This window comes from Harpia harpyja, chromosome 2, assembly GCF_026419915.1.
Source record: "Harpia harpyja isolate bHarHar1 chromosome 2, bHarHar1 primary haplotype, whole genome shotgun sequence".
Classification (NCBI taxonomy): Eukaryota; Metazoa; Chordata; class Aves; order Accipitriformes; family Accipitridae; genus Harpia; species Harpia harpyja.
The window spans coordinates 34,338,864-34,471,093 of NC_068941.1; the positions used below are offsets into that span (position 1 = coordinate 34,338,864).

Consider the following 132,230-nt stretch of genomic DNA (forward strand, 5'->3'; position numbering starts at 1 on the left):
TGGACCCAGTCCCAAATAAGAGAGGTGAGCACTAAAGAAAACAAACAAACAACAAAAAAGGTGTGGTGCAGTGTATTGACAGTTGGCTTTCTACTCTAAGATGCTGTATCAAGCAACTTATTTGACTCATATAAGAGAAAAAATACCAGAAAGAAAAAGATTTTGATCATTATTTACAGGAAAAAGGGCTGGAGATGAGAAAACAGCATAGAAAAATGAAAATAATTATTTCTGAAAAGTAGGGGCTGAAGAGGTGGGCATTAGGTGCTTTTAAAAATCCCACAAGCAGCTTATTAGTCTTCTTAGCACTTAAATATTTAGTTTTGCATGTTTGGCTGAGGGCCTCGTGAGCTGCTCATGAAGGGGTCGGTCTTTTGTTTGTTATTCTGCTTATGGCACTGCTCAGAAAGGTGCCTAAATAAAAAATATTCCTCGGGTGCCCTCTGTTCAGTGTGGGAAAGCTGTACTGCCGGCCAGCGAGGCTCCTGCGAGGGGAAGCGGTGGCACCATCTGGATACTTCACCCTCTAAAACCCCCAAAGGCTTTTGTGGTTTCAGAGCGACTCCACCCCACTGAAGAGGGGTGAACCATTTAACTGCACACTGGCATGCAGTAGACTTGGAGAAGGATATAAAGCACACAAGCCTTGCTGGATCAGGATGGGGAGGGCGTTTGCAGCATTGCTGGGATGCCTCGGTTGCCAGCAGCCCTCTGCTGACCCCAGGATCTGTTTTTTTCTGCTGTGCCCCGTGGTGGCGACGCTGCTGTTTGCAGCCTGCCCTTCCATTTTGGGGCAAGAGAGCGGTGCAGCGCGCTGGCTATTGAATTGCTCTTGGATTTCTGTGGCGCCGGAGTGGTCCCTGGGGCTCACCTGCCGGAGCATCCCCTGGCCCCGCTGCAGTGCTCCAGCGAGCTGGGCACTTCCAGCACATTGTGCCTACGAGCAAAGTGCTCTCCTCGGGAAGCTTTAAATATACATCTCAGGGCCTCTCTGGCACCATTAATTATGGCTCCTCAATTTCTTCAAATTAGGACTCTATATCTAATAAAATAAATGAGCTTAAAGATTACTCTATTGATTCCCAATTGAAGCAGCTTTTCAGTTTATGGCCGAGGGCAATCTATAAAACACAGGCTTTAATTAACCCCGGTGAATGCAGCTGATGTGAAATGCCAATACCCTCAAAATATTCAGCACAGACAGCTGAAGGATCTTCTCAGCTCCTGCGTGTCCACCCTGCATGCTCCCCTGGGTGAAGAGCTGCATCAGAGGCACTTCCCCACCGGGCTGCACCGGGGCCAGGGCCAGAAACCTCTCTGCTACCACCACCATCTTCTTTGCTGGAAGTGCTGGCTATGCCTGTCGATGTGCCTGTCTGCCTTCATCCTGAGGGCTGGACTACATGACCTTTAAAGGTCCCTTCCAACCCAAACCATTCTATGATTCCACAATCTTATCTGCCCATGGCTTTGCAGGTAGCCACGAGAAAGACCCACAAGCAGCCTGCTGGTGGCCTGCAAGGGACACCAAGAAGGTCCTGCTGGGACGTGGGGACCCCACGCTGTGGTGGGCAGCTCTGGGGCTATTTTTCAGGCAGCAACAGGTAACCCTTTGTCCTGTTGCTGTCACACTGTGGCTGCCGCGTTGTGCTGTACCTGTTCCCTGGAAGGATCACCTGTATTAGGCAGCTCCAGGCGTTGCACAGTTTAGTCCATTATTTGAGGTTAAAGCTACTGCGGTGCCTCAGTAGGGCAGCCCCAGCATGGGCTCTGATGTGCTTCAGGACACTCACAGGTGGCAAAATTCATTTTTTTCATCAACAGCACATGATCCAGCCTTTTCATCCACCCCTTTTGGTCCCCATGGGCAGACCTTCTACAGGAGAAAAAAAGATACACTTTCTGCCCAACCTGTGCAAGTGCGGGGGACCATGTCACACCCGTCCCACTCCCTTGGTTTCTGCCTCTGCCCTGCCACTGCCATTGTTCCCTGTGCCATGGGACAGCCTGCGAATGGCCCTTTCCTTCAAAACCTGCCCTAGGGATTTGAACCTGCAGCATCTTTTGGGGTAGTGAGAGGAGCAGTGCTCAGGACCTCTGGCTGGCCAAGGGCGAAACACAAGCCTGCCTGTGGGAAAGCATGCCTTGCTGCCTCGCACGGCAGGGTTTCTGTAGCAGAGATGCCAGCTTTTGGGCCACATCATAGCACTCAAGGGAACAGCACTAAACAGTGCAACTACAGAACTCACCCCCACAAAAAACCCCACTAAATAAAACTGGGAGGGAAGAGAGCGCTATGCGGGCAAAGAGCATTTTGCTGATTTTCATCTCTGCTTTCCACGAAGCGTTAATTTTTTCCAGATGTGGTGCTTTCTGATAGAAAAGCAACTGTGTTATTGTGCTCTTTATTATTACTAACAACTTTCAGCTTTCTTATTACATCAGTAGGACACTTCCCTGGTCAGGGTTGCTGTTCTTCTAATGAACATGGCTCATTTGTCTCCCTCCCTCCCTCCTTCCCTCCCCACTCTGCTTTTTCTCTGCTTGCTCTTTGGGTAGTAATTTGATGTGTTGAGCTCTCACCACCTCCGCTGCCCCCGGGGCTGAAGTTCTGACGATGCTAAACAATTAAAATGCAATGCAATTACAGGCAGTACAGAACAGCAGAGAATAAGCCGGCAAAAATTCAGCCGTGCATAACACTGCAGAGACTATGTGGCTGTCAGTCTCCGACTCCAGGAGATAATTTGGTTTTTTCTAAGAAGCAATAATTGAGCCTTTTGCATGTGCCACAGTTATGAACTAGTCAAAAGCCTGTTTGCTCTGCACCCAGGAGCACCAGATGGATTGGATAGTCCCCGCAGCTCTTCGGGGGCTGCCAGCTTTACACTTCAAGCCTTTTCTTGCTCCTCTACTTGTAAGTTATTCTTTTGACAGCTTTTATGCATACGATCGCCTTGACTGAATTTAGCTGGTGAAGTGAGGGAGGAAGGGTGAGGAAGACCATGCCAAACGAAACCCACGTAGCTGGGGGGAGTTCAGAGCCAGAGCTGAACTCTGCTGCTTGCATCCACCCCAAGAAAAACCCATGGGAGAGACAAAACCATCTCCAACCTTCAGCCCCCAAATTACAGTAAGTGCTGTTTGCTGCGGGTCAGGACGCGGCCGCAGGTGCCCCACGCCAGCCAGTCTGATCACACTCGGATGCTTCGAGTCCTATTTTCATGAACCCCATGCATACCTTTCCAAGGAAGACTTGGTACCATGGAGCTCAGCAAAGAGCTGCTTCTATCAAAAAAGTAATTGGAGGGAGAGTTTTCACCTGGGGTTTAAGGGCTTACCACCGTGAAGCACACACCTGATGCAAAGGGCAGAGAGGAGCTGGTAGCAGGTACCTGCAGCCGCTCTGCACAGAGAGTGCTGAGCGCCAGGCCTGCTTGGGCTTGCAGGTCAAATCCTAACACCAAGCTACAGAAAACTCTAAATGCTCCCTGCCCTGCTTAGCAGAGCTCCTGCTCACGGCAGGGGGGCAAAGAGGTGGGATCGGGAGGGAAAGCACCTCCCGGGTACAAACCCCACGTGGCTGCCCAGGGCAGCTTCTGCGCCCCAGACTTGCCGGCCTTGCTTCCCACACCCTTCCCAGCTCCCTCCCTCTCATGCCAAAACCCATGGGCATTCATTGCAGACACAGACAGCAATGACAATCCTATTGCACCACAGTCATTTAATCTCTATTCAATGCTCTGCGTGAGGGCCCTGGCCTGGACCTCCAGGAGATGGAGATAAAATGGGACCTGGATGTGAACCAGGCCACACTTTGGTGCTGATTAAGCCAGGTGCTTTACAAGCCATGGCAAGCTCTTGTGCCATACCGTGCTTGGCCAAGGGGCCAGGAGAGATGCTGGGATGCTCACACCACAGGGGAGCTGGCCCTGAGGCACATGTGTCCCCCATCATTTCCTTCAGGTGCCACCACTGTGTGATCACCAGGGAAATTTGGCCCCATGCACGGCCTTCCCTCTCTCCCTCCCTCCCTCCCTCCAGGTAGGTTTCTAATTGCTGGGGCTGCTTTGCACCCTCCCCCATGACAATAAGTGCTGCTGTTTGCAAAGGACAGAGGCTTTGGGGCGTCTTCCATCCTCCAAAAACCTCGATGTGCTCAGGTGCCCGCTCCGTTGCCCAGGCTTGGCTGCTAGCTTAGGAGCAGGAAGGCTGAGCTGGCGGGGGGTCTGGGCGGTATCTGAGGACATCTCAGTCCCCGGTGCGCAGCCGTGGCGCGTCTCGCTGAGGAACTACCGCAGCCGAGGGGAAAAATTGTTTCTAACTTCTACCAGTGTTTCTTCTCTTTTTGAGAGGTGCTGCCTTTGGCTGCTCCCTCGGGCGGTCTGCTTTTGCCATCTTCTGAAAATCCGGGGTGTTACAGGGCGGAAGGCACCTGCGGCTCTCTGGGCTGTACCCGCTGCCCTCGTGCAGCCATGAAAGCATCTGCGTACTGAGAAGAGCTATTTGTGATGGGCACCACCTGGCCCTCTCCACACAGCCACCATTGAGCTCTGTACCTAAGAAAAATACAGTTCTATTTTGAACTCAATGTTGAAGTTTGGAGCCTGACTCTCTGCTTGCTGTGCCCAGCCTCGAAACCTGTAAAAGATGCGATCTGGAATCACGCTTGCCCCCTTCAAACAGTTTCTCAAACCTCATCATTTTTTAAACTTCTTTTAAAAAGCGTTTTAGCAGTTCTTTGCAACTTCGCTGGCCTGAAGCAGTAGTGTGTGCTGCAGGAGCACTACATGGCGAAGGTGGTGGATTTCTCTCCCGAGGGTGGAGTGACGTGGAAGGAGCAGCAGACACAGGAGCCGGGCAGGCCCGGAGGCGTTCAGTCTCCTGCTTGGGGTCTTCGCAGCAAAGGTAAGGGATGGCTTTTGATGAACGAATAGTGCAAATATTCTGTATCTCTGGTCTGAGCTTTCAAAGTTTCACAGAAACAATTTTCCTGTGCCTACAGTTCACCGACGGTGTGAGCTGTTCGGGGATTGTGCCGTTGGCGGGGTGTGCGCCATATACTGTTTGGAGGATGCAGGAACTTGCACTGAAGTCATTCCCTTGCCATTTGTAGGCTGGAAGACACAGCCCTGCCTTTCTCTGGGTGGCTTTGCTCACCACTGGCTAGGACTGGGTCAGGTGTGGTGACGCTTTGTCCACAGGCTCAGTTTCCCATCCCCACACAGGTCATAAACTAAACCCAAAGTATAAGGAGGAGAAATCCTGACATCAAAAAAGTCAATGGGGTTGCTGTGTCCTTGGGGCAAACGGATGTGTATTTATGTACCCAAGCATCCTCTGGTAGAATAAAATTAAACCACGTGGCCCTGTATATTTTCTTGAACTATACTAGGTGATCTGATAATATCATAGCCCTCTCTGAGGGACAGAAGGACAGATACCATTGCAAGACAGAGGTGTGATTTGGAAAGAGGAGAGAAGGATCTTTGTTTTCTTGCACTTGCAAGAAAATTGTCTGAGAAACTGCAGCTTTCAGAGGCTTGCTGTGGATTGCAGAATGAAGGTGACTTCTAGATCCAGAAATATTTGATTAAAAATATTCCAGACTTTTTTTTTTTTTTTTCTTCCATTAAATGAGGGCACCTAACCAGCTGGTTTACTTTGCCAGTTTTAGGAACACGATCATTAGGATTCAGCTGCATTGCAAAGGCAATGCACTAACATAAGCTGAGCCTCAGTCATTAGGCACATATGTTTTTTATTTTCCATAGCTGGGTCTGACATATAAAATTAGTTATTTTGCCCATGTGTGTTGGAAACACCAGGAATTAGTGTAGAGTATAAACAGCATACCTGATGGAGCAAAATAAGGAAAAGTTAATGGACATAATTACTGGAGCAAGTGTTCCAGGTATTCAAGGTGGTGTTCAGGGAAAAAGAAACCCTAACTATTATGGATAAAATAATTTCTCGGCTTTCAGAGATCCCTTTCAAATGGAGCACACTAATACTTAGAGTCTGTCTTTTCTAATTGAAAATGAGTAACATTATCCCCATGTTACCGAGTGGGGAAAAAAAAAAGAGAGCAAAAGAGCATCACGTTGCCAAGGCATGGCGTGTGTCTGTGGTGGGGATGGGGACAGCAGCTCACCAAGGCTCACATAGGCCCTGCTCCTGCTTTGCTCTGCAGGTTTAATGCCCAGGAAAACACATTTCAGGCCTAAAGTCCTGCAAGTGAAACAGATATCAAGGGAAGTTACAACTGCTGGTCATCTTTTTAGAGGATAATATTGGGATAATGTTAACTGCTCTCCTTTTATTTTTATTTTTTCCCCTCCAAACTCTTCACCCGTGCGTGGTGTTTGCAGCTCACCTGATGATATTTGCCAGCAGCTGCCTTACCAGAAATGTTAGGCAGACAAACTTGTTGCATCATCCTCCCAAACTGCCTCTTACCACCTCCGAGCATCACTGCCCCATTTGCTGGGGCAACAGCCAGTATGAAATGAGACCAACACCACAAAGCTCCTGTGCCATTTGCATTCATCTCCCGTATTAATTAAAATTGGTCTATTTTCAATTAAGCTAACTTGCAATTTCCAGCATGCCATAACAAAGTGCCAAAGAAACAGTGAAACATTCTGGTCCAAATCCTCCCTCTCCTTCAAGAGAGCTAATACGAAGCGGTCTCTGACCACCTCTGTGCACTTGCATGGGAAACAACAGGTCCTCACTGGCACCTGATAGCAATGGCCCAAAACCCCTGATGTGTGAGCCTACAGCACGGCAGGTGTGGGCTCTCAGTCAGGTTAATTTTCTTAATTATGTATGTTGTGTTAAGCAATTCTCTGAAGTGGCACAAAATACCAGATACCTAACTAAGAAAACTAACCTCAGTCACTTCATACAAATGAAAAGGTTACTGGGACATGAGACAATCCTGGTTTGGCTTAGCTGGAAAACCTGGAACTGCCTTCCCTACTAAAACCAGCCCGGAGCCAAAGAGGTGCCATGGGGAGAGTATGGGTCCCACAGGGCAGGAGTCTGCTATACATATGTGGGTTGAGCTGCTGGTATTTTTGATGCTGTGCAGGTTCTGATGCAAATCTTGGTGTGGGATTGCCTTTGCTTCTGCAAATGGGCGGGGCAGTGTTAGAAACAGGAGAACCTTAAGCAAGCCACCAAAGACTGGGATATGTTCCTGTTGTTTATTCTAACCTACTGTCCTTTAATGTTAAGCCGTGTCAGACAAACTGGGATGGGTGGTGATGGTCTGGGTTAAAAGGATACTGTGCCTACCTGCCCCTTTCCGCCTCCTTTTCTCCTCAAAGGAAAGTTATCTTATCGCTGTCTCAGTCCTGCCGTGTTAGCAGTTCTTCTGTCCAGCCTCCGAATCACACCGCACAGGATTTGTGTTTGGCAACCTCTGCTTTTATATGAGCAAGTCACAAAACCAGCCACCCTCCGTTTTCCAGCAGATGGCAGGGAGGGAAGACACAGCACCGCACTGGTTTTATCGCGGACCAAACTGGCTGCCAGCAATGCTTCCCACGGCGTGCTGGTGGCAAGGCACAGGCGCCAGTACTGGCCCCGAAGCCAGCGCAGCAGGGGAGCTTGGATCATTAGGAAACCTGAGTCAGCTTAATTTTGTGCTGTGGAAAATGAACATGAATTTCTCTTGCAGAGGGAGCGGTGCACCAAAGCAGCTCAGTGTCCGGACATATCCGCACCCAGGCGGGGAGGACTGGGCTCATGTGGGAGCCCAGCGGCACATTAGGAAGTGAAAGCTGGTTTGGCGAGCTAATGCCTTTTAATAATGCATTTTTATACCTGGATAGGAAGGTAACGTTCTTTGTAAGAACATCACCTCTGGTTACGTTGGGGTCTCTTTTCTGTACCAAACTCCCCAAGCAGATTTCTAGACACTCAACAAACCAACAATTTCTTGCCTTTGTTTCACCGCACTGCAGGGAACAACAGCTGGTGCTCCGACTTTAATCAGCATCGCTTCCTGCTACCTGCTGTATGGCCTTCCCGAAATGCCTTCAAGGCATGGATGGCAGCTGAACTGCTTCAACGATCTCACATCCTTCTTGTTTTATTACTTTGTGAGATCTTAAAAAAGCCGAATAATAATCTTTGCCTTTTGGTATGCGCAGCCCATGCTGCCGGGCGGTATTTCATCTTTGCCGGCAGAGACCACCAGGAGGTTGACAGCCATCACTGTCCGATACTCTGTCGGGTTGTGCGGGGCTGTAAAAACAGTGCCGTTGGGTTTGGCCGTAGGCGGCAGGTGTTGCAGCAGGTGGATTCGGGTTTTCCCAGCCTGTCAGCTGCTCCGGCAGGGCACTAGAAAAGACTCTGCCATATGAACAATGGGGATGCCCAGCACACGCTCTCTCATTGTGAGAAACATCAACAAGTAGTTTCATCAGCCTTTGCAAAAGCAGCAAAGCAGCACAACCCTCCCTGGTTTGCCACCCCAACGCTGGTGTGATGCCGGGGTGCAAAGAGCAAGTGCGGTTTCCAGCAGGCAGCACAAAGCGGTGAGGACCAGTGAGCAGCCCAGCCCAGCTTGCTGATGAACACTCAAGCGACAGCAGATGATTTCCCAGGCCTGGTTTCTGTGCTGAGCGGCCCGGCGTCACGCTGCCATACCTGAGCTGGCTCCGAAACGCGAAAGGATTTGGCCGTGCTGGGGTGCTGTGCCGGCGGTGCGCTGCAAAGCCAGGCGATGAGCCTGGGAGCTGCTACGCCAGCACGGCTACCCTGCTGCCGGTCATGCTCCTGGGGAGGAAGATGCTGGCTGTAATTTTGTATGCAAAATGAAATTTCTGTGTGTTTTTTCCTCATCCAAATTCACTTGCATCAAAGCCTCAAGTTTAGGCAGCACAGCTGTGAAGGAATGAAAAGTTTCTTCTAACGTGATGTACAACAAAACTCGAGTGTTAGTGCATTTCTCGGTGGGCTATTTATTTGCAAGCAGGTCCGTTGCTTTGGCTCTACAATCAAAAATAACACCAGTAGCCTGAATGTGCTCTCTTAAGTGATCTCTCCAGGCCTGCTTATAAAGAAAGGAAAAAAAGAAGGAAAGAAAAAAAGTATTATTCCTTCTGGAAGAAATATCCGTCCCCTGTCTTTACCCAGGACTTCAGCTGGTTCCTGAGCTGCACGTCGGCTCTTGGAGCACAAGGCCCTCCAGCCCTGCAAGCAGAGCCCTCACTCTGCACCTCCACCTTCTGCAAAAAAAAGCTCATACCTGCCTGAAAAATACTACTGAAGCAGGATGGAGATGTCACCTTTTCAGGTCATTTATTCAGCAGATGTGGCGGAGGGGAGGGAGTGCTTTGAATTTGCTTTGAGTTAGTTCTGGATATGAACACGAGGGCAAAAAGGCTTGTCAAGAGGTCTCAGTTTTTTCCGGAGGGATTTGACGTCTTGATGTGGGAGAAGGGAAACAGCCCAAAGCATTAACGAAGTTCAGCCCTGGGGCAGAGATGGAGGGAGCAGACATGATTATAAGAGCTGAACAACCTTAACTGAGAATTGCAACCAGGCATGCTGGGCTTTTTTGTACACAAAGAAACCATTTCTGTTCCCTAACAGCCATTTATAAACCTACTGCCGTGCAGATAATCTTCCCAAAGACAACTGGGCTTGACTAAAACATTACATCCATCCATTTTACCACAGTTACCTCATAACACAGATGTGAAACGAGCTAGGTAACAGCTATTTGTATTCGCAATAACACGCCAACCAAAACCATAAAGCTTTCAGCTTTTGTTCTTCTTCCCTAAGGTAGCTTGGTGTCTTGTTTCCATCCCACTGTTTGTTGGTGGGGTTTTTTCCTTATGACATTTCCCCTGGGAGATGCTCTGGGGAGTAGCTCTCAACCTGCATTTCACACCACAGCTGTCTCATGGGTGTGATTTTTTTTTTTTTTAATTTTTTTTTTTTTTCAGCTGGAGTGTTTGCTAGGCTCTTGCTTGAAAAGGAAAATTTTTTTTTTTTGCCATCTTCTGAAAACAGGATGGTTACTGAGAAGGGAATATTTACAATTTCTTTTTTATTTTTTTCCCAGCTATATTGCCTGCTTGAGCAACCAGTGTGAACAGAGAGCATTTAGATGCCAAGAGCCACACAAACCTCTACGTGCTTTTTAGGAGCATTGTGCCAGGGCCACACCAGGAGTTTGCCGGGTAAAACAGCTCTGAAGAGGCAGCAGCTTCCCCCCCTGAACATGTGGGCTGCCCTGAGGTGATGCCCTGAAGGGGTCATTGGGGTGGGACTGGGAATGTGTCCCCGCTTGGCTGCTGGCCCCCGCCTGTCCAGGTGACTTCTGTTCACATCGGCTTTATGTTTGGTTTAACAGGTTGGGCAAAGGCCCATTTGCATGACAGGCTGCTGCTGGAGCAGGTGTAAAACAAGCAAACAAAATCGAAGCAGTGGTTTGGATTGAACTTCCGTGAGATCTGTTGGAAGAAGTAAATGTATAACTTACCAAATATACAACCTGTGAGATCCATAAACTGCAGTAGAGGACGAAATAATTCCTATCCTAAAAATACCTATTAAAAAGTTGCTTCACAGGAGAAAGCAGTGCTTTTTGTATAGGACAACTTGCAACAAACCTTTACCTTTTAATCCAAATAGACCAGAAATGTCAGTGTAACAATGCAACCATCTTTCACTTTTGTTTCTCCCCAGGCAGAAAGAAATTTGGCATTCTGATTGCAAATGCCCTTTAGGTCAACCCTGGGCGCGCTGCATCCAGCAGCAGTGGGTAGGTAATGGTGCCTCAAGTCCATGCTGGTTTATTTTTCCCTGAGGATTCCATCCCCAGAAACCAAAAACCCCACTGATGAACTAGAAGAATTTTTCAAGGAGAAATGCAAGATGTGAAGCCCCTGTGCAGGGCTCCCGCGCGGGGAAGGATATTTCAGCAGCGACAGTCCCGGAGCTGTGAAGCGCCGCGGCCAGCTGGCAGATGGAGATGTTCGCAAGCAGTGAAACCAGAGCTTGGGAAACTTGTAGGTCTCACTTAGCCCTGCAGGTAATTAGAGAAAAGACCCGTGCTTTCAGCACGATGCTTTCTTCCAAAAATATGGACGGGTAGATGCCGTCAGCTCTCGCTGGTGAAGTGCCGTGTACCTCCCTGTGACTGACGGGGACACTTGCTGCCAGCCCACGTCAGCACCCTGGGACTGGGAGCTGCTGCTGGCTCCTCGTTCCCTCCGGAGACAATTTGCTTTTTCAGTGGGAAAGGTAGATGGTGATGGTGACGAAGATGATAGCGATGGTAATGATCATGGTGATGGTGCACTCCCCGATGGGTAGCTTAAGGTCTTCTCTCCGCTAATTAAAGTTCCCTCTGTTGAACACAACAGTTTATACCACTGTATTCTTGCGATTGCCCTTAAGCTTACAGGCTTTTTAGAAGGGGAAGAGTATCATGGGAGCTGGCAGTGCTAGCCTTGAGGTAAGGCTTTGGCTTGTGGAAGGGCTCGTGATTTCTAAACATGCAGATTTTAGTTTGGTAGCTAAAAAAAAAACCAAACCACCAAACCCCCCAAAACCCAAAAATGAAACCCTTCCTTAATCCTCCTCCTGAATATTTATTAGTCTGTTGCTGAAAACTCTTATGATGCTGGTTTAACTTTAACCCTAGTAAATAGCAATTAAAATGAAATCAAAGGGTTTCTTTTTTTTTTTTTTTCATAACTGGTGAAAAACTAACAATTTAGATCCTTATTCCGAGTCTCTGAAGTCTTGAAGTTTTCAGCTGTTTGGCTATTCCTCTGCCCATGTTTCACAACAGGATTGGGACGAGGTTTGCTCTGCTCCTGGGCAAAGGGAACGGCACCTTTCCTTCCTTCCAAGGCTCTGCTCTGCTATGAAAAAGGGCATGGATCAAGAGGTGACACAGTGAAAAAAGTGAAATTAAAGTGAAATTAAAATTTGGTTTACCTTCTCACCAGTCTGCCACCAGACCTGCGTTTGGAGGGATTGGCTGGGGCTCCTGAGAGTGGCAGTGACCCCGTCCCAGCCCTGCTGGATGCGGGGATGCTCCTCATGCCCTGATCCCATGGGCACTCTTGGGTCTGGGGAGGATGGTGGAAATTCATCCAGCGCTGCGGAGAGTGTAAGGATATTTTCAGCTCATGCTCTACATGAGGAGGATAGTTTCTTACAAATGTCTTTGTTATTACTACTGTTGCTTTTATCGGCAAAGTATTAAGTGTTTAAGGATGGGTGGAGATGACTCTCCCATTTTCCCCAGTCCTGTGTCTGCGAGTTGAAGCAAAGGCTCATTTTGGTTGTCGTATTCGCATCCTTCACTTCTCATGCTCAGTGCCTGGAGACTGGTATGAGGTAATTATTAATATATTAAATATATATTTGGAATTGCTCTAGTACCTTAGCATTTTTATATCAAGCGTTAAATCTCCTTTAGGCTTTTTTCTTACCTAAACCTCTGCCCTTTGGAGCCAATGTTTTTGGAAAGCAAAAGCTTTTAAGCTGAGATGAAGCACAAGTGGATTTACTAGAGTTTGAAATGTCCCACGTGTTAAAGCAGGGACCCTGTCCATGCATGCTCCAGGGACAGCTGAGGTTGGCCAAGCAGACTCAGCTCCACTTGTATTTCGGGGCAGGACTGGATGGCTTTTAGCAGGAGCGTGTTATCAGGGGCGAGGGAGAAGGGAGCACTGAGGAAAAGGGGGGGGGGCAGCTTTTAGTAAGCGGGGCATTTCAAGGTGATCAGGCTTAATCTTCCTCATTGCTGCTAGGTGATCGCAGCAGGGGACTGGGAGACACTCAACACTTTTTAATTAAAGCTGCTATTGAAAATATTCATCACTCGGTGGTGGAAGGGAGAGAAACCTCCTGCCCCTTCTATGCACATCACAGGGAAGCTGAAAAGGCCACATACCTGTTATATCTCCTCCCATGTGGGCCAGCTTTGAAGCAAGGTGTAACACCTCTGAAACACCCCCTCCCTTACCATTTCAGGTAGGAAGAAGTTTGCACCTATTAACTTCCAAAAATAAAAGGTTAATTAAAGCCAACTGCCTAAACTAAGCCCAGATTGAGTTGGCTTGGTATATTAATCACCTGGAGCTACAGCATCAGGATTTTCACATGATGGCTAAGGTTCAGCAGGATTTTTTGGCAGGAGAAGACAGCTCAGAAAGTGAGAAACCCAGAGTTCACTAGCCAGGGGTTTTCACCTCTGTACTCTCCCAAATCAGGAGTACCCTGGGGATCAGAGCAAGGGTCATAAAGTAATTTAAGCAGAGTGAACATAATATAGGATGTCGTATACCCAAGTAGCCTGCTGTAGGGCTATCACTGATGACAAGAAACTCTACAATGCCATGAGAAAACCCTCTTGCCACCCCAGTTGGGTCGGTGCTGACTCTCTCTTTGACTCACTAGCTTAAATAACCAAAATGATTTTGAGCTGTGTGTAGGCAAATGACTGGACTCCACAAGGCGGCAGAGGTCCAGTGACTAGCCACAGACCACGGCTGGGGTTGTCCACAGGGGGCCTCCCCGCCTACAAGTTGGTTTTGCTACCAGGGGCACCCAAGCGAAAGAAGGCTGCATCACCCTTGCTGCTGCTGGGGATGTGCAGGGAGCTATCGATGGGAGGGTGAGCGACACCCGGCTCCCCACACAGCTTGGGACCGGGAGCATCCCCAACGCAACCCTGCAGACCAGTCCCTCTAAATCCACAGGAGAGATGCAGGGAGATAGGCAAGGATTACCAAAAGAAGCCCCCAGAAGATGACATTATTGACTAATAATAATTTGTACTAGTCTCACCGAGGATTGCATTTCACTTCATGCATTAAAAACATGCCTTTGCTTGAATATAGCAATGGTTGTGACTTCAGAATATGTTTCCTGAAATCTTCACAAGGAAGTGCTGGTAGATGGTCTATTAGAGAAATATATTTTAAGACTGTTCAAAAAGTAAGTAAAAATGTTTTTTTTAACCCCCCTTATGGTAGGCAATAGTGGGTGGTTTGTTCTGCAGGACAGACATGTCTCTGATTTTCTTCTGTCTATTTTTATTGATTCTCCAACAGGGGTTTAAAATTCTTCTGCAGAGTCTGCATGGACTTGAAAACTGAGCAAGTGTCCTGGTTTCAGCTGGGATAGAGTTAATTGTCCTCCTAGTAGCTGGTATGGTGCTGTTTTGAATTCAGTATGAGAAGAATGTTGATAACACACTGATGTTTTCAGTTGTTGCTCAGTAGTGTTTAGTCTAAAGTCAAGGATTTTTCAGCTTCTCAAGCCCAACCAGCGAGAAAGCTGGAGGGGCACAAGAAGTTGGCACAGGACACAGCCAGGGCAGCTGACCCAAACTGGCCAACGGGGTATTCCATACCATGGGATGTCATGCCCAGTATATAAACCGGGGGGGAGTGGGGGCGGGGGATCACCGCTCGGGGACTCACTGGATGTCGATCGGTGGGTGGTGAGCAATTGCACTGTGCATCAGTTGTACATTCCAATCCTTTTATTATTACTGTTATCATTTTATTAGTGTTATCATTATCATTATTAGTTTCTTCTTTTCTGTTCTATTAAATCATTCTTATCTCACGATGACCCACGGGAAGGGTGAGTTTTACTTCTTTTCCCAATTTTCTCCCCCACCCCACTGGGTGGGGGGGAGTGAGTGAGCGGCTGCGTGGTGCTTAGTTGCTGGCTGGGGTTAAACCACGACAGCAAGATTTGTAGCTTGCAGCAAATCTGAGACAACATCTATGAGTGTACTTGCAGGGAAATATGTGTATAAGGCTTTTCAGGCGGTTACCAAAAGGGTATTATTTTTCCATATAGCCTACGTTGCTTTTTCATACCCAAGGCCTAACACTTGGAAAACTCATCTTCGTAAATTGCTTTCTGTGAAGGCAGGTATCATATAGTGTTTTATACAGCATTGGGCAAAAATAATCTTTAAGGATTGGGTCACTATGGTAACCACTTCTTATCTCAGAATCAAAAAGTGGTTATGATTGTAATTAAAAAATGTATGCTTTCTACCAAGAATTATTCTGACTTATAATTCATTTTCTGTCGCATACTGGAGTTATTTTTATTGCCCCCAAAGGCATAAGCATTTGTTATAATTCAGCAATGCAACACTTCATAGAGAGAGACTATAACCTGCTTTGAATATACTGTCAAAAACTGTGGTCGATGACTTCAACCTCTTAAATACTTCAACAGACTCCAGTGAAACACCAGGAATGCTTTTATTCTTACAGAAGGGAAAGCATAAGATAAACAAGGCCTCCTGAAAGCTTGTGCTTCATCACAACTAGCTGCATATCCCGAGCCCAGTGATGCGCAGAGAGGGGTCCAGGTTTGCTGCTGTAAGCAGGTGGGTTGGCCACAAATTCAGATTTTCCTTCTGCTTAAGCAAAAGTTTTATTTTTTAAAAAACAAAACCAAACAACAACAAAACCTCGCCGCTTTTCTTCCTTGGGCACTTGTGCCCATCACTTCTGTTCCCAGGACCATGTTCATGCCTGGAAACCTTGGCAGACCGCTGGGACATGGCAGGCGTTCGCAGGTAAATCACTGTGGCTTCCCTCAAAACCTATAACATAAGTAACAGGAGCGTAATGCTCCACATGGCCCCAGTCGAGCCGGTCGCAAAGCTGGTTTTCAATTCAAGGGGAACAAACCCAGGCTTGCAAGTAGGTGAGCTGCTCCAGCTGGCTCTGATGGGGGTTGTCCACAGGTGGCTTCAGGGAGGAGAGAAACCCTTGCTGCTAATTGGAACCATTTCCAAAGGGGTAATAGCAGGGTGGCCCCATCCCCTCCTCCCTGGTCTGGGTCTGTACCAGGCCAGGAGACTTTCAGTGGGATTTTTGGCACTCATCCCTGGTATTTCACTTTTTGGGGGGCTGCAGCCTATTCATTCTTCAGCTAACGTATTATGGAGCAAATATCCGCCTATGTTTTATGTAAATAGTAATAGAATTGTTTGCCTAAACATTTCTTTTTTCCACTCTTTCCAAGAGGGAGGCAGAACAAATGTTTATTTTCCTAAAAACCTGTAACTTTCAACATTAATTTTTTTCTTTGGCTCATTTCTCCATAATATAGTTGTGAATCCCCGCGGACTCATGAGCATTTTCTCCTGGAAGTGGATTTACTGCTCAGTGGCCGCAGTTATTCCAGCAGGATACCGTGGAAAGCCTTTTTGGTGCCTAAAATGAGGAGTTTGCTCTTCCTGGCCTGGAGGAGCAGACTCCTGTGCTCCAGATGAGCAGTAATGTTAGGTTAATGAGCCATGGACTAATAATTTTTATTCTTTCGGAACCATTCCAGCCACCTATCCACCCGAATGGCTCTCAGTGGAGGAGGAATTGTAATTCATCGAGCTGGCTGAAGGCTTTTGGGAAAGGACCCTGTAAAAACCCCAGCCCTCGGTCACACAGAAGAGCCCAAATATGCCTGTGGAGCCTGAGCACTGCACCCAGGATGGCGGCAGCACTGCCCGCAGCAGCACAGCCCCTGCCTGCGTTTTGGGGCTGGCACAGGGATGCTCTCAGCACCCAGCTACAGCCTTCCCTTCACACAGGCTAATGCTGTGGGCTTTCCAGGTGAACCTCTTGCCACCTAGAGAAGGTAAATACTTAATAATGGCTATAATAAAGTCGAGTGGCAAATGACTTCATTAAGCCTGGAGTAATAATTAGTTTAATCAGCTGAAGCGCAGCTCAATAAAGCGCACTTCAGAGGTGAGTTAGCTCCAGCGTGCTGTGCTGGGGGCAAGCGAGGATGCTGGCAGTGGGAGGGCTCTGCAGACCCCTGCTGTGGTGCTGCCCAGGCGTGGAGGGACCCGGTGTTGGGGGGATAGCATCAGAGGGGTGCCCTCAGGGTGGGTTTCCTGACTCTGCAGCTTGCCCCAGCGCAACTCGGGGACAGGACTAAGTGCAAGGCAGCTCCTGAAGCAGGGGAACTAAACCCTCTGGCCTTGAGGCATGCCCGCAGCTTCGCCCTGGGCATCCATCCCTCAGCTTCACCAGGGTGCAGCAGTAATTTGGCCTTTCCCCTGCAGGCTTTTCCCAGAGCATCCCCAGGGGTTTCTCTGTTCTTCTTTGGCAGTTCAAGCTAATGGTTCAGTCCCCAAAACCCACGCTGGTGCCTGCTTTTTTTTCCTCTCTTCAGTTTTTGAAGTATCTGGCAATTTCCCTTTTTTTTGAGCTGCTGGGAAAGAGTTACAGCTGAGCTGCAGTTCAAGCTATGGGAAAATGTCCTATTCCCACCTGAGTGCAAGTGGGTTTTGCACTCGTGATGGTTTTAATGTCAAGCAGTGCCTTCAAGCGTGGTGTCATTCACAGAGGTTGGATCTCCTGCACTGCCATGTGTTGTTAGCCTCCTCCGCCGCCCTCATCTTTCTAGTTTCACAATGGCAGTTGCTTGCTGGCATAGCCCTACTCTTAGATACAAGAAACAAGCTTGTCTGTGTTGACACTAAAGACTACATTTTTGGTTTTCAACATAGGGTGTCTGCAGTGTGAAATCCTGCTTACCACCAAGGACATGCATCGTAGTCCAAGCCAGCGGGAACCACAACTCCTCCCTTAACGAGCTGCTCTGTGAACAGTGGAGTTGAGATGTGCTGCAACGAGCAGGACAAACCAGTGCCTTAGTGCTGCAGCCTCGAAACAGAGCAAAGGATGATGAAGCCCTTTACCCTGCCCAAGTACTGGGAACTGACCTCCTCCTCCCTGGTCTCCCAGCAGGGCTCGGGGTCAGAAACGCAAGAGCCCATCAGAGACGGTTTGGGGGGGAGGGGGACTGCTGTCTAGCACCACGGCTTCAGCGGTCCTCACACTGAGCTCTGAGGAGCCCTTGGAAATGATAATTACTCGAGATTGCAGAGGCTACAGCAATCAGAGTGATGCTAAGCTTGGAGCAGCCTACTTCAGTTTGAAGTACATTAGCATGCCCAGTACTGGAGAACAGAAACCAGCAAGACGCACCCTCACGTTGTGAAGTGAGAAACAAATCCCGCTGTCTGAGCTGGCTACCGGGATGAGGCAGTCCTCTATCTACTTCCTCAGCCTGAATTCATTTCCTCATCCTCTGGAAAGAGTAGGACGTGATGGTCCTTGCCAATGGGGCATCAGAAAGAAGGAAACAAAAGGGATTTGCTCGCAAGACAGAAACACCACATTGCCAAGGGAGGACCAATCCGTCATCTCTCTTCCAGCAAACAAAACATCAAGCAGAGAAAAACCCTCCTGGAGCTCCAACATCCACTGCGCTCATCCTCTACCCATCAGTCTGAAGCTAAGTTAATGTTTTTAAAGAGCTCCCTGGTGCAGGAGTGCCTACACTGCAACCTGCTAGTGGAGCAGCTCAAGGGGCCGGGGCTTCACACTGCCTTCGCTTCTCAAAGCGACATCCTGCCGTGCCATGATTTTTTGGAGACTTCTCCTAGGTGTGCCAGCGGGCTGGTTAATGGGGTTGGGGGAAAGGAAAACCAGGCCAAAAGAGGTGGTCAGGAGATCCAAGTAATGAATTGCAACATCAGCAAGGTCCCTGCCTCCTAGCAAAGGTCCTTCAACCAGACATACTCATGGGTGAGAAAGGAGGTGTGGATGTGTCGGTTGATGATGCCTTCAACAGATGTTGCATGTGAACAGATTATTTGCGCTGAAAGGTGAGTACCTGAACAATCAGAACAGCCATTTACAGTTCCCCTGGGCAGGTTTAGTCTTCCATCCCTGTAAAGCCACCCCATGAACCAAATGAGGCAGAGATCCTGGGAGGTAAAGAAGGTGTCAGGTACCATACGTGCTGGAAGTGACTGTGCTGCACTGCAGCACCCTCCCTTCTGGCTCCAACACAGACAGTATTCTGCTCGTGCATGGGGAAAAAAAAAAAATCCCAGCAGCTTTTCAAAAAGAAAAGCCAAATTTATTAAGTTGCAATTCCTTCACCCTACTTTCCAAGGCGAGTTTGGATCCAGACACCCCTGGGATGTGCTCAAGATCTCCAAGCATGCAGCCCCGCAGGCAGGCACAGGGCCAGCATTTCTCACTGCAGGTCCCCATCTCCCATTACCCATTTTCTACACGAGCCTCAGGGTGGAGGTGGCACAGGCGAGGGGAGGCTCACGTAGATTGGGGGCATCCCTGTTGCACCTCCCCGCTGCTCCTGCCATTTGAGCTGCCATGCCAGTCTGTGGGGACCCCAGGCTGGGAGTCTCCATTTTTTATTTTTTTCTTTCCCCCTGCCACCCCACTCCAGAGGATCATGAATGTGAAAGAAGAAGATTTTCTGGAGCTCAGTCCAATGTGCACAAAAAATAATAATTACATTGCCAATAGCAAGGGGTTTCTGTGCTGCAGCCTCGTGGCTCGCTGGGACACCGGGAAGGCTGCTGTGTCTCCAATAAGTGACTCAGACACCTGAGATACTGGCTGCTGCGCTCCTCCGTCCTACAGGTAGGGGGAATTCTTTAAACTTTTCAAGTGCAAACCGGGCACTGATTATCTAGGCTTGGAAGTGGGATAAGGATGAAAAGAAACTCCTCAAGAACTACTTTTGAGGAAGACAAAAGAGTGTAAGGAGGGATTTGTATGCGCTGCTTAACATCCTGACTTGTATGGGGCAGGGCAAGACGGATGAGTGGGAAAGAGGCAGCCACACCATGGGGGAGATTTTTCCCCATGAAGCAAGCAAGGCAAGCTCTCTGTCCCCCCGACATCAGGTTGCCTTCCCGAGTTTCCACTGAGCTTTGGGCAGCAGTGAGCACTGAAGGCTTTTCTCTTTCCCTCATCCGTAAATACCACTCGAGAGGCATTTCAGTGCCATCGTACTCTTGCATTCCTAAAGCAGGTCTTAGCCCCACCTGTGGGTCAGCAACCTAATGTGAGACAACAGAAAGCTTGATGTTACTTCAGGGAGTTTTAGGTACCGTCTAAGTAATGTGACTTCAATGGGGTGTGCGTGTAATAAAACCACAGTGTGTACCTCTCTTCCCCTTCCTCCTCATCACTACTTTAGACTTAAAGTCATGAAGAAACTTTTCCCTTGATATCTACTCTAGGTTAAATGTTTCCTTGCCTGCATATGTCCAAAACAAAAAAAACCCCAACCCCAAAGCAGGACAGCAGTATCAGCAGGGCCAAGCCACGGCTGTACCTCAGCTCACACTTCCCCAGGCAGCAGGGCAGGAACGTGAAGCAGAGGGCTGCCTTTCAGCAGAGAGGGATGCCTAAGTTTGCAAGCAACTTCTGCAACGCTGAGATGTTGCGTGGCAAAACCCATAAAGGTGGTGTAAGGATGCGATTCATTGGCAGGGGCTGGTGGGTTTAGGGTTGGCAGCAGCAGCAGCAGCCGGAGGGACATGTTTCGGTACCCTCTCTTCTGCCTGCACCCAAAGCCTGTATGCGGTTTCAGCAGTTGCTATATCAGCTTTACAGCCACAGCCCAGATTTCTGCTGCCAGAAAGCCTGGGCTGTGGGCAGTCGGGCACTGTCTTTATGGCTGTGGGCATTAACACACCTGTAACTTGCTCATCTGTTTTCAAAGAAAGGGTTTGCACCGGAGATCCTGGATGGATCTTTGGTGGCCTCATTGCATTTCTTTAGCTGATAAAATTCTCTTATCGGGGAAAGCCAGTACCCTGCAACACTGCAATTTTAATTACATATTCAGGCTGGTTGTTTTAGGGAGCAGTCACAAGCACAGGCCTCTTGCAGCAGCACCTTTTATTCAAAGGTAGATAGTCAAAAGACTCTTCCCACTTTGCAGATGTGCTGTTGCATTTAGTGATGGGAAGCATCACTGTAATCACCTTAGTGATGCTTCTGCTGAGGCTTAGAAAATTTACGGTCTCCTGCTGTCTTCCCCTCTGCCTGAATCTGCTTCCCCCTGCTCTCACCAACACAAGTACCCTCTGCCTCTTTGCTGAACAAATGCAGTGGGAAAGGGTAGAGAAACCCTTCAGGAGTGTTTTCCTGGACCAGGAAGAAAAAGCTGGACATGTTTTGCCATGGGGCTGCAAACGGTGGTCAGAGCAAACCGGAAAATTGGGTGAGTCTCCCATCGCAAGGGCCAAGGCACTGGTGGCTGCTGTTCAGCCCGCCTGGCCTCCTGGAGCAGGGAGGGCAGGCACAGGGATGCAGGAGGGCGTACGTAGCTGGGAGTTAGGAAATGTAATAATAGTTCCTGTAATATGATATAGGAAGTGCATCTCGTTCATGAATGCTGCTGCCATCATGCTCTGGCTGCATGCTGGGCTCCTGCTATGTTGAAAACTGCCCTTTTTGTTATCTAGGAGGAGGCAACAGGATGCTGGTGAATGTACCGGTGATCTCTGATGTTTATGTGCCTGTGCTGGTTTTAAGATGTTTAAAGCTCACTGGGACTACATTATTTCATCTGGTTGAATCAGGGCAGCTCCCAAGGTACCCAGGCCTTCCTGGAGCAAATCACTGCTCAGACCCACTGCTTGGGAGGACTGGTCCTGTTTAGCATTAGCGCCATGGTGGGGAGGTGGGGGGTGTTTGACGTGGTTGTTTTGACTCAGCAAGTTAGATCGAGAAAGCTTTGAGAGGAGTTTCCAGCAGGCGTTACGCCAAATGCTGTGGTAGATGGATTTAGCTCCACTCATCTGCTGCGGTGTGCTCCTGCTATTTGGCCAGGTGACCTGAGTGCTAGAGCACTATAGAGAAAAAGATACAAAATTTCCGTGCTCAGGAGCCAAGATGAACGCAGAAGAAATATCTGAAAAGAAATTTTGCGCCATCTGAGCTACCTGTTGCGCTACCTGAGCTACATAAGGTAGTGATGTGCTGATATTGCTGGTTAGCTGAGTACTTGCCAACTTCCAGGCAAGCCATTTCTATAAGTGAATATGAGAATAGCAAAGGCAGGCGCTATCATTATACATGGGCTAGAAAGCCAGGGATCTGCAGGATCTTTGTACTCATGTCTGAGTGACAACTTGTCAATGCACCAGCAAAGTTTGCATGGAAATGCATCGCAGCAGCTCCATATTTACTTAACCAACAGGAATCTGCTCTTCGGTTTGAATTTTATTAGCTATTAAATGAGACTTACAGAGCACCGGACTGCACGCCTGACAGGCTGTGAACACGGGTTTTGTTCACAAAACTTGCTCCCATCATACAGCCGGGTGTAAAGGTGGTTGGGAAAGGACCAGCTGGGCTGACTGTGCCAGCACTGACGATGCTGTGCCGGTCCTCGGTGGCCGTGGAGCCTGTCCTCCACCCCTCTGCACTTTCCCTAAGCTGAGCACTCATCCTTTGGGTGACGAGAATACCTTTTAGTTAGCTTTTTCTAAATGCTGGAGCATCTGCAAGAGGCTTTCCATTCCACAGGTCTTCAGCCATTATATATAGAAAAAAAAAAAATCCTAAAGCATATCTTGCAAATGGCTTCAGGAAACTACTTCCCAGTCAGGTTCCCACCTCATGTAAGAAGGAAAATGTGTGCGCCTGGGTTTTTCCCCCCTCCTCTGAAAAAGTGAGTTATATTACTGTTGTTACTGCTGCTTTGTGAACAAGCTTTGGGCAAATGGCCTGCAAACTGCTGAACGTGCCAGAGACCCAAGGCCCCGACTTAGTTGTTCATCCTGCTTTATAAAATAATTTAATATAAAATAATTTAAGCATGGACTTAAGTGTGTTGCTGATTTGGGACTTTGGGGCAAAACCTGCTGGATTCAGTTCATCTTAAGCAGGTATTTATCAGGGCTTGAGCAAAGCCACTGACGCTTTTCTTAAAGTATTTCATAAAAATCCTGTTGGTGATAACTTCAACACCAGCACACAGGTGTTTTGGGAAACAAATGAGGATCAACCAGCATTGTGCTGGATGGGTCATACGGGAGAGGGAGAAAATTGGCTAATTTTGCTATTTTTAAGGCAGTCAGCCATGCCGATGAGAGCAGCAAACGGAGGAGAGCCAGGCGAGAGCCAGCCATGGTGGAGAATGTGATGGACGGCTATTTATTTCAGAGGAAAATTGGCAGTAAAAGGGATCTGGTCAGCATTAAGCTCTGGCAGTGTTTATTCTAATTTTGTTGAGCTGACTCCTTAATTAAACGGTTGCTTTACAGGGAGTAGAAGTATTGGCTGTGTGGTAATGAAAGGTGGAGGCTGCCATCCCAATTCACCTATTTTTTTCTGAATGTTGAGAAAACATTTGCCACCTCTGAGAGGCTCTTCTCCCAGAATCTACCTATCCTTCCCTGGGGGGCCGCAGCAGGAAGAAGGGAGGTCCCCTTCTTCCCACTGTGGCCGCCCGCTGCTGTACCCCAGCTATGGAGGATAATTTTGCCTCTAGTTCTCAAACAGCACCCAGGCATTTGCCTGTTCCTAAGGGACAACTTAATTCCTTTCCTGGACTTATTTTGGGCTATAATGTGGCTATGTTTCAATGCCTCTTATTAATCCCGTATCAAAGGCAAGCATAGTAAGGATGTGAAAAAAGAGCTACAGTTTGCTTTTTTCCTTGCTGAAAGTCTTGTTTCCTTCTCCCTGTGCCCAGGGCTTTCTCTGGGTCTCAACCCAGCAGCTCCTCCACCTCACGGTGTTCTTCCAAAAGGATTGATATAAACTTCAGAAGTATGAGAAATATTGCTGTTCATATCTTTACACTGCTAAGATGCAACGTTGGGTCTACATAACTTAAAAGCAACGTTTTTGGAAAGTCATCTCTATGGTTGGCAGTGCAAATATGACTGACAGGGCAGGACTGGGATTGCCTCCACGGATGAGACTACCAGGGAAAATGGTCAACTGGAAAACCTTGAAGCTGTCCTCCTTAAAGGCATACAGCAAACTCAGAGTCATCGGCGGCAGCAGAGAGAGCAGGGATGGTTTCCCGCACAGTTTGGATTTTGCAGGTCCCTGGTGCTCAGTTTCCATCAGCTCACATGGGGCAGTAATGGGAACCCGAGGTTTCTCACGCAAGTCACTCCTCACCGGGGAAAACAACCGTGTCCAGGTGAAACTTCAAGCAACAGGTGCATGCATCTGCCTGCATGCGTGTGATGCACATGCAGGCAGTAAATTCAGCAGTTTACCCCGTCACCGTAGCTGATGCAGTTGCTGATGTGCATAACCGCTGCCTCTTGCTGACGTCTGGATGACAGACTGCGATTTTGGGGAAGGAAAACCAGATTTGCAAGAAGGTCCATGGCAGATCCAGCCAGTGCTGGAGCCTGGAATGTACCTGCAAGGATGGTGGACCAGCAGCGACCTGCGAGTACACAGACAGCACTCAGAGCTATTCTGGATCTCACATTTGGCTTCTGTCTTAAAATAAATTAAATATCTCTTCATCGCAGCTGGCGCTCTGCCAAGTACGGCTCAGCTGCAATGTTCCCTGGGATGAGCTGTGTGCTTTGTACGTGGCTTGTTTTGTTCAGCAAACCCTAGGCAGGGAAAGAAAAATTGCCGAAGCCTGGAAGAACTGGACCTGTTATTTCTAAGGCCCCTGAGCTAAAGCATCATCTGCCCTTGGCAGAGTTATCCAGGCTCAGCGGAGGAGATGATTAACTTCTTTAAAACAGGATCTCCTCAGCCCTAGGCTCCATGTTGCTGCATTACTCTCGGCCAAAACACCTGATGTATTATGTGGCAGGTACCACGTCCAGAAAGATGAATAAAGTACCATCTCTTTGTTTGCTGTTGACCCCTGCGCAGCTGGCTCAGTTTTTTGGTGAGTTTGGAGGGACTTCTGCCCAGCCAGTGCCTACGGCTTATCTGCAACAGGACAACTGGCTTCAAGCACCCCAAATGCCATCAGGTCCTTCCCTGCAAGCTGCTGCCTCGCTATTTAAGACTAGCACTGCTGGCCCTTCACCCCGTACATGGCACTGTCTGGCTTAATAGGATTATAACACCATCCCCTGAGGATGGATTCTTATTTTGTCTTGCGGGTTTATAAAGTGCTGTGGACTCTGGTCTTGAGCTGTTGGGGCAACTCAAGGAAAAGAAAAGCTCCTTGCAGCGAGGAGCCCAGTGCTGCTGGTGGGGAAAGTCTTCCCCTCCAGGCCAAGCGCAGCCACAGCGCTGCTGCTTCAGCATGCCGTATTTCATGCTGCTTTTAGGCGGCACGGTCGGTAATGACTGCTGCAGTGACTTTGTGTCGGGGGATGACTTTATTGAGATGCTTAATCCTCAGCAGGTGCCATGCAATATAACACGCGGTTATGTCTTGGAGGTAATAACGCCACATTGATGTTTTACTATGCTGTTAACCCTCGGTACAATGAGGTATTACAAACATCATTTATCTGCTGTTCCGTTACTGATAACGCGCTTTCTTGCTTGGAGCCATCTTGCCAAAGCAATGATTGATACTATGCAGGAAGCAGCTCACTTCTCGTGGCCATCGTGTTTTATATTGCTCTTACTTTTCATGCTTGTGGTTCCGCCTCTGTTCCAGCTCTGTGGAGTCTCGCACCATAAAATGGAGGCTCTGGCTGCAGGATGCAGCATGGCCTTGCTTTACAGTTGCACCTTGCTGCTGCATGGATCTCGTAGGGTCTCTTATTTTCACAGCTGCTCCTGCCTCTTTTCTTTGTTAGGCTTAAGGCAGAAAAACGGTAAGAAGCATCATGGCTTTCTGTAAGGATTTACATTTATATTCCATGAAATACTGACATGGTTCCCTGAAAAGTGGGATAGAGACACGTTTGGATCAATCTATGAGACATTTCCTGTGTTGCACATCACCTCTTAATATGGTGCATGTTGCATCTTCTTGATTCTTCCTTGGCCAGTGAAATCGGTGGAGCTTTGACTACATTTCAGTGGAGGACCAGGACCAGGATCACATGCATTTGGGTAATGACTTGTATGTGCATGAAGTATTTTCCAGATTATGGTTTTGGGTAATTGGGGAAATTTTCACAGGAATTAGAAGCCACTACAGGGATGTGATCCTGTTTTACATAATAATTTCTGATTGACTGAAGTATGGAAAATTAACACTGATGAAGACAGTCAAAAATTTAGGGTAGCACCTTTATACTGATTGTGTTATTAGAACACTCAGAACTTTGTAGCTTATAAATATAGAGATTGTCTTACACAAAACCTTGATAGCATGTCACTCTTGGGAAGTCACCGCTACAGCTGCAACGCGTCCCCTTCCTCAGCACCTGATTTTTGCCTTGCTCCCACATCTAATATCTCGCTTGGGTCCCTCCTTTGTGGCCTGCCAAAGATTTCCCTTAGGTTTTTGTGATTGAGTCACATGCAGCTCTTCCGCAAAGATAGCCAGGTGAAGGACTGCAGTCCTGTGCTGAGGCTGGGGCTGCAGGTCTGCCTCCACCACACAGCTGCTGCCAGGGCTCCTTCCACCTCTTCCCGTTCCCTCCTGCCTATCTCACCTGCTTGGCAGCCTCAAGGCTGGATCACCACCTCTGAGCAGGGATGTATGGATATTTGGATGGCAGCCGATGGCAAAATAGGTGCTAGCATTGCCTGTTTTTAAGGGGGGCTGCTGACTGTACAAACTGCTGTACTGTTCATCACTGTGTTTCTTCTAAGCTGTGGCTATCCCTAAGATTTCCTGGCCACAGCTATCCGTCTTCCTTGACACTCTGCTGCAGCATGTGCCCAAGCAAGTCCCAGAAATCTCCTGGAGAAGGTCTGGACTCAGGCTTTCCTGAAAGCGATGGGGATTTCCTAAAAACCTCCTGAAAATCCTGCTTTGGAACTTTTTCCTGTGCTGCAGCCTATTTATTCCCAAGGCCATCGCCCCCCCCCCCCCAGCCCTGGCCACAGGACGTGCACCGGGGGCACTCGGTGGAGCAGAAAGAGGTGAATTGGGGGGTCCACCGTTCACCCCCTCCTGCAAAGGAGGGAGTAGGTCACAGCTGATTAATATTAGTGACCTGTCAGAGGTGTTTTCCAGCCAGATTGTGCAGCATGCAGCAGGTTTTTATCCAATCCCACTGCCTAATCATGAGCAAACTGGAAAACAGATGGCAATTACCCGCAAAGCTAAGGAATTCTTGGGTGGGAAGGCGCCATGCCTTTCCTTTCCGATGCCTCAAGCATGGAAAAAAAAGTAGTGAATCCTTGTTTACTGGGACGAGGTAAAGCTGACAGCTAGCGAGGGCACCTTGATCCCCGGGTTGTGGCTGAGGGAAGCAGCCACTCAGAAATGGGTTTGAAAAGGTGGTTCCAGGTTCAAAACTTCAAGCTGGATGATGTTGTATTTTCAGGTTTTCAGTAAGTCCTGGTTAAGATATGTAGCACTAGAAGACACTTATGCTGCCTGCACTTAAGCCATTTCCCAAACAGGTTTTGGCTTTGAATGCTCAGGAGTATGTATTGACATATCCAATAGTGATAAAGTTCACAGAGCCGGGGAATCACAGATGCTTTGCTGCATTTGGGAATATCCCAAGGATGGTTGCATTTGGCGTTAATATCCATCATTTATTTTACTGTCTAGTGACAAATTCTGTCCCCCAGGTGTGGATCCACATCTTTCTTCTGGTGAGATAGAACTGCAGCCTAATTCAATATAAAGACAGTTTGGCTCTCGGAGCTGGCGGGCTCCGCACTGCACATAAGGGTATATGGGAAGGCATCAACCACTCTGAGGAATAGCTGGTAACCTGCTGTTACAGGGGAGCAGAAGAAAACTTCCCTCAGAGGCACCTTGATAGCATCAGGGAAACTGACACAGCCTGAAAATATTTAGATTTTATTTTATGATGGGGATCTCCATGCAGCCTGGTTTTTGCGTCACACTGGTGTTCTTCCCTGTACATCCAGGGCAGGGTGCGAGGCCAGACAGACCTTGGTGCCTCTCCGTAAGGCTGGGCTCGTGTTGCGGGGATGCGATGCTGCATCGGGGCTAACACCGTGCTGCCGGCCGTTGTGAGCCGCAGCGTCCCCTGCACTGCGGCACCACTCAGCCTTGTGCTGAGGGGTCGTTCCCAGGGAGGCCATGAGGGCTGATACCCACCTGTAATTAATACCACACAATCCAGCCTTCAGATAACCTTCAGTAGTTTCAGGACTTTGCCACTTTCCCTGTTAAAAAATGGGTTTGTGAATGGAAAGGGGTGGTTGCCCTGTTCCGGCAGTATCCGTTGCGTGGCAGAGATGGTGTTTGCAAAAGTTCCTAAATCCTGCTGGGAGCAGCTGCCAGAAAATGCCCCATGCAGAACACTGACCAAGCAGAAATGCAATGCTTGTCTTGCATCTGTCTTGCATTAAGAAATTCTTAATAACTAAAGAGACAATACTATGGTATTTTTCCCTTTTTAAACTATGAGGGGAAGCGATGTGGGTTATCATATGCGATAATGTCCGAGAGCTGAATTACAGAGCTGTCAGCTGTGGGACACTGAAATGAGAGCCCTTTAAAGTGCTGTGAGGCTCTTGTTGGACACTTGTATCAAAACACTCATTTTAGCCTCAGGAAGACAAATCTACCGTGTCTTCCCTTTCTAGGTAATTTAAAGTATTGCTGTTCAGCAGTGGGATATGTAACAAAATGGCTTTCTTGGAAGTTGTCTGGGCTGTAGGTAAAATCTCCTCCCCTCCCAGTGGCCAGAGTCACACCAACACCATACCCAGGGGCTTTAAGCAGGGTTCCCAAGATGCAGAGGCCTTTTGCATGCCCTGTGCCCTCCACAAAATGACCTGATCATGGCGCATCTGTGTGCGATGCTCTGCGATTGCCTGGCGCTTGCGTGAGCCCTGCCTGTGTCGGCATTTCCCTCCTGTCGGCCAAAGCCCACCGCTTCCCACCCCGTGCTCGCTCCGGCACCCAACAGCCTCAGGCAGCGGTGAGATCTTCTGGGGCTTGGCAATCTGCTGGCCCGGTACGCTCCCTAATTACTCACTGGAGTGATAAGGAAAGAGGGAGCACCATCCCCAGTACCACCAGTGCCGAGCTGGGCTGGGAAGACCCTCGCTAGCTCCCTTCCAGACATGGCCGCCAACTCTTGGCCTCTCCTTGCGCCCACCCCTCCTTCATGTGGCCGCGACCCGGAGGTCAAGCCGTGCTCCCATCGCAGTGCAGGTGAAGGGCCCACAGCCTTTCGCGGGATGGGGAGACAGCCAGGGTGTCCCATGCACTTAAGACATCTGATGGAGGCGAGAAGTGCGAACGAGCTGCCTGATCGCACCGCCGGCTCCTCTCCCCTGGGAAAAGCCTGGCTCCTCGCCGGCCAGAGGAGGTTTGGGGCAGCGTGGCAGTGCCGCGGCAGAGCTTCCCCCATGCCTGCCCATGGCCATTAAGTCTCTATTACAGGAACACAGAATTTGCTCCACGGATGAAAGATAGTGTCTCCTGAGGAAAATAAATTAAAAGGGGGGAAAAATAAGGAGCGAAACTAAAAGAACCCTTCACACTGCAATAGCGCTTGCAATTAAGAACAAAACAGAGCAGAAAGCTCTGAAGCTTGACTTTGGGCAGGAAGAAAAGGCCCTCCCCGAGAGCCCCGGGTTTCTGTAGGCATAGCGCGGTGGCTGCTGTCTTTGCTTTACGTCAGAGCATTAATGCTGTTGTTTCGCCCCTGGTATCAACAGAGTTTGCCTGGTAGGTGGGTGGGGTATTGGGATTTATATTGTAGAGAAATTCAGGAAGGCTTCAGTCTTCCACCCCCCCCCCAAAGCTTTTGAAAGTCCACTGGGGACCCCTAATGTTCAGCTGCTGCTGAAGCACACGCTTCAAAGCCAGAGCTGCGCAGCTGCTTCAGCTATCTATGGGTTTGATCATTCCGATGGGCTTTTATTACAGGGAATAACACTCCCTTCCCCCTGCCAAGTCATCTTTCTGGGAAGCTCTGAGAGCTTCTTGAAACGTTTGGTAAAACAACATTTCTACAGTCAGAAAACATGCCAGCCGCATCAAACGGGGACGCCCCTGGAGATGCTTTGGGAGACAGAAACCTTTGTGCCACCCGCATAGCATGTAGGATCCCTTCCTGACCTGAGCCGTGGTAGCAGACACGTCTAATACACCCAACAGAAAAGTCTGCAGAAGAAAAGTGGTTAGAAGTCATGGTTGTTGTGAAAGGCACTGGGAGGAATAACCCTGTGGGGATTTTTAAGGACATCGGTGACAGCTTGGCAGGCGCTTAGCCCTCTATAAACTTCCACTACCTAGTCTCTATTCCCACACACCTCCCCATGGCTGTCTCACTTTTCCCCCCCTCAGAAAACCCTCCACTGCCCACCGTCAAAGGCCCACACCCAGCTTGGCAGCCTCCATGACCAAAACCTACAGTCCCTTCCTGTTGCGCTCAGCCAGGGCAGATGGGAATTGCTGCTTTCTTGGGGTTTTGCCCTGGTTTCCTGGTGCCTCTGCTGACAGGGCCAAGCAGGACACACAAATACCTCCGCCACAGCCTGGTTTGGGGGGGTTTTATCCCACATCCCTGGGGTCAGATTTCCTCCCTGTTATCGCAGAAATATGTCATCTTTCCCAGACCAGCATTATTATCATTATAGTATTTCCCTCACTGCCAAAGGCAACAGCATGGCTGGTTACTGGGAGCAGCAGCCACACCAAACCCACTCAAATGTTTGGGCAGAAAAATGTTAGAAACGCAATTAGAGTAAGTCACCCTCCTCTCTTTCGCACCTTCATCCCCAAACCCAAGTAAATTGGAAAAATCCATGCTTTCTAAGTGGCTTCTAACATAATGAAAGTCAATTAGAGTGATGGAAAAGGAGCTGATAACTGCAGGTTTTCATCACTGACTCCGTGCTAAATGTCTGTTCTGTGTGGTTTGCAAGGAAGTAAGGGTGCATGAAGGGGAAAGAATGGGGTTTTTTTTAAAGCAGTTAAATTGCCTCTAATTAGCAACACAACTGTAGTCAAAACATAATGTGAGGATAATAAATTGATATTTGCATAATGGAAATGCTACCAAAATGTACTTCAAATAAGCTGAATTACATTATAATTAGAGCTGTGTTTTGGGAAAGAAAATCCTTCTAATTGCCTGTGTACAGGCAGTGCCAAGGAGGAGAGGGCTGGCAGCTGCTGGGGACGTCCAGCCAGCGCCATGCGGGAGAAGTGCCCTGCGACTGGGGGCTGTTCCCTGGGGGGGGACAGGGTGTCTGCACCCACCAGGAGCCAGCGCAGCCCCAGTGAGGCAGGTTGGTGGAGAAAAAGGTAGGAGGAATGCAAATGTGTGCACCCTTGGCCATCAACCGCAAAACCATGTTTTGTAGGACTGGAGTGAAAGAAAATCCAGGGTGAAATCGTACAGACAGCAATTAGGGTGGGAGACGTTCGTGCCTCAGGGGAGGTGGTGCGAGGGTAAAAATGCAAGCGCTAATTCTGCAAATTGCATGAAACCGGTGAACAACTTTTCTTGGTGAAGTCTCAGCACCGCATTGAGTTGCAATAGCCTCCTCCTGCTGCTATTTCATAACCGGCTTTATTAAATCAACAGTTATTTTTTTCTGCTGAAATGTACGCAAGGTTGCTCGTGATTTATTGTCCAGCTTTTACTACTCCTTATTAAAAAAGAGGCCACTTGGAAAGCGCTGGATGATAAGTCACTTGCCCATTGTACGAGACCATGTGCACCAGTAAGGAAACTACAGCTGAGATAAAGGAAAAATGTCATATTCCAAAACAGCTTTTTTGAAAAAGCGAACAAAAGAACCAGCAAATGAGTACCACACTGGTATTACACCTTGCTACCGAAGTGAAGGCAGAGTGAACCTCAAGGCTGACTTGTTGCCCAGTAGCTGCAGTGTCTCACAGTCTGTGTTAATGCCCATTTTGGTGCTGGGCAATGACACAGTTCAGGTGGGAAAACTGATCAGCACACAAAAACCTGCTCGCTCACTTTGACTGGGGGACAGAAAAGGTGATTTCTTAAGTCTTGTGAAATACAATGACCCTGCCAACAGGGCCCTCGCCATATTCATTATTCAAATACCTAGGTCAGTATGCCTGGTGCTCGCTGAGGTAGTGCCATACGCCAAACCTGGGCAGCTAACAGCATCATCCTGGACCCAGTGGCAATAGGAAAGGGGTGTGAATTCGGCCATCACCGGTTGGTGGAGGCGTACAACAGGGCATGGCTCTCCTTGACCATGCCTGAATGCCCCTCTGACATTGGCTGCTGTAGTTAGGGAGGATGGAGAAAACAAGGAGGATGACTTTGGGGGTAAAGGAAAGGCAGCAGACACCACAGGTGTGGGTTTCAGCAGAACTTTTGACACAGCTCCTCATGCCATTCACCTGGTGGATGCTGTTTTGCAGGGACAAATACAAGGTTTTTCCACCCACAGGCACAAAAAGGAGGGTACCACAGGCCTGAAAAGGATGCCCAGGACACTTAACTGGTGCATCTCTCTATATACAAGACATATAGCATAGGTCTAGTTTCCAAATCAGGAGCTACAGCTCATGCATGTTTACTGTATGAGAAAAAAAAAGCATGTATGAGACATGATGCAGCCCTAGCCTCACTTCAAGGGAAATATTCCCCTGCCTTTGAAGGGTCCTGGCTCGGGGCCCCAGTCTGCAGCCACAGCAGAGGCCATGGAAATAAGCTCCTTTTTGAGTTGGCAAACGCTGTCTTGCTTTTCTGTTTGAGGGGGAGGGAAGAGAGAAACTCGGCTGGTGCTCTGCTCTGCTGCAAGTTTTGTGGTACCAGATTTAATAAAGGGATGCGTGGGAGGGAGTGCAGAAGGGAAAGAGAAAGGAGAAAAGCGAGTGGGGGGGAGCAGGCGGCTGCACTGCAGAGAGCGTTGGTCTGCAGGAGGTGCTGCCGGGGACGAGCTGGGGGAGGCAGAAGGATGGCCAGGCCCCAGGTCTCCTCCGCTCTGTCCTCTCCTCTTGGGAGCAAGATGCAGAGCTGGCCCCGAGGAGCCCAGCCTGGGGACAGCCAGGCAAAGCAGAGGCAAAGCCTGGCCATTCCATGCTTAATGTGCGGCCACCGGCCCCTGCCAGCCCCCGCTGCGCTGGATGCCGGCATGTTGTGCCTGCGGGATGCACCCCGGGTGTTGCCAGCATCGCCCTAGAAAGATACTGAGGCTCATGCTCTAGAGCGGACAGGGAAACAGGAGCCTGGGCAAAATCCTTCATGCCTTTGCCTACGAGTTACGGCCCAAAAGCAATTCTTGGCAACCAAAGCCTGGCCTCTGCCATGGGTTTGCTGTCCCATTTGCTCCCTTGGTGGCAGCCCCCGGGTCTCGGACTCACTAGTGTGGCCTCAGGCACCTGGGGGGAGCGCAGGACCTCACGTAATGCAACAAGTGAGATGGATAATCACGGTAGGAAAAAAAGAAAGATTGCACACCAACAAAGGCAACCCTGGGAAAAAAATTTATTGCTAGCAAAACACTGCGGATCTTCGTTTAGTGAGTGCACTTCCCGTGAAATGCAATTGCTCCCACTGTGGTTTTAAACCGAGACCCCCCTGAAAATGAAGGTAGTTTCCATTAAATTGAATTGCTTTTCCCCAAAACTGGCATGGCAGGGGTAACATTGATAAGGAATGATAGCTATTAAGTGAGGGCATTATTTATATTTTCTATTAAATCACTGTCATTTCTATTATAAATGACATCATGCATGCATGTCATGCTGATTTACAGTGATAAAGCCTCAGTCGTGATCATTTATTGTAATGCATAAGCAGAGCATGAAATACACGCAGCACAAATGCACAGGCAACACCACATCAAGCCCAGATCAATATTTGGATCTAACTTAGTATTAGCAGATCAGTTGGTGCAACACTGGTGGTGCTTTTTCAGTAACATTCATGTGCCCATTGTCAGTGCAGTCCTGAAGGCTATTTGTCTCCTCCACCCCACCTTTCCAGTGCTGTTCAGAAGTGGTGAGCCAGGCAGCAAAAGGAGAAGGAGCAGCAACACATCACTGCCATAGATCTGAGCATGGACATCCAGTGCAAAGCAAATGTAATGCCTGATGAATGATTCAAATGCCTAAAGACTAGACACTCGGCAAGGAAAAAGCGGGGTTGCGAAGTGCAGAAGGCTGCAAGGTTGGACAAGCATCGGTGTTGCAGCAGTCATTCAGTGAAGGTTTCTGCTCTTGAGAATGTTTTCCAAAAGTTGCTGAGCTTCTCGGAGCCCATGGGCTGCTGCCACACTGAGGAGTTTCTCCACTTCCCTGAAGGACATGAAACCTTCATCAAGAAAATCCAGGAGGAGGTTTGGTTCATTCCTAGCTAAATTTTATTTACCAAGGCTTTTATAAGAGGACCACAGCTACTGGATCTGAAAGCATCTGTAAAGTTAACTCTCCACTATTCAGAAAATGATCTGATTTTCTTTCTGCTTTTCTCTGTGGTCTGAGCATGTATATTCTGGGTTTGGTGATTTTCTTGTCTTAGTTGAATTGAAGATGGATTTGGAGCTCTTGAAATACATGCCCCTTTCACCAATCAATACATGAGTCTGCCTAATCATGCAACATGCAGTGGAGATTGAAATGAAACGCGCTAGCTTTAACTCACAGGATTTGCCCAAACATTCCTTTTTTAGTTTCAGTTAGCTTAAGACTGCTTTCTCTAACCTCAATTTTAATTTTCAGACTTGGAGTAAATGTAAAAAACTCAAAACTCAAAACAATACCAAAAAAAAGGACTAGGTTTCACTGTGATGGGAACTCATCAGTTGTTTTAGCTTCACTTAGCCCCAGGATGAGTCACCACAGCAAATGTACAAAGAACAAGGCAAGTTTTCTTTGGCTGTGGGCCTCGCTGGGAATGCTGGTATGCAGTGTGCGCAGGCACGTCAGGGAGAGAAACGTGTCCTGGATGGTTTCAACCCAACCTCTGGGCAGTCAACAGGAAACTTCTCATTGACCTCGCTGGATGGGAAGGAGAGAGAAAAGGGGGCTCCCCCAGAAAGAAAGACAGGTCTTTGTAGCAGAAAATTCACAAGTCGCTTCAACAGCTTTGTCTATACCAGTATGGGTCTTGTCCCTTGCCTTGACTGGGAAATCACAGATGGAAATACATATGTAATCAGACCACAGGCATTTTAGGTACTGTGTCACCTCATTTTTAAAATCTCATTGGGCTAACTGAGTTTTTCAGTTTTCTTGCCACAGGTAGGGCTGCATTACTGACAATACAAGGAGAGGGCATTAGAAACGCTGGAGTAGCTTCATGTGTGGAGTTATCTACAGCACCAGGTTCCCACCCTCCCCAGAAGGAGCTGGGAATGCAGCTGTAATGGAAAGGAAAAGGAATAGCTCAGGTTACCCTTCTTCAAGTGCCACAGTCATGTTTCTGAGTGCACCCACCGCCAGGTTGAAGGAGGAGTGGGGATGGCCCTGCCCCGCAGCCTGCCTACAGGGGAGAAGAGAGAAGCAAAGAAAGTGGTAAGAGAAAGTACGGAAGAAGAAAACCTGAGTTTGAATGTTTTAAAGCAAGGTAAGAGCAAAGAAGGAAAAAGGTATGTATAAATCAGTGTCCTGAAATGTGACCCCTTTAAAATTTTCAGGCCCTGAATGGGGAAACATCCTTATTCAGAAAGGTGCCAATGCTTCAGCGTTTCTCTAAGTAGGGACGTCCTTAAAGATGCCTTCTTGGTTCACAACCCCTGTGCTCACAAGCACAGTTATTTCAGCCCTAAAAATCCTGCAGCCTGATGCTGTTCTACACCATGAGCAGTCACAGAGGAAACATCCAACCTGCCCCCCCCCCCCCCTCACTTTTTGGGCAGCGCAGTAACTTTCCCCATCCCTCATCCTTCCTGTTTCTCAGCAGGAGCGGGAGGGTTTCAGGGGACGCAGCCCAGGCTCCCACTGTGGGTGTAACCACTGCAGGTACCGCAGCAAATGCACAGCTGCCTCGCTTACGTGGCAGAAACCTCTTGGGAGCGTGTGCCAAGAGCAGGAAATTAATACACTGCCATAACTTGATTTTCTGTTGCCTCAGCAGCTTCTGGCCCTCTCCACTCCTGCGACAGTGCATTTTTCCCACTGCCCACCTGCGGCTCGAACCTCTCCAAAAGGCTGTACAGCAGCACCAGCACCCCTCTGCACTCTCACTGTCAAGACACTTACTTGCCTCCCACTGATTTAAGAAATAGCAATAGCAGGTGGGGAAAGCAGAGCAAAACATCTGACCCACAGCAAGAAGTTGGGAGCTCCTGGTCTCCTTGCTGCTGCCCTGTGCACCTCCCTCCCACCGGTGCAGGACAGCTCAGCGCCACTGTCCCCCCAAAAGCACTGCTGGCTCTTTTTCCTCCTCCCACACCACAGCAGCCTTTCCCCAGGAGAGGGCAATTTCCCATGGCAGGAATTAGGTTTTGGTTTTTCGCACCTCACCTGAACCAGTGCATGGCCATATCCTCATTTTTTTCCACTCCAGCTCCTGAGTGTGAGACAAAGTAGCAAAGTCATAGTTAGCATATAAAATATAGTGTCCAAAATGCAGCAGTGTGGTGGTGTACTGCATAGCGCAGAGCCACGTTTGTGCTTCTGGCTTATACCTATATGCACTCCGGCAGCAAGTTAGCCACGGCTTGGAGAAATGTTACCTTGCAAATACCTCTGTCCCAGGATGTGCTGGGCGTTGGGGTACCCCAGGTGAGCGTACACATGAGCCACGTGGAAATGGAAGTCCTCGTAGCACAGCAGGATGTAGAGCAGGAGAAGGCCAGCAGTGATTACAGCTGCCAACTGTAAAAAGAGGAGCAGTCATGATGCAAGGAGAAAAAGAAGCTGAGAACCAGCTACAGCAAATTTCATCTGAGCTCTGAAGCCTCCCGAAGCTATTCCCCACAGAGAAATGGGAGGAAAGGCTCGCACAGCCACAGAAAATCAAAGTCACCTTTTATAAAGAGCCAGTTCCAGCACCCACTGAAGCTGGCAGAAAAGGTGCCACTGACTTCAGCGAGCAGCAGGTCAGGTCCCAAGTTAATAACCGCTTTAAGCTCTGCTACAGCAAAGGAAACTACAATCATTTCATTTTCTAGTGGTCCACTTGAAGAAAAGAAAAAAAAAATCATGAGGCAGCATCAGGCTTTCATGAGCAATTCATCAAAGAGGCTTGCCAGAAGGAGCCTCATTCCCTGGGCAGCCGAGTCCTCAGCCCACCGCTGCCCACCACTGACCGCAGCATCGCCATACAGATGTGAACACTCCCTTTGTGAACATCCCTGGTTCATAAACCCTTTCATCCCATGTTACAGTGAGGACACGTCACCAGTGTCCACCCCTGACAGGAAAACAACCTTGGGTCTGAAACTCTTCTTGCATCCAAAGTATAAATCAGCAAAAAGCCTGCTGTACTGCACCAGCAGGGAAAAAAAGATGAGACACCAGAATTGGGCTGTTTGCTTTTTGATGCCAAATTGGATTTTCTTTGTTCAGTGAGCTAGCTATTAGCTTCCAGTGAAAGGAGCTGGCAACTTGAGCAACCACATCCTGGCAGGGTCAGAGATCCCTGGCATGGGAAAGAAGAGCGGGGTTAGGAAAAGGCTATAGGAGCCCCACACGGAGCCTCCTGCCCACACAATTTACCAGGAGCCTTTTGCCTCCCCGCAGGGAAAAGCAGCGTGTCTCGCCAATGGCGCCAGCACTGCAGAAGGTAAAACCCTTCCCTACTACACGGGGAGACAGAGGCCAGGGATAGTCCCGGATGGAAGACGCAAGTCTTCGAAAACAACACCGGAGGCAAGTGCTGATCATCTTTCTCAGTGTGACCCTGTGCTGAGAGAAACCACGCCAATGGTGCGTGATCCAGAGGAGATCACTAATACCTCATCCTTCAGCTCTGCAGCTTTGGTACAAGCAATGCTGGACTCTTGGGTCTGATGTTCATGGGGACGTGCCGAAGCACCTGCAGGCCCCCTGCATGCCACTCTCCCTCTCTTGTGGATGCAGGAGCAGAGCAGAGACGAGCAACCCCATTTCAACGGCCAAGTCAGAAACAAATCCTGAGGTCCCTCCGGGTAACAGGGGCTGCCACAGAACAAGGGCGCTTTTTCATCTGGGCATAATTTATTGCTATGGGTACTTGTGAATAGGGGCTACAGCGTGTATGTGGGTTTGTCACCATGCCATCCTCAGAATGAGCCAAGGGGACAAGAAGCAGCTGGAAAGGATGACGAGACACAGGAGTTTTAACAGCTGGGGGCCCCTCTGGCCACTACAGATGGTTTGATGCAACTGGTACAGATGGGTGCAAAAACCAACTCCCCCTCATCTTTTGGGGGGGGTATAGCACACAATGTATATGCAGACCATTGCAAAGCAAACAGCACATTTAGATCCTGATCTGCTTCTCAGCTCTCTGTAGAGCTTGAAGGGAGGGGTGGTGTGGGTCTGGCACTTCCTTGCTGTTTCCTGGGGGCTCCTGCACTCCCACACACCACAATCAGATGCAGCAACCACTGGAGGCAGCAGGTTGCCAAGAGTTTGTTATCTCCTAATTGGAACCCAGGTCCTGGTTCAGGCCCAACTCTAATTGGGATTAGTGAATGCTGAGGATTAAATGAGCCTAGTTAGGTAATTAGGCTAACTAGATAAAATAGGTAAGCAATAATGACATGCAAATGCCCCAACATTTGATTTTCTGGCTGATGAGCTTAGGGATGTAGGAAATTTTGCTGTTCTGTTTGAGACCCTCCCATTTAGCTCATGCAATGCTGTTGCTCAGGCAAGGATGATTGCCAGATGTTTTGACAAAAACAGCTCTCCTGTAACGCAACGGGGACCTGCAGGGCCTGAAAGCACTGATGGGTACGTAAATCCCTGTAAGCCAATGGCAAATCCAAGAGGAAATGCAAGTCATAGATTGATCCAGTTACTGCTGAATGCTTTTGCTCTTATTTAAGAGGAGGAAATGATAGTCCTGAAAAAAATTATGATGGCTAGAAATATGGTAAGAAGTGCTCCTTGCTGGAGACGTGGCTGATGTTAAGGGTCCAGCTCAGGCAAAGCTGAGTGCAGATCTCTGGTGAAGGGAAGGGCAGCATTTCTGAAGAAGAGCAAAGGCTGCTGAGTAAGAGGCTGGTTTCACACAGTGACCGTGCACTGCATAACGCTGTCACTATGCTATTTTGTCACTGTTGCGGTGGCTGGAATATCTCAGGGGATGTTTCAGGTGGTTGCAGGAGACAGGGTGCACAATGCTGTAAGAGACAGCAGCAGTGCTTTTGTGGGTACAGGTTTGGGGGCTGCAAGTTGCTCACGGCTGTGGCATCTCCTTTATGTTCCACGTGAGGCTGCCTGAAGTCTCGGGAAAGAAGTGGGAGACGTGGTGTTTGGGAGGAGCTGTTTGTACCAGACCTGCAATAGATCTGCTACACATAACAGCAAACAACCAACCAACTATTTCTAAATGAATGGGGAAAGGATGTGGTGGGAAAGCTGCTGCAGGTCATGGGGGAAATCTCTACAGCCAGGCTGTGACCGTGCACCACTGCCACGGGGGTACATCCTGACACGAATACTCCCTGTAGGACACCACCTCTCCGTGGCGATGTCTGTGACAATCAGCCATCCGCTGCTGGCAGCTCCCACCCTCACCACTGCGGTAACACTGTGCCTGGCTCCTGGCTCCACTTTTTGTCCCAGGCTGGTTTTTGTGGGGAGGCTTTCAGCTTTCTGCAGTTGTGTAGGCACTGGCAGATGTAGCAAGTAAAACATTTCACAGGCAGTTCCTTTAGAAATGGCCCACTGAGCATCCCTAATCTGATTTTGGGGTTGGTTTGGTTTTTTTTTTGGGGGGGGGTCTATTTTCTTTTCCTAAGCTTTCCTAAAGGGTGAGGAAGACAGACCTATGCATGGCAAAAGGCAGATGCACAAAGTGCTGGAGTGCACTGATCCCAGCTTTGGGAGAAGGCACCACAAACAGTCCTCTCTTGGCTGCCCACCAACATCCAAACAGGCATCTAAAAGCACACAGCTAGTCCTGCAGCAAGCAGAGACGTTAGCACACGTTTTCATCATTAGTTAGCAAAAATACTCCTTTGCCCTCTGCTGTGGCTGTGGCTACATCTGTGTTCAGGTAAATGTTGTGCTGTTTTAAATGTCTCCAAGACCAAGAGAGAGGGGAAACATAATGATGTTTCTCAAGAAGCAGCTGCTGACAGAGAGGGGGCACCCTGAAGTGAGATGTCCCCACAGGAGGGATGCAAGAGAGAGGCGCGAGTCCCCTGGGCTTCATTCAGGCTGGTTGTCCGCAGCCCTTTGCCCTCATGGCTGGCACCAGGGACCGAAGGCGCAGCGTACCAGCGGTCCCTGAAACTGACAGCTCCTCGGATACCCCAGCTGGGCAACGAGCATTCATCTACCTCAAACGCAGGAACGTGGGGAGCTTGTTGCATTGCCTCACGCAGGGCGGGGAAGCAGACCACTGGCCTGAAACCACCCTTACAGTCTTGGGGGGAGCTCTTGGTTGCTCATCCCACCCTTTTCTTCCGTGGTGACTCATTGGGAAACTACTTTGCATGTTTCAGATGTTGCATCATTGGGGCTGCTCTAAAGCAAGAGGAAGCCCAGTGGTATCGGTGGGGCTACATCAGTGAACCGGGCAGTGAGGGAGCCAGACCAGGCTGTGCATGCGTATTTAAGTGACCCGGTTCCTACGGCAGCTTCGGTGTGTCACCTGCACCATCACCCATATGCCAAAGCCAGGTGATCAAGATCAAAAAGGTGATCAAGAGGAATGCCTAAAAATCCCACCCATAATGACTGCACTGGAAGTTGCCACACGTTACTCTGCGCTAGCAAAAGCCCCCGCTCCCCAAACTCTGCATTGCAACAACTATCGGCGAGTCCTGCGTTGCGTTCCCTATGCTGGTGAGCAGAAAGCCCCAGGGGCTCTGCAGAGGCTTCGGTGACATTGCAGTTGGGTCTGCTCCAGGCAGTGGCACTGAGAAAGGCATTCCAAGACTCCCATTTGAGAGGCTGTTGTGTGCAAGCAGCTCCCCGTGCTTTGACCCACCCTGGCACCGGTGGTTTTCGGGGGCTGGCATTGCTTCCTGGTGTGCCCAGCCAGCTGCGGGGTCCAGGCCATCACATAACACCCCGGTGCCAGCGCTCCCACCCTGAGCCCATCCCCACACTTACCTCCCACCTGCTCCATGCTGAGCCGGGGGGGTGGGGGGTCCCAGCCCCTGGAGAAGGATTTGCCTGGGAGGTACCAGCACTGCCCCTTCCCTCCCGTCGACGCCACGCTGCAGGCTTTGCGCTCCCCATCTCTCCCTCCTGCAGGAGGTCTGAGCGCCCCATTTTAACCTGGTCTGCTCCCTGTCTCACCACGCGCTGCCGCCTTGCCATAAGTCTTCCCCATCACTGTCCCTTAGTTTTGCTCCTGATTTATGGCAGCAGTAGCCCAGCTGCTTCACTAAGATAAAAGAGGGACGGATACACATCCCCTTGCAGAGCCATAGAAAAGAAGATGCTCCTGCCAAAATCCTTTCAAACCACTGATGTTTAACTCTCTCTGTGCTGAATATGTCTTCCTTCAGCCTGCTCCCAGGTGTTGCAAGCCCCCACCAGTAAATCATTGTATTTGACAAACTTGAAGTTTTTTTCTTTCTGCTTTTTGCATGAGAAGGAAAGTGCTTCACAAGCAATGATAACGTTACCCACCACTGCAAATGTTCTTTATCTTGTTATTTCAATTGCATGGTCTCCACAGGCACGTGGGGTGTGATGTGTTGGATTTTGGACAAATGCAAGAACATGCAGGCTGAGTCCCAGGTGAGAAAATTAGAAAAGGTGCAATGATGTATAACTGGGAAATTATCAGAACATACAGGACCCCCACAAAATTCAACAGGATTGGATTATTTTTTTTAAGCTAGAAAAGAGCTTACTTGTTAAAGGCAGTCATTTCATAGCTGTATAATTATGCTTCTATTCGTCTGCAGTAACTCCACCTAGTGACTTTTGGACACTAAATTCTGTTTTCCCTTCATATCTAAGAGAACATCTCTTCTTAACACAAGATCCCTAATGCATGTTGCCTTGCCTGCTCTGAAGTCCTAGCACAGGATCTTAACCGGATGGCCGTCAGACAAGGGCCATCTCATGCGAAGTGCTGACCTTGCCTGGTTGCCTGACAGTAAAAATAAAACATTTTTCTTTCCAATTTTACAGCAAGATAAGTGGCATGCTTTGGTTTTAAAGGCAGCCCCACCCCCAAAGAACAAGGATACCTCTTGGCGGTGATGACTCAGGCTAATAACCTTACTAAAGAGGAAACCCTTCATACTCTTGTATTTTATTTCTTATGTTATGCTGCCACCATTGGGCCAATTTCATTTGCTCAGTCACAGCCCCGTTATGGTTGAAGAGATCCATCTTTATGCCCCTGGTCCAAGTGTGAACCATTTTCACAGTATATCAAATTTAATTGGACATTAATAGTCATACTGCAGGATCAATCGCTTCCAAGTGCAAAACTCTTCATTAAGGAAACTAAAATAACTCAGAAACTTCTAAACGAGTCCAGAGCAGAAGGACCTTCACTGCAGCAAAGAGCCAGGAAGAGATGAAAGAAGGTGAGGAGTCTAATACCTACTTACGCTTCTCCTTTTTTAGCTACTATTATTAGAATTTAAAGATTAAAAAAACCCCAACCTCTCAAGGAGTCATTCTTGGGAATGAGCCATCCTATAGCTGCAATCCCAAATTTTGGCAGAAGTAAGCTCCTGAGTTATTCTTATTGTTGTTTGTAAAGGCGTATTGGTAACAGTTATATTCATACTGACATCTCACCTAGCTCTGTGAAATTGGAACTTTTCTCAATATAAAACAGACCCTGGGGCTTGCAGTTCTTTGTTGCAGACAACTAAAAATGAGACCCTGTTGTTATTAATTACGCATTATTCAGTGAGGGCTATGCCAGGTGTGGTACAGGGTCTCATTCCAGCTGTGAGCTTGAGTTACTTCTCTACAAAAATGAACTTACACCACAAGGAAGAAGTAAACCAGGTTGCCAATCTAGAAACAAATGATGGCTGTAGTAGCTGCCTCCTGCCAACAAAGAATTGGATCCCTTCTACCTGCAACAACTTTGGCAAGGAAAGGACAAGCCCCCCAGTAAATTTTCTCTCTGCTCTTCCAAGGGGCAGGTGGCATTTCTGTTTTCCCTTTCATCTTCACAGAACAAGTTGTGAAGAACCATTTCCATTTTGATTGAAAACCTGGAACCAGCCATGTTCAGGAAAACACAATTTTCTTCCTGTTTCTTTTTCACATAAAGGATTTCTCTAATCAGACAGTTTCTCTTTCCCTCCTTGAGCATTGGTAAGGTCAGGGCTAGAAGCGCTCAGATACTCCACTTCAGTTGAAAGGTTGATGTCAAGTGCTGGAAGAAGAATGGGTGACAGTGAGTGTAAAGAGTTAATAGGACAAAGTTGCTGTTTGGGAGAGCTGGAGTCCCACAGGGAAAAGAAAGGATTTTCTTTTCAAAGGATTGCACTGACAGACAGATGTGAAACATTGCATTCATCCTTTCTCATTTGGTTTTTAACATTTACTACTCTCTGTTCCAAATTAACTTAAATCTTTTAGTAAGCAAACTGATTGAAGAAACACACAGTTATTGAAAGAATTATATATTACTGAAAGAATGAACCAAAATAAGACAAGCTCATAGCACACCGCCTGTTCAAATCAAACACAATACCACCTCAGATGCAGACTCTTTAGTCTAGGCTTAGTCTAGGAGTGATGGTAGATTAAACAACAAGAAGCGATTAGCCCAAAAAGGTTTTTCCAGGTTGCTTTCTTAGGAAAAGAAATCGGTATAACCAAATTGCTACAACTGGTACAAGCCTATTTAATTACAACATCCTCTGGGCATAGGCTTTACAGGGCAAATTAGATCCACCCTGAGAGTTCCCCAACTTGAACACAGTTGGAGTAGGTACTTGCATATGGCTTTATAGCACAACACAAATAAATGTTACTGCAGTTACTACACTGAATGGAGCTCAAATACGGGTAACAGGGAGGATAGAGGCACGCAGCAACAAGAAGAGAGTGGGGGAGGATAAGTTTCTGTGTAAGACGATGGGAAGGATGAGGGTAAGGAGTTCTGGCTGGCACTGTCTCTGACAGACTCACATTTCATTTTGCCTAACTAGCTATAGCTTCTTTTTGCAGCTGGCTAAACAAGAATAAGATAAAAATCTATTCAGACTAGTCATTATGACACTATTAATAGCTGATACAAGAGCGTACAATGAACACCAGCATAGATATAAGGGCAGTTCAAGTCTGTCTGAAATCAGTATGCAAGTGTTATCCATAGATCTATTATGGAGACGTGCGAAGCTGTTGCCAGATACCAGATTAATAAACGTATCTGTTAAACCGAACAGTTGCATCCATTCATCACTATGCACAACACCACAGTGCAACCAGAGAGGATGTGATTTTCCTGAACCCAAACACAGCAGCCGGCAGAGAGACCCAACTGAGCAGAACCCTGTTATTTGATAGAGGTCCTGCAAAAGGGCAGCAGGGAAGCCTTCCGCAAGGGGGGAGGACCCCAGGGGTAAATACAAGCTGTACTGTAATTGATCTCACCACAAAAATAGAGCCTAAATGAATGTAAGCAGTGGTTACAGACTTAAAAAAAAAAAACCCAACGAACTGAATTACTCACCTAAGAGGGAGTTAAGTCACAGTCAGGCACAGTAAAACCTCTGACTAAAAACTGTATACTAAAAACTAAGCTGTCTCTGCTTAGCTGTCACCTAAAAAAATGAATTCTTCAAATGCCTTCTCCTGTGTGGCTTTGAAGTTTCCCAGATACTCGAATTTGCATCCCGGGAATACCACAGCAGGGCTGAGCATCTAGGTGTGTATCTCCCACATAAACTCGTTCAGGATCCAGAAACTGCCAAGTTACCTGAGGGATGTGATACAAAGAGCTTTCTGCAAGCGCTTCATCCATTAGTCTACTAATGAGGATGATCCCCACCACTTCTGCAGAAACTAAAATGCTGCATGAAACAAAGTCAAGGGAAAGTCCAAATAATACCGTGTTCATAGCCTAGTAGTTGGTGAGGGGTGAGAAGTGCTCCCTGCTTTAGAGAATGTGTCCATATTTTGGAGGCAAGTGGAAATGAGTGTTAGTGTCCAAGGAAATCATATGAAGTAGTAGAAAGAGTAGAAAGGAAAACAGTACTACACTGCAATTCTCCTAAGATGTTTTGAAAAACATGCTCTGAGAACACAGCCAGGTGATTGAATGTCCCTCAGCTACAACCCTCTGTCTCCAAAGGGGAGGTAATCCTTACCTGGTTGCTCACGCTGCAAGGCTAACTGCCCCTCAGCAAGGACCTGCACAAAGCCTGCTAAGGCAGGCCACAGCGCTCGGTCAGAGCTGGCAGGCGTACCACTGGCAAAGCTGTCCAGCTTCACGGGGTGGGTGTGAAGCGCCTGCGGTCCAGGAACACCATATCAGCAGCCTGTCTGTTGGATTGCATGTAAGGTACTACAACGAAAGGAGGTCAGTCACAAGATACCTAACACAGACAATGGTTTTGTACAAATACAACATCTTGTAATGAGAAGCATCAGAAAAACTCAATACTAATAAAGCAGTGGCACAAAGGCTGGGTAAATGATGCAAAGCCCTTCACCACTGTGGCCTTCAGAGATAATAAAAAGATACACCAGCACGCCTCGCCACTGAGACCACAGGGTATGAATACCATTACACAAGCCCGACTATCAGCAGTTCCCTTTCTAGACCCACTACATGACTACATCTTTCCTCACCAGGTTCCCCATAACCTTTCCTTTTAGAGGGATTTTTCACCTTCTTAAAGGGGCCTATTAATGTTAATTGGACAAATGAAAGCCTGTTAGTCTGCTCTGCTCCCCTTGAAGCATATCTTCTTTCTCCCCTGTGAGGTGGTTACATTATAAAAACTGGGTAAGACACTTGGGGGGTTAGGCTTGGGGTACTGGTTTCATTAGGAAGGTAGAGGTAGTTAAGTGCTCCCTTTGTGTATGTGGGATTGAGGTTGAGTTATTTGTGCTCACAGCTGGGTCTGAAGTTGCTTTGGGGTTGCTCCTGGTGTACCTAAGTTAGTTTTAATTTCTCTCGTTAAATATCAGGGCAGGGGGGAGTTCAGGCTGTGCTCGTTAGAGAGGCTTGTTAGCTAGCGTAGGGTGATGTGAGGCTAGTTTCATGTACTCTACCTGACACGTCCCTAACCTGATCTGTTTGGTAAATACACATCCTTGCGTTAGCTTAACCTTCAGTGTTAGGCTGCCTTACCTGCGTAATCCCAGCTGTAAGGAGCCCTGAGCAGCTGAAAGCGTGCAGCCAAAGCGAGCTGTCGGGGAAGCTCACGTGGGAAGCGGGGAAGGTCTGTGGCAGGGATTATCTCCATCTGGTAGGAGACCTTTTTGTTCTGCTTCCTAGAACTTCTGTGGACAGAAAACAGGGAGAAAAAATCAATTTTTTTCCTCCTACATCTCAAATGCTGTTCCCAGAGGGTCCTATGGCCTGCAACTTGCCTTTTCTTCCCCGTAAGGAAAAGGGCAAATGGATCCTTGCTGTAGGCACTTTGGACAGAAATAATTTTTAAAATAGCAAGGCGAACAAAATCTTAACTTCTGCAGGCTTCTGTAAAATCTTGAGGTTTGTTTTTAAACTTTAAAAAAAACCCCAAGCCCTCTTCTTGCTTGCTGAAGGAGAACATAAACAACTAATGCTTCAAATAGACAGAGGCATCAGACAGTTACATAAAAACAAACTGCCAGATTCCTGCATGTAGGAGTGTCTGCTCTCAATTCGGTCCTGCCTCTCTGTGCTTGTGCCTGGAAGTAGGTCTCCCCACCCTGAAGCGGCAGCTAACAGAAAATGCCTGAACTGAAACTCGGGTGTTGAAGGCATTGACGACGTGGCCTGAGGCTGTCTGGAGGCTTGAGCAAAGGGTCCTTTGTAACCAGGGGACCAAGTATTTGGGGTCAGCCGAAGGAGCAGAAGAGCCACAAAGTTTTAAATCTTTACTATTTCATTGAACAGCTGGAAAGACCTTGAAGTGGAGCTCTAGGGATCAGCACAGACCCTCCTTAGAGTTCTGAGCATTTTGCTTCTTGTAGACCTTAAAAAAGTGAAAAAGTTATGGCGAGGAGAGAATCCTCATGACAGATTTATGCCCTCAGCAATATCTCCCATTAAACGTCTGTCTGTAAGAGTACTCATCGTGCTTGGGACCCTTTCAATATCAAGGTAGAGGAAATACATGAACATCTAATGTGGTGGTTTTGTGATTAGATTGGTAAAGCACATGACAGATATAGTCTTCCCTCTAAAGAGCTATTCAGCCATTGAAGGGCCAGGGTTTCTCCCTGGGCGCATTGCATACTCACAGATGAATAGGGTATCTCTCAGATAACAGAGATTTATGTTGTTCTGGAAGAGCACAATGAATTGTTACTTTTTTGGAGTTGAAGGAGGTGGTTTAACTGAGAACACCCCCAGCTGAGCTCTGAGGTTAAATGGCTAGGCTGCTTTTTTCCTGAAGTAGAAGTAATGATGCTGTACTGAAAATGGCACCTGAAAAAAAAAAAAAAGAAACCAAAAACCACCAGGGCTAAGGCTTCATTTCAGGGAAATACAGGCAGGGATTTGAAGTGCCCAAGCTGAGAAGATCTGCACTGCATTAATTAAATGTTATATTTGGAACCAAATTAACGATGAACAGTTTTTAACCATAGTTTGTGAAATATCCAGTGAGACAAATGGGTCTGAGGCAGGGTTGCCCTTGGTAATCACGCATCCCTTGCATAAGATGGAGGTAAAAATAAAAACCAGTGCATGTGTGTGGGGCTGTTGGCCGTGCTGGCACCCCCCCGCCCCCAGCATCATGAAGAGCAGACGCGACTCCATCCTCATTCAAGGCACTGGGCGGCCTCGTGTCTTCGCTAATGCAGTGTAGGAGCTCCTCATCCCAAGCCCGGGACGTAATCTCCTTCAGGCTGCTTCTGAGGTGCCTTGTACGCCAAGTCAATTAACTTTATTGGGGAAGCCTTCAACCGGCAGACCCAAAGCAACTCGAGTAAAAGGCGAGGCAGAGCTAGGCACAGTACAGGCATGGGACCTGGCAATAAATAACCCCTAATAAACGAGTTGGGGCGCTCGGTGACTTCAGGCACCCACCTCTGCCGCCGGCGACCTCACCGTGCCCCGACACCCCATCCCCTGCCTGGGCAGCAGCGGCGGCCGTCGCCGTCTTTCCCCAAAGCGGCAGCCGGGTCTCTCCCCCTCCGGAAGGCCCTGGACGGGGGGAGGCCGGCAGGACCCGGCCCTCACGCCTCGGGTTAGGGGAGGCGAGTGGGGGCCGGGCGGCTGCGGGGCAGGGCGGCCGCGGGCGCGCAGGAGCGTGGGGCTGAGGGAGGGCCGGCACCGCGGCCTGCGGCGACGAGCGGGCGGCTGCCCCGGCTCCCAGCACGCTCCAGGTACGCTTAGTTATTTTATTTTATTTTATTTTATTTTATTTTATTTTATTTTATTTTTAGTCAGACTTTAGCTCTCAGAGGGTGAGACTCGTGAAGCGACTCCCCCGCCCGGCAGCAGCCGGCACGCCCGAAAGCCCGCCCTGATCGCGGCCGGGCGGCCGGCCCGCTCCTCCGCGGGAGACGCTCCGCGCCACCCCAGGCACCACCGGCGCCGCGGGAGCGCGCCCCCGGGCCGGGACGAGCGGGGACTGCGCCTCCGTTCCCGTGAAACAACGGTGGAGTGCGGAAGGGGGGGGGGGGGGGGATCCGGGCCGGGCAGCTCGACCGCGGGACGCTAGGCGGAGCCCTGGCGTCGGCTCGGCGGCAGGCCGCGGCCGCCACAGCCGGGGCAGGCGGAGCCTCCCGCCCTGAGGGCCGCCGCCGCCCGGGACTCCGCCCCCTCCCTCCCCGCTCTCCCGGGCCGTCAGCGCTCCGGCCCCCCCGCCGAGCGCCTGTCCTTTTAAAGGAGGGCGGGGACCTCTCCCGCACTCCGCATCGCGAGGCTGGCACCTCCCCGCCCCGCCATTGGTTGTCGCTGGGGTAGAGCGGTCCGCCCCCGCCCGCAGCCATTGGCTAGGGGCGAGGCTGGGGTTCCCGGATGCAGGCACGTTCGGCCGTTATAAAGCGCCGGGGGAAGGCGGGAGCGGACGCAGTTTGAATCGCGGCGGGTCGGGACGGGTTGGTGTTGTTGTCCGGGCTCCGTGCGTGCGGGACGCTCTCCTCCTCTGTCTGCCCCTGCGCGGCGCTGCGGTCAGGTTCGCCATGGTGAGGAGCCGCGGGGGCCGCTGGGGTGGGGGCGGCCGGCCGGCCGCGCTGCCGGGGGCTGGCAGGGGATCGAGCTGATGCGGCCGTTGGCGTGAGGTGGGAGCGCGAGCGGGGGAGGGGAGCAAGGCGGCGCGCGCCGGTAGGCGCGTTACCTGCCGGTAGGCGGCGGGGGGGGGGGGGGGGGGGGGAGGTTGTTCGCACGCGCACTAGTGCGGCCGGGGAGAGGGCGTGGTGGCCGCGCATGCGCCCCTGGAGCGGCCTGTGCCGCTAGGTGTAGCGGGCAGCGCGCACGCGCCTTGGGGTCGCGCGTGCCGCCCTGCGGGAGGGAGGGAGGGGCGGGGGAGGAGGAGGAGGGGAGCGCATGCGCGGCGCTGCCGGCGCGGGCCCTTGGCCGCCGTCCCTGGCAGGTACGGTGTCTCTGAGGGGGGACGGTGGGCGCGGCAGCTCTCACGCATCTCTTCGGTAGGCTGGTGGTAAAGCTGGGAAGGACTCTGGAAAGACCAAGACCAAAGCGGTGTCCCGTTCTCAGCGGGCTGGATTGCAGGTGAGCAGAGACTGGGGCATGGGTGAATGAAAGGCAGGTTGGTCTTCCATCTCTTGGTTGGTTATGCCTTGTGAAACCAGCACAATCTGTTGTCCAGAATGGTGTAAGGATCTGTTTGATACTGGAGTCTTGTTAATGTCTGGTGTGACTATTTTTAGACCTTTTGCATGTCTGTGGGAGGGAAGAGAATTTCCTTGTGGCTGTCGCTACTGCTTGCGGTTAGAATTGTGAAGTTGCTGATGTGAACTTGGCATACAGTGTCCTTAGCTGGATTCTGAAGTGTTGAAATATAGTCTATGCTTCTGCTACCGGGATTCTGTTGCCCAGCATGTGGTTTAGAGTAGTGGCTTGCTTTTTCTGTCTGTCGTCACAGCCTAGTCATACTTCTGTTGTTTTCTAGTTCCCTGTTGGCCGCATCCACAGGCACCTGAAGTCTAGGACTACCAGCCATGGGCGTGTAGGAGCCACAGCTGCTGTGTATAGCGCTGCAATCCTGGAGTACTTGACAGCTGAGGTAACGCTCCTGCAATGGGGTGCAAGCAAGATGGTCAACTCCAAAAGGGTGCAATGACCAGAGCCTGCTGTATTTTGCCCATTTGGACTGGGCTGTGAACTCTTCGCTTGCTTTGAGCCAGTTTTAAGTGCGTGCCTCATCAGGAGACCATGAAATACACATGGGACATTTTGCTCCGCATTTTGTGCAGATCAAAGCGCTGTGACTTATAGGACAGATGGAAGTGTGAAGTATTTTATGAAATGTGCTATTACAATGTGTCCTATCTGCTCTAAAACACTTATGCTGTTCTTGGGGAAAACTAAATGTAGAGCTCCAAACGAAGGAACCCTTTCGAAAGAGGCACTGTTTGCTGTCTTGGTGTCACTAATAGCGTATTTGGCATAGAGAATAAAATAGCCAAGGCCATGCAGTTGGTTTCACTTGATTTGTGTAACTCGGTTTAAAAATTGTCTTGTCCTCAGGTTCTTGAGCTGGCTGGAAATGCATCCAAAGACTTGAAGGTGAAACGTATCACTCCCCGTCACTTGCAGCTTGCAATTAGAGGAGATGAAGAATTGGATTCTCTCATTAAGGCAACAATTGCTGGTGGTGGTATGTAAATTGCTTGCTGACTGTTTGTGATGAGCCGGGTGGCAGGAACTTGAACAGACTAGAGGTTGCTTAATGCTGTTGTTTTATTCAAAGTGCGAAGTTTAGGAGAACTGTTGAAGAGAAATAACATGGTCTTAATTGTTGCTCTTTCTTAGGTGTAATACCGCATATCCACAAGTCTCTCATTGGAAAGAAAGGACAACAGAAAACTGTCTAAAGGATACCAGGATTCCTTGTTATCTCAGGACTCTAAGTACTTAATTGTCCAGTGTTGGTGATTCCAGTGGACTGTATCTGTGAAACACGATTTTGCCTTTTTGTAACTTTGAGAAGCTAAAGCTCCCTTGAGCTTTCTAACAAACCAAATTTCTGCATTGAAGTCTTAACCGTATTTAAGTGTTACCATGGCTTCAAAGAAGCTATTGTATTTGTAGTGGGTTTTGATTGAGCTGACTGTTTTTAGATTGGTTTAAGTAAAGGAAATGTTTGGTTTTGTACAGACTTTTCATCCACTAGAGTGGAAATATTCAATAAATGTTATATCAAGACTGATTGTCTCTTGTCCACTAATTGAAGAACACTTGGTCTCAACTATGCAGCTCTCAACGAATTGTTCCAAGAACATGCAACTCTGACAATCCTGTCAGCTGTGCGTGGGGTGTCTGGAAACAAGGTCCTAGAACACTGCACTTGGTAAATACCATTGAGTGAAATGGCCTGGGGGTTTTATCCCGCAAAGTTACATTATTGCAAAGGGAGCCAGCAGTGTGGGGTGGCAGTTGCCTTTGGCAGGGCAGGTGTAAGGCAGCTGCTGCTGCTGCTGCTTGGGGCCGGTTGTACTTGATGTCAGCCTTCAGAGGGGAAAGGGGTCTGTCATGGAGGAGGAAGAAGGTAAGCTGGGTGGATGCTGGAAATCCACAACTTCAGTTGATTTTTCCTTATGGTAGAGCCTGACCCCTCTCACTCTGTCATCTCGTAAGAGACCAGGGAGGGATGTCCATAAGGCAGGGGCTGTACTGCAGCAGCCTCTGCTGGCGCTTGATGTGTGAGCTTTGGGGAAGAGTCTAAAACCTGCTTCCAAGGCAGCAGTCAAATAGCTCTGTCTTGGTGTTGCTTCTTCATGGGTGGGCTTTACCTCTGCTTGGTTGCAGGGATCTGAACTGGAAAGTGCTTGCTTTCTGTTAGTCTGAGGGTGGTGATGAGTGTCCAAACTACACAATTAAGAGTTTAAGGATGAAGAGTTAAAGTTACAGCTTTAACTTCTACTGTGCAGTAGCACCCTCAGCAGCAGCAGAGGAAAAGGGGTTCTGGTCACCTCTCCCTCAGCTGTGCTCCAGCTTTCCGAGTTCAAGACTGGTTCCTGGGGCTAGGGGCAGTGAGCTCCGTGCCTTCCAGAACTGCTCCTCCAGCAGGGAAAGACCTCAAATAAAGATCCTTCTGCAGTGAACAGGCTATTCCGTTTCTGTAACACCATTCGGGTAAAATCTCTGCTGCAGTGCTGTAGCTGGAAGCTGTTGACCTAGATTGTAGAGGTTGGTTAGACCGGTATTAACTGCGCTCGTCCTCTGGAGCTGCCGCGGGTGCTTTCTTCCCAGGAGGGCGGTCCTGGGCAGGGTCTGATCGCTAATGCCAGTGGGCAGTTACAAGGTGCCGACAAGTGCCTTAGCGCATAGTTAATGCACCCTAGCGAATGACAACGCGCGGGCTTCTCTCGCTTCTGTACGGTCTCCGCAAGGGCCGCGGTGCTCCCCGGGCCGCAGTGCAGCGGTAGCACGCAGCCGCCCGCCCGGTAGTTTTCCATCGCAGCCGGCTCCCTCGGGCTGCTGCCAGGCGGCGGCAGGGCCCCAGGGGCCTGCGGCCGAGCGGCGGCGCTCCAGACCGGGACGGGGACGAGTCCGGCACCGGCTGCGGCGCGGCCCCTTGCCAGGGCAGCTGCCGGAGACCCGGGGCTGGGGGGGGGGGCGGGGCGCTCGTTAGCCCCGGCGGCGGCGGCGCATGCGCGGGTGCGCCCCGGAAGCAGGCGGCGGGCCGGGCTGGCTGCCGGGGCCGAGCGCCGCGCTGGGGCTGCGGGTACCGCCGGCGCGGCGCGGCGGGATGAGCCTTGCGGAGTGAGGGCAGCTCCCGCCCGCCGCCCTCCTGCCCGCTCCTCTCCTCTTCGCCTCGCCCGGCTCCGCTCTGGCTTCAGGCCCCTTCTCTCTGCGGTGCGGCGGGCGGAGGCGGCGGAAGGAGAAGCCCATGGAGGGGAACCGGGACGAGGCCGAGAAGTGCATCGGGATCGCGCGGGAGGCGCTGGAGGCCGGCAACCGCGACCGCGCCCTCCGCTTCCTCGGCAAGGCCCAGAAGCTCTACCCGACCGAGACGGCCCGAGGTGAAGCCCGGCCCCCTCCCCGCGCCCGGCACCCCGTCGGCCCTGCTGCCGCGGCCGTCCCTCCTCCCCTCTGCCGCTTCTCCGCTGCCCTGCTCCGTCGGGGCGAGGGGGACCGCGGAGCCGGCGGGCGGGAGGCGGGGGGGTCTCCTCACCCCGGGGGGCTCTTAGCCCGCGCGGCCGGCCGCCGCAGGCTGAGGCGCTGAGGCGAGGGGGAGCCGGCGGTGCGTTCTCTGCGCCGTGCCGGGACGACGCTGCTCCTAAACCAGCCCGGGCTGGGGTCTCCGGCGGCGTGCGGGGCTCGGCGGGGAAGAAAAGGCCGAAGCGGTGAGGGAAGTGCCCAGGAGGAGCGCTTAGGGCAGGTGCATTTCCACCGTCGGTGTATGCCTCTGGCGTCAGGCGGTGGGGAGGAGCGGGGTTGCCTCCCCCCTCGCCAAAGGGGTTCGCTCTGGGCCAGCCCGACTCCTCGCCTGCATTTCCCCTCTCCCCTTGGCCATCGATAGAAGCGTAGCCGTACAGAGTAGGCTTAGACCCGATTAACAGCAGGACACCTCAGGCCCCAGGCCGAGACAGGCTGGGTTGGCTTCTCTTCTGTCACCGTGAATTACCCCTTGCTAACAGCTTGCAGTAAGAGCTGCTGCTCTAGACTGGGCAGCGCCTTCATGCTCTAATTTACCGTTGATTTCGGTTTTCTTGGTTTCGTTTCCCTTTTGGTTGTACAGTAGCTATGTAGGAATTGCACACGGGTTTCACTTTCTTAGAGGAAATGGGATCGGTGGCTCCCCCCATGACTTAATTGGGTCTTAAGACACTTCTGTGCTAAAACCTGAAAAATAATTGGCGTCTTTCTAGCAAAAGGTGTTTAGAAATTATTTTTTAAAAGGAGCAATAGTAAGGTTTCAGTGTATGCAGAGCTGTTACCTGTCTTGGAGCCTCTGTCACACAGTGTCAGAAGTCAGCTTGAAATACCTTCGAACGCAGCAGTGACTTGTTGCGTTTCTCTGATTCTCACTTACATTGTCTGTGCCGTGGAAGGAATACGAAAGTCTTCAGGGCTCTGTACTGACCTAAAGGCCTGAGCATTTGCCATTTTTGGAACATGACTTTGGAGTGAAATCCTGACTGGAAGCGTTCTGCGCTGTCTTTTATTCTGTAGCGAAGCCTTTAAGTCAGGTGAGCAGATCCAGTGAATGTTTTCTGGCCTGTCTTATCTCCTGACTGCTTTTTATATGCAAACAATAAACGAAGGTCTCATCAGTGCTTTTCTTTTTTATAGTAAATAGGTTTTTTGTGTGTGGTGGTGTTTTTTTTTTCTCTCCTGCAAGACAGGATGGATGTTGCTGATAAATCACCTGGAAGAAGGTAACCATTGCTTTGGATCAAGAACGTGGCACTGTTTATATTCTTGCTACGTGATGTACCTCTCTGAAATAAAAACAAGCAGAAGTTTGCCATATTCCCCTAAATTTCTGTGGCTTGAGAAGATAACGTGCATGAAAATACTTTCAGCTTTTTGGAAGCTGTGTTGGTCAGGAGGCAGGAAGGCTGAGGGTTTCAATTCAGCTTCTCTCACCAAAGAGAGTAAACAGCCTTGTCTGCTTCACTTAGCTTATTACCATCTAATACCTCCAAGAGTTACAGTAGCTTTCAGGAAAAAAGAAAATCTCCATCTGATTTATGGTTTGAGTGTTTGGGTTTGTTGTTTTTTTTTAAGTAGGACTCCTACTACAAAACCACCATTGTAAAGTATTCAGTGCAAGAAATAGATGGCTAATTAGGCTATTGTCTGTAGGACACTTGTTTTATTCACTGTGGAAATTAGCAAAGTGTGTCACAAATGAGGTACAGATCTGGTGAAAAGAAGATGGTCTTGTGGTAGTTGACTGTAATCTGGGGAACTGTGTACTGAAACTAAATGCTTCACAGAATCTCTCTGTGATGTTAAATAAGTCACTTCACTCTGTTTCCATTAGTGACGGCTAATTGTTTGTGCTTCATTTTTCAGGTATTCAGCTTGAAACAAGGGCCTGATTTGTGGAACTGGTGGGCAGTTAAAGCTCCATCTGAAGCTAATGAGAATTGCAGATGCCCTAATACCACTGAAAAAAATCAGGCCCTAGGCCTGATTTGAACTAGGTACTTAGAAATTAGGGGACTCTGTAAACTTGTAATATCCCTGTGCTTCAGTTTTCTAGCTGTGGAGGTTGGTAATTCTTTTCAACTCATCCCATTTCCTCCCAAAACAACATCAAATCATTCAAATTTTTTTTATTTATTTATTTATTTAAAGTTTTTGAGGCACTTAAATAGCCTTGTTAAAAGTGCAGTAAGCTGCAAGGACACACAGAATGTCCTTTTTTCAGGACAGGAACTGGAAGTTGTGCAATAAATTAGAACTGGCATTTTACACTGACTAAGAACAAACAAAATGACTGCTTTGTTATCTCCTTGTCATCTTTTAGATAAATAAAGCAGGGGGGTCCACTTGAGGAAAAAAAAATAAGTAATTAATTACATAATTAAAAGTGTGTCAGCACACAGTGAAGAGAAGGAAACAGTTAAGGTTTTGTGAGCTCTCTTAGTTCTAACACAAATTCTTATTTTACAGTCATAATGTGTTGGGTTTATATGGTGATAGGACAATATGGTGCAGCCCCAGGTGTTACTGTGCTCACTTGTTTTCTCTTTGGGGTATGTATTAGAAGGTAGTTCATACTAATTTCTCACTGAAGTCACAGATTCTTCATAGGTTGTATCTTTAGTATCATTTTGAGAACAATTGCCCACCATTTCACAAATAATGTTCCATTAGTGATAAAAGCAATGAGAACGGTAGCGCTGAATGTTTTACTGATGGGAGCTTCCTCCTCCTGATGTTATAGTGGATTATAAATGGACAGAGAGCAGGTTTTAACTATTGTCTCTAAAACAATACTATGTGTGGTTTGGTTTTGGCAACACTTGCATTTAAAGTGCATTCAGCACTAGTTCAGTCATCAGTGAAGTTTAGTTTTGCTAAACGAAGCTTCTGCCTGAAATACGCTGACTGCGGCAGTGCTATTTTAAGGCTTTACTAGTGTGAAGTGTAAGGTCAGTGCTTATTTAATGATAATTAGATAATGACTTCATAGTAGCAGTGTTCATGTTGACGTCATTCTGCTAGAAAATTGTTTTACAATTCAGCTGTTCAAAATGTTGTCTGATGATGACTTTTGCTAATGATTCATTTTGCAACTGAATGGAAACAAGTTGCTTGTCTGGAGAAGATTTGTAAGAGTGGGTTTAAAGATAACAAGGGACAAGATCTCCTTTTCAAACTTAGGTGCCATTCTGTTTGGAGTTGACGACAGAAAATGATGTTAAGGACAACTTTATTTTTCAGTGCTTAAGATTTTCTTGCACTATTTCTGATGCTGTCTTTAAAAACAAACTTTCCAGGAGTACGTGAGCTTAGTTTTTTAGGCTGTTGCATTAGTACAAATTCTGAATTAGACAGTTCTTCCATTAGTGAAAGTGGGGGTCATGTTCAATGCATAATGGAATCAAATGCAGTGCAAGGATCTTTCATTCAGCAGCAGGTAACAGTACACACAAGAGAGCCTTCAGACACATTTGGAGATAAGATTCGTTGCCTTACCTGCTAACAAAATAAGTCTTTGGTTCCTTGTATGTCCTATTTTAAAATACCTAGATACACAGTGAAAGTTTTCTTTAATACACTCCTAGTACTACAGTTCTAACAGCCTGTTTTATCACTAGCAGTTCATGGAAGAGTCAAAGTTGTTTCTGAATATCTGAACTGTATCTTCTATTTGAAGAAGACAATGGCCCCAGACCCTTTGTATGGTTTTCTTTTTCAACGTAGAAGAATAGCATGCTTGTATATGCTGTGTCCTGCTATTTTAAGAATTTAACACTTACGAATTTGAATTTTTTTTTTTTTTTTGCAAGCATCCTGCATTGTCTTCTCAGCCATGCAGCTCCATTATGGGGATGGGAGGTCTGAGAAGGTGATTAGGAAGTAGTAATGTTGAAAGCATAGTGCAGCGAAACCAGTTCATGAAAAGACTTACCAGCTAAACTTGCTGTGGAGACACTGGGCATTAAAAATGCAAACCATTGTCTATACCTGCATTTCTACCCTTAGTGCTACTACTGATTTTGCACAAGCATTAGTGCAGGGATAGGGAATTTCTAGAGCAATACCACTATAAAGGCAGGATTTGCAAAACTGTTGAGTAAGCATTATTTCTAGAGGGTAAGTCAGGGTCACACATTCTGTAGGATCCCATGTGATACCGTTATTAAATATCAAACATCATGGGATAGAAAAAGAATAATTTGGTTTTCTGTTATCACTTGTCCGGAGCACCTCTGGACTGAAAATGCTTCATTCTGAGGGCACTGTCTGTTCAAATTTCTATTCTTGATTAGTTCTTAGCCTGTAGACACAGTCACTTTGTTGGAGTTGTTATTACTTCATTTACCTCAGAACTTTAAATGCCATAACACATGATATTAGAATAAACTATTGCAAATATTTGGATATGTGCTTCAGTTATAATCCATAATGCAACTATAGCTCACCTGTTTTCAAGAACATAATTTCATTCATAGTGAAAACATCCCCTCAGTATGCAATTTAGCATCTGAATGTTAGTCATTTCTTTATTTCTGCAGTAAAAAGCCTGATCTGATCAATTGATGAGTCTTGCTGAGGGAGGTACGAGTACAGGACCAGCACTGAAGTCAGCTGACTTTCTTGTTCAGGCCAAGTATAGCTATTCACCTGCAGTACTTCAGACTGCTGTAGCCAGTGGGTAGTAAGTGAATTAGTAAGTAAAAGCAAATACTAGAGAGTTTTAAGAAGCACATCTTAGGGAAGTGGTGGTTCTCCTTTTAAACAAATCTATGCTTTCTTTTCTTTCCTGTGCTTCTGTGAGATACAAGCTATGATGTGTAGGATCCCAGTTTGCTGCTGCTCTAAGAGGGACCATGCTAGTCAGAGGAGAAATTTTTAAATTAGATTTAGGCGAAAATCCTTAGGATTCTTCTGACTAGCTTCTAGAAGAAGATGTTTTTTAACAGTAAAGCTATAACATGCTTTCACAGTAAGTGGGACGTTTTTCTTTGGGAATTTTTATTAGGGCATTTTTTGTGCAAATAGTAACTCTCAGTTGTTTATGAAATAAATTTGGCCTGTGTAGTTTGCCGTCTTGCTCTGAAGGGATCTCTTTTCAGGAAAGATAGACGATTTATAATCTTTGTTCTACATGATGCTTTGTGTGCAGTCCCTTAAGTTAGAATGGTACTATTTCTGATTTTTTGGTAAGACGCGTATCCCCAAAATACAGGCTTATGTCCAGAAAGAAAAAAGAAGACTTAATGCCTGATGATTTATTAAAACTGCTAAATTTGAGATCTATTGGAACATGGAAGGAAAGAGGATTTCAAGATCTAGCAAAAGCATGCTGGTTTTCAAGGTTGAGGTCTCAAGAGTTGGGTATAGTTGCCTGGTCCTGACTTATTTGTGGCATTTTAACAGTAGTTTGAATTTCAGCTGGTATTGCCTGGAGGGGGTATAGAGCATCAGTTTGTGGCCGCTAATGGCTCAGGTTACAAATAGGCATGTACTGTAGCATCTGAAATGTGCTGGAGATGGGCTTAGTGTCTGTATGGAATAATTTGCAAGTTCTTTAGAGTGTTAGGTTAGTTCCTCTTTTCGATTTACAGTTGCTTATTCAGGTATTCTGATGCTTTTCACCCCAAAGCATGGGTTCAGTGCCTCTAAAAACCATCTAGAAGTGAAGGACCAGGACAAATTCTCTCCAGTATTAAATTACCTTGGCAGAGGTAGAGAGCAGTCCAGTCACTAATTTTGAAACACTTTTCCATAGTTTTGCCACGAAAAGCAGTTGCTAGACTTGTTTCAGAAACGTTTGTGGTACAAAGTGATGATCAATAAGGAAGGAGGATGTAGCAGCTAGTCTTTTTTTAATGTGGTGCTCCCATTTAAGATACTTGAGAGCCCCAACTTAATTGCTAATGCCTATAATGATACTATGATATACTGTTGTTTTATAGTTTTGTTGGAAGCTATTATGAAGAATGGAAGTACTGCTGGGGGAGGCGCTTACTGCCGAAAACCAGCCAGTAGCAATGATCAAAGTAAGCCCAATAGCACGAAGGAGAGCAATGCATCTGCTGCAGGTGAAAGTGGAAAAGGCTACACCAAAGACCAAATGGAAGGAGTATTCAGGTATGGCCTTGCTTAAATACATCACTGCTTTTCATTCTGTGTGTTATGTACTTATGCTTTCAGCTCTAGCATCTGTTGCTTCTTGCAACAGAAAATTCAGGGTTAGCTGAGAGGGGTTACTTATACTGAACTGTGACTAAAAGGTGGAGGAGAGTTTTGCTGTGTTTAAACACAGCATGAGACACTGTCACTTTCTGTGAGAAAGATGATACTCTTTTTAAACCATCAAGGTTACTTTGTAAAAAGATAACACTTGGAATAGTTATTAAGTAGATCTCATGGTAAACGGAAGAAGTGATGAAAATTCTATAGTACAACTTGCAGGGCAGTGTTTCTGTTCTTAAATATTTTTATACTTGAGATACATGCTCACTCCTAAAGTTTATTTTCAAGCTAATCCTGTGGTACAGGCTGGTCTTAGACAAATGTTAAAACTATTTCGTTCTGGAAGTAGAGGTATCTGAGAAGCACTGAAGCACATAGTCTAAGTTGCATTATAAACTCTGTCTGGACTTCAGGCAGCATGATAATATTAAGATGGGGCGACATCAGGAAAGGAGGATGTGTGAAAAGAAACAAAGATGAATAAAAATGTCCTTTTGAGGCAAGTAACTCTTAAGTCATGTTATCATTACACACTTGTTGGCTGTAGGAGTGAGAAAAATATTTTTTGGTATGTGCCCTGATTTCTGCTAAAGAAACATGGATACAGCCACTGTAAAATTGAACACCTCAAAACCCACTAGATAAGCCTAGCCCAAATACTTTAAAGGGAGCTGAAAGAAGGGAGATCAAGAGGTCCTTCTCTCCTAGTTTGTGTAGATCAGTTGAACTGTTGTGCAAAACAGAAATTTGTGTGTGACTTTTTTTTTATTTTTTTTGTGTGTGTGTGAAATGTATGTTGCTGTTGATATTTTCTTGGGATCTCTTCCTGAAGTTCAATAATCTGTTCAGCTGTGCTAACAGTGAGGAAAAAGTAGCTTTTCTTTTTTGATACAGCAGCTCTGCATTCAGGCAGGTAGACAGCAGCATCTCTGTTCATGGTGTCATGGTTTAACCCCCACTGGCAGCTAAGCCCCACACAGCCGCTCACTTGCTCCCATCCAGGTGGGATGGAGGAGAGAATCGGAAGAGTAAAAATGAGAAAAATTGTGGGCTGAGATAAAGACAGTTTAGTGGGTAAAGCAAAAGCCACACACGCAAGCAAAGCAAAACAAGGAATTCATTCACCACTTCCCATCAGCAGGCGGGTGTTCAGCCATCTCCAGGAAAGCAGGGCTCCATCACGCGTAATGGCTACTCGGGAAGACAAATGCCATCACTCCGAACATCTCCCCCTTCCTTCTTCTTCCCCCAGCTTTATATGCTGAAGCATGATGTCATATGGTCTGGGATATCCCTTGGGTCAGTTGGGGTCAGCTGTCCCAGCTGTGTCCCCTCCTAACTTCTTGTGCCCCTCCAGCCTCCTTGCTGGTGGGGTGGGGTGAGAAGCAGAAAAGGTCTTGGCTCTGTGTAAGCCCTGCTCAGCAGTAAGGAAAACAGCCCTGTGTTATCAACGCCATTTCCAGCACAAATCCAAAACACAGCCCCATACTAGCTACTATGAAGAAAATTAACTCTATCCCTGCCAAAAGCAGCACACATGCTTATGCTCTGGTTGTTGCTATTTAGTAGAGCTTTTCATTTACCATCATCTCTGCTTAATGTTATTGCCTTTCATGATACATCTAAACTAAAACCTGAATAAGCGTGTACATTTTTGGCTACCTTGAATTACTAGCTGTTAAAATGAACGCAAAATGTGTGGGTGTGTGTGCACATGTGTGTGAGACAAAATAGCCAGAAAGAAGTCCTGTGTAAAATGAGGCTTAGATCAGATTAAGACATGTAACATGTTCTCAGAAAGCTGCTACAAGGAAGGCTGTATTACTGCCAGTATTCACTCACCCATGACACACCATTCTGAGCTGCAGTCTGCTTTGACATCAGGCTCCCAGCAAGTTCTTTTTTTTGTTTGTTTTACCAGAAAGTATGTTGCCTACTTTGTCTTGAGTAAAATGATGTTGTAGAGCCAACTTTTCCTCCGGTACGCTTTCATGGTATTGAGTATTGCTTTCTTGAAGGGATTCACTAGATACTAGATAAAAATGCAGTTTGTTGAGGTCAGAACCAGAGTTAGGGGTATTCACAGAAGTTGCACATTGAGGATGCTCTTGATGCAACATTGCTTTTTAGTACCTATTTCAGCAGTCTGTTTGGTGAATATTAAATTTGGGTTTTTAAAACCTACCCAGATCTTTGCAAATAAGCAATTGTAATAGCTTGCAGAACAGCACATGTTTGTTTGTATTTTATGTACCAGTTAAAAATCAGCTGTTAAAAAAAATCTTGACCTTAGCTTGAGTGATGCTACCATCCTTTAGTACAGCAGTTTATAAACCTTTGGAGAGAGACTAAATTTTGCTTTAGATAAGCAGTGATCAACAAAACAAGTCTCCAGTTCCTGTTGGAAGTTTTGAAAAGTTTGTCCTGTGGGTCAGTGACATCAACACACCAGTTAGAAAATCTGTGGTTAAGAATTAAAAAATGTGTGTGCCTTGCCAAGGATTAAATACAAACAGTGGGCTAAAACTTAATGGGAAAATGTAACACATTCAGTGATGATAGCTGAGGGAAAGTTCATGTTCACATGTTCACAGTGAGAATGAGCTTTATAGTTGGAAACATGATGTGTATATGTTATTGCTTCAGTCGGGCCCCAGGCTTTTCCAATTAAATGAAACGTGCCCCTCTGGGGAGGGTATTCTTCAGAGAGTAGAGCTTGTCACCACCATATGCTTCTGCCATACCGCATTGGAATGGTTTTCAGACCTTTGAATTGGTTAAAGAAATGCTGTGTGAAAAGAGGTGGTTTTAAATAGTCTTCCATGCCTGATTTTTAATTTTTTTTCCTGTAAGGAAAGAAATTTCTAGATAGCAAGGTAGCAAAATCTTCAATTTTTAATAAATTCTGAATCCTGCAATGAATTTGACTGTCAAACTAAGTTGTTTTGTATGCTTATGATTTGAAAGGTGATCATTATCCTCAAGTATTCTTCCCTTTAGGAGTTTCTGGTTCCCTATTAGAAATTGAATATAGACTGAGAGAAAGCATTCCTGATTTAACTACACATGCCATTTCCAATGCTTTTTTATAAGCTCTGGTGAGCAGTTGGACAGGGGACTGACTCTGAGCTCTCTGACTTTGATCGCTGATTCATGTTCCTGGAGTTGTCTGGCTATCTTGAATTTGCTTGTGACAATAGATTTAAGAAACATAGTGAAGACATGCTTGGAGCAATATAACTAATTTAACTGCATTAATTTTCAGCAGGGTTACTCTAGTAATGTGAGTAGGTATGAGTACAAACAAGCACCTCTGTGCTGTTTTTCTTTTCCACATACACAGGGGGGACTGATCACTAGCAAGCTACCACAACACTTCTGTAGAGCATTACATGAGCTTGCAAACAAGTTGCTCGACAAGGAGAAGCATAAGATGCAATACCTTTCCACTGTATAAGTGCTGGGTGATGCTCTGTTCTTTGTGGGAACAGTGCTTACTATTTCATTGTGACAGTTTGAAGCTTGAGATATCCAAAAGCACTTTATTACTTTTGAATTGAAATGCTTTGAAAATACCATCTATAGTACATGCATCTTTTAATGATTCTTATCTTGTCACTGAGGGCTGGATCAAGATGCCTTAACACTTTAGGTGACCTGCATACCAGAGAGATTGACAGGAGACTGACAGAAATATGTTAGGACCCACAGTAGACTTAAGTCTTTTTAGAGCAAGTGCCCTAGAAGTCTCTAGGTATTTGAAAGCTGTCTGAGCAATGTCAGCTTAAGATAGATGCATCAGAATCATGTGCACGACAAAAAAGGGAGAATTTGCTTTTGGATTCTGTGGTCTTTGCTTTAAAGCAATTCCTTCACTGTTTGATGTAGGTTATTGGCATTTTTTGCTGAGATAAAGAAATGAAATGTTTGTGCAAGAAAGAGAATTTAAACTTTTTTTCCCTTCTAGTTCACTTAAAACAACTGAAGAAGTGCTGATCAGGATTACAGTTACCAAAGAGTTCTTAATTATTTTCAAACAAGTTCTATTCATCATATCTGCCTACTCATACCGAGTGTGCAGACCCTTTGGAAAGGTTTTGTGGACTAGCATGAAATTTAAAAAAAAAAAAGAAAGGATCATTTGCCTGCTGTGTATTAAATCTTTCCCATTGCTTTTTATGCTGTGAAGTGTGTATTATCTGTTGTCTACTATATGATTTTAAAAAAATAGTTATGGAGATATAGATCGGTAGTACAGTTTATACAGGCTCCCTTTAAATGATCTTAAAATTCATATCATGTCTGATGTCTCCTTTTTTAGTAAATGAGCTATAGCATATATTCCATATTACCTTTTTGACATCTGAGATATAACTGTCGTGGTTAGTAGTATGCTAAAGTTGGATTGCTGTCTTGTGAAAACTGTGGTGGAATACTGCTTCTCCTGCCCTGCCAGTGCCTGCCCCTTGGAAGAGAGCACAAGAATGAAATTTTGTATTTGGATCTTTGAGATGGAACCAAAACAAACCAATAGAGGCTTGACTTCTGCAGGAACCTTGCAAGGTAGGATTAAGTGTCATCCAGCAGCAGTCAAGAGTAATCAGCAACTTGATTTGAATTCATGGAGTAAACCAAAAAATTGCCTCTACGCGTTTCATGGATCAAACTAGAAGGGATGTAAGTTATGTGACTGACTTTTTCCAGGCCTTCTGCTGAGACTTCTGCGAATTCAGCAAAAAGAGATATATTGTTACTTTTTTAACATGGGGTCAAGAAGATAATTAACTGAAAGTGGAATAATAAGAGCCATCAACATGTGCTAAAATGGGGAAAAAAAAAAACCAAAGTGAAGAAATCAGGGCATGCCTTTAATTAGGCTGCTAGAACTACTGTGAATTGTTGAACTGTCCAGTTGAATGGTTGAGTAAGTCAAGGTGGAAATCACAGTCATAGAGCCTGTCATGGAAAAGTGGCAGAAGATATGGTGGACTTTGTCAGAAAGCTCCTGCCTTTAATCTATGCTTTTTATAGCTAAAATAAAAGCTTAAACAAAATCTGGAGAAAAGTATGCTGATGTAAACACAACCTTGAATATTTCATGTGATACACACAAGAGAAACAAACTGACCAGGTACATCCAAGAGCAAAGTACTAAGACAAGTGCCCTAATGTGTTGTTGAATCTATCAGTAAAACAGAGATCTGCAACTTCTGATGCATTCATTTCAGAAACTAGGGGTATGCTGGTACCAGCTTGAGTTCTTCGACAACACTGTGACCTTCCCTTCCCAATCTAGAGCACCTTTTGCAGACCACACTTACGTCATCCAAACTGTGACTGGCATGTTCTCAATTCAGCTGCAAGATGCCATTTGCATCAGGCCCTCTGGCGTCATTGGAAGCTTGACCTATGTAGAAATTGGTCTGTGTTTTACTATGGTTCTCTGCTCAACTCTGGGATCAGAAGTCCCTGTAGCTTCCTCTTGCTCAGTTCTTTGTTGCTAACATTCATGTTGCTGCTCACTGTGCTGCTCAGTTCAGATTACCATTGGGAGAAATAACTGTGGTACCCATCACAAGCTTTTGGAGTTTGAGGTTGAAGTATTTGTCATTTGGGCTATCCCTGTGCATGTAGATGGAAGCTTTGGAAGGCCCTTTGAAATACCTAGTCATACTCAAAACTTCATGATTATGGATCACTGCAGGTATTTGATACAGAAATGCAAGCGTCTCTGATAGGTTTTGTTAACCTGATAAAAGCTGTTGATGCTGACCTAATCTGAATTGTAGATTTGAAAACTGAAACAAGAAGCACAGCAGTAGGATCACATCATTTTGTAGTCACAGGAGAACCAGTGGTGGTAGCCCCAGAATTTCTGTGGGTGATAGCAGACATTTCAGGACCTGAAGGGCTTCATCTGCCTTCAGCTGTCAGAGCATGGAGAGGAGCCCAGCATCAGGCAGAAGTGGCTGTTGCTGCAGCTCGAAGCTGGCTGACCAGTTCTACTGCAGGTGGTTTGTCAACTGGAAGCTAGGATAGTGGAGCTTTGCAAGTCATGACAAGGTACCTCAGTCAACAGATTGTGGATGAATGTAGGCCATCACTTTCCCTCATGCTGTTTGAGAATTCTATTCTCTAAAAGTCAGATATTATTTCAGGAACATCCAGCAATGTGCCCTCCTAAAACAGCAAATCTGTTAACCAGCAGGACAGTGCCAAGGTGCTGGCAGGGGACTAACAATTCAGCAAGGACAGAAATTAGCTAAACAACAGAAATAATTTGATAGTAATTCAGATACAGAGGTGATCCAGCCAGGAATGAAAAACACAAGAAAAGCAATTCACAAAAGACTAAACTCCAAACAAATTAACAGTGGAAGCACCAAACTTCAAATAAGCCAGAAATAAACAACAAAAAAACCCAATTCAATACAAAAGGGACAATCCCTAAGCAAGTGATATGTAAATTGCAATTTTAAAAAGAAACATCTGTGTAGAGTTTACATATGCAAGAAAATTGGCACTAAGGACTACAGTGCCTTAAGTGCAGCAAAACCAACCAAACAACAATTTGAAATGCAGCTTTCAGAAAGTTAGTTGTTGATGCTGAGAGTGCTGCAGGATGGGTTTCAGGTGCGGTTAAAAGCCGTAAGTAATGTCAGTGATTGGTCTTTTCCAAAACCTCCACTGGTTTTACTCTTAACTTTTTCCCAGCCTCTGCTGGCCGATCTTGTGTGGCCTGCAATAGGAGACAATTGGGAAGGGGATGGTTCCTTCTGTCCACCTGCCCTCCCGTGACAAATCTCCGTAGGACAGTTCAATGCTCCAGGTGAGGAATTCTGGCAGAGTGAGGATTGTCAGACATCAGTCTACTAGGGACAAGGGGTGAGGAATATGTCCAAAAAGGCCTGCTTCTGCTGGGGGGCAAGGATCAGGTTGGCCATGGCTTCCCACAGCTCCCAGCAGCTGGAGTGAAATTTCTCATCAGGACATTGGCAATTTGGGGGAAGAGGACTTAAGTCTTGGAAACTCTCTGTGCAAAGCCCATGATCGCCATCTCTTTAAGGTGGAGGAGGGATGTGGCATGTCAGGCCCTGGTGGGGTGGGCTGTGTGTTCCAACAGTGTTTGAGAAGCCTGGTGACTGCACAGCACATATATGACCTGAGGATCTGGTGGGTCATCGTGGTGATCCCGTACGCTTTGTCCTGCTATAAACTGACTTACCAGATTGAGTTTGTGGTGCACTAAAGTTTTGCCTCTCAGGAGCGCACCAGAAACACTGATAATTTTGTTTAATTGGAAAGCACCTTCTTATCATCTTCGCTTGTCCTGTCGTCCCCAGTGCAAAGCTGCTGCAGTACAAGTTTTGGTGCAAAACTTGCATGGACTTTGCTGAGGGGGGAAACAAACGAGCTGTTACCCTGTAATGATTGCCCTGAATTGCGCTCAGTAAGGGACCTCCTGACAGAAGTCACTAACTCCCTCCCTGTAGGAAACTTTGCATTAGCTACATGCTAGCTACTTACAGTCCAGATGCTTTTTGCCTTGAAGTGGCAAAGCAATGGTATAAAACTGTTGTCTAATGGCAGGGTGTAGCAAGGGCTACATAGCACAAGGTCACTGCTGAGAATTCCAGGCTTAGGTACAGTTTTTTGGCCCCTGTGCATTTGTACAATCATTTAATGTATTTTAGCTTTAAAGCTTTATCTGCTTAATCCAAAGTCCTGCTAAACTCTGCAAAATTGCCATATGTATATGCGTATTCCACATGATTCACCATGAAGTCACATGCAGCAGTGCTCCTCAGGCTATCCGGCAGAGTACTTGCAGCTTATGTTTGCTGCTGAGGTTTGTAAGAGCCAGCACTGACTTGGTTGAGATCTGAAGACAACAACGAGCTAAACAGCATGCAGGGGGTTATGTATCTCAGCATTGATCCTGTGCAGTAGAAAGGAGGTCAATGTAAATGATCTGGAGGATTGGTTACAGGTCTGTTGCAGGCGGTGTTGCTGTGAGCATGCCCATCCTGACAAGAACACGCAAGGGAGAATAGAAGTCAGGGGTGGCTGTCACAAATCCACAAAGGCTTCTTTGTTTGAGACTGGCCATTTAGCCTGGGGTAGCAGGTCAGGGTATGAGGGTGATTTGATAGGAGATGTGCTTGAAATATTAAATCATAGCTTCATAGAAAATCAGGAATGTTGGAATAGAGATGCTTCTGTATTTGTAGAATTTTTTGTTTAACAAAGCAATCACTAGCAAAGACTCGCTAAGAGAAAACAAAAATGTGTTATACCTTGGCTGAACACTAGTTTCTTGATAAATAACAATAGCTGATTTGTGGACTAGGTTCAGGATAGCTGTTGCACGGAGGGCAATTGCCTTCATCCCTTTGGAGGGCAAGTGCTATGTATGACCCACAAGGCAGGTTTCTCCCTGCACTTTCTCATCAGGAAGTAGCTCTGGTTTGATGCACTGACTCTAAGCAGATTGTGGTGTCAGAAGCTGGTGGGTCATGTGCTGACCTGAATGTCTTCTGATTGACACCCACCATTCCCGCCTTTCCCATGAGGCTTGCCCACTGTTGGACTTAGACTGGTTGTGAATGGGAGGAAACTGTGGTGAGTTTTTGGGGGTTAGAAGAACAGGTTGGCATTTCTTGTGTTCTTTTTTTTTTCCATTTTTCTCCTCTCTGCATCCTAGAGTTGTGAAATAAATGCATATCAGGTCTGCAAACAAGTAAACTCTCAAGGATTTTTTTTCATGTTTGTTACTTCCATTAGAAATGACCATATACTGTTGGGGGGAAAAGTTGTTGAGGATGCACAGTGCTTAAAATCACTTGAACAAATGTTTAACGCTACAGTTTTAATGCTAATAAAATAACAACTTTGCTAAACATTGATGACTCACTATCTAATTTTATATCAACCAAAGTTCTGAAGACTCTGGTCCACAAACAGATAATTCAGATACTGAATTATTGAAGAGAAGAACTTAGATTGGATGCTGAGATAGCAATTTCTTGAAATAAAAGCTTGATCTGATACTGTTACACTTTTAAATAAAGTTGTCTGTTCTTGATATAGTTCATAAGTAATCCAGGTCTTGAGACTAAGGATGAAGGGATCTGTACGCTACCAAAACTTTTTCTTGTTGTACAAATTAACAAACAAAAGTTTGCAGTACTTAGAGTATAATTTAATGTATTTTCTTCCCATTGTTTCTTGATGATGGATTCACTGTGTTCTTTTTAGTTAGCTTTATCAGCTTCCTAACTGGAGCTTATTAAATGTTACTTCACTATAATGAGCTATATTTATTTCACAGGATGTTTGTGTTGGCAGCTGCCTGCATACATTCGATTCAGTGCTCTTGTGAGCATTACACCGAGACTTCCACAAAAGCTCGTGTTATCTGAACACTGGAAAAGGGATCCCTCAAATGAAACTTGATTTGATTAATCTGTGAACTATGAAGGACCACACACAACGGTGTGGTTGTACTTCTGATGCTAGCATTCCCTTAATTACAGGGTACCCATTCTTCTTTCATGAAAATGCGAAAGGCTTGCTTACCCCCTTTTTTTTCCACTTGGCCGCCCTGTGTATGGTCTTTGCAACACTAAACCCATATTTACGTAGAAGTCTGCATTTAAGGGAATGTGGGCACAGTTACAGCCATGTGAAGAGACTCACACAGAGCTTTTAAAATATTTATGGATGTAATTTCTATTTCTTGCTCAGACCAGCCCTTTTCTTGTGGTATGCACCAAATGTCAGTGTGCCTCATATCTGCAGTGCAAGTTTGTGATTCGGCATTATTTTTCTAAGTTTCTGAATTCTTACCCAAGTAACTTGTTTTTTTTATTTTAAGGTGTATTTATAGGTTTGGTCAGTTCTTCCTGCCCACATAGAATTAATGTTCTCTCTGTCCCCTGTAACTGCTCTTTCTTTCTTCTGGTTATTGTAAAGCATACCAAGTAATTACATCATTACCAGATTTTGCTTTTCCTGTCTGGGTGAGACAGCCTACAGGAAGAATATTTCCAAGTTTTCAGAGTTTTAAAAAATGCTTCCTTGAACATATGAGATGAGCAGAATCTGTAATTGCTGGAGCTGTTGTTGTTTATTTGAATTCATATAAACACTTACAGAAAGTTTATTAAGATCCAGGTGCATTCCCAGCAGCAGAGGTATTCTAATATGCCTTATTTCCCTGAAAAGTGAATGCTCGAATGGTGTTATGACTTGACTTTTGTTTGGAGAAAGGGAGGTATTATTTGTTTTGTTTCATATCATGCATACCAAAGTGCATTTGCTGTTGACAGTCAAAACAGGCCTTCCTACCCACTAGCTCTGCGAAGTAAATTTGGAATCTTCATTTTATGCATTATTAACAGCAATATTCATGTAATTGAGAGTGAGGAAATGCTACAGTAATTGCAAACTGAAACCTTTTCTTACAACTGTAGTAGTTCTACAGTAGAAGTAGTAAAATAAATGTCTGTAGTAAGTAATTTTGAGTACAATAATTTATTGTGCTCAATAGTGAGTTTATTACAAAAAATGCCATTCTTTGTTTCTAGACTGGATTTTTTTAATTTTATATTGAAAGTGAGAGATGTAATGTATTGCATCAGTGCAACGTATTACCTCGTGCAGCTGTGTTCTAACATACTACTTTTACATCTTTTTGTTTACAACATTTTACTTCGTATTCTTTTGCAGTATAAAGAAATGTAAAAATTATTACGAAGTCCTCGGGGTGTCAAAGGATGCAGGTGAAGAAGACCTAAAGAAGGCTTATAGAAAACTTGCTTTGAAGTTCCACCCAGACAAAAACCATGCACCTGGAGCAACAGAGGCTTTTAAAAGTAAAAATTTAAATTTATTTTATTATTATTTAAATAAAATATTATTTTTATTATTTATAAAATATTAATTTTTATTATTTAAATAAAATTTAAAATTTCTTTGGTGGTTAAACTTTGTCAGATTAAAAGAAATTAATCTGCATTGATCACTTGTCTTTTTACAAAATTGTCAATGTGGTGTTTTGTAGCTAATATTAAACTGACATTTTTATCCAAAGAAATATTTGACCTTTATTATCTTAACATATACCTATAAGTATAGATAAATAATGTGGACTTTTGCAGTTGGGTTCAGTTTCAGAGGATTCACTGTAATTTTCAGGTACAGGGAGCGAATACTTGATCTGTGAAACCCAATTGCACTTTTTTTACTGTTGTTGACTTAATGTAGTCAATTGAATCTTACTATTTTGAATCTTTACTGTACTTGAGCTTGAAAAAAACAGAGTAATACTAGATACGAAAATGCAGTTTTTACTGAATCACGTGCCACGCTAAGTTACCTTTTCCTTAGAATTCCTTGTATGTGTGTAGTTTTACTACTTTTTGCACACAAAAACACTTGGGTTCAACCATGGCCTTATTAATAGTTGCCTTCAACTATTTCTTAGGTAAAATTTACAGTCTGACTTGACCTGATTTAAGGCTGCCAAGCTTAGCCCTGCACAAGGGAAATTGTTGAGGAAAAGCTTTTTAAAGAAAACTACACCTTCATCTCAGACACAGATGAAGAAAAATGTGAACCTGTAAGAAATGATCATGCATAAATAAACAATCTGATTGTGGTACATCTTTTTTATTTTTTTCCTGTGTGAGGTTTACATGCAGACATTTGAAAAAATAATTGGGTAAAACTCTTAAATTAGGGGAGGGAAAAAAAGAAAAAAAAGAAGTCCTGAGCAAGACTTCCGATACAGGCTTAAAGGGGTAATTATAATAATATATTAACAATTCCAGATGAAAAGTAGCTAGAACATAGCAGGAAAGTTGATTGCTAATGATTATTTTAATACATCTATGTGATGGCTTTATCTAAAAAAGATATTATTCTTATAAAATTGTCTCCAGCCCTATGAATAAAATAATTCTTCCTTGTTAATAGTATTTTAAATAATCTTTAAAATGTTAGAAATCAGTTTCTTATTATTTAATCTTTTATTTAACATTAGCACTTTGTACAGATTTGATTTCTTCAGCTTAATTTCACTTTCTGGTTCTTAACTAGATGAGTAAATGAACAGAAAATTTTGTAGGGGAATCTCATTGACTAAAAATTATTTAATGAAATTAGCATTTTTCTTGCATTGAAATGATTGTGATCTTTTTGTATGGCTGAGTAAATTTATCATTTAGTTTGCCTTTAAAGGTGTGTGATGAGTTTCTAACATCCAGCTGAGAAAAGGAGTTTCAGAATAATAGCTATTATTTCATAGTAATGCTTTATTTTAAGGAAAAGTCACATTAGAAAACAGAATTGAGTTTGGTGTTAGGCAAGGTACTTTTCTTAGATCTCGAGCTACGTAGTACTACTCTTCTGTTGTATTGAGCAGTCTCCCTGAGGTTATATTTTATATTACAAATTTTGTGCAAATATAATCACTTTTAGTCTCCTGGAATCTCTCTTACCAACTTCATCAAAGATCTTTCCTTGAAACTTTTGAGCAGTTTTTTTCATTTTTTATGTCCTTTATTTGAAGAAAATTATATTTTAATGAAATCTGTTGTGAATTAGCATCAAATAAACAAAAGCAAACAAATAGTCAAAAAAGATTGCTGACCATACTGTGACAGTATGGTGTCTTCACTTTGTGTAGTTACTTGATTTATGTCTCCCTAAATTCTTTATTGTTGGGAAAATCTAACTTTTTACTGCCAGTTCTGTCCTCATGCTGAGTAACAGAGGAACCTTGTAGCTATATTTGGTGTCAGTAGTGTATATCATGCTCTCAGTGCAAATTACCAGGCTTCATTTCTTTGGGTTTTCTCCTCCACTTAAAGGAATTACTAATGATTGTTTCTAAGGGCATTTTAAAAGGCACATACCTAAGACTAATTTTTTTTTTTTTTTTTAGATTGGATAATGTTGAAAACTTTAATTATGCAAAGCCATAGCCTTATTTGCCTGTGTTGAGGACACAGTGTTGCACCTTTCATGAACTTTTGATGACTGATGGCTTTTTGACACTGAAAAACATAATCCCTGTGCCTTGTGTTGGTTGGCTGCAAAAGCAGCCTTTTGTTGGAGAGGCCTGGAGGAGAGAGAATAAGGGAAAGTAGAAAGGGTTTAATGAAGATATGGCTGAGTAAAGATTGTTCATCAAGTGCCAACAGAAATTTTCCTTCAGTCTGCAAAATCTGTATGTCTGTGCACAGCAACTAGGGTTAAAGCTTGTAAGTCAGCAGAGCTTGTGGTTTTTCACACTGATTCTGTCTGTACTCACCTAACTCAGTTTTTCCCTTCCTACTGTCAAAATTGAAGTTGTTCATTTGTGATAATGTGGCATGAACAGGGACAAGCATCCAGGCCAGGCACTCCAAACATTGAGGTCGTATTGACTACCTTAGGAACAGAGGTGTTCCTGTCATGCACACATGTTGTACTCTTCATGTTACGTCATGCAAAACTTTGTGTTATTAATGTAATCCATAAAATATCTTAAGAAGCATATAGAAAAATACATTCATGTTCTTGTAGACAATAAAGTTGATGCATTCGAAGAAGTCACCGCTTATCACATGAAACCTAAGAAAACCTATTGAGTCTATGATGTTTTTAAGCTAGGCTGCTAGAGCAAACTGAACTTTGCAATTACCCAGCTTCAAAGCTTTCATTGTAATGCTTGAGGCTTTTTTTGTAATTGCAGTGAGAGAGAACATTTCCACAGGTGTAGGTGTTCCCCTAGAAAAAGAAACAAAGCTCTACTGCCTTCTGCCTAGTTCAACAGGATAAAAGGCCTTTGAATAGTGTTGGTGGGAAACTTTGTGGAAGCTATGCTAAGAAAAGTAGAGATGTTTCTGAACATTGTTTTACTATGGTTGATTTGTAACATGCAGTAAAGGACATAATTCACTGCCTATCTTGACTTTGAAATTGCAATTTTCATGCTGGAATAGCTCTTATCTTTCATTTATGGGAGTTGTCTTTTATTCCTTGCTTCAGAAATCGGAAATGCATATGCTGTGCTGAGTAATCCAGAAAAACGAAAGCAGTATGACCTTACAGGCAGTGAAGAGCAAACATGCAGTCACCCTAGCAACGGTAGATTCAACTTCCATAGAGGTTGTGAGGCAGATATGACTCCAGAGGATCTATTCAACATGTTTTTTGGAGGGGCCTTTCCAACAGGTATTTGTATACATCAGTATAATCATCAGGATACAGTGGTACAGCCCAGAGTGGCATTAGAGTTTGTGACATTATAAAACAGTAAAATTACTCCAACCTGCCTTCAACCCCAACTCTTTAATCTGCATCACAGTTTATTTTTCCCCCGAAGTGTTGCTAAACCCCAAAAATGTGAGTTCAGTTCTTTGGGGTTACTATGATGATTCTGCGGTACATGAAATAACAAATCAGTTGTCTTAGAGCTTAAAATACTTATTTTAAACAACTTTGAAATTGTAAGGCATCTTAAAGTTGAGTTATTTTACGTGTCATTGTGCAGTAATGTTAAATGCTTTATGTTGTTGCTTCTGTATTGACCTCTAAATAGGTTTTTTTTACACGATTTAAATGTGGATATTTCTTTTCTTAGGTAGTGTACATTCATTTTCTAATGGTCGTGCTGGCTACAGTCATCCTAATCAGCACCGTCAGAGTGGACATGAGAGGGAGGAAGAGAGGGGTGATGTATGTTTCAGCACCATTGACTTTAAACTATGGATTGTGAAGTTTGCTGCTAGTTGCTTTCAGTGATGTGATTGCACAGGAGCTCTGTACTGTAGAGGAGGATTTGTACCTGCCAGTTATGTATTTTAAAACTTTGGCAGGTGGTAGTCTTACTGATGGGTAGATAGACATGCACATTTGAGAAGATAACAGCCTGGTTTTGTAAATCTATTGTTGTATGTCACTATCTTACTAGTGACTGGTAGTATTAGCCTAAATATGCCACTAATTCTGGTCACTAATCCTTGTCTACATTTAAAAATTTATTTGGGCTGAGCTAAGAATTGAACTTAAGGCTCAATATTCATCTATATGAACTATATATAGTCCTGTATAATTACATATCACTGTATAGATAAGACCAAATCATGGCATACAATGTAACTGAATCCAACTATTCATTTGGTAATTGCTTGTGCCTACATGTTAACACATGAACTCTTGCAGCTTGAGCACTCTGTGAATATTGTGTATGCGTTGGAAAGTTAAGATAACACCACAGTGTTTGCAGGTTTGTAGTTAGAGTTTTCCTAGCAGCTTTTGGTGGTTAAAGCAGAAAGTCACACTTAGGATTAAATCATGTCAAATTTACCTGTTTACTTGATGCTGTTTTATGAAACACCTGAATCTGTTTTGTTCCTTAGGGAGGTTTCTCTATGTTCATTCAGCTGATGCCTATTATTGTGTTGATCCTTGTCTCCCTGTTGAGCCAGCTGATGGTATCTAACCCTCCTTACGCCTTATACTCAAGATCGTAAGTAATGTTCAATTACATTAGCTTGGAAAAGAGGGGAGGATATTGTAATCACCCTCTCCCACTTAGAAGCATTTTAGAGAGCCTTCCATTAGTTGGTCCTTGATTTCCCATAGTGAGGAAAGGGAGGGCAGGTATAGACGAAGCAGAACAAAACTTGAAAGTTAGGTACTAAGAACATGCTGTGAGAATGTAATGGAGAAAAGAGGTCAGCAATACCTGGTGTTTAGGAGGTCTTCTAATACAAGGCAGTGGGTCCATGCAATGTAGCATGTTGCAAAGGTGTTTGCACCTCCAAGGCTCATTATTCTTTTAGGGGTCAGCTGTGCTTGTAGCAAGTGAAGTGCTTGAAAGCAATTTTATCATCCTCATTTAAGTTTTGAACTAGATGAGGGCTGGGGAAATTGTCTAGTCTTTGCTTCATTCTAGGTGATGGCAAAATAGCTTATCTTCATTTTCTTGCTAAGAATTCTACTAGTGAAACTTACCTGTTTCATACAGTACGATATATAAACCTTTTTTCCTTGAGACAAATCAATAACATCAATCAAGCATGCAACTAGCTAGCAGACTGAGCCCACTCGCCACAACCATTTTAAAGGTCCTTAGTTCCTTGCAGAGCTCTTAGCCCCACAACAGAAAGGTTTCTTTTCTACTCTCTTATTTTTCAGAGTTCTTTATCAGAGTGTGATGTTTTTCCCTTTTGCAACTAAGCTGTTGTGATGCTTATAAACACTTCTCTGCCAAAATGTTTGTGCACAATCTTTGATTTTTAATCTGCAGAATGCCAGCAGGAAAATGAGTTTGTCAGGGCTGGCAGAAAACACTTTAGAATGGAGATGCCTGCTCTGGGTTGCTACAGAATAAGTGACCTGTTTTTCTTTCTGATGAGTTTGAATGTAATTTCCTATTACCAAAGCTTATATTTGCCTAAAGAGGTATGAAACAAGTTTCTTACTAAAGTGGGTTTTTTTTCAAGATCAAGGGTTTAAGCAACAGAAGTTTAGTGTTCAGGTAAATGTAGTAATTTTGTTCTCTGGCAGATTATACAGCCGTTCTTTTCATTACTTGTCTTGAATGGCAAATTCGGTAGTGTGCTGTTCTTCTGTAATAGCAATGGTTTTAAAAGTGTATTTGTGGTGTAAAAAAAAAATTAAATAAATATCTAGTCTTTCTCCCCCCGCCCCTCCTTTTTTGCAGAAGTACAGGGCAAACCATAAAAATGCAGACAGAAAACTTGGGTGTCGTTTATTATGTCAACAAGGACTTTAGAAATGAATACAAAGGAGCGTCATTACAGAAAGTGGAAAAGAGCGTGGAAGAGGATTATGTGTCCAACATTCGTAATAACTGTTGGAAGGAGAGGCAACAAAGTAAGTTTGGTAATATGTGTAATTTCATGAAAGCATGCATTACTATAAAAAAAGATTGCCTCAGGCAAGAATGAAGTGCCTGTATTATTAAGGTATCTGAATGAGAAAGCAAGTGTAAGGTTCCCTACTGTTTCTTACTTCTAAAAGTGTGCCCAGTGTCACTTAAATTCTGTGTTTTACTCAGTGATCTAACAATGATCTGCAAATCATCAGCAATTTTAACCTGCTACTCTATTATCTGTGACCATTTCTCAGAAAATTAAAGACTACAGTGAATTGATAATGAGAAAGAAATTGCTCTAAATTAAGGATGAAAGCTAAGAATTCTAATCTCTTCCCCATTATTTTCTCATGGCAGTATCCCATTTCCCTAGGTGCTTTTATATAAATAAATAAATAAAACAAAAGCTTACATAGGTGTTTCTGAGGAAGGAAAAAAATAATCTGCCTTGGACCACAGTACGTACAAACACTGCTTTTCCAGGCGACGAAGGACACGCATCATGTCCTCTGAAACATCATGAACTGTAAATTAGTGCTTAATCTTTTGCCAATGCTGAATAATTTTTCTTCCTGGACTTGGTACGCTGGCTATATCAGACCTTAAAAACAGGCGGTTTTTTAGTTTACCATCTATTTTTCCAATCTAATTTAATATTATACAAGGAGCTATTTTCTTTCAGAAGACTGGAATTCAGCGTTAAAGCATAAGAATACTGAATAGCATCAGCCATCTCCAAATCATCATCAATTTTAACCTGTTATTCTATTATCTGTGACCATTTTGTGAGCCTTTCATGCTCTGTGAGAACGGTGCTGCTAAAATGACATCAGTGTTGAAACCAGATGGTTTCAACTTTTCAGCTGGTAAACTTCAGTAATAGCTTACTGGATAAATAATTCATTTATGAACTGTCAGTAAACTGACCAGAAGCAAACAGAATGCTCTTCTCTGAGTGAAATCATGTATTCCTGCACAACTTTACGCTCTGCAGTCCAGTGATGCCAAGCCTTTCAGCTGAGATGGCCCCTTAGTTTCTCCCAGTTGTAGAAGACAGCCCAGCATCACAGCTAGTCAAATGTCTTAACAGGACTGCACGCATTCATTACAGTTGGCCTGTACGTATACAAATACAAACTGCATTGCCCATGCATAGCAGGCCCAGTGCTTCCTGGAGGCTTTTTGCTCCTTACTCGTGAGTACACATTGCTTATGCACAAGTAAATCTCTACAGTTTTACAAAAGGCCCACAGGAAAGACCTGTGGGCAGAAAACTGTGCTAGTGGGTCACATGTATGCAAGAGAAACACCAGTGCTTTGGAGGAAAACTTTCAGATTATTGCCCAGACTACTAGATTTGATCAGAATAATTTTTCCATGTTTTTTGAACACAGGAAATCATCAGAGAACTTTGGGGTATAATTCATAAGCAAATATCAAAAACTCTTGTATTTTTTCAACTAGATTGGCCTTTGATCATCTTGAAATGTTTGTGTTCACTCTTCATGAAATGAATACCTAATTTTTCATCTACAAGTGGTGGCTAGATGAATGATTGGTAATCTTATAATAAAATAGTTTACAAAAATGAGAGGTGGCTGTTAACAAAAAATTAAAGACAAGACATAATCCAGCACAGTAAAAAGAGGATGTATTATTTGTACATTTTTTCAGCAGAGTGTAGATCTGGAAGGATAGTTTGCTTTTATTGACCTAGTCATTACACTTACATTTACTGGCATGTTATATTTGTGTCTCCTGTAATATATTTACTGTCCAAATATCTTTGAAAAGGTTTAGTTGATATGCAATTTCCACCTGGGGAGGGAAAGAGGAGAAAGAATACCTTTCCCATTTTTCAGCATTTATTCTTGACATGCATACTTTTTTAAGCATGAACAGACTCCTGGACAATGCAAAGAGGCCCATGCTTCGTATGTACATATTACTGGGAAAAATGTGATGACTGCAGAAACATCTGACCCTAGTGTAAGGAAGAAAAATAACCTGAAGGTGGTGACTGTCATGTTGTTTGCTATTTGCAATTCATCAGGTTGTGAAAACTACCCAAATGGATTTTGAGTAAGCGGCCCCTAATAGATTTTCTCTATCTACAGAAATAGCTGATTTTGTGGTTTTACGGGTTTAAAATACCTGTTGTGTGTTGGATCTCCTTGACAGTTAAAATCTTTCCAGCGTTGATTGACATTTAAGAATGCCTTGCTAATCCATTTTGAGTTGAAGGGATGAAAAAGATTTTATAGAATTAAAATGCTCAGCAATGTCAAGCTATTGAACACCAGCATAATACAGAGAGCTCTTTTATTAAACCTCTGAACACTGGCAGTCTGAAGCAGCATCAGTTGAAGTAATGGTCTTAACATTCAGAACGGATTTTTGGGCAGAGACAAGATGCTAGATCTGTCAATAATATGCAAGATCACCGAGTGTGGCCTATATTTGTGCTGTTTAATGAGGTCTGACAGAAGTAGTAGGGGATTTTTTTTGGTTGTGGTTTGTTTTTTTTTTTTAATCAGGTACTGCTGTATGAAATATGAGGGTGCTAGAAGGCTGTTACCACTTTCCCTGCTCAAAAAGATGAAACACTTGTGAAGATCCAGCAAAGGGAAGCTGCATCAGTGCTGTTTAGGTGGTGTCTGTGGATAGTTAGAATAGGCAGAAGGAAAAAAGGGCAGGGATTAAACCTGAGGTGTTTTGTACAGCTCTGAGAAGGAATGCATCACATGCAAAGTATTCAGTTTTTAACCTGAAAAATCTTTTATCTTTTTTCCTTAAAGAAACAGACTTACTTTATGCAGCAAAAGTATATCGAGATGACCGTCTCCGAAAGAAAGCAGACTCCATGTCCATGGACAACTGCAAAGAACTAGAACGGCTGACCAGCCTCTATCGAGGAGGATGAACTATAATTATACACGTACATCTTTACGTATGCGGTTATCTCTCTTGTAAATTAAGAAGAGATTTAGTTTCACCATGAATGCTGGAAAAGAGGGGTGGATGTAAAACTCTACTGTGTAGCTGTTTCCAGAAACCTTATGCTGAAATATCATTTAATGGCTTCTTTACCTACTGTGAAATATAGGTAACTTTAATTGTCTAGATTTTACTTCAAAGCTTCTGTGAATTCTTTCAGCAGAGAGAATAGCTCAGAAAGGATGCTATACTTGTAGAGACTTAGTCATAGTGGTTCTCCTCTAACATAATTGCCATGTAAATATCTGTGGAAAGAACAATTTGTGTATATACGAGTTAAATGACTTTCTATTTAAAATCTCAGAAATTTAGTTCCATGCAACATTTTGTCTCACTGATGGAATAAATAGTATGATTACATCACTCCTATTCAGATGTCAAGTGTGTGGAGTTGAAACAAGAATTTTTAATATTTTATCTCTAACTGTATGTAAAATCTTCTAGGTTTACCAGCTTAGAGGAACTTGGTATTTTTAAATATAATGGCATATATTCCTAAATATCTGTTGGGGTATATTGATCTGGTGTAGAGTAGCAGTTAGCTCTTGTAGTTTTTTAGCGTTTCTAAGCAATGCTGAGAAAACTAAGAACTACACTAATCTCTTTTCAAAGTAAATATTTGCAAATGCTGTACAGACCATTATAAGCATTGCTTTTAGTACTTGCAACAGTTTACAGCAGCTCTACCATTTGGTATTCCAGTAGTAGTAAGTCCATACGTATGGTTAACATGCATCCATAGCTTCCTTAGTTTTCACTGGAAAGGTAGAGGAAAACATGCAATAGTAAAATCTTAAAGGTAAAAAAAAAAAAGGGGGCAACCTATTTTTTTTTCCTGGCAGGCTTCCACTTCCTTACTATTTTTTTTATTTCAAGTTAGGTCCTAACACTGATTCCTCAATTGGCACCACAAGTGGAACAGGGAAATACTGCTAAGGACAAGCTATGTGCCTTTCAACACTTTTGCCAAGTATTTAAATGCTTTGCTAGTTTGCAGTATGCTCCTATGGTCAGAGCCATATCACTTGTCCCAGGGCGGAAGAGGTAGGTTATGCATTTTTCTGGACCAGAATGTTGCTGGTTTGACTTCCTAGAAATGAGCAAACATACCGTTCGGCTCCTACATGCAAGATCATGTAGCTCAGTGGCCTGTATGTGGAAACTAGATGTAGCCACACCTGCTGATGCAAAGAGGTGTTTTGAAGCAGCCAAGTACAATGTACTTAAAGTTTATCGAAAGTGGGTTGAAAATGTTTTTAGGTTCAATAGCTGATGTTTTTACATTTTAACAGTGCTATGCAGGAGAATGTTTCTTGTATTTGAGAATGCCAGGTCGCTCATAGTAAGGGCAGTATTTTTTGTTTGAGAAAACTGCTGTCTTTGAACAATGCTATCAGTTTATGCAGAGCCAAATTCTCCTAAATTGAAAGTTTAAATACTTGACTGACTTCATTGGAATTCCTTCTGATCTAGAGCAGGATTTGATTTTAGAGACAGAGCAATACCATTTAGTGTAAGTGACCCAGAAATCATTTTTGCATATATACCTTTTCTAAACTGTCCCGCTGGAAATGTCCTCTACTGAATTGGTGTAACATGAGAGAGACTAGCTGCAGGCTTTTAACTAAGCAGCTAAACCAGCATTCAAGGTGGACATCAAAGCCTGAGGCACAAAGCAGAACTAAAAGCTGCTGAAACAAAAGAAGGGTTGCTGTACTGGATGTCCTTGCTAAGATTGTAGGAAAAGTGTGCAGAAGTAACAGAAAGGCACCCAAATGTTCAAAGTTTGCAATAGAAATTTATGGAGAAAACGTGATTCCCCGAATTTTGTAACTGTCCAGAATGTATTGTAATTATACTAATGAAAACAAACTATCAAAGTACATATTGGTACTCCTGTGTCGTCTTAATAGAAGAAAATTGTTCCAAAGGCTTTAACAAGTACTCGGGCCTTCCCACTCACAAATGAGTCCGACCGAGCTTGCAGGTGATCTTTTAGTTAAGAGGAATAAAGATATATAACACATTTGTCAAATATCAGAACAGTGAAGTCAGAGTGAAGAGATGGTCTTAGCAAAGCTGCTTTTAATAATCGGATGGGTTATGTCTGCCCTGCAGTTACTTCTGCTGCAGCTGAGAAGCAGGTAAATGGACGGATGTTGAGCTGTGTTAGGTTGGTTAGATGGCTATCAGTACCTCAGCAAACTGGAATAATGCAGTGGCTGTGTCCTGTGGCAACACAGACGTCCCAGTAGTTTAAAAGTGAGACCTAGGCTGCTACATTTCATTGGATTATCTATTGCAATTGCCATTTTCAAAGAAGGAAGCAATTAATGTATTTAAAGTGGCAGAAAAAATGCTACTTAGCATTTAACATATTAAATAGTTGCACACTTTGAAACATGCAGAAGGATGCTGTTACTTCCTATAGCATAAAGATTAACCTGCTCTAAATATGGCCTGCAAACATTCCTTTAATATTCCAAGTGGGTGTTTCTCTCCTTATGATTGTTACTTTTTCTGAAGTCTGAAGGGTTTTTTTTTCAGTAGTGTCATTACCTTCCCTGGTTTTGTTGAAGGAATCTGTGGGAAAGTTCAGAACGAATATTCTTATGAGCAAGATGCTAACTGAAGAGGGTGGAGTACTTGAATCTTTTCAGATGACCAAGGTGAAGTTCTCATTAAAATAAGGTATTGGAAAGAAAAGGGAAAAACAAAACTGGTTTTGAACAGCCTGACTAAAAATTCCTCAATGTTTCTAGCCACCTAGAATTAACTCCTTACTCTTTTAATTTAGTCTTTACCTGTATTTAATCTAGAATTAAAGATCGCACAAGCATGGGTTCTTGATTTCTCCTTTAAAAGGGCAAGCAAGAAAGTCCTGCAAAAAATGAAAAATCTTGGCACGACTCTTTGACATGGCATAATGGAAAAGGGAGATGATTTGCATCTGCTGAAATATGACATCAGTATGTGTTCTATTTATGGAGCATCCTGAGTCACAAGCGAGTTTGGTGTTCACATCTGATGAACATTTCCCTACAAGTTCTCTAACTGTTTAGGTAAAACAAGATTAAATTTGAATATTTTACTTTTTTTAAACAGTCTTGATTCTTTTATAAGTTTCCAAGAAAAAGTAGAACATTATAGTCACTAAAGTGTAACATGCATTTCAATAGGCAGCAGAGAGAACTTTAAATTACATAAATTTTTAATATAATTTTGTAATGAATGCTGGATTAAAATGGGAGGGCAAGAATATGTTTTTTAAGGTTGTTTGTTCCATAAATTTCATTCAACCCCTAAACAGCTGTTACTCTTTCTTCTTGTAGATCTGTCAAAGAGAGCAGAAGGAAAATGTAATAGTAAAAGCAAACATTATGCTTTAAAAAAAAAAAAATCAGTTAATATCCAAATTCCTGAAGCTGTAACTTTAAAAAGTACTAGCTTCCTGGTTGTCTAAATCGGTTTAATAGAGTGCAGTCAGTTTTGCCAGAGGAAGCTTGGTCATAACGAGTCATGGCGACTGGCAGTCAGAAGCCCTGGTGCCGTGTCCCCCATCTACTCATCATTCATTATCACCTCGCAAGCGCCACTGACCTCCGTGCCTTGCTTTCCCCATGCTCCTTTGTAAACCAGTGGGTAGAGCCTGGAGGAAAGGTACCATGTAACAAATGTAAAATTTTGTGCCATATTTAGCATATGATCAAGATACTTTTGGGAGCAACCAGTACAAATGTAATAAATATAGGAAAGAAACGATCCATTATAAACTATCCTTCCCATACTTCTCCAGGGTAATTGTGGGACTTCTCGGTCTGGCAGGAACTAGGTCTGGGTGTCAGATTTCTCCGGATTTTTAGAAGTAATACTAAAATACAATGTTTAGTTACAACGTTATCCTTCATGCCGGATACACTTTTCCTATTAGCGCTGGTTTGCTCTGTGTATGGAAAGGCTGTCATTGGAACAGGAGATAAAACTCCCATTAATATTAGCGATACAGGAGCCATCTCACAGATGCTTTTGCCTGGCTCTCAGTCATACATGATGTGACAGGAAAACAAGTAAGATTGATCATTGAGCATCATGCCTACAAATCGTAAAAAGCCAGTTGCATTTTTAAACATTTTTAGTGTGTGGTAGGGAATGTTTTAATAAATGAGTGGATGAGGGTTGTCCCCGGTAGCATTTTCAAACTACTACCAGAAGCTCACACGTGAGAATTTTATGGGGATCTCTTTAGGTGCCTCTCGAGTACGACCAAGTCCTTATCACAGGGCTGCGTGTGCGTGGCTTGGGTTGAGGAGGTACGGATTCTCGGTATTCAAACAAATTTGCCCGTTTGGACGAGCTTTTCCTCTGCTACTTGCAAAGAAGCAGCTTATCTCCGGTTGCTTCAGGCTTTTTTAAAACTTCGCCAGACCTATACATTCAGAGACGTAAGCAATTTTCAGCTGAGCATCTTTTTTTTTTTTTAATTTTCATTTAAGCTCCAGGAACGGCACCTAAGCAAAATCTTCAGGTACCAGCAGTGCTCGGCACGTAGCGGCTCTGTTTTAGAGAAAAAGCACAGTTGCAGGATGCGCAGGGTGGGTTTGGGTTTTTTTGTTGGGTTTTTTTGGGGGGGGGGGGCTCCCCTCCTCCGCTTAACTGCCTGCCGGCCCGGTTCGCACGGAGCTGGCGCTGCCTGGGGCGGTGGCGGGGAAGCGCTTCCGGGTTCGGGAGAGTGGCGCCCGTCACGTGACAGAGGCTTAAAGGGGAAGCGGCGGCGGAGCCGTGCGGGTGGGCGCCCAGGGTAGTGGCAGCGCGGGGCGCGCCGGCCGCGCGGACAGGTAGGGCGGGGCGGGCGGCACACACACTCCCCCCCTCCCCTCCCCATACAGCGCGACGGTGGTCTCGGCCCAACCGCTCTCCCTTCCCGGGGCGGGTGGGGGTGGCCTCTACCACGGCAGCGGGGTGGGGGGAGGCGGCCGGGCCTCAGGGAGGGAGCGGGCCCGCCCGCCCGCCCGCCGCTCCCCTCCTTCGAGGCGGGGGCCGCTCCCGCCGCGCCGCGGGTGACCGGGCGCCCTCTCGTCTCGCAGGCCCGCGGAGGTGGCGGCGGCGGCGGCAGCAGCAACGCCGGCAGGCCCCCAGCCATGGCCGACGTAAGTCCGGCTCCGCGGGGCGGCTGGGCGGCGGTTGGGGCGCGGGCGGCGGCTCGGCCGGAGGCCTGAGGGGAGCGGCGGGGGGGGGGGGGGGGCTGCCGATCGTCGGGCCGGGTATGTGCGGGGCCGCGGGGTGGGCGGCCGTCGGGAGGGGAGAGCCGTCGCGGAGCCGGGGAGCGGGGCGCAGGGCGGTCCCCCCGCCCGGTTTCTGTGGAAATAAGTAACGCGCCGTCCGTCTCTGCCCCCAGGACCTGAAGAGGTTTCTGTACAAGAAGCTGCCGAGGTAACTGGCTGGGGGGGGGCGCTCTGCGCGCTTCAGATTGCAGAGGCGATTATGGGAACCCTGCCTGACGGGGGGGTTGCTGCGAACTGCCGGCCCCGTTCGCTGTGACAGGGTGTCGGCTGACCCGGCGCGCTCGTTTCGTTCTTTAAATTGAGCTGGAAGTAGCGTGAGGCGAAGACGGCTTAGCCTTTCCCTCGCTCGCTTGAAAAGGAGTGAAGTGTGCTGCTCGTCGTGCCGTGATGAGGCGTGGAAAAAGCATTCCTCATGACTCGGTTGCCTAATCCTTGATAATTCCCTTTTCGGTAATTGCCGGTTGCTGGCGACACTGAACAGCCAGGGTCTGAGATAACGTGCAAATGCAGCGAAACTGGAACTCGCCGAGTGAGGACAATACGCAAAGGCTCTTGCTTGACTAACGCAATTTGATTAGTGGTATCAGTCCTCTTTCTGAAGCTAAAAGTTCTGTGCAGTTTTCAGTAGCTTCATTTTCTATTGTTCTTTTTACTGCTACTGAACTAAACAGAACAAGTTTACTGCTCCTATACTAAACGGAATAAGTCCCGTTCAGTGAAACATTAAATTAGTGAAGGCATCAGTTTTTTACATATTTTGCCCTTCCTTGCACATTTGTTCAGGGAAAAAAAAAAAAAAACTTTGCTACTAATTACTCTGTTTTTAAAATCGTGTCCTTTCTGCCATTTTTTTGCAGCATTGAAGGACTTCATGCTATTGTAGTCTCAGACAGAGATGGTGTGCCTGTTATCAAAGGTAACTTCAGCTTCTCGCTGTGCCCTGCAACCAAAATCCTGATTGAACAGCAGGGGGTGGAAAAGTACAGCAGAATCTTTGCTGGTTGTGCCCAATACATGAATATCCAAAATTGAAGAATTAAATTAGGCTCTTACTTTAAGAGTTGGTTACATACCTCTTTAAATTTATCCTTTTGTTCATATATAAACAACATCTTCAATAATTGTAAGCCACAGAAATTTTCCTCAGTGAACAGGGTTGGAGTGGTGTAAGTTGCTTGTATCTTCGAGTCGCTCGCAGGCTGATACAAAGTACTAGAGAGCTTATTGGTATTTTGTTGACTTGGCTGATCTGTGCTCAGAAGCAATTGCATCCAACTTTTACACACGCTGTTTAATTTTGTTTGCTTTTTGGTACCGTAATTTTTATCATATCTCTGCAGTCTTTAAGATGTTTTATGTTGTGGGTGAACTAGTTTAAGAGTACTGAGGAGTACTGGCTCAAGTACTGCAGGTTTGTTGGTTTTTTGTTTTTTTTTTTTTAATGTCCGAAAGTATTTAAACACCTAGCAGAACTTGCACATCTTCACCTGTTTTCATTCGAGTGACTGTGCTGGTAATCAGTTCGAAGGCTGGAATTGGTGAAAACAGCAAGGGACGCAGAACCGAAGTGACATCAGCACAGGCTGTGCATCATAAAGGAAAAGACTGTTTCTTAGGCATGCTAGGGAGGACGCTGGTATAACGAGCATTGATCATGTACAGAATATTTAATGATGTACTCCTCACGAAGATTGTCCTGTACTCATTGCGGAAGCCCGTAAGATGTGTTACGTGTTCCCCAACACCAGATGGGCTTTTGGCAGAGTGCTAAGCTGCATGAAGAGTTGTGATGCAGTCATAGATACCATGTAAAAATAAGAATTTTCTTGTTTTCTTCCAGTTGCCAATGATAATGCTCCAGAACATGCACTGCGACCTGGCTTTCTGTCCACCTTTGCCCTTGCCACAGATCAGGGCAGTAAACTAGGACTTTCTAAAAACAAAAGTATCATCTGCTATTACAATACGTACCAGGTGAGTAGCCTTGGTGTGGCCTGTTCTCAGTGACCAGAGCTGTTCCTGAGCAAGGGAGAGGTGGTTTAAACTCTGCTAGATTTGCACTTGGCTGCTATTGAAGTATTTGTGGTTTATTTCTTACACTGCTTAAATGGCTAAGCTGAACTTTTGCACTATTTTTTAAGCTTCTCTTATGTTTCTCAAAACTGAGATTTACTGGTTGAAAATGGTGAATTTTTCTGAACAGGTAGTAATCGGGGTTTTGCAGCAGATGCTGCTCATATGGCCTTCAGAATCTGTTATGAAGGGTTTATGTTCTCTTTTACAAACAATATTTGTTTATAACTAGTGACACCTGAAGTTAAATAGGCACGTGCAGCCTACTTCATAGCTAATCTTGCTGCCGGTATGACTTTGAGGTAAGAAAACTTTGAAATACCACTCATGTTTTTTTACAAACTGGTTATTTGTGTCCTGAAATCCATCATCTACTAAGTTTCTGCTCCTTCTCAAGTTCTAGTGGTCTTGAGAGCTTTTTATTATGACTGCAGTAAACTGGCCAACTGTTTAGCCTACAGTATCTACCTTTGTTTGGAAAATAAATGGGTGAATGAGTTAGTTTACACACATGAGTACATCGCTTTGAGTCTCTTGATGCTACTAGCTTATTGTTGTGCTCAAGGTTCCAGTTCCCTGTTAATGGAAGAAGAGGAACTGCTGTACACAGAACAGTATGTTAGAACAATAAACCTGCCTGCCCTCTTGTTACCTGTGGAGTGTGTGGTCTCCATAGTGTACTCTGCAGCGTTGGCAGCTCAGTCAGATTTGAGGTGGATAACACTGCAGAACACAGGAGGGAGGGAAAAACCAGGCTTTCCACCTGCAGCTCACTGTACTGTGGTGTAAGTTCTGTTGGTGTTTTTAACTGTGGATCTTATGAAATAGGTACACTGAAAAGTCAGCTCTGTGGCTCTCACTCCTGCTTTTCCTTTAAACTGAGGTGGCTGCTTGTTTCAGGAAGAATTTATGTGGCGCAGCTCTGACATGCAATGTCTGTTAGCTGCTGGCTGAACACTGTTCTCTCTCCTTGCAGGTGGTGCAGTTCAATCGCTTACCTTTGGTAGTAAGTTTCATTGCTAGCAGCAATGCCAATACTGGTATGTCTTCACGTGTATTTTAAGTATTGCAGTATTTTAAGGCCCAGGTGTTTAAATAATTGAAAATAATTTACCCAAATTTACTTCAAGGTGTACTAACTTTGTTCCTGCTATGAATTTTGTCAGCGTATTTTGAAGGGGAGAAGGGAAAGGTGCGAGTAAAAATTTGTAGATTTTAGGTGATTTGCTGAAGTTGTTCCTCTGTTAGAAGCATATTTCTCCTGTGATTAACCTTACCCTTGCTGCCTGACAGTGTTCACTGTGCCAGCAATGATTGTACCGTACAAACCAGTTGTTCAGTCTCTTTCCGTCAGTTTCAATTTACGTTCCGCAGTAACATGTGCGGCTTTGCCTTCTCAGTTCTGTGGGGTGGGGAAGTCCTTCAGCAGGGCACCTGGCCTTGCTCATGCGGGCGTTGCCTAATGAGAGGATGAGCAAAAGGCATTTAATTCTTGCACAGCTGCTTGGGCCTCGGTAGCTGTGGGAAGCAGCGAGGCAACCAGCAGGACGGGGGAGAGCTGCCCTGCATGGGGTGTGCCCCTGTTGGTGCCAGGGGCTGCAAGCACCTGCCTGGGGGTGCTGCCTGCTGTTCCCCTGGAGAGTGAGCAGCTCACGTGAAACTTTTTTGTGTTTTGGAAGAGACTGCCTGTGACTTGGGAGGGGAGGGAGCTGAGGGATTTGGAGAGAGGCTTCTCAGTTACGTCGTTTGATGGGATGTTCTGTCTCTTCTCTCTTTCCAGGGCTGATTGTAAGTTTAGAGAAGGAGCTTACGCCCCTGTTTGAAGAACTGAGGCAGGTTGTTGAAGTTTCTTAACCTGATGGTGTAGCCGGAGTGCAGCATCCTTCTGCAGCCCAGTGGACAGAAAGATTCAATAATCCTCAGTCAAATAACACGTCTCAGAAGAAATACCGCAGCTCCTTAGTATACTAAGTAAGAGTAAATTGTACATAGTACTGAATCTGAAGCGATCTACTAGTGTGTTGTAGGTGGATGTTTACTTTAGGCCATGCTTCTTGTATTGTGCAGTACTGGAGAGACCACCAAAATAGCTCCCATGGAGTTTAGCTCAGCCAGCTGAGCCAGATCGGCATGATGCTGTTGGCTCAAATGAGCAACCCACAGATCTCTTGCTTTACAGGGAACCGGGCATGTGGTGGGGTGTATTCTCAGGCCAGCCACCGCTGCGTGTTGGAAAGCAGATCGGTTGTCTAGTGTTATCAAAGATGTGGTTGGAAGAGTATTGTGAGAGCAAGCTTACTAGCAGTGATGTGTCGGTACAATCAATAAATATCCCGGCTTTCTTATGTGGGTGATACTTTGGCAAGGGAATGCTACTAATCTGGATGCTAGCTGCATCCTGCTTCCACTAAGAAGAAAGCTATTTCTATGAAAGCTGTTGCTTTAGGGGTTTTCCTGATGCCCAGATAAAAGCACCTGAACAATGTCTCACGTCTTCATGGGGTTTTTGTGTAATATGGTTGTGAAGATCTCATGTCTCATAGTCTTTGTGTGGGTTCATCACTGGTGACACTCTCAGCTCATTTACCCTTAGGTTTTCCTAAGTAAATAAATATAAATAAAATACAGTATTTTTAAATGACAGAGCCTGGTCCACTCCTCTGTTGCTCCATAAGACTCTACAGCACATCAGCTTTTCTGCGGAGAGAACAGGTCTCTTAATTGCTTGTAAATGTACAAAATCCTGGAGTTTACAGGCCGAAAGCTAACCCGCGTGTCTCTCAGTTGGGTGATAAGGGTGCCGAGTCCCGTGCCAATGCAGAGATGCAGACCTTAGTGCCCACTGGCTTCCTGTCGCTGGGAATCAATCCCGTGCTCTTTGCCCTGCCTTGTTCCCTCCAGCATCCCCCTTGTGATGACTGCAGTGTAGCCTTCCAGCACTCAAACCAAGCACTGCTGCTCTAAGGGAGAGCTCTTGGCAGGTCTCTGCCTCAGGCTGGGAAAGGGGGTGCTGCTGCCCCCTCACTTATACCTCACCCACCTTTAGCATCAGATGGGATGGGGGGAAATGGTGCTGGAAACAAGGACTGGTAATTTTTGGCTCAAAAGCTCTCCCAGAGATTCAAAGTTGTCAGTAAACCCTTTTCCATTTAAACTGAGCTCCTGGCGTGAGCTTTCTATTGCTGGTCATGACAGAAACAGCTGGAAACTGAGCCCCAGGGCATCTCTGTATTTCTGGCAAAAAGCATTCGTGTTCCACCTAGGGCCTACTGTTGCTGTTAGCTTCTGTTCGGCTCTTCTGTCTGTGACTGCTTCCTACGCCAGCCAAGCAACATTTCTTTTACTGGCTTCTGTTCGTGACACCGTGTGCCGAACGTGCTTCTAACATTCTGTAATGCAGCCTGTTCACGTGAAAAGGGGAAGGCTGCTTCTGTGGTTACACTTCAAGCTTCGTTTCCAAGCCGTTGTCACAGAACAGCAATGCTGTTAGAGAATATCATCTCTCTCTTCCCCTTATGCAGCCTCTCACACACAAACTCATCAAAGCTTTTTAACTAAATGGGAGATGCCAGTTTGTTAAACCAATTCTTTAAGGGAAAAAGGAAGGCAAAGCTTTAACAATACAGTACATGAATACAGAAGACCTTTGGTAGTTTTATAATGACATTTTATTCAGAAAACAGTCTATAAAAATATTTACAAATATTTTGAATTTCTAAGTTGAAATAAAATGCTATCCCTATGTCCAAATCTAGTTTTTCTTTCTTCTTCCAGTGTGTTTTCCCCTGCTCCTCTTCTTCAGTCTTCTCACAGTAAAGGTTTCTATTGAACACTGACCTGCTGTGTGAGCAATACTAAGCCCTGTGCCACAGCATTTGCATAGTGGGAGAGGCTTGCCTACACTGTTTCAGCAGAAACTTGACCATTATGTGGGGAGATGGGGACCACCCCCCTCTTTCCCCACCCCTCCAGGAAAAGCAGGATTGCTCAGGGCGTCTTGCAGCTGGGCCTGCAGTGACGTCAGGCCAAGATGGTCTTGGAACCCTCCAGCATGTCAAACTTTGCTCCCAAAATGTAATATCTATTTTGACTACAGCACCAAAGCACTGGGCTTCCACTTCTCAACTCTGCAGCGAGCCACAAGGCTCTTACATCCGCGTGAGTCTTCCAATACACAGATGGGAATTTATATCTGGTTACATAGAAGATGTGTTCTTTTAAATTCGTATTTTTAGTGTACATGGTGCTTTTTTGTGTGCTTAATTCTAAACATAGTTCTGGCCAAAACCTCGGTTTGAGTTCTCTGCACGAGGAAAGAATACAAAATCCAGCCCATTTTCAAGGGGGACCGTAAGGGGCCCAACTCGTAATGCTGCTAACAACGCTGGTGGCTGCCACAAAGCAAAGCTTTCTGCAGAGCCCGGTCGCCCATCCTTAGGGTCCCATGGCAGCTCCATCATAGGCGCGCTGGGAACCAGCTGCCCATTTCTCATAATCCTAGTTTGTAAACAACCGTGCTTGCATGATGCTGCTCACCAATACCTATAGCTGCTGCTGGAAACAAACATTCACTTGTAGCCATCCCTGCAGTATAAATCTAAACCAAACAAAAACATATTTGACCAGAACTAAGTGTTACTCATCCATCACCTTGAAAAGGGCCTTGAAATATTCTCTGGATTGCAATACAGATACTATTTACAAAAATATAATTAACCTCTGTCATTTTTCTTTTGGTTTAGAGCCTAAACAGATAATACAAAAGAAATATTTAATGTTTCCAGAAAGGACTGGTTTTCAATAACAGGCTCAAGGTTACAGAATATGCTGCTATGGCTAGCTGTGATGGAGCTTGCAATAAATTACGGAGAGTGCTCTGAATAACCACAAAAGTTTTAAACAGTGACTGCTCCTGGGATTAGTTAACCGGTGTTTGAATTAAGTGCATTACAGGCATACACTGTGCACATCAAACCAACACTCTGATTTTGCAGCCGTCTCCACACGTGACTCAACAGCCCGAGAGCACTCAGCTGTACGAATCCTTTGTGTGCAGAGCTGGATGCAAGCGTCTGCGTGCAGCTATACGGGCACACGCGTGCCCGCTGTGAGTAATGGAGACACGTGAAACCGTCCTCTTGTGAGCGATGCCTTCCCCTTGGTGAAGGGGCAATTCCTGCCAATGGAGCAGAAGTACCAGAGGTGCAGCTAGGAACTGAGGGCGGCATTACGCTGGTCCACTTGCTTCCGTATTTGTGACTAGAACAGAAAGACAATCCATTACTGTTTGTCTGCATGCACATGGATGTGGGTGAGTACGACCAACCCAAATACTGGTATTTAAGGAAGTAACGCTTTCAAGCCTTTACATTGTCTTCTCATTGCTTCCTTCACGACCCAACACATGTGGTCTGTGCTGATGCTCCATATGGTTTACCATCTACACAATGACATCCTTAAAGATGGAAGGAACTTCTTCTTCCTAATGCGTATGTCTGTTAAAAAGTGCATCCTGAAAATGCTAAAGTGGGTTTGCAGGTGTATACATTATGCAAAAACTACATTTTCTGGTCTAGTTGGGCTGGAAGCCAGAACAAGTACTCCCTTCTGGCAGATACTGAGAACTGTAGCACTTGGGCACTACAATAGTGGGGGGTTTATGATGGCGGTACCACGGGTACTGCTGCCTGAGGCGTACTGCCACATAACACTGCACATCATCTTACCAGTTTCCATCGCAGTATTTTAATCCACTCGTCAGCTTCTATTCCAGTTTTCGCGCACAGGTAGTACGTCCTTAGTGGGAACACTAAACTGTAAGTAAAAAATTAAACCTATTTCTTAAATTGCTAGAACAACTGGTAGTTCTTCCTAAAACTGAACCCAGCTGGCCTGCACCAACAGTTATTTAGACAAAGCAGGGCAGGGCAGTGTCCTGATTTCAGCTGGGATAGAGTTAACTGTCTTCCTAGTAGCTGGTACAGTGCTATGTTTTGAGTTCAGTATGCGAAGAATGTTGATAACACTGATGTCTTCAGTTGTTGCTCAGTAGTGTTTAGACTAATGTCAAGGATTTTTCAGCTTCTCATGCCCAGCCAGCGAGAAAGCTGGAGGGGCACAAGAAGTTGGCACAGGACACAGCCAGGGCAGCTGACCCAAACTGGCCAAAGGGGTATTCCATACCATGTGACGTCCCATCTAGTATAGGAACGGGGAAGTGGGGGCAGGGATTCGCCGCTCGGGGGACTGGCTGGGTGTCGGTCGGTGGGTGGTGAGCAATTGCACTGCGCATCATTTGTACATTCCAATCCTTTCATTATTGCTGTTGTCATTTTATTAGTGTTATCATTATCATTATTAGCTTCTTCTTTTCTGTACTATTAAACTGTTCTTATCTCAACCCACGGGTTTTGCTTCTTTTCCCGATTTTCTCCCCCATCCCACTGGGTGGGGGGGGAGTGAATGAGCGGCTGCGTGGTGTTTAGTTGCTGGCTGGGGTTAAACCACGACAGGCAGGGAGGCCATGCTCCCGTTCAGTCACCAGGAGGGAGGTTAGCCAAGAACAACCGTTTACAGCTTGGGGAGACACTGCCCCAGGCCCATAGGGACAGAAGACCCACATTTGGGCACAGAAGCAGTTACTGTGTGACCCGTAGCAATGTCTCAACTGGGAACTGGACTATACCTAAGTTCCATGGGTCTGGGTGATGATTATATATGTTTACAGAATTAGGAAAAGAAATGCCCACTACACATAAGCCTACACCTTTCCTCCTCGTCAAGAAAAAAACTTTTGCCAGCAGTAACCTGGCAAAGCCATGCAGGACCAACAGAGGCTGGCTGACAGAAACAGACTTGTGAGTTAGAGGAACAGCAGGGTTGCTACCGGCAAGGGAGCTTTCAGAAGTACCCAGTGGTTACATTTCAAAATTCCCTGGCTATTTTGACCTTCCCAGCAAGATAGAGAAAGCACAGCAACTTACCAGAAACAGTTGACTCTCTCCTGGGAATAGTCAAATTGCACAGCTGAGCATTCAGTTAAGTCAAGTGCCCGAATTGGTTCTGTGGCCTTGAAAATAAAATGGTTTTAAAATGGAAACACGTGAAAACAGAAAATAAGGCTAGCTTGGTTCATTTTCAGTGCATTTAGACCTTTACAGGCACACCAGGTCTTTCCAGACATAGGTACAATAGCTGTAACACCATAAACCCGAACTAGCGGAGATAACATCAGTGCTAACATGACATGAATTGAGCTAAATATAAAAAAAACCAGGACAGTTCAGATCTAGACAAACAACAGAGGAGATCTCTACTGCAGGAAAGTTTGAGCTAGATGCAGACTGCTGAGGGTTTGGTTGATGCATTATAATGTAACGAATACAGCAGAAAATCCAGTACCACTTCCAGCTAAGGTTTACCAACACAAGCGGATAGTTATAGGTCTTACCAGGCCTAGCCAGCTGTTGGAGATTTAATTCATTCCTAAGTGCTTTAAAAGGATGAAGCTGGGTAGGGAGACATGCAGAAGCAAAGCTAAAGTAGTGCTTGCAGCAGAAGTGATGAGTCTGGCTGCATCAGCAGTGTGTGTACATCTAAGTTTCTTGGGACAGGCCTAGGAGTGGTCAGGTGCAGGGACACAGACTGTGTATAACTGCAACCCATCTCCCTTAAGAGTTTCATTCCCTCTAGGTGTGGGAGTTCTTTGATTTGTTTCAGCCTCACACTGTTGAGCACCTTGGCAGAGGCCACTGAAGTAGAACGGCTTGCTCCCTGCCCAAATGCCCTTAGCTGTTCCCATCGTCCTTCATTGGGTGTATGGAGGTGTCCTGCTTTCTAACCCTTCCTTACATTTTCCTCTGGCTCAGTGGCTGTTAGTTATATGCTACACTAGCAGACAGCCACTTGTGCTGAGGTATGCTAGCAAATGCCATCCCCGGGGGCCAGCAGCAGGTTGCTCACCTGTAGGTATCTGCAACCCCACAGCAACAATGGGAGTGCCAGGAGACATGCGAGCTGCTGCCCGGGAGGAGGCCATATTCCTGACAAAGACACCTTCTCGCCCGGTAAGTCACAAATGCTACTCAAATGTTTGGAGTGCTGCCCTTTGAAATGTTATCCTGGAAATTTAATTCAGGTTGGCTTGAACTGAAATGAAAACTGATGGAAGGCCCTGTAAAAACATAACTGTTCATAAATGGTGATGTTTGGTGAGAAAGGGCAGTTGTGTCTTTTGTTGTGTTCAAATCTGTTAGATGCTTGAAATAGGGCTTGGCAGAGGTAAACAGTTTGGCTGTGTTTATGAAGGAACCTGAAGTGGAAGTATTGTAAGGGTGGAGAAACTAGAGGTATTTCTTACTTTTACTTAGTTTAAGATAGAAATGGAACAGCAACCGTAAGGACACACTGTTTTTCCCAGATGCAGCAGGTTAATCTATGTCAGAGTGCTAGGAAGGAATACATTTTTAAATTAATGGTTTTCTATGTACACTGTGTGACCACTTGAAATAAATGGATGAAATCAAGGAATGCAAAATATACTACTAATATGCAGAAATATTTTAACAGCACCACTGTCTGTTAGGTTGTGTGTCAAAGCTACCGATAAAAGCTGTGTTGTGCTGGTAATTTAAAATCCACTGAACAAAGCAACCAAAAAATGCACTGTGAACAACAACTCTGCCTAGTAGGTAAGACTGACAGAGCACAGTAAATGTTTTCCAGGTGTAAAACTTACTTTCTCTTGTTGAAGTCATCAGCAAAACTCTGACTTTATTTGAAAGGTCTGACCCCTCTGACAGCGTGGGAAGCTCTAGCTTGGGAAGCTGTGATACAGATGCGAGAAGCCAGAGATATGAGGAGGCTGCAGCTGCCTCTGTTGAGGTTTAAAAAGCAGAACTGGTGTTTGCTACTTACTGTCTGGTCTTTGAAATACTTTAGTTCATTCCTATGCAGTGTAAACCACCTTGTCTTCCAATTCTGAAAGATCAAGAATGGATGGTAATTGTCTTGTGAGAATTTAGTGTAATGCTTCTTAGGAAAGAAAAAACTTTAAAGCTGTTGACTTGCTCTGGTTTACAGTTGTGCTTTGTTGCTGCTCAGAACACAAATTGTTCCTCTCTGCAGGGGAATGCAGGTGGAGCTATTTCAGCTCCACATTGTCTCTAGCTTCTGTGGAAGATTGCAGAGTGGAAGCAAGGAGTAAGAGTTTTCCTTACCTTGACTATTTTGCCTTGTTTTATCAAATATCCTTCTTTTGTACCAAGCTGTGAAGTAACAAGGAAAGGGATCAGTGTTAGAGACTGAGCTCTGCTTCTGTTTCCCACATCCCCCTCTTTGCCTACATCCAGAAGATGGAAGAGCAGCCTGTTCCTGGGGAAACTTCCCGTGGTCACTTGCCCTGTCCTCGCTCCTGTGCTCCCCTCACACGGCCAGATCCACCACTAGGGTAAACATGGACCTGTGCTGGCTCTAAAGGCAATCTCTTAGACCGTGCCTCCCTCAGCAGCCTTCTGGCCTGCATCTTTTCAACCAAACACAGCAAAATAGTTGCAGTTACAGTTTATTTAGTAAAGTTAGATGGTTGCCTCAGTATGTGTTGTAACCAGAAGCACCTGGAGTTTAGCTGACAGTGGAATTACCCACAGAAATTCCTCTTGAAATGCAAGCAGGGGGGAAAAGTGCTGTTTTACTTGGGCATTCTCTTCTCTCAAACAGCCATGTGCTTGAGAGGAAAAACCTGCTACATTCAATGTGCTTATTGAAAAACTGGTTTTTGAACTGTTTCTCTGCTGCCATGAGTGACACTGGGACCTTATGACTTCTCAGATACTGAAACTCTGTGTAGGGACCTAGCTGTGAGACTGCAGACCTCTGAAAAACAAATTCTTGCCAAGTTAATTACTACTTGCTCTTGAAAAAATATTGCCTTTTTATATTGGTTGTATGTGGAAGTCAAGTTTCTCTGGAGGTTAAAGTGGAACTCAGCCATAATGGGTTGGTTGTGAGACACATCAGAAGTGGTTCTTTTATCAACTTCATTAACCCTTATTAATGTAACTCTTCCTCTTTTTCTCAAAAAATATAGTATCTAATTAAAATACTTTCCTCTCTGTTCTGAGCAATACTGTTCTGGAGAAACCACCTGTCTCAGATAGGAGTTACTTGGGATTTAAAGTCTCTAATTACTGTCCAAGTGAGTCACAGATGTCACAGCAGGTACCCCAAAAGGATATGAAGATGTTCTCTTGTTTCTCACACCAGTAAGGAGTAGCTTTTAATATGACACAGCTTTTTACTGTGCTCAAAATTACTATAGGGCTGAAAGGGTGGAGGCTCTTCTGTCATATCACTCTATTTCAGGTTTAAGTCTGTGTCAGAATACAGCAAGCTGTCTTCCTGCTTTAAGACAAGGTGATTCTAAAATAATAAAATCCAAGTGTGAAAATGCCAAAAACCCCTTTTCAGTAATGTACCCATCAGGATATAGATACTCTTATTAACTTGGTTGTAATACGCTTCAGTTTGGCGTTTCCTTTTCCAAATGTGTCCCTGCCTGTCTTGCACGCCTTTGAATATTTTTTTCAAAAGGTCATTTTTTAACCGACTTAGAAAGTCAGAGATGCTCTTTCCTTCCCCTCAGTTAGGAAGGAGGCTGTATATTGCTAACTGGGCAAAATAATTCTAACAAACAAAGACAACTGCAAAAATAATAAGTGGTAATGAGTTTATGTCTGTCAGGACTACTATCTGTTTCCTGTCATCTAATCCTCATATTCACTGACTGAGAGAAAATGCGGTAAATCCTGTAGCTGTTACTTGGTTTTGCCATTTAGTGTATTCCTCTCCTCACCTCGGGGGGGGGGGGGCGGCAGAGAGAGCGAGAGAGACTTCCCACTGGCTGGAAAGGATGTTCGGCAAAACAAGGGCTCACAGTGCAACCTGACATAAGTATTGTTGCATACTGCCTGATGAGTGTTGTCAGAAAGATGTGAGAAGTGTTGTGTTTGTTGTGTGGTGTGGTTTTTTGTTGGTTTGGTTTTTTTTTAATTCCTGATAATGTTACTGTTAAGATGGCATTCTAAAAGAAAGATAACAGGAGAATGAAAACGTTTCATATATTCTTTGTTTGGATGGTCAGACTCACCTAGGTCAGCTGCAGACAGTGCTTTCCCAGTGACAGCATTGAAGGTCTCAATGACAACAATTGTAAAAAGCTTTATTTGTCATAGGACTGTACTTAGCAAGTCTGTGTTTGTTTTGCCTTGGTCAGCAAAGACTTCCTGTATTTACGAACCCATAAAGGGATGAATTACTGGCATTATTCCATAGCTCACTCCAGCAACCATACTATACTCGGGCCAGGAGAAGCATCCCTCCCACCAGAACACAACTTACTGAGGGAGCATTTGGAACAAGATCGCTTTCTGTCCTTCCTGTCTGCATCGCTGTGTGAACTCGGACGGACTCATAAATGGAAGGTTCTTCCACTTCCCGTGGGTAGGGATGCTTCAATACAATTAAGGTTCCTGGAGAGAAAAAGAGCAGGAGTAAGTCATCTGGCAAGACAGTCTTAGAAAATAACCGGCAGTAGCAGCCTGTTTGTGGAACGGTTAACTTTACCTTTTCCTAAAATTAAAAAGGTGTAAGAGCTAATAACCTCCCCAAGATCTCTGCGACACTTCCTGTAAGGGGTTTTCCTTGGAAGGGGGCAGGAGTCAGGCCACACCCACATGAGAAAACAATCAGAGGCCATAAATGACTCTCCCATACTGATAAAACTAGACAAATACTTCTAATATGCATCATCTGAATAGTTTTGACTTTGTGAAGGGTATTTTCTACAAAAATCCACCTATGCAAACTACAGAGGGGCACTTGCTGCTGGATTCACTTGCCCAGTCTCACTTTCCTGGCTCTGTCATGTTGCTCAGAGTCCTCAATACCTTGGGCATCTGGACCTTGCCTAAATCCATTCCTTCCTCCCTGTACAGTGGTAGTCAATTTATTCTTACATCTCTGCAAACAACAGTGAAAACCCTCTTCACTTCTCCTAAGCAGTAGGGAATTAAACCCCTTCTGCAGTGCATGGTAAGTGGCAAAAAATCAAGACAGCAACAGAAAGGACTGCCAGACAACCCTCAAAGGCAGGTGTCTCCTGTCCTGCTTGAACCTTCTTTCCAGTCAGGGAGTAACTAGGTAATACAGAACAAATTGAAACACAGATTTCATAGTTAGAGCTGAAATGCTGACCTACATGTGACCTACACTTTCACTGCATTCATGAAGATGTGACTACAGACATTATCACCCCTGTTTACATGCAACTGTGAAAACTAAATATATGGCACCATTTTAAAACCTTTAAACTTACTAGTGCTTGCAGGGAATCACTTGACACATTAAATTCCCTTCCTGCACAGGAGGCTGGGCGGGTGGGTAGGCAGGATGCTAAACTAGATACGAGGCCTTAACAGTCGTCCTGCTTTTGCCAACAAGCCATTGCTTGCTGCGTAAATCACTTCATCTGTCAGTGCTTCAGGTACAGACTTCCTAACAGTAACCCCACATTACCATCGCCTTTAACTGTTTTACCATAGCTCTTTCCAGTTAGTAACATTTTGATTATAGCCATTCTTTGTTCTGCAAATAAGGTCATGTTTATTACATGTTCTCTGCAAAAAGCTCCATTCTCAACAGTGAATCTATTACACCATTCACAACAGTGAAGAACCTCCTTAAAATAGTAACTGCTACACCATCTAATCTCATTCTTTAAAAATAATGTCACAGCATACCAAATGCTGCTCCATTTGCATTTTATGCTGATATTGTCAGCTCTAAAACAGGAGGGATTCTAGAATTGGTAAGAACTTGGACTTGAAACCTACAGGTGATTGAGTAATTTAAAACTGAAATAAAGTTGAAAGTATATTTTGTAATGGGAAGGGCTACAAAGGGAAGTGGAAAAATCATATTTGAAGTAACCAACTGAAATCTGTTTGCAGGCACAGAGGGTGTATGCAAATGTGATATATTCAACTTGCAATAGGTGAAAAGTCAAAATCAGTTTAATTCTCTCTGGCCTTGCAGAATAAAATGCTTTATCATTTAAAATGAAATTGAGAACTCTTCCATTACCAGTCTACAACAAACTACCCTTAAGCTGTTGCACAGAATCAGACTACCATCATCTGTACACCATGGATAAAGAGCCCTGTTGCAGACTGGGAGGACTAGTTTAACATTTTATACAATATTTGTTTTCTAGTAAGTTCTCCATGTTTTTTTTCTCCACAAATGATACTTGTACAGAATCATCTGGTAACTGTACAAAAGAACTAGTAAAAGCTGCACTGTAGCAAGATTCTTCTTGCATGTTTGTGCGTGATATCTATTTCTAAGGAAGAATGAAAATTAGTCACGTTGGAAATGTTAGCTTCAAGCAACTGGCTTTTTTGTCTGGGTAATGACTTAATGTGTTTTCAAAATAATTTAGGTAAAAACTGATAAAAAAAAGCCAACAGGTAAGAATAACATGTTGACCGTGTCACTTTGAATAGACAGAAATATAGAAATATGATAGCATATTACTTTAACCTTCTTACTGAATAGATTCAGCTTGCCTGTTCAATTAACCATCTCACAGAACACAGTAGCCCCCGTTTCACTTTAGTTATCTGTAGTTCTGAAGGAAGTGTACACATTACGCTGCAGAAATATAGATGCGAGTCCATGTAGCAATTTGGAGTGGCAAATGAAGCTGTAGTAAGACAAGGTTTGTTGGGCTTGAAGCACAAACCTGCAGCTGTCTCCCAGTACAAAAGAACCACTGCACTCCATAAACCAGTTTGCAGGGGTACAGGCCTGTGTGTTTAAGTACTGATCAAAGAGAGTCTGGTGTGCCTCTTCACACACAAAACTAGCTCCACTGAGACAAAACTTAAGTGGAAGATAGTGGAAACCATTACATGTTCTATCTTGTGGGTCTCCATCTTATAAAATCCTGTCCATAAGCAAGGAGGAGATGAAAAATGCTATCATGCTATCTTCCTTCACTCTCTCATTCCTGATCTCACAGTGTTTCTATAGAAAATTGCTTGCAGAAAAACTGGTCCAACTGCTTTCTACTAATGCCTGAGCCAAAGGTCACTTGCTGCTTTTCACTGAAAGGAAATGTGGCCTAAGAAATCAGACTTTGTTGCTGGCCCTTCTGCCAACCTGCTGTGTGACCCTGTGTTGGGCCAGTCGTTCTGCCATGCTGACACTTAGCTTAGAGTGGGCTCTGATGAGCCCCTACTCCCTTTTTGGTATAATTCAGTTACCACCCAGAAGACCTTTGACACCTGTATCTGAAGGAATATTGCCTGAGTGCTAATTGTCTCTTCCTCTCTACTGCTATCCATGGTAAGGTAAGGTGGAAGGTTTCTTGATCTGATGTTCAAATGGCTTTTCTTATTCTGTAGCACATCCAACTTAAAGAGGTTTCACACAGCCAGCAAAATTCAATTAGGGAGCTTTAAGGTGACAAGTGAGCCCATCATTCAGCAGTGTTGATCCTGTCCACAGAGATCACATAACACCAATGCCTTGATTACTAATGGCTGTAACACATGCAGTGAAGGAATGGGGAAATAACATTTTATACATTAACTGGAATCTTTACAGCATCAGGCCTGTGGGTGCGTATCTGATTTCACAGGAAAAATAGCTTACTGCACAAAAGATACATGTAGGAACTCTGTGTTTGAAACATTGTCCTGGTTTCAGGTGGGATAAAGTTAATTTTCTTTCTAGTAGCTGGTATAGTGTTACGTCTTGGATTCAGTATGAGAAGAGGGTTGATAACACACTGATGTTTTCAGTTGTTGCCAAGTAGTGTTTAGACTAAAAGTCAAGGATTTTTCAGCTTCTCGTGCCCAGCCAGCAAGAAGGCTGGAGCGGCACAAGAAGTTGGGAGGGGACACAGCCAGGGCAGGTGACCCAAAGTGGCCAAAAGGGGTATTCCATACCATGTGACATCATGCCTAGTATATAAACTGGGGGGAGTTGGCCTGGGGGGGGGGGGGGGGGGGGCGGAGGCGGAATTGCTGCTCGGGAACTAACTGGGCATCAGTCAGTGAGTGGTGAGCAATTGCATTGTGCATCACTTGTTTTGTATATTCCAATCCTTTTATTATTATTGTCATTTTATTATTGTTATTATTATAATTTATAGTTTCTTCCTTTCTGTTCTATTAAACTGTTCTTATCTCAACCCATGAGTTTTACCTTTTTCCTTCCGATTCTCTCCCCCATGCCACTGGCGGAGGGGGGGAAGTGAGTAAGCAGCTGCGTGGTGCTTAGTTGCTGGCTGGGGTTAAACCACGACAACACTTAAAAACCCACAACTTAAAAAGAGAATGCTTTGAAAGATAAAAGCACCATGTTGAGCGTACCGCTGCATTTTTCTTAGGGGGAAAAAAAATGGCAAAGGAACCCTTGAATTTAATGCTTGTGTTACAAGAGCATTGGTGCGTATTTAGTGTGTGACATATTACAGTTATTGCACGTGTTAACTATTGTTTAACTGGTCACTTGCATATATAATTAGTACTACTCTGAGTTATTTGCATACACTTTCTATACAGGATACTGAAGTTTTTGAAGTTTTAACTTGTAGTAACACACCTTCAACTCTTGCATTTGAAGCTAAACCTAAAACTGGCACTATCATGACAGTTTGCATCTGTTTCTCCAGGGATTCTGGCCTGGTGGTATTCAACTCGCTCATATGAATCAACTTTATTCTTTTGACTTTTAATTCAGATAGCATGTTGGCTGCTAAAGAAGCCTGTGCTTTTTCTCTTTCTTTTTCTCATAAACAAGACAAACCACTGTGCTGGCAGATGGCATCAGCAGGCTGATCCACTGTAGACAGAAAGGGAGATGTAATACAGGGCACATTTCCTACAGGAAAGAGGTACATGTATCACTGTAGACTTCTTCCTTGGATGAAGAATAGGGGAGCTAAACAATTTCAAGTCCCTTTTCCATTTATTCTTATTGGAGGATTTCAACTTCATAAATGCACACATATTTCCTCACTAAACACCCTGCTTTGGTTTTGCCCTTTTTGAGAAGGTTCTGCTCCTCCCAGGACATGCATATCTCGAAACGCTTCCTTCTCTCTCTGAGAAATCAAAAGGAGCTCATGCCCCTGGTTAGCAAAAACCCAGTAAGCTTACATGTAGTTTGTCTTCAGAGTACTTGAAAGAGTTTTTGAAAAGGAACATCTTAGATACTTGAGGCTAATACAAATGTGAATTTCTGAAGAGGAACACTGCAGCAGTAGATCTACCTGATAACACATCGGAAGCTCCTTTTACTCAGATCTGTGTGAAGCATGACTACAAATGTGTTCATGCAAACATATGGCTCTTCTTACCTGTTTCACTTCCAATTAAAGGCTGATTTGCAAAATGCATGACTAATTCCTTCAAGCTAGAAAATTCATTAAATCCAAATTTGAATGAAGTTCCTGTATGTTCAACGTGGAAGTGTTTCACAGAATCTTTTCCCCTAAAATAAAAAGGGAAAATTTGTCAAGGCATAAATGCCAAAGGCATTTGGCATGTACGACCCTTAAATAGCAGCTTCTACTACAGGAAATCTGGCCCAGATCACAGGCTGACAATCACTGTCCTAGCAGGAGTACTACTGCCATTACTGTCCCTCACTGATACTCAACACCTCTGAGACTCAGATTTATTAAGAAAAATCTAATTGCTGCTTTACAGATATGAGATGAGGAAAGCCTAGAAAGGCCAAGTTAAATTAATTCTTGCGGCAATCATTATAAGGCTTATAAACGAGGTTTCCAGCCTTCTGTCTAAGCAGGATGATATCCCTTCACTTACTAGGCTTTAGTCTTGGTAGTGTACCTGTATTACTCAGTATATGTCTTACTTTTCAGGTAACATCCCAATCACATTGAAGATGTCTTCCGTTTCTCCTTCAAAAATAGGCTGCCTCCTTTTTTGCACCTAAACAGGGATTTAATAACCTAACTTTAGATACCTAAGGCTTTAAAATTTGTCTGCTTTGTCTCTGTACGCAGGCGAACGGCTCCTCTATGGTGGGCACTGTCAAATATGAACCAGGGTCCTTTGTCAGGGAAGTTACAGCACTTGTTTATGAAAGCTGATGATATTTAGAGAAGTGTGCAAGGCCTCACTTCCTGGACAGGCAATTATTTTGACTTCAGAAGTCGGTGAAGCATTTAGTGCAACTATCCCTCCTGTGAAAAAGTTACTTCTGTTTATGTTACTAGCATCCAAAATAGTCCAGAGAAAACTGTCTCAGGAAAAATGTGTGTAGCAAATATACTGAAAATACGGTGAAGAAAGGGATTTATAGTGTCTTTTCCATTGTTTATTGCCACTTCCACAGGAGATTTTAATTTCAAACAGGTATTTAAACAAATATTTATCTTTGAACAGTACTCATGATATTGTAGAACGTGCCTCTATTGACATCCTGCATGTTTTGCGCTACAGTCAGCTGAGACACAATGCATGCAAGCCAAGTGCAGATGCCCTACAACAGCAAATAGCTGCTGTGACTCCACTGCAATGACAGGGTTTTCATCTTTTCACAAGAAATACAATGTTGCAATTAGAGCAACTTCTACTCTATTTCCTAGTTCCTTTTTAAAGTTGGCTAATTTACTGGGGGAAGGGATTTCAGGCAATGTGTGATCTCTCTTCTTAGAGCTGTCAATAAAAACGTCAAGGAATGTCTGCGCCTTGTTTCCTTTTAAAACAAACTATAATAATGACTGAAGTTCCTTGTGAGGCAGAAGCAGAAAGTAAAGTAAAAGCTATAGAAGACATTTTAGGAGAGAAAGAAAATGATAGCTAGAATTGCTAAAATTATCCTTTCTATAAAAATGTGGGAGAACAAAATGGAATTACCTATTCTAAAATTAAGTTTTAATACTAGTAAAAAAAAAAGGAAAGGAAAACTTAAGAGTTAAACAAACATTAGAAAAATATTAAAACATTTTAAAATCAAAATCAGTATTTCAGGGGAGCTGTACCACCAAAAAACTAATGTAACAGAATAAAAGATCAAACTCCAGATTGGGATATTCAGTTCATATGGAAATGCAGTATGTAACTCTTGTTCCTACATGGAGAGCTGAACAAGAGATGGGAATTGACCTGAAGTAAACTGCTCTAGGTCTTCTAAGGCTAGAATTTGTTAAGGCAGCAAATTTATTTTCATTAACTAACACTTTAGCTTGTGTTTCTTATTGAAAGAACAGCTAATTGAATTTTATTTTATTACAGTAAGTTGTTTCCTGAGTGCCCTTTAAAACTAGCATCAAGATATGTTTTTTAAAAATTGTCTAAGGTAGATTACCTCAGAAAATGTTTAGTTACGTTTTAAAGTAAAAAAATATTAATCAGCAAGACAATGATTCATTTAAAATTACTTTTTTTTTTAAGGAAAGCTATTACTTATAAATGCTACTATTCTTTTTCCCAAGACTCGCACTCAATTAGTCATTGCTACTCTGAATACTCATTTTGGAACATCACCTTCGGATCTGTCCGGCACCCACCCAAGCTCCTTGTACAAATGGCTGTCTATAGTGGTAATGATTTCAGCAGTGTATGTATAGGCACACTTGCTCCTGGGTCTTCTGTCAGAGATAAGTGAAGCAATTTGTATTTGCCTTTTATACCTCTGGGGAATAGGGTATGTACAAATTGCACTCTCCTCGGTTTCCAAGTGACTACACTTCCAAATTGTAACAGCTCCTGGTACTGAATATGCAGAAAGTCACAATTTCAAGGGCATATGCTGTGTTCCTATCTATTAGGGTTGTGAATAACTAGCATCATTATACTGATCAAAGTGACTTTAACTTAAAAAGTTACTGCAATTCAGCTGAGCTGTGGTGACTAATTGTTCAGAGGCTCAGTTTGAGGCAGAAATGAGCTTGAATGCACTAGCTTAAAATTTCACTGTAGAGGCTTAATATATCATACAGTTGCTAAAGGCTAAGAACATATTTAGGGTTGGTTACCTCCACTCAGCTGACATGCAGGGACTACCTTGTCTGTCTAATGCATATGACTTTCATGTTGCCTCTCTGAAATATTGTGGCTTCTCTGCTTCTTGGGAGAGTGGAGAGTCTTTAAAAGTGATTCAGTAGTGAAGTACCCAGGCCAGGCTACCTGTGCTCTGTATCGGCTGTCCCCTGAACTGATGTAAAATTGCTGTCATTCTGATGACTTCAAGGGCCTGATGTCTGTCACTTGTGAAATACTGTTCAAATCAGTTACGCATTACTGGCTAGGACTGAGTCTTAGCCCAGAACGGAGGAGTAAAACCATCCAGTTAAACACTAGACTGTGCCTCAAAGATGATGGTTCCTATACAGTGATCCAGAAACTGGTGAAGTTAGCGCCTATTAACTGGTATATTTACTACTACCCTCATCAGAAAACTTTTCTACTCCCACCAGCTGTTTTTTAAACTCTTGTAACTGCCATACAGATTTTTATAATGCAGACCGAAAGTCTACAGCCAAACCATGGAATGATGTTTTTTACCAATAAGATTAATTCATAGTTTGGAAAAATGACAGCAATTTTCAAATCCAATCCAAATATTTTTTTTCTTCTAACAAAATATCATTCAGCAGGATTACACCATTAGCAATATATATTAAAATAGTTTGAGCCCTAGGAAAAAATCTGCAGGTCATCTCAACGCATGAGACATGTAAACAAACATGGGAGTAAGTGAAGATTTTAAAACTGCTAGCTGTGCGGCATTAGATAAATTCACTTCTGTCCATACTCTACCTTACAGAGAGGGAGTACAAATCTTCCCTTTCATTGCTCTTCCTCAAGAGATAGCTTCCATCCTGCCCGTTGGAAAGCAGCAGTGCTTCTGCTGCATGTCGGGTAAGATTATCATGATACCACCTGGGAAGACACAAGGGGTTAAAGCATCATTCACGCAGCTCTTAACTGACACCTGCTGCATTATGGAGCCCAGTTAGAGAAAGAAGGCGGCAACCAACACTGCTACAATTTTGAGTTACCATCCTTCTCACAGGCACGCACAGGTTACACAGAACTGTGCCCCTTTCAGCAGCCTTCTTTTGACACGCTCAGAAAACTATTTTTTGTTAACTACAAAGTTGTGTACAAACAGCTGACAGTTTGCTGAATCTAAAAAACCCTGCAAATTCTACTTGCATGAGCAACAAATTACCCAGATCTATGCTGGTAAGGGGAAAGCAATTTTGGGGGGTATGCGGGATCCTTTGTCTATTTTCAGAATCTGTACTTCCTGATGCTTTGGTACACTTCCTCTTTTGGGGCAAACAGGCCCCAAACTCCTCCCAGACTCTGTATTTCCCGTAACTCAGTTCACCTGCACTGCTAAGATCTGCAATTAAACACATCTGCCTAAGCTTAAAATTTTCATTTGAAGCATAACCTTTTTGGAAGAAGGAACAGAGGAAGGGACCGAAATTAACTGACAGAATTTGAAGTGAAAATTTAGGAAATCTCACCATTGTTGCTGCTCGGCCATATGTGGTCTGAGCAGTGCAGGAGAACATCTACATGCCCGCTTCATTTAACTTCAGTTAAAACTAACTTCATTAATTTTTTTATATGAAGAATTCCACAAGGAATCCACATAAACAAATCCTGCAAGGAAGATCATGAAATGTTTACGGCTTCGTTTCCATCCAGAATGATTCACAATAGAAACACCTGATCTTTCAATAGAAAAGGATCTCATTAGAAATGATCCTGAGACTGAACACAAAAAAGAGCTGCAGCTAAAAAAGGCTGGAGTGCCAATCCTGTAAGAGATGCTGTGTGCAGCTATTAAGGATAGTTATATACACACACCAGAACCTCTGGTGCAGAAGGAGGTGGGGATACTGTACCCAGCTCTACAGGGAGCAAGCTTCTCCCCTTTTCTTTATGTGGAGTGGTGCCAAGTCTACTACTTCTTCCTTTAAACTGTGTGTGCCTGTAATATTGGGGTCAAAGTCCATTACTGTTTCAGCCAGAGAAAGACAGTTTGACTGAAAGCAGAAGTGTGATCACAGCACGTTCCAGCATTTATATCATGGCAGTCTTCAAACTGAAACGAGGTGTAACTGTATACTCGTTCTCCTTATCTGTTCGTTGCAAGTTGCCACTAAACTTGGCATCTCACACAAAGTTTTAACTCTGAATTTAGATGGCTGCCTATTTGAAAGGCCAGCTGGCTGATAAATTGCTTTATAAGAGACTCCAGACTGTTAACCCTGTGGAAGACAAGATCCATTTGAAATTCAATACAGGCAGGGTATTGCTGCTTTGGCTCTAGAACATGCTCTGTGGACTATCTACACAGTAGAATAAAATAATGAATATTTAAAGATCAAAGTGCCATCCTCTGAAACACCTGTTAGCCAAAATCCGCTTCGGGATTAACTGCCCAAGTAAGTAACAGTCAAAGGTCAGATCTGTCCTTATGTGATGAGGATCGTATCAGCATGCATACTTGGCTGGACCTACAGCTGAGAAGACAACACTGTGTTTTGGGTGGAATTTCGTAACACTATTTCTCTCACTTCTGTGGAAAAGAAACATACATTGAGAAAATCTGTAAGTGTCCATTTTCATAAGGAGGCATATTCAGTTTGTGGTTGCTCGTAAGTGCACTGTTACCTTATTTCCAAAAAGCCTTTTACTAAGAATTTAAAATAGAAGTCACTTAAGTTTAAAAAATGTTTTAAATCTACTCTCTCTTTACACATAGAAGGCCAGTGACTAATGAAATTTTACCAGTATGCCAAAAAAAAAAAAAAAACCAACAACAAAACCTGACCCACTTAATTGGGAAAATAATGTTGGTTTAAAGTGCAATTTTAAATCTTTGCTGACAAGGCTGCACCACTCTTCTTGCCTAAATATGCTGACTCAGACAAAAATCCCTCAAATGTTACCGTGTTCCTCTTGCTCAGCTTAAAAAGTAGAAGTGGATGTGAGACAATAATACAGATCTTAGAGCCAAAATGACTGTGTTATACATAGTTATGTCTTTTCTCCTCTTCACTGCCACAGATGGTTCAATCAGTAACAACTGTCAGGTTGGTTACTTCAATATTTCACTGTGAAAATGGTCACTCAAAATTTGTTCCAATTGCATGAACACAGGTAAAATTTAAAAATACTGTAGAAAATTTAGCAGTTGCACACAGATCACCAGGAAGGTAAATAAATATGCTCCTGTGCAAATAGTCTGCTTTCCCAGTCAATCCTGCCTGATGACACAAATACAGGTAAACAGGACTAAAAAGAAACCCAAACAGCCCTGTGGTTAGACAGTACCGGATACACTTCACTTGAATTAAGCATTTGTCAGGGGGCAATCCTTCTATTTATCTTGTTTAGAAAAAATCTTTTAGGCAGTTCTATGAAATTTGTGGGTAAATCAAGGTGGGAGACATGGCTCATTCAGCAAGACACTAAAGGGCAGTCACCTTTAGCTTAAGTTTTGGTTGTCTTCCAATTGATACCTGGGGGAGGAAACTGTTGATAGAAAACATAATACTGTATCTACTTTCCTGCCTTCTTAAAATAAGAAATTAAGGAAATCAAAAGGCTTTACAAACACCCATCTGTTTGAAGCCCCTAGCAAGTCCTTCAAAATGCTGAATTAACTCTTTCATTTTGAACCATGGTGCGTATCTTGCATATTGGGCTGTTTCCGAAGGTCCTTCCAAGTCACCTTTATTTGACCCAACTTACAGAGCCTTGTATTCACTACAAAAAAATCCAGAAATATGCCCTGTACTTCGACCCCTGTCAGCCTGAAAATCACCAGTAGCATAGAAATTGCCTGGGGTTCCTGATTCAGATTGCTCTGAAGAAACACAAGTAGATAGATAGAGGAAAGTCCTTTACTGCTTCAGAGCCACTTCGGCTGGGTGCCCTTGGCCTTGCACACCCTCCTGTCTCACAATGCATGCATACATACTTCTGGGAGGTTTTTCTTTTCTAATTATTTCATTTCTCCCATAAAAAATCCTGCATGCTCCCATTTTTGGGTTCCTTATTGCTGATTTGACTAGTGATCTCAGTTTCAGAGTTTATAATTGCTGTCATTTATCCATTCTTGTTACTTTAACTTTGTCCTAAACTACATGAAATCTCTTTATCCCATACTTGTAAGCATGTTTGCGTTGTCAGCTTGTGTTGATGAAGGACCATGCTATTCGTTCTGTTCTTTGGAGTGGAAGAGTCTGCTGGGCCCATGAAAACACGTCGTAAGATGGGCATGCAGCCCTAGTGAGATTACCTTTGTTCTGTTTCTTTTTGGAAAATAAAGCATTTTCAGAAATCAGCCTACTCTTTAGATGAGATTGCATCAGTGGCAGCATAGGAACACCTTTACTGACATTGCTGTTAAGAGAAGGAGGAGAAAGAAATGAGACACACAGTGCCCCAGAGAACCAAAACTCATCAGAGCACACAGCCTTGCCCTAAGGATCTGCCCACCCAGTCACCAGTGGGGTTCCCCCATGGGGTAAGCTGGTGACTGCCACAGTACAAGCCACGTCTATGCTGGCCAGCCGTACCACTGCAGCTATGCTGATCATCACAACTCCAGAACAGGACACACTCGTGTTAAAATATCTTCTTTCATTAAGATCTCCATGTGGTTAATGCAGTGACTAGACCTCCCTACACAGTGGTGATCAGGAATATGTTACAGCAATGTTTGGGGTGGGAAACTCCCTCTTCAGGTAACATCATCCTCAAAATGTTCATTTGTTCTCTTCTTTAACAAGCCAAGACATTTCAAAGAAAAATGTTAATGAAACTTCATTTCTATGTCTCCTGCAGATCAGACAGCCCTTAGGTATGGCATCTGTCATTTCTGATAATGCTGTTGACAAAGAAACCATATGGATATTTTGCAAAACATTTCTACCTGTGTAAATAGAGGCTGGTGAATAAACCTGTAGCTGGCATCAGGTGGATGAACTTTTTAACAATACCGGAATACACAAAGAACACAAACATCCATGGTTAACCCAGGGATGAATGTTGAGTGACTTGGATAATTCTCCTCTCAGCCATTTCTACATGCAAACTGTGTAACACCCAGTAGAAACACTCGCTTTTCTTCCTCATAAAAATGAAAGATAGCTAGCGCCAGAAGAGAGCACAGCTAGAAGTTCTGCCATTTGTTTTTAGTGTCTGGAGTGATAACTCTGAGGTACAGCCAGCTATCAGATAAATGCAGTAGGCAGAGGTCACGCTTATTTTTTGTGTCTTTATAAGATTATGATCTTAGTTATAGCCTGGATAGAGTTAGAAACTGTGTGCATGTCTGGCTTGCTTTTGTAAAGAGTCAGGCAATTCGAAGTTCCTTCTCTGAAGCAGCAAGGAGATTCTCAGTATTCAGCTGGGTGATCTCTCTGCGCCTTTCCCAGAAGCTCCCTCCCCTACTGCAGAAGGTGCAATACTGCTTGTGCTCCCTGGTGCGTGACTGTCCCCATGGAAAGCACCTCAGCTGCTGGAGCTGCAGCAGCCCAGCAGAAACGCAGCAAATCTAATTCATCTCTCGTCCACCTCTGAAAGGGAACAGAGATCCACATTAGGGAGAGATGGTCCAGATGTGCTCTCAGTAGGACTTCAATATTACTCAGAGCAGTTATTTACCCTGAGGTTGGGGTTTTTTGTGGTGGTAGAAGTTGGCAGGTTTCGCACCTTTTTTTCATATTAAAAAAATATATTCTACCACAATGAATTGAATTTTCTTACACTTTGAAACTATAGACTAGCCTCAAAGATGTATTCCCATTCTTAAAGGAGTAGTACACTGTACTGCTTGATGGAGTGAGCGGGAAAGCACTGACTTATCTCCTTTGGCTGGACGCAATGCTCTTCACATGCCTGTACTCAAAAAATGACTCTACAAAATAGCCCCACTAGTTCTTTATTCTCTGCATGCTGAATTTCAGATCAGATCTGTCAAGGTTTGTTGTGGGGTTTTTTTGGCACACGAGTTGACAGAGCTCTAGAGAACCTACGAAAGGAAGAGAATGCTAAGATAGAAGTTACAGGTGGCCTACAACCAAAATTGGTATTCATTAGACATCCTTTCAATGTGTCACACTGAAACACTTAATCACACACCTATGTAAAGTACTTTTTTGGAATACAAGGCTGTCATTTCATAGAAAAAATAATTTAAAAATAGAAATATGGCAAAGTAACATCAGTGTATCCAGCCTTAAAGTTCATGTCTTCTAACTGCAGGCTTTCACTAGTTCAGCTTCTGCTTTTCACTTCCATTTTCTCACCCCCTTCTCTCAACTGGCTTTGTTCTGATTTTTACCAATTTCTTTTGCCCGCTTTCTAGCCATTGTAATTTTACCCTTGTTTACATTAGAAATATAGATGAAGTAAAAAGATTCTTATGACCGTTTGCCCTGTCCCAGTCATGAGAGTTCCTCAATTCTCCAATTTTATCATCTGATCTAGGCCTGTGATCTAATTTCTCTTCTCTTACTAAAACTAAGCATGCAGCATATCGTCCAGTCTTACCAAATACCATCTGTCACGGTATTGTCAAACCTGGAGCTGGAGGAACATAAAAGCTGTGCTGCAAGGGATGACAAAGAGCGCTTGGACTGCAAAAGGAAAAAGGTTACAAAAACTTGTTTCATCTTGTCCCATTCCTTTCACCTCCAAAAGACAATGTCACCAAAGCTATGCTATGTTGGGACAGAAGCTGTGTTAGCAGACCAGTCTGTAATTACTCGGATGACAAGATATTCCGCATTCTCATCTCTTGCGCAAATAACGTGAACTGCAATGGGGAATTCCCCAAACTCACATTATACGTGATCAGCTACAGGAGTTTCACGCTGCAGTGTGCAGGCTGTGCTTTTAGCAATAACAGCAATAAATCCAATTGGAAAAAGGGTTGACTCCAGAAATAGCCAAAGAGACCTTCAAAGAAGAATCACGATGTCAATTTCCTTCCTCTTTAAGCCAACATGCTTATGCCTCTTTTGACAAACTTCACTGCTCCCTTTCAAATATTTTGGTAGATTTAGGGAAGAAGTTAATGAATGAGGTAACCTGTTTTTAACAACATGTTATGATTTTGATCTACCTTTTCATTAGGCATTAGTTCCACCTATAAAACATTGAGAATGAAGCTGACGGTGATCTGAATTTTCACTTTGAACTCTTGATTGTTTGACCACCCAAACTCTCCAAATAAATATAAGCCACCTCAGACTGAATGAAGTAGTTCAAAAAAAAAAAAAAAAAAAAAAAAGGCCAAACCCATCACTTTTGCTTTCTTTTGTTGTGAGGTAAAAGGTCAAAAAGTTCATCTTTACAAATACTGAGCCTCTGGAGAAAAACAATCCAATCTGATAAACAGCTGTAGATATGTCTAGATCTTTCAGAGACTGTGATTGTCCCTGATGATAATTGGGATTCTTAAATCTTGATTTTTTTTTTGTGACAGAGGGGATACCTCTAGAGCAGGGGTAAAATAAAGGTGGGGTTTGTATATATATATTTTTTTTTCCTCTTCTCCCTCACTCCTGCCTTGCTCTCACCAGCTCTGATATTCTCAGTGTAAATACAGGAGCATTAATCTAGAACAGCCCAGCAAATACCAGGTCCTCCAAAACTAGCAGAGAGTTAGACAGATTTTATGCTGTACACCCATCTACATTGCTGTCAACTTTCCACTCTGATGACCAGTTGAGCCAGTAAACTATGAGGATATCCTGGTACCCAATCTCCTTTCTCTTAAAAGTAAAGAAAAAATGCTTCCCATTACACACTTCTTCAAACTTTTAACAACTTCGATTTTTTCACAGTAAAGCAGAAGCTCTAAAATAACCTGCTTCAAATTCCCCTCCCCAAAGGTACGTGAATGTCAGATGAGCTGCTCCTCATTTGAATGACCCTTGTCTCTGCTGGTCTTTACTATGGCAATGACATATACTCCTCACCAGAATCAGGTCTCAGTTGTGCTAGATACTATGTTGGGTCTAAGGGGAACTCGGCACTGTGATAGCACCAGGGACTAAGTTTAGGGTAAAAAACCATTGCAGTGGCCGAGAATTTAATGTTATGGTCTGGAAAGTGACACACTCTCTTCTCACAGATGAAAAAGTATTGGCTTTAAGATATCTTTTAGACTATGCTACCAGAACGTTTGGTATGTAAGGACTTCTTTTTCCGCTTCAGAAAAAAAAAGCAAAAAAAGGTGGCTTTAGTACTAGCTGGAAAAAGGACTTTGTTTAATGATTTGAAGGGAATCTTTGCTTGGCATTGCTTATTCACCTTTAGTGCATTTAACTCAACTCACTGCCCTGAAGGAAGATGCTTTAGTATTTTGTGGTAGGGTGAAAAGTTTAGGTTTTCCATTGAAGTGGAAATAAAATAAAGAAGCTACAGCTTTAAAAATGCATATTTGTAGCCTTCTCATTTGTAGTCTTTCCTTCTCACGGGTACCACATCAAGCTGCAGTCCTTCAAGATCATCTGTGAGGACTAACTCCTTGCCAATCAGCGAGGCTGTTTATAAGCACAGGTTACTGGCATAAATCAACTCAGGCCATATAGTCTAAATGATTAAAAGTCTGGCAATTGGGAATCATGCTTCCCACAGCAGCTGCAACTCTTTTTCTTTTTTTTTTTCTTCTTTCTTCTCACCCCCCCACCCCATAGATACGTTTTTAGGATGAGCGTAATCTAACAGATGTAAAGGAAAAGTATATAATGGCCACTGTGGGTACCATTACAAAGTGACTTCATATTTGTTAGATGCTTCAGTAACAGGCACTTAATTAACATGGGAAAATATCAGCAGTGTGGAGATACTAATTCCAAGTCTCTTTGCTACCCTTCAATTTCTTCACTAAGTGAATTAATCGCAAAAAACCCCTCATGATTTGGTGCTTATCCATAAGTACCCAGGAAACAAAAAACCTTCTTTTTTCATCTGTTATTTTTGATTGCAGAAGTGATATCAGAGCCTTTTTGCTTTTCCGGTTTCTTCACTGGCCTTTCTTCTGCTTTGTCCCCCCTTTGCTTTGCTGCCACTGACCTTTCCCACCCTGGCCTCCCTGTGCCCACCTGTGCTGCTCCTCCAGCCCGCGTTTCTTCTCACCCACAGCAATGCTGCCTGTGGAAAAAGTAACCCAAGCCTTCCTCCCGCAAAACGCAAAACTAACTGACAGACAAAATGGGTGAGTCACATTGGACAGAGAGCGAAGTCTGTTGCAACCTTTGGCTTTCCTTTTTGCTCCTTGGGTTTGTTTTGCTTTTGAGTGAGGGCGATGTCCTCCTAATGGCTGCGAACTGTCCGCTGCTCTTGCTCCCGAAGCCCGAGGCGCCCTGGGGAAGCCTGCTGCCTCCCAGGGCCCGGCAAGGAGCGGCTGGGATGGCAGGCCTCTGGGCCAGGGCCCAGGCCAAGCTACGAGGAGATGGCTAAAGGGACAGCGCAGCTCTGCAGCCAGGGAGGACAGGCACCTCTGAGGACAAGCTCTGGGCTTGGTGCTCCCCTGAGGTGCCGGTAAGCGACACGGCGCAACCGGGACTCTTCCCGACGGAGGAGGTTTCAACACCGCAGAGCTTCTCTGAGGGAAGCCGTAGCCACCTGCCTTCCTCTAACTCCCCGCTATATCTGAAAGGCTTGCCTGCGCTCTAGTTTTTCTAACTATTATTTATTTCTCCCACTCACCTGCGGCACGCCAGCATCCTCTGTACACGGGAGCCTGCCAGCCTCTCAAACCCGCCAGAGGGACGAGGCGCTGGACTTCTCTGAGGGGCTGCACGCCATGCACGAAGCCCTTCGGCGGGCTCGTTAAAACAAACCCCGCTTTACCTTATTGCTCGCTTCATTACCACATGCAGCAGCAAGAACCAGCAGCTCCCACCCTGCCAGCTCCCGTCGGGTGGCCCGGCACCACCCGGGGGCCGCCATTTCGCGCGGGGACCCCCGCGCCCCTCAGCCGGCGCCGCCCCGAGCGCCGCTTACCCGAGCGCCTCCAGCTCGTCGTCCAGCGGCGCGGGGGGACGCGGCTCCCGGCGCTGGGTCATCGTCCCGCCGGGGAACGACGGCTGCCCGCGGCCGCCTCCGCGGGCCGCTGAGGAAGTGCGCGGACGCGGCGGCGGCACCTCCCGGGGCGGCACCTCCCGGGGCGGCCGCCGTTCGTTCCGCCTCGCCGCCGCGGAGTGCCCCGTCGCGAGGAGTCCTGCCCCGGCCCCGACGGCGGGGAAGCGACCCCGCCCCGGGGCTTTTCGGGGGCCCGCTGGCCCCGTCAGCGGGGCCTGGCCCCTCAGCAGGGCCGGCCGGAGCCCCCTGGGTAGCCGGTGGTGCCCGGTATGCGCCATGTCTCTCCCATGCTGGAAATACTTTATTTTATTCCCAGGATAATTCGTATTTCCAGTTACTTTAATCTGCACATCCCAGAAGTTCATATTCTGAAGCGTTTCACGTACGTTCATTTTTTTCTTGCAATGGATGCCACTCACCTTTTCCGCGTCCGCCCGAGTACTCGGTGAGGAAACCCTGTGGAGGTTTCTGGATCAAGGCGAAATCTGTATTCATTCTGTAGGTGTCCAACACTGCACCCACCCAGCCCCGAGAGTGCCGTGGGTTCGTAGCTTGCCCCTCGGAGCGCAGCCCTGCGGGTGCGGCAGTGCTGCTGGGGAGGGCTCGCCTCGGGAGCGGGACGCTGCCGGCCCACCCTGGGCCTGCCTCGCCCCGGCACCCTGACAGAGCGATTTCTGGGGCGACCGTCATCCCGCTCCAGGCTGACTTGAAAGAGGCCGTACTGTCTCTCAAAGTCAGAGGAACGTAACGTAAAAGGTTGCTGAAAAGGTACTACCAAACAGGGAATGAAGTTGTGTCGGAGGACTGAGCTCTGTGGATGAGAAATTTCTGAGCGTTATCCGGTGCCCATCCTTCCAAACGTTTACATGATTTGCTGCATACTAGAGGTTATTTGTATTCCCCAATACTTCATGGGCAGTAATTATTACAGGTCCGGCAAATTCTTTGCTAAACTTCTTTGACAGAAAGACAGGGCTCTGGTGTAAAAAAAGAAATAAATGGCAGAATGCGCTCTTCCAGTCACACACACTGAAGTTTTCACCAGGTATCCAGTGCCGAAAATAAGTTGTTTCCAGAAAACTGATATTTGAAGAGGCCAGAACAGCTACTTATTTCCTCACAAGCAGTCATACGAACAGCATGCTCAGTGTGGAGCTGAGAGTCATTTGGAACAGGCTCATTAAAAGCCTGCTGCTCCTGCTGGTCTCAGGGAATCAGTTTTGGAAGAGCTTTTTTAGCCTCCTGAATGGGAAAAGCTTCACAGAGTTTCCATATGTCAGATCAGACTGTCCTGCTGTTTGAGCTTCTAATTGTGCTTTCCCTGGCAGCAAGGTGCTCTGCTCCTACACTTTGGCTGTTTATCTTGGCAGCCAAACATTCAGTTGTAGATACAGATTTTGCAGATAAGCTGGGTTTTTTTTTCCTTATTAGGAAAAAAATAGGGTTTTTAATTAGGGAAAAAAAAATTGTTTACTCTTTCTGAGTATGCCCTTTCCTCTATTACTTAGCGAAATCTTGTGGTCTGATACTGTCTTTGGTAACCTGATCCTGAAATCCACAACCTTTGGTTAAATAGGTGCTTTTGATGTCTCCACGGTTTGCTTGTATTTGCTGGATAGATTTATTTATTATTGTTGTCCTGTTTTGAAAGCTGCTTTGTTTGTTTTCAGCAGTGCTGAACCCATGAAAGAGGCAGAAAAGCGGTTATCAAAATTTCTGGGTTACAGAGGAAAAAGCAGAGAAAGAAAAATTAAGTAAATTCCAAACAATGAAAAGCCACAACTAAATTTTAGTGAATTCTAATTACATCACAAGTCATCTTAAAAGTTCAGCATTGTGGGCTCAAAGGTAGTTTCCAGCCCTTGTGTACCCCACCGTGTTTTGTGCACCCCTGTGTTGCGGTAGCAGAGGGTTCCCATCTGGGAGCAGATGCTTCCTCTTACGCTGCACCTGAGAGTGCAACATTTCCTCTTTGTTGGCAGAAAAAAAATAAAAGCAGAAATTTTACTTTCATGCAGCACAGATCAGCCTTCCCTTTAATGAAGTCCACTTGATTTGGGGTTTTTAACATACCTGAGCCACAGGACAGACAGGCTACAGATTGCCAGCTTGCATTTCCCAAAAGCCGACATACTTCAGTGTGAGGGTTTTAGTCCCTTTCCCAAGCACGAGCATCCCCATCGCAGGACTTGGTTTCGTGTCCAGTTTGAGCACTGCGCAGAGCAGACCTGTAGATAGCAGCAGTGCTCTAGTGCCTGCTGCTCTGCCTGGAGCGCTGCTGAGCACAAAGCACCCCCGAAAGAAACAGCAGAATAAGGTGCCTTTTTGAAAATCAGTGGATAGTTTGGTTTTCTTCTCATCTCCTCACATCTGTCAGTCATCATATACCAAAGTGTGATTTAATTAAAAAAAAAAAAAAAGTCTTGAAGCCTTGCTTGAATAACTGCCCCATCTCATGAAAAAAAAAAAACAAAACAAAAACCCCAAAACCAACCAAACACCAAAGCTTATTGTTTTAACTTCAGGTCATGAATAAACAGAAGGAAAACTATGGCCATCAAAATGGGGAGGGCAAGGGCAATAATGATCGATATATATGTAATTATCCTTTGTCTTCTGTGTCATGCTATGTTATTACAGAACGCCCTAATTACCAGCAGACTTTAAACTTCAATAAATGCTTTACATTGCAGCTGCCAGGTCTCTCAGACTAGCACGTGCCTTCTTTTAGGACAGTGCATTTGGAGATGATGTGCCTGTGTTTGGGCAGAAATTGTGGGATCGCTAGGCGAGGTTATCTCACGTGTCCTGCAAGAGGTCAGGTCCCAGGATCACAATGGCTTTTCCAGGTTTTCAAGTTTTTACAGAGCAATTGCTTAAAACTATTTGAAAGTTTTAATTTTTTTCACATAGGTGTAATTTTGTACCTGAGTTTCGAGATACATTAATGCAATAAAGGACAATTTGGCTTAGATAGCTGTGTGACTAATAAAGCTGGTAAAGAGACATGATTGCTGCAAAAGTGTAATTAAATAACTCCAGTTACTTGACAGAACTTGGCAGGAAAGAATTGAAACTTTAATTTCTTTCCTTTTACCATTTCACCTCACCTTCTAATAATCTGAATAGATTATAGATAGCTGTGAACCACCCAAACAAACTCTAAAGGGTGTGGTTTCATCCAAATGGAACCGAAAGGAGCAGAAATATCACAAAGCCATCATTAACACTATTGGGATGAGGGCCAGGTTGTGACGGAGCTGTAGCTCATTGTGGCTTTGGAGCTGCTGGATGGGGTTTGTCACTGCACTGAGCAGGAGCAGGTGTACTGTGATGCAGAGCCCTCAGCAGCTCCTACAGCTTCACTCTGCAGTCAGCAGGAGAGGTCAGTCTCCCCTAGAGCAGAGTGGTCACCTGCAGAGTGCAGGTTTCCTATACAACATGGACCTGCCAATTAATTTATTCCTTTTAAGGTAATTGCATCTGACAATTTTGCAGGGTCCAAGACATCTAATCCCTATTACACTAGGGTATGATCCCATGGGATTCTGTGAAATCCACTAAAGCAACTATAGAAATCCTACCACTGTGTTCACACATGGTATACATGCTAATATAATCTTCTGCAATTAACCTGATTCTTCCCTTCTGAATGTATTACAGATTGTCTTGGAGTGTTTATTGAAAACAATTTTTTTTGTTGGAAAAACACTTGACATACTGGATATCAACATAGGGGCAAGTTTTCTTTGTGGATTTTGAGGTGCCTGAGGCATGTTTATTTAATGTGTTCCCAGTTTCCATGGTCAATGCATCTTGAAAACATGCCAGCTAACCCTACATTGTCTGCTATCTATTCAGATAGGAAACACAGAACAGAGGTGAGAAAAGGGATGTGAAACTACCCAGGTTCTTACGGAAAAGCCAAAAGGAAAGGCTGTTCCTCCCCCATTTTCTCCTACAGTTTGGGCTGGCCAGTGCCTCTGCCTCTGAAGATCACTGTAGTTGTGTTGCTGTGAAGGCTCATTCCACAGACTTGGATTAGGACCACAAGATCACCTAGGTATGGCAAGAGATGCAACAGCTATGTCCTCCCAAGCCTTTGTAGAGTTTCCTGCCAAGTAGGATGGGCATAGCCATGTCACGTGCGAATATGATTACGTATGGGATCCCAGAGATATGTATTTAATAATTCAGCTTTTTAAGTCTCTTAACTCTGCCCTTGGTAAAAAAAACTAGCATTCCCCATACTCTTAAAGATGTGACTTTTGAGACCAAATGTAGTTAGCATTTCTAACCACATAACACTTTATCCTCTTGTTTGTTCAGCTCCAGGAAATTCAGCTACCCCTTTAGGGGTAAGTAAGGGAGGATTTTTTTCCAATTTGTGAACTTAAACAGGGACATGGAAATCAGTACAGGAAGTTTTGAAGCTTGTTAATTTTTTCTAGTCCTTGCTTGCTCTGTAGATAACCAAGAGCTGGAGCACACACATTTTGAGATGACAGTGGGAGATTAAATGCCTCTAGTTAGAACGGCTGTGTTATTGCACGTGGTTCGGTTTTCACAGATTTAATAATGTGGATAATGACGCGAACATTACACGTTCCCAGTTCTAAGTTCTGCAAGAGGATCTTTCCCAATCCACTGTTTAATGCACACATGTGCTTGAAGCCTTCGACATGCTTTTCAGGTCTCCTCAGACACAACCAAAGTCTCTTTAAAACTTCCCACCTTAGAGCAATGTCGTTCTCTCTAAATATATGGGGTGTGTTGCAAATGTTTTCTGTCCAGCCAAACCCCGAGATAATCTCAAGAAATAAAGCCAAACATCTAGGAATTATCTTTAAATGAGAAGATGTGAGTTTCAGTGGCTGCTAGTGGCAGTACACATGGGGAGGTGAAGGAGAGCAGGTCTTGTTGCCAAAGGCCAGGGTGAGGGGCGCGGATGGAGCCAGGCAGCTCTTCTCGTGGGCCATGCGGTGTCTTGAGCCAAGTGACCTGCTGGTGGCCAAGTCTCTGTCCAAGAGGCATCATGCCTGGCTGGCAAGTCTGTGCACTGTGACTACCCGGTAATTAAAGATGTAGAGAGGAGGAGGCTCTCCAGACTCCCTCAAATCTGGGCCTGTGCTCTAGTGATCTGGGGTAGGGAGCAGCATCAGGGTTGGAGACCTGAACCTCCTCACACCTGGAGTCCCACCAGGGATTCCTGCTCTTCCCCCACTTGCTTGTGAAGCCAAACAATAGCTCTGTCCTGCAGCAGCACCCAGGGTCCCAGCTCCACATCTGTAATGAGTTACAGCTCCCACCTGACCACAGGCTCAGGCTCAGATCACACTTGGGATTACAGTACCTATCTGACATGCTTAGAGACTGCTAGTGTGTCAGAGCATAACTGAACACAGACACCAGTGCAACAATATGCAACAAAATGGATGGAGATAAAGCATATGCTTTTAGGCTTAGGTAAAAGTGTCTTAAAATACAAAATAAAACTGTTTAAACTAGAAAGGAGGTTAGGAAAAAAAGATGAGAATAGTTTTACTTGCTGTTTTGTGAAACTCGTGACCTTATTACAGCTCATTTACGTAAGTTTCTTTTCTTCTTTTTTCTTTTCTTTTCTTTTCTTTTCTCTTTCGTTTTGAAATTTGCCACTTTGACTTTTTGCAGCTTCAAAGTCTAGGTTCAAATAACATATGAAACGTATCCGTGCACTATCAAAATTGATAGCCCTGTCACTTTATGCAACTATTTATGGATACAGGGACAAACTTCATGAGTAACACTGAGAGCTGAGTAGAAAGGAGCTAGGGAAAAAAAATATTTTACCCAAATAAAATTATGTTACATCAGTAGCTCCGAAAACATTTGAATGTTGCATCATTTTGCATTTTATGGCACCGCTGCTGCATAAGCAGGATACTGAGAATCTGGGTCAAAAAGGGGATGTAAATTACTTTCTGAGGACAATGATTGCAATTGTAGTGCCTTTTCCGTTCTGGGGAAACGTGGGCTAATATGCTGCTCACATCTGTGTAATAGAAACCCAGAAGGCATCTTGCTGGAATTATGGATGCCAGGCATTTTCCAGAGCCTTGTCTAAAGCTCAGTTCTTTGCCAGTTGCTAATTTAAAGACACATATGCCCTGTGGCAGGACAATTTTTTCTAAAACAGATAAGAACCTAACCTTAGAAAGGGTGCAGGTGCTTTATAATTAATATTTCATGGACCCTTATCGGTTTAATTGATGTTCAATGCGCTGCGAATACCCGGTATTGATGGCTTCTTCTCTTACCAGCACATGGCATGAATGACCATTTGCAAGCCAGCAGCGGTTTCATCTTCCATTCCCTGTTGAGGCATTTCAGCGACTTTAAAAACCAATACTTTGTCACATTAACACCCAAGACCAGCCACCTATCAGGGTCCAGGTTATAAATAGAGATCCTCTCCAGAAGCCTAGTCTTACCTGAGACATCCCTCTGCGAGTGCTGCCAGGAGTGATCCTTGCATGCCCATTGCCGGGCAGTTGCAGTGGATCTCTCCTACAACGGGAGGAGAGGTTGCGTACATTACTGTGCACAGCACGCTATCCCAGCTCAACGAGGCGAGAGCACGTGCTCTGTTGGTTTTGCTGAGTGGAAAGTCGTGCTTGGGTCATCTTTGGAGGACTGTGTGAAAGGAGGACGGGGCAGGGGAGGCAGGCAACCATGCCATGTTCTCCTTCAGAGCCTTTGAAGCGCACCAGCCTTGTTCTGCTAGGACTGTCGCTTTTCTGCATTTAAGCTGCAGATATTGCCCATCTTTTTTTTGCAAGGTGAGTGCATTCGGCCAAGTAGCACAGTAGGTGGTATTAAAAAATGCTGCATGACCGCGCTGCTTCCCCATAGCTATTTATTGTACCATGGACTACAACAGCTGCACTGGGCTTCCACGTGACATACATGTCTGGTCTGTGCCAACATATCATTCAGCCCGTCAAGTCCTCTTATTTATATTGCGACTTTCATAGCAGCTATCTCACCCCACTTCACATGTTATAATTAGACCTTGAAAACCAGTTCAGATAAACATAACTCAAATGTTAAAGATCTCCAGACTGATTGACATAAACAAGTAAGGTAGCAAGGGGCTGGGGAGTTTGGTTTTGATGTGTCCTTGCCAGCATGACTTTGGCATAGCGGACCGGCTCTGTTTTGAACAAAATACAGCTTTCATGTAGTGGTTTCACTTTGCAGCAAAAAAATGTTTTCCTCCTTGGCTAAACTGAAGACAATTAGCTGTGCAGGGAAGGAATATTGCGTGGTGTATTTGCAGAGTAGTGGTCATCATCTTTGGTTACATTACCTTACAGCATAGCAGGGTTCAGTCATGTTTAGCTGTTGCAAAGTTGGTATAGCTCAGGCCTTGTCAACACTGTGGATGTGCTCCAGGTATAGCCACTGATCTAATTTCATTGCAGATAGGCAAAACTAATTAAAAGACAGTTGTATCCCGCAATATAGGTGGCTGAAATATAAGCTGTAATTGAACAAAGAGAGAATTTGTGTATGACCCAAGAATAAACCAGTGAGGATTTTTCTGGTTGAAGAGGAAGAATTAAGGAAATTGAGATTTGAGACACAGACCTGATGCTGTAAAGAAAATGGAGGAGACTCTGAGAAGCATGAGGGTTGTATTGTTATTACGGTCTGATTTGGTTTCAGGAAGTTAAGAATCTCCTCTTTGAACTCAGAAATTCAATTTGCACATGTATTCAGTAAATGAGTCTGCTTTATTTCCCAGTCCTGACAGACTCTAAGATGTAATACCTGGAATCAGAATTTGGGACCTCTTGTTGGCCACCTTTATTTCTTGGCATTTCTCCATTATTTACATTTAGTGCATGACGTGGGTTGGAGGGGGCATGGGTTATGTGTGGGCTCCCAGGAAATCCTAAGTTTGAGACAAGAGGTTCATGAGGTGCTAGGTCTCAACATCATTATTTTTATGAACGTTAAAATTTAATGAACTTCCTCCTTGCTTGGAAAGCATTTGACAGTCCAGGAGTCTGTTTGCCAGAGGTGGAATTAAAACAAAAACCTAAGGTCTGTAATCTATTGAGAAGTGTAATCTTGCATAAAGGCAAAAAAACCCCCACTTATCTCCAGGAAATTTTAGTTATTATAGACAATAAATGTAGTTTAAATAAACCAGATCTTTGCAGCCTTAAAAAAATGTAGATAGTCACTTCAGCCAGTGCTGGTGAAAGTAAATACGCTATACCCACAGAAAGCGTTTTACTAACTGGTGTAAAAATTATATATTGCACATATATAAGTTACTACAAAAAGCATAAGAGCTTCATATACTAAGCAGAAGACTTCCCTGCCATATTTCTGTAGGGACCATAGGATCCTGCCCATGGGAATCATCCTCAGAGTCCCAAGAGCCAGACACAAGTCACACTTTAATATAAGCAACAAACATATGCAGAAGTGAAGAGGCTCGCTCCAGAGCTGCAGGGGCTCGTAGCACTTCGCCGCATAAATGGTGCTCTTTTACTTGATAGACGCAGAAATGTGCCACCCGAGGGTTTCACAGGGTGTGCCAGTGTCAGACAGAGATCTGTGAGGTTTCATGCTTGTGGCATGGTTCAAAACTGTGCACAAAATCGCACCAAATATTGGAGATATGTAGTCAGAAGTCCAGATGAGCTGTGCGGTTTAGTAAGGCCAAGCAACCTGCACCACAGCTGGGAGCAGAACCCAGGTGCTTTTACAAGTGAATCCCTTTCTGCATTCCTAATGAAAGTTTGCAAATCACTGGCTTCTGGGAAGGAAATTGTATGATAATGAAAAGTATTAATGAGGTTGAAACTATTTTTAAAGTGCTAAAATCAAGCTCAGTTGTTTAGGAAATGCTGCTGAAATTCATAGTTGTTTTAGTGCAGGTCTAATAGCAGTCCTGAGGCTGACAGAAATAAACTGAAGCTCTGTAAATGAAAAGTCCGTTAAACAAAACCACTCTGAATAAAAAACGCAGAATTGATATAGACATCTCAGAATAGAGCAAAATGTTTATCTGCTTCAGGTAGTAAGAATTATTTTGACTTCTGTATTGGTTGCAAGTCACGTCAGCGTGTTTCTGGCAGAGCTACAGACAAAGAATTTATAGCAATTTCAATCTGGTTGTAACAAAAAGTATAGCCCTGAGAAGCTGGACAGCATTTAATCTGTGGCATATTTTGCAAGTGATAAAAATCCATTTTAATAACTGATGCAAGTTCATAATCACATTTGTCAAAGGAGTGCTGCACATCGAGCATAACTTGGAGATGTCTCACCAGCGCACAAATAGGGATCACACTCAGCATCTCCAGAAAAAAACCTGTGGAGTCAGATGCGGGGGTGGAGGTGGGGGCAGGTTAGTTGATGCCAAGAAGGAAAATGTCACTTTGATTCTTTGTCTGCTATCATGGTTACAAGAAATAACCTAGGCAGCAACAGGCCCTGTTAGCACTTTGGAAAACAAGCTTTTGCTTCTTTGGGATTCAAGGTGAAAACTGCTTTTGGGGGTTATAAGCGATAGGTTCTGCTCACATTTTTGTGCTGCTTCACGCTGTGGGCAGCTGGCTCGACTGGCTGCTCTGTGCTACCAGCACGTAGTTAAGTACTAAAAGCTTCTTTTAGGATCTGAAGTACAGGGAGTGTAAACTCTCCTCCTTGCAAATTAAACAGCCTGATGCCAGAAAACACCTTATTTCTCTGTCCTGCTCTTAAATTCCATTTTTCTTTAACATTAGAAATGTATAGAAATACAATACATTGAAGCAGAGCTGTCTCAGGGATGTCCAAGCACAAACACATATGCCGCTGGTGAGTAAGAGCAGCGGGGGAGGAAAGAAGAAATCTTATCCAGCAGGAGCTGGCACATTCCTGTTACAGGGGGTACTGTCAGGTCCTTCAGACCGATACAGAGCAGATCCTTGTCTACACAAGGAAAACTGCAAGGAAAATAAAGGCTGCATCAGATCTTTGGTGATCAAAACCCATGGCTTCAGGGAGCCCTTGTATTGCCAGGCTGATAAACAGATTTTTCTTATTACAGTTTTTTTCCTTGCAAAGAAGTAGCATCCACAGCAAAGTTGCTGTGAAAATTGCCCTTGAAGCCTGCTGCAAAAATGGGGAGAAGATGACTAGGACTGAGATATTTTGAAAAGATATCCTGTACTTGCAGAATATTACTGAGCATGCATTGCAATCAAACCAAGGCAAAGCAAGCTGGTGCTGCAGCACCTTACTCAGAGAAGTTGGCTACGAAGGTATCTGTCAGAGAGCTCTTCCCAAAAGCTCTCCCACTGTTTTTACGCTGAGAAGCAAGGGCCTCACATAACGCTGGGCTTGATTTTGCCTACCTTGGTGATCTTCTACAAAACAGCTTGGAGTGCCAAATCAGCAGGGAGAGACGGTCCTTAGCCAGGCTGTTAAGTGAATCAAGCCAGGAGGCACAGCTGGAAAAATGTCGTTCACAAGAAGCAATATCCATATGCTCTTTTGAATGAGTGGCCGTGCAAAGAGATGAGTAGTAATTTAGTGCTTTCTAGCAATACCTGAGTTGAATGTTTCTTTTGTAAGGGCAGAAATAGCCCAAATTAGTCAAATGGTGATAATTCTATAAACCATAGATAAGTTTTGCACTGTAAGTGCAGTCCCATGTGCTGCTCCATTGCCACTGCTGCAGGCGAAAAGGGGCTCCCAAATCTGATCTTAACGTCCCAAATCCAATCTTACCCTCAAGAACAGTTCACTCCAGCCTTTCCAGCCATACAAGGGGCTCTGAACATGTGACGGAAAGTAGTTGCCAAGTGTTTGATCTGCGCGGTGGGGTGCTGCTGAGAAGACCAGCTCCCTGCAGAGCGGTGGAGTCAGAAAAGAAAATATTCTTGTGGGAATTGCAGCAAGTAGGTAGGCTGCTGCATCCATCACACTTCTTCAGAAAAAAATGCAGTATCCTGAGTGGAAAAAATAGAACAAAGTGATAAAATACCCTGCTTTCTCTAGCAAGGAGGGGTACGGAAGCATTGCTAGACCAGATGGGAAGAAGCTCCCCTAAACCAGCTATGTGCTTGCAAAACCCTGTTGCAAATCCCGTTTGTATGAGGGATTCTTCCTTGCTTATATTTTATTTCAAAGGTTCCATTTAGGAATAGAGAATTGTAATATATTTATGAAGAAGAAAGAAGTCAACATGCAAAGCTCATATTTCAAATTCTCACCGATTTCACTGCTGAAAGGTCCTGTTCAGTCAGTTGAAAATATTTGCCTTTAATGTGTGTTGGGAAGAAACTAAACATGTGACTGAGAGATGCACATCCAGGAGTTTTTCTTAAACAACCATTTCCATTTCCCTCACATTTAAACTGGAATATGTTTCAAGCTGCCATCTTAAAAGCCCTGTGACTGGTGAGAGCATGAATCTACAGTCACAGGCACAGTCACGGGCCTGCTGGGGCAAGACAGTTTCCCTTTGCATGGATTTCCCCATCTGTAAGACAGGGATGACAACTGCAATCTCATCTGCTGACTGCTGCAGGCTGGTGGGCATGAACCAAATCATCACTTTAGAAGAAATAGTTATGTGTTTACTATACTTTATGTAATAATGCAATGTGCTGTGGTCAGATACTCAGATTAAGAACCTTGAGGGCTCAAGCAAAGCGTGAGAAACAGGCTGTTAAAGGGACAGAAAGAAAAGATAAATTGCTTCTTTTAAGCTTCCTGACCTCCACTGCATGGCAACCCGCTGCTGAGGACAGCTGAAGGAGATGCACTGAATCAGCATGTCTCTCAGCTGCTTTGGCCACTCGCCCTCCTCGCCCACTCTTTGGGCTTCCCTGGCTATCGCTTGGTCTGTATTTATACCATGCTCCCCAGATACTGCAGTGGTTGCTGTGGTATAAATACTGCTAGACAGCTATAGATCACTCTTGTCACTGAGAGATCTGAATGTGGTACAAATAGGATTTAGCAATGGGTTTCTGTGGTGGAAGGGAGGGTTTGGGGCTGCTTTCTGGCACTGTGACTTCTTCCATCGCTGAACTCCCACCTTGGGACTTTGTGCCTGCATGTATGTTGAGGGAAGTTGGGATAAACTGGGGGAAAACCTCTTTTCTTAATGACAGCATCATTTTGAGCCATGCCATGGTAGACATGAACTGTAAGGCTTGCTGCTCCTATAGCATCTTTGCATTGCAGGAGAGCACAGGGCTCCATAGGCCTGCTAGTATAGCTATTTAGTTTTCGGGCCAAAAGCAGCTCCCCTCCAGGTGGTGCAGAGTGCAGGCTTGAGGCTGTCCTGCTTCATCCACCTCTGCTTTTGCAAGCGCACGCCTGGGGTTCAGCAGGGAAACCAGTCACAGTCAGCCCAGGAGGGAGGTTGCAGGCTGCTGGAGGGGCAATGGTGGTGGTGATGGGGCAGGGGGCTTAAGTAGAGGGTACCTGCTTTTAGCTGCATGGCCACTGGTTTTCACACTTGGCAGGTTCAGGGTCTGGAGACTTTAGTAGCACAGGAAAGTTTAGACAAGGAAAGTGCACGTTGCGTGTGTGCTGAGCTTCTCATCTTATTTTGTTTCTTTTTCCAGAAAAAACCCCCAGCATCTTTTTCCATTATGATATATGTGTGGGACTTGGAATAGATTTTCAAAATTCTTGGGCTACTTTAAGAGTCTCTACATAGGAAAACGTGTAAAACTTATAACAGAGTTAGAGAAGAAGAAATAATCCAGGGTTCTGCTTTAAATTTCCAGAAGTGTCCCCAAGGGAGGCTAATATAAAACACTGGTTTTATTTTGGAGAAAAGTTTCAACATCAGAGCTGTCAAACAACAGAATTCAGGAGGTTGATTCTTCTTTTAACAGCTAGAAGTCTGACACTCTGCGCTCCAACATCACTAAATTTGGTTGGTTGGTTCTGTTAATTTAGTTGAGCAATTACACAGTTCAAGAAAGGAAGAGAGGCTATTTTTAGTGAAACTAATTATTTGTTGAAAAAGCTAAAATTTCTCCTGATCCTTCAATTATGAAGCCAAATGCAAAATTGCAGGAGTAAGTCATCCATTTGGTTTTGCCCTGAGGCATCTGTGGGGGCAAGTTGGAGAATGGTATTTTAATTTCTGCTCTCTGAGCTCCTTTTGGGGGGGTGTTAATCAGAAAGGCAAATACTGTATGCACAAATGAAGGTACTTACTATTTTGTGAATAATCCTGAATATAATTTTAATATAGTTATATGGAATAAAATAAGTCTAAAGAGAATGGACAGAGAGTAGAGGTAGCAATGACAGTTTGTAATTTCTGTGAAGGGTATGAAAGAGTCTTGAAACTCTCTGAGGCGACACCTGAAGGCTCATCTACTAAGCGATTGCTCTGAACCCCCTCCTTTCCACTTGGGATAGCCTTGCAGGCGTCCAGATGAGCTATAAAGGTGGCCTGTCACCTAAATTTAAAGGCCAGATTTAAATTTCTGCAGCTGCGGTTAGCACATGATACCTGAAGCCAGAGGAATGGAAAAATGGAATTGTCCTTCTTGGCAGGGCTTTGTCTGACAGCTATAGAGTTGCCCAGTTTTTCTCATCACCTAGTCTGGTTTTTTGGGGTTTTTATGTTTTAACAAGGGGAGAAACACAGATGGGATTTCACCTAGCAGTTGTGCTCTTTGTGCAGTTGTCATATCGCAGCATCCTCACCTCATCCCAGCGTCTTATGAGCAGGAAGAGAAAATAAAGGATGCGTACTGCAGACTGAACATACGTAACGTGGCTGATGCTGTTCCTGACTTTGCATGCAGACCTCCGAGCTACCTTGTTTTGGGCCATGGGAGGCCAGCGGAAAGAATGAGAGGTTCAGAGAGTCACATCCATGTCTTGGGGATTAGCCAGGGACTTCTGGTTTGCCTTTTTAATGAAGTGTGAGCCGCCCTGTTTGCTACTGGAGGAAATGCATTACTCTCTTGCTCTTGTGCATAAATTTTCTTAGAAGAAACTACCTGACAGGCGTTTCAAGAGGGTGTCCAGGAAAGTGCAGTGAGTGGGTGCCAGCGCGGGATTCTCCACATTGCTTCCCGATGGTCAGCAGGGCTCGCAGAAGCCTCTCTCTTCCCCTTGCTCACCAGTAAAGGTTGCACGGGTTGGCATCTACAGCAAGAGCCCAGGAGTTTTTCCTCCCACAGCCCTGTGGAGTCGAGTTGGCTGAAGGGGCGAGTGTTTGGAGAGAAAGAGCAGGAGGAACTGGAATCAAAAAGACTTTTCAGCTCAGTCACAGTTTTGCAGCAGAATACATCTTTTGATTTTAAAAAAAGGTGGTAACTTTTTTACCTCTTCTAGCTTCTAATTTTAGCTTTAAAAATCAGTCTTTTCCCCTAGCTGAAAAACATGGAGACATTTTTTTCATATTGAAATATTTTCTTCCAAATGTCTTCCCACTGGTTCTGTTGCTTGCCCTGCAGTCTCACACTTCGTCAAGACCCTGCAAACATCTGCAGCCTCACTGGCTTGCAGGTGGTGCCACTACCTTAAAAACCAACTGCGTTTTGAACTGTTAGCAGAGTCCAGGCCTTTTGAAACCAAGAGTAAGGTGTTCTCCTCGGCTTGTGTGGATACACAGCATGAAACAGCAAAACCAAAGCCCCTGAACGTTCCTGTGGCACTAAGAAAATAATAGTAGCATGAGAAGAAGTGAAGGAGTTGAGGGCAGAAAATGCTCTTCCAAACACATTCCTTTTTCCTACTTTTTTAACTTCTTAACCCACTCTTTCACTGTATTTTAAATGCTTTTACCGCTTCCACTTGAAGCAGTAGCGAAGGAGAAAAATTGTTATGAAAAGAAAAATGCAGGCAATGGCATACTTTTTTTTTAAACTAAACATCAGAAAAGTATTTTGTTCCTCGTTACTTCACGTTACTTGTAAAATATATCTAATTCTGAAACTGTTGGGTAGAAAAAGTAAGTGCTATTTATTTGTGCTTTGAGATACCACTGGGGAAAAAAGCCTTTGAGATACCACATGGGGAAAGAGCCTTTAAGTCACTGAAGGTTTCTGAGGTGAGGGGTGGAAATGATATTCTGGAGATGTGTTTCCATAATGCCAGGAGAGCAAAGATGGACGAGAGCAGCCCCAGGTACTGAAGCAATGCACCAGCTCGCTCCGGGGGCTCGGGTGCTGGAAGCAGGTTGTGAGCTGAGGGGGCACGTGAGGGCAAAGGAAGGCTCGGGTGTTTTCTTCCAGCATAGGACATGCACCGTCAAACTTGTGAGCAAATGTGCAGGAGCCAGAAAAGCTAGCAAAAGAGTAATTACAGGGTAGATAGGAACTAAAAGTACTGAAGAAGGAATGATGGAAGAAAGAAAAAACCTGGAGTGGAGAGGTGAGAGGCAGATAGCAAAAAAGAAAGCCCAGAGCCTAGCTGTAGTTGTAGCAGGTACTTTGTCCAGACTATATTTAAATAGCTTTCAGTATCTGTGGGTCATGGTATAAACAGCTGCTCCTCCTCAAGGCTAATGTCATTGAGGAGAAAAACAAAATGGGAATTTGTAAACACGTGTCAATGTGGGGTTTCTTAATGCAACCTATATGCTAAGAATATCAGATGGATTTGCTTCTGGTTTCGAGTAGGTATTAGTATTACCATTTCTAGAATGGCAGTAGGGAATATATATTTTCATTAGAATGAGAATAAATATCTTAATCTTAGGCTTAATTAAAATGATATAGCTCTTTAATCTTAACACTAAGCGTCTCTGGAGCAGTACACAATCTGCAGTAGAGAAACTAGGTCTCCACTGCAAATTCATAGCTTACAACATGATGTTGTATAACGAAGAAGTCCCCACGTGGCTGCGTGTGTGCACGCGTATCTGAGAGGAGGAAAATATCAGTAGGCAGGGGCCATGAGAAGCAGTTTGAGGTAGGTACAGGCATACTGGCCTGCCTGCAAGGTGCTGCCTGGGTGCTGGGCAGGTAGTAAGCTGGTGGATATTTGCGACATGAGAATTTGCTATTTTTAGAGTTTACATGTCCAAAATGGACTGTGCCTTTGAAAACACAGGGACTACACAAAGCTTTATTGCTTGCACGGTTGGGAAGCAGGACAGGGATTGGCGTTAGTTTAACATGACATGAAAACAGTGCCCATCATTCTCC

The 132,230-nt window shown here is 44.7% G+C and overlaps 4 protein-coding genes and 1 long non-coding RNA gene across 11 annotated transcripts; 3 read left to right on the top strand and 2 right to left on the bottom strand.

Moving 5' to 3' along the window:
* Positions 1-33,422: 33,422 nt before the first annotated feature.
* LOC128152471 (uncharacterized) lies at positions 33,423-46,503 on the bottom strand. The gene is made up of 5 exons (XR_008238667.1): positions 46,265-46,503; positions 36,546-36,687; positions 36,334-36,379; positions 35,264-35,350; positions 33,423-34,164 (listed from the first exon to the last, which is right to left on the bottom strand). It is a non-coding gene; the product is annotated as an uncharacterized LOC128152471 (long non-coding RNA).
* A 2,372-nt stretch (positions 46,504-48,875) lies between these two features.
* Positions 48,876-51,457, top strand: LOC128136314 (histone H2A.Z). The gene is made up of 5 exons (XM_052775624.1): positions 48,876-49,257; positions 49,724-49,801; positions 50,202-50,315; positions 50,780-50,909; positions 51,065-51,457. Exons 1-5 carry the CDS (start codon positions 49,255-49,257, stop codon positions 51,124-51,126), a joined length of 387 nt encoding a protein of 128 aa, XP_052631584.1. The 5' UTR covers positions 48,876-49,254; the 3' UTR covers positions 51,127-51,457.
* Positions 51,458-53,024: 1,567 nt separating this feature from the next.
* On the top strand, positions 53,025-81,412 carry DNAJB14 (DnaJ heat shock protein family (Hsp40) member B14). 5 transcript variants are annotated; one of them, XR_008233330.1, is made up of 9 exons: positions 53,025-53,277; positions 59,359-59,533; positions 70,370-70,515; positions 73,676-73,861; positions 74,271-74,365; positions 75,049-75,158; positions 76,359-76,531; positions 79,331-81,285; positions 81,325-81,412. XR_008233330.1 is itself a non-coding variant. In XM_052775655.1 (9 exons), the coding sequence occupies exons 3-9, from the start codon at positions 59,376-59,378 to the stop codon at positions 79,453-79,455; spliced, it is 993 nt and encodes a 330-aa protein (XP_052631615.1). In that variant the 5' UTR covers positions 53,135-53,277; positions 55,280-55,410; positions 59,359-59,375; the 3' UTR covers positions 79,456-81,412. The 5 variants fall into 5 exon arrangements, 4 of the variants coding, with proteins under 4 accessions (XP_052631595.1, XP_052631625.1, XP_052631615.1 ...); XM_052775655.1 differs by adding an exon at positions 55,280-55,410 and having other exon boundaries at positions 53,135-53,277; positions 79,331-81,412; XM_052775647.1 differs by lacking the exon at positions 53,025-53,277 and adding exons at positions 54,310-54,447; positions 55,280-55,410 and having other exon boundaries at positions 79,331-81,412.
* A 2,836-nt stretch (positions 81,413-84,248) lies between these two features.
* On the top strand, positions 84,249-89,527 carry LAMTOR3 (late endosomal/lysosomal adaptor, MAPK and MTOR activator 3). Its single transcript, XM_052775714.1, has 7 exons — positions 84,249-84,364; positions 84,614-84,676; positions 84,925-84,959; positions 85,669-85,727; positions 86,652-86,785; positions 87,861-87,924; positions 88,665-89,527. The coding sequence occupies exons 2-7, from the start codon at positions 84,668-84,670 to the stop codon at positions 88,736-88,738; spliced, it is 375 nt and encodes a 124-aa protein (XP_052631674.1). The 5' UTR covers positions 84,249-84,364; positions 84,614-84,667; the 3' UTR covers positions 88,739-89,527.
* Positions 89,528-90,529: 1,002 nt separating this feature from the next.
* Positions 90,530-116,104, bottom strand: DAPP1 (dual adaptor of phosphotyrosine and 3-phosphoinositides 1). Of its 3 annotated transcripts, XM_052775679.1 has the most exons (9): positions 115,975-116,104; positions 106,744-106,866; positions 103,311-103,444; positions 98,282-98,412; positions 96,103-96,150; positions 95,801-95,863; positions 93,868-93,953; positions 92,611-92,698; positions 90,530-92,143 (listed from the first exon to the last, which is right to left on the bottom strand). In XM_052775679.1, the coding sequence occupies exons 1-9, from the start codon at positions 116,034-116,036 to the stop codon at positions 92,093-92,095; spliced, it is 786 nt and encodes a 261-aa protein (XP_052631639.1). In that variant the 5' UTR covers positions 116,037-116,104; the 3' UTR covers positions 90,530-92,092. The 3 variants fall into 3 exon arrangements, with proteins under 3 accessions (XP_052631639.1, XP_052631649.1, XP_052631660.1); XM_052775689.1 differs by lacking the exon at positions 95,801-95,863; XM_052775700.1 differs by lacking the exons at positions 95,801-95,863; positions 96,103-96,150.
* Positions 116,105-132,230: the final 16,126 nt, after the last annotated feature.

What these genes read in the sequence shown, in the direction of transcription:
- LOC128136314 (XM_052775624.1), top strand. An exon ending in CTCAGCGGGCTGGATTGCAG is followed by an intron (nt 49,802 to 50,201) that starts GTGAGCAGAGAC and finishes GTTGTTTTCTAG; the next exon opens with TTCCCTGTTGGCCGCATCCA. An exon ending in GGCAACAATTGCTGGTGGTG is followed by an intron (nt 50,910 to 51,064) that starts GTATGTAAATTG and finishes GCTCTTTCTTAG; the next exon opens with GTGTAATACCGCATATCCAC.
- DNAJB14 (XM_052775635.1), top strand. Translation starts at nt 53,145, where the DNA reads ATGGAGGGGAACCGGGACGAGGCCGAGAAGTGCATCGGGATCGCGCGG. An exon ending in AGCAACAGAGGCTTTTAAAA is followed by an intron (nt 70,516 to 73,675) that starts GTAAAAATTTAA and finishes TCCTTGCTTCAG; the next exon opens with AAATCGGAAATGCATATGCT. An exon ending in TGGAGGGGCCTTTCCAACAG is followed by an intron (nt 73,862 to 74,270) that starts GTATTTGTATAC and finishes TTCTTTTCTTAG; the next exon opens with GTAGTGTACATTCATTTTCT.
- LAMTOR3 (XM_052775714.1), top strand. An exon ending in TGGTGTGCCTGTTATCAAAG is followed by an intron (nt 85,728 to 86,651) that starts GTAACTTCAGCT and finishes GTTTTCTTCCAG; the next exon opens with TTGCCAATGATAATGCTCCA. An exon ending in TAGCAGCAATGCCAATACTG is followed by an intron (nt 87,925 to 88,664) that starts GTATGTCTTCAC and finishes CTCTCTTTCCAG; the next exon opens with GGCTGATTGTAAGTTTAGAG.
- DAPP1 (XM_052775679.1), bottom strand. Translation starts at nt 116,036, where the DNA reads ATGACCCAGCGCCGGGAGCCGCGTCCCCCCGCGCCGCTGGACGACGAG. An exon ending in TTGTTCCAAATGCTCCCTCA is followed by an intron (nt 96,151 to 98,281) that starts GTAAGTTGTGTT and finishes GTTACTTCACAG; the next exon opens with CTTGGTACAAAAGAAGGATA. An exon ending in GAGAGAGTCAACTGTTTCTG is followed by an intron (nt 92,699 to 93,867) that starts GTAAGTTGCTGT and finishes TTTTACTTACAG; the next exon opens with TTTAGTGTTCCCACTAAGGA.